General features: G+C 39.8%; 1 protein-coding gene across 7 annotated transcripts; it reads right to left on the reverse strand.

Annotated features, from left to right (window-relative positions):
* Positions 1–4,514: 4,514 nt before the first annotated feature.
* On the reverse strand, positions 4,515–65,245 carry JADE1 (jade family PHD finger 1). 7 transcript variants are annotated; one of them, XM_068404338.1, is made up of 12 exons: positions 45,702–46,174; positions 37,845–40,514; positions 36,795–36,872; positions 26,096–26,178; positions 22,424–22,581; positions 18,722–18,909; positions 15,585–15,796; positions 13,966–14,133; positions 13,242–13,358; positions 8,981–9,511; positions 6,514–6,631; positions 4,515–5,601 (listed from the first exon to the last, which is right to left on the reverse strand). In XM_068404338.1, the coding sequence occupies exons 3-12, from the start codon at positions 36,844–36,846 to the stop codon at positions 4,700–4,702; spliced, it is 2,529 nt and encodes an 842-aa protein (XP_068260439.1). In that variant the 5' UTR covers positions 36,847–36,872; positions 37,845–40,514; positions 45,702–46,174; the 3' UTR covers positions 4,515–4,699. The 7 variants fall into 7 exon arrangements, with proteins under 7 accessions (XP_068260439.1, XP_068260443.1, XP_068260441.1 ...); XM_068404342.1 differs by lacking the exons at positions 37,845–40,514; positions 45,702–46,174 and adding an exon at positions 65,227–65,245; XM_068404340.1 differs by lacking the exons at positions 37,845–40,514; positions 45,702–46,174 and adding an exon at positions 46,490–46,726.
* Positions 65,246–144,179: the final 78,934 nt, after the last annotated feature.

The following is a 144,179-nucleotide window of genomic DNA, read 5'->3' on the forward strand; positions in this document are numbered from 1 at the left end:
ACCGTCTGTGCTGTGAGATTTTCATCAATCAACCATGCATACGATACAAAGGGAGGTAAGTACCAAGCACCTTATTTTCATTTGCATAACGCACATCCGAGATGATGACAGAACACCTGGAAGATTTTGTGTGAGCTATTAGTCCCATTCACTCCTTCGAGAGAGGCTCTAGCTGTGAAGTGAAACCTGGCTGAAAATGGCAGATAATTGTAAGGTTTTGAGCAACAGTATTTGTTCCTTGAGGCACAGAAGGGCACCTGCTTGGTTCCCTTTTCATTATGGCTATATTAATGTCAACTTGTGGTGTAGCTCTTGTGTAATGGTTATGTGCCAGAATAGGAATTCCAATGATAACACAAGCACCTAATAGTAAAGTTAAGGGACAGCAAAGCAATTATGGCAGATGACACAAGAAAGATTCATTTCCCTCCTGTCTGCCTACTCCTCTGAGCAGCTAAAAATTGACCAAATACATCTGTCTGAACCACAAGAGAGAATGTGGTCAAGTTAAGCTCGTCATCCTACCACCACCTCCTTTCACCTCTGTTTGGCGTCTAGAGGAGGCTGCTGGCATGTTGCTCACAAGTTGGACTTTCAGAGGAAAGGCACTTGCTGAGGCAATTAACGTTTGAGGCTTACTGGTTAGGTAAGTTTTGCTCTTTCCCTCATGTACTAGATTGTTTCGTGGAACAGAACGGCAGGCTTTTCCATCATCTGTCTTGGTTGGTTTACATTTGTTTCTATCTCTGTATTTGTCATTCTTCCATTGAAAAGTTCTTGTTTCCCCTACCTTCCTTTCCCACCCCAACACCAGTTTTTGAGTGTGTTTTAAAGATGCCCTAGTGTGACATTAATGCTTCCCATTGAGTAAAACTTTGTTCTTGACTCTATTTTGGAGAAGTTTCTAGGTGAATAGTTACTTCCATTCAACAGGTGAGAGAAACTGACCGTGAGGGTAGTAGGAGTTTCATTTTGAGTCTTCCCAAGAGCCCTGTACCTTCTGGCATAGGGCCAGATCTTGAAAGATCTATCACTGCATACAAGAAACTTTTTCGTAGTCTAAGTGGTTAGCAAGCTGCCCTTAGCTCTGACCCAGTCTTACTCAGGTAACCCCAGCAGTGCAGTGCCTTTCAGAAAGGCTGCTGTCAGCAAGATCTGTAAAACAGCTGCAAGAACCTCTTCCAGACTTTTATTCACACCTTGCAGAGCTTGTACTAATAACTCTCAGGAGGGCCATCCTTTAATCTTCATTCTTTGAAATATGTTTTTGAGGAGTGCCACTCACAGTTGCCCACAATGTGAATGCATGTGATACAAGTACAGATCTGAGACAAATTATTTACCCAGAGCTGTTTTCCAAGATGTATTACTAGACATATGCCTTAACAACCTTGTCAACCTCTGCAGCAAGTCCATTCCATTTCCACATCTTGAGTTTAGAGAAAGCAGGAGGCAAGGACCCACTGTGCCCTTCACCCCTTGTCTCCTAGAGATCCTGCTATAGCAGCAGATGTTCTCTCTCAGCATTACTGGACTGTAGGCAGTTCATAATGTGAATGTACATTCAGCGTACTTACCTTGAAGATCTACAGGTAAGAAACATCATGTTCCTCTTCCAGTGGAACATGTATAAAGATTATGGACTTGGGGAGGACATCATCTATCAACAAATGTAAACTATTTGAGGTAAGCAACATCTCTCTGAGGAGCTCGAGGAAAAAAGCACACCATTTTCTGTTGGTGAGATAGGTACAGCTGTCAGAAACAAGACCTGATACTATTCCTAAGGAAAAAACTCTCTTGCAACTGTAGTGTGCATTTTAATACCTGTAACAACCAAATTAAATGCTTATTTTAACCATGAAAGTTGTTCAGACTATTGCAGTAAAGTGTTTATGTAAAAACCCAAACAGAATAACTACTGCAAATTCTAAAACACTGCCAGCAAGGATACTGCAAAAATGTACAGCATTTATTCACATACAGACAAAAAGGCACAATTCTACTGAATATTTTAACAAAAAATACAGCTGTCTTCAACTAGGTCTTTATAAATACTTCAAAAAAGGGAGAAAATAAATACAGGATTGGGCCATGTAATATAAAATAGTCATCTCTACATATACTTTTTATTTCTATCTGTTTCTCTTCATGCACCTTTTTTAATTAATTTCAGCTGAATGGACACCAAAGCTAGGCACATAGTGAAAAATCTGTACAAGGTTTTACAAATGTAATGACAATTTTCTCAAATTTCTGAAAGTAAAATTTATACACAACACGTATAACCCTTCATTGAGATTTGTGTGAGTTTATAACCTAACAAATGGCATTCCAGGCAACTTTACAGAAGTTCAACTAGCCTACGGTTTGACAGAATACACCAATCATTATCAAAGATCTCTTGGTCAGTCTGCACAAGGAAAGGTAACGCTTAAAAACAAATTGAGCAAATGGTTCTATCCCAGTAAACCTACAGGGGTGGGGTGGGTTTGTATTGTCACTGCTGTACTTACAACACCTCTTCTGCTGAGCGCTAAGCATGGGAGACAAAACTAACCTACAGAGCTGGTCATACTGCACTCTTCGTACGGCTTTTTTGGTTTTGGTTCAGCTTAACTTGAAACATTAGAAAGCTTATTAACCTAAACGGCAGGGAGCAAAACAGATAAGGCATTAATTCTGCACAACATTAGCATTCATAATAGTGCAAATTAACAAGGTACCTCTTTCAAACTGGTGTGAGGTTCAATGTTTACTTAGAATCAAAATTTAGATTATTCCATCTATGGCTTGACAAACAATTCCCTATATGGTCACAAGCTTCTTTCTTACAGAAGATAACAGTGCCTGTCTGGAAAACGTTGCTGTATGTTGAGTAGAACTTACCTGCATTTACTTTTTGTCTATTGTTTCATCAAATTAAGCACTTTTCTTTTAACATATCCCAAGAGTGACTACGTGACTTGAGACTCACCAGTGCCCTGTTTGACTTTCACCTCTGTAAGTCATGAAGTTAATCTAACTTCTTGGGACCAGCAATGGTCATTTAAAAGTACAGTATCTTACACAAAATTCCCCTTCCTCAACATCATTCCAAAAGCTATCAAAAGGTTAAGACTTCTGAGTTTTAAAAGAAATGATAGGGATGCATTCTGTTGAAATATTTAATTAAGTGATAACTTGCATAGCAAGACAGGGGGTGTTAATAAGCCTTTTTTTTTTTTTTTTTTTTGATTGAATCCTCTGGAAGACTCAGTTATGGCAGAGTTCTACTGTGTTTTAAATGTTCCCTGCTCAGGAGGCAAGGGTCTAACATTAAAAAGTGAGTGGATGTGATAACAGCAGGCTAGGAGGAGGGGGAGGGGGTTCTTTATGCCTGTCTTTCTGTAACACATCGCTGCTTAACCTTTTTCACCGGTACATACCTGACTTACATCTATGCAGAATTCCAAAACTAACAGGCTCCTACCAATCCACTGTTATCTGTGCCCTCTACTCGGTACAAAACGGTATCCCTAGTGATCTGTCTATGTTATTGCTCATCGCTTACTAGTTATTGCCGTTTGCAATTATTAAAAAAAAAAAGTACACAATTAGAATATGAGTTCCCTCTTCCATCAAATCTAGTCCAGAATAGAATGAAATATTTTTTCTTCATTTAACTGTAAAGAGCTAATCACAATTTATTGCCTTTCCATTTTATTCTATTTAAAAATATATATTCTTGTCCATCTTAAAGCAACCCTTTAGTGTCATAAGCCTGGCTTTCCCAATACATACCATTAGTGCATACGTGGTGGGCTTTGGGAAATCCTACTGACTAGTGCCTTGGAAATTTTTTTCTTGAATTGTCATAATACTCCTGGCGGCAGGTGACTGACTAAACAGTGACGGGTTATTCCACGGGGTGCCGTAACCCGCAGGCCTGCCCCCTTTCTGTCCCTCTCCCCAGAATGGAGCCATCTGGGAGTTTCCTCTGCTCAGTCTCAGTCTTTTCAAGCTGTTGTACTGTAAGGCAGCTGCAGCCCTGCCCTGTCCCTTCCTCCTTCTCCAGCATCACGTCATGGTTAAATCTGGTCATCGCGTAGGTGTATTTACATGTAAACTCTGGAGCTTACGGAGGGTTCTGAGCTGCCATGTATCCTCAAACAATGCAACAGAAAACATTCTACAAAGAGAGAGGAAAGACCTACCACCATCCAAGGAAAGTGACCATTTGTAATAGGGTTTAGCAGTGCAGTATGGTTAAACAACCATCTTTGATTTAATACACACTAGTTAAATTAAGAGCTTGTGCTTTTCCAGAAGGCAGGGGAAGGGAGTAAAATTTTATCAGTGCTTTTTAGCTGAAAGGGATGAATGCAGGCCTACTTCCTCCTACCCACCCTAGACCCTTCTGAAAGGTATTTGTGAGTTATTTTAGTGTTCATCACAAATCCTGTTTAGTAGTGATGTCATTTTCTCTGCTCGCTCAGGAAAGTTGCAAATAAAGGAGATTCAAACTTCTCACAGAATGGGAGGGCGCCCAAAAAAACAGCTTTAATGCATGTAAACATGTTTAGACAGCTCAGGAATAATGGGTTATCAATTTGTCAGTCTGTAGCCATGTCTAAGAACTCTCTTCTCTCGCACCAATAAATAATGTGGAGTTGGCTTGTAGGCAGTGACTCTACTGACACCATGTCCCTGGCTCCAGTCAGGACGCCAGAATGCTTCTCCTAATAATGTCCGTCCTTCTGCTGATGGTGCTGTTTGGCCTGAGCCTCTGCTGCCTGCACTTTTTTTCAGCCACTTCAGGCTCCGAGTCGCTCATTTCAGCATCAGGGCTGTACCCATCATTCTCGCTGTCAGGCTTTAGCTTGCGTTTTGCCCTGTCCTTCGGTGAAACTCTGCCCATGCCCAGGTAGGGGCAGCTGGAGTTCTGGCGGCAGGTCTCCTCCGGGCTCTCGCCCTGCTGTTGCCTCTCCCCCTTCTTTGGAATTCGGAATCCGCCCCAGTTTTTCACTGGGCTCGTGGGCGTCGTAGGCACTTTAACTACTGTCTGATTAGAGTTTACTTTGACAAGACCCCCGTTGCATTTAGGCACTATATCCCTCCGCGTGCCAGGTGCTGACCGACCGCTGGAGTGGTTCACAGCCCTTTTATTTTCCGATTGCCTCTGAGAGAGTTCTGTGGGCCTCAGTGGTTTGTGGTTGTGTTTAGAAGTCTTTTCCTTTAGTTCTGCCTTCATCACCTCACACTGTGGACGATTGTCTCTTCTTTTTCTGTGGTCTGGTATAACTATGCCATTATTCTGCTGTGCTGATACAATCCGTGTTTCTGCAAAGGTCTTGTCAAAATTTAAAAAGCTACCTGGAGCTGCACCGCCTTCCCGTTGGCTGGGCTGCCTCAGCGTGGATTTGCTGTCACTCCCAGAGCTGTTTCTTACCCTGTCTCTCTTGTGTGGTTTTTTCAAAGAGTCAGTGAGAGACGTGCCCATTTGTTTCCTGAAGAATGCTGAATGCCATTTCAAATCCTCTATCTTAGGGGCATTGGGGCCCAAAGATGGACTACTGAACAACACCGTGTTTTCCATTGAGGAGAATGAGGAAGGCACACCTAAATGTAAACAAATTAAGTTGAAGTCAAGCAATTCTGTGTCTGGGTAAATACCACTTTTGAATATACCTATTTTACCTCTGTTCCTCAAGGATGACATGTTCTTCAGCATAGATACGTATTTGGTTGCCTACCCAGGACCTTTATGTCACAGTTATGTAGCTATGTCGTGGTTTCACAACATACTGCTATGTGTACTTTACTTTCCTGTAGCCACACTGCACCTAATTACACCTGAAGCAAATACAAATCCTAGCACTGCTCTATCCACTAAGACAGAGAAACTCCTCAGAGAGGGATAAAAAGGAACCAGCAAGTGGATCTGATTGATTCTGTCTAAAATATGGTTTATTAGTTACTGAATACTTCAAGGATAATCTAGTTAATGCAGTAACTTTGAAGTTATTAATCCTTCTGAGAAAAAGACTACTGTCAATGAGATCAGGCAGAAAAAAACATGCTATTTGAAAACCAGAGTGCTACCTTTTCAAAATCCAGTTCTTTAAACTGCCATCTATGATGCAAAGAAGCACATACTAAACGCTACTGCAGCAGCACTAATAAACCACAGCCCTCCTTGGTACCATATGGCACTTGAATGTAAGTCATGGTCTCTCTATCATACGGAGTCATTAAAGAATCGCACCAGAAAGGATCTGAAGCAGCAAGCCACACAGTGCCCCACAGATAAGAACACAGACTTACCAGTTTCTATAGCAATGTGCCCACCATTAGAGCTATGCAGATTCTCATTTTTTCTTCCAATCTGCTGATGTATGGTGGACTACACAAGATTTTAATGAGAATAAATGAGGTCCTGTTTGTCCTTCAAAATTAGTCATTAGCCTGTAACCAAACCTTTCAATGCTTGTGCCTGCGGTTTTACCTGAAAAAGGTAACACTGAAGCATACCTGAAACTCTTTCTTGTTCCAACTGCTTTACGTAGACATTAAATATCTGTTCTTGAACTTTGCAGACAGATCTCTTGCTTTTTTCCCTTCGGGTCACCATGTAAGTGAGATTACGCACCTAGAAGACATCAAGTTGATGAGTTTTACAGGAACTGTGTTTCTAAAATGTTGTCAATCTGTGCTTTCAATTAAATGGTATATAGTACTTAAACTGAATTAAACAAGTTAGTAATGTATTAAGTTTAACCTTCTTCAATGCACTTCTTAGAAAAGAGTCTTAAATACCATTTAATTGACAAGATTATTCCACATGATTTGGGAGGGCCACAGCACAGAAGTAACTTCTCTGAACACCTGAATCGTATATATATATATATATATATATACACACACACACTTACATATACAGGAAAGCTAGAGAAATGCTGGAAATGCTTAAATATACTCAGTATTAAATAGCCTAGCACCATTTGCTTCTTCATTGTTTGAGACACAACAGAAAATTATACTTAATTAATAGCATGAAAATTTGGAAAGCTATTCAACAGTACCAGTCTTTCTGATGACCCTGCCATCACAGTATGGTTGATCTAAATGAAGGCAGGCCAGTCCATTCATGCCATAGCACAATGGAGGTAGCAGGGACTGGAAACAGTAACGAAATGATTGTTTATTTCGATTATCTCGGGTTTTTTTAGAAGAAAACTACATTTCTGCCATTAAAATGTGACTATCTAATCTAGACAGCTGTGTAAGTTTCACAACCACTGCTCTCATACAGCTTAGAAGTTATTTCTTTCCCAGATGAGGGAATTAAGTATACGTGGGTGTTACCAAGGCTACTTGCTCAGTTCCATGTAGCTGCATACAGCGTGGTGCCCTGTGGATTACAACCTTGTAGGCTGACCTCACAGCCTTGAGGAGGAGACATTTAACAAGTGTGACTGGTTTTGCTAAGGTCCTGCTCTATTTAAGGCTTTCGGTCCCGGGACAGCCCATACTTTAAGTCACTGTCATTACTCTGTGGATTTGAATTAGAAGGGATTGGCCTAGCCTGGTACCCTTGCTAAAACAGTCCATGGCCTTTTGTTCTTTGCCGTGTCTGATCCGAGCTGTACAACAGATGTGTCACGTCCACAGAAGTACCTGTCTCATTAGGTGAACTGGATGACACAATTTCAAAATCTGTTTCTAGGTGGATGACACTGTCACTAATGTCATTCATGATCAAGTCTACCCAACTTTATCTTGAAGAGCAGAAAAAAACATAGGCCCCATTTTTCTTGGGTTCTTTTCATCCAAGTTATCTTGGATGTACAATCAGAGGGAACAAGAGTAGTAAAATATTAAAAATATTACTAAAATACTGTCTTGCCATCGCACTTAAAAATGGGAAGGACACATACAGAATAATTTAAGATCCAGAGAACATAGTGACAAACTCAACTTATTTAGCTGATCAAAGAGAAGATTAAAAGACATCTTGAGCACACAGAGCAGAAACAAAAGATACTGGGTAACAGCTATCTCACCGAGCTAGAGAAGGGTCAAGGGCTGGAAGGTGAAACTAGAAAAAAACTGCAACGATTCATTAGAAGAGTAATTAGCCACCAGGATCCTTTACAAAGGAGGCAGTAGATGCACGAACCCCTGCTGTCCTGATTTAAAGACTAGCTACTGTTCTCGAAGAGAGGCTCTACTTCACCCACAGGTTATGGGTTCCGCACGTGGCCTACACGAGCCATATGCTGTATGGACATGAAAAACTTAAAATAATTTCAGTACTCGTGGCTCTAACACATCTTGAACTCTACTAGTTAACCCCCCCCCCCCCAAAAAAAAAAAAAAAGAAATACCAAAAAGGAAGGAACTCGGCTCGTTACAGGATCAGATGTACTTAAGATAAAACACCAAACTGATCCTACTGCCCTGTTCTTTTAAACATTCACACCCTGAGTGGAGTATCATGTGCCTCCCAAACCTACTACACAGATAGTCCAGTGAAATGTCATCCTACTATGCTGTGTCAATGAAAAACAGATGTGCTCCAAATCAAGGTAAGTTTTATAATCTTTTCCTTCTTGTGCACTAGATGAAAGGTGCAGAGAAAGCCCTTAAAGGCTAAAAAAGCTCCAGCTGGGGGTTGCAGTACAGTCCACAGCTATCAGCGTTAATCAGTAAAAAAGCATAAGCAGAAATCCGACAATCCAGTTATAAGGAGATTGCATACGACAAGCCAAGACCTGCTGGCCCTGTGAACTAACTCTCTATTTGACAAGGGTAATTGGTGTAACCACTGCGCTCTGCAGAAATTTAGCATCAATGGTCTTTACTGACAATACAACTTTGAGGGAAGATGCAGCATGGAGCGCCTGCATGCAAGGGCAATAACTGAGAGCGTCGTTCAGAAACCTGGCTAACGAAGGCCAGCACACCTCGCACACGCACAGGCAGTGCAGTGGCTTACCCGCTCTAGATCCTGCCGGAGGTGTGTGAAGAGCTGCAGTCTTCTGAACAGCACATCCTGTTCCCGTTTAGCCAGATTGTCCTCTTCATCCTTCTTTGGGGTAATCAAAGGCTTATTGAAGTTGGCTTTTCTCTTCAGCTTCCAGTACTGGTAAAGGAATTCCACCGTCTCCTCAGGCAGCCACAGCGCTTTAGCCACTTCCAAAGACTCAACAAACGTATAGAACTCATCCTCCAGCTGCTGGAGCTTTTGCTTGCGGAGGCTGACCCTGTGGGCCTCCTCCTGGTTTTGATCCATGCTGTGGAAAGGGTTGATGTGGACAGCAAGAGAGCTGTCCTGAACCCCGTTCCCGTTCTCCTGGCCTGGGCTTACACTGAAAGTCTCATCATCCGCTTTCTTGGTGGAGCTGTGCTTGGGACAGTACGACTTAAATTTCACCTCGTCGTTCTCCGTCAGTATGGTCTTCATCTCCAAGCCGCGGTCAAACGCACAGGTGACATGAAAGGCTGTTCTGCAGTTCTTCACTGAACACTACAGAAATTAAATTAAATTTAAATTAATCAAATATAAATTTAGGAAGCCATGCTGCCTAAAACTATTCAAGCAGCCAGGACTGCTTTGGAAGAACAACCCTGTTACCGCTCTCTGCTTCTAAGCTGCATGTACTTTCTTGCTCTCTTTTAATTAGGTTTACGATTTAGTGCTTTCAGGCCAGGCAACGATCAAGTGGCCCAGTGGGACAGGAGTGGTTAACCCCTCCCTAGCCCAATCACGCTATTCACTAACCAGCAAATCCACAAGAGGAGCATTCTTACTGTCACCGGAGCCACTCGTGTAAGGGAGTGTTACACAAAGGAAAACGTTCCCCCTTTGACTGTGCCAGCATGAGAGAGGAGGAAAAACATCTCAGTGGCTCCAGGCCAGCCTGAGACTTTTAATTAAAAGTCTTTCCCAGCACCTGGACCCATGCTAGCCAAAAGGCTTCAACCGAGGGGAATTTTTTTTTCCTGTTATCCCGATTTTATAATGTCAAATATTAAATCACTGTCAATCACTACTTCACGGACTACAGCCTTCACTTCACCTGGGACATGAGGAGAACAGGAAATTCAATTTTTTGTCATTTTTCTTCCCTCCCAGCGAACTCGGCCATCATGGAGTGACAGGCACTAGCTCAGCCAATTTAGTACTTCATTTCAATTATATGTAACTTCCTCTTGCAAAATGCTGTCATAGCGATCACCAGCCACAAACTGAAAGCCTGTATATACATACACGCATACATACGCATTCGTATCAACTCACACCTCTGCCTCCAGTGAAAAGAATTTGAAGTGGAAAGGAACACTAGTGCTATTAACTAGGAGGAAACAAAACTATGCTTAACCCAAGTCATCTAACCTTAAAGAGAAATGCATTGCACTAAGATGTTTATACAGTACTTTGTAAAGAAGCCAAATCTTTCTCCTTTGGGTTTTCCTGCTCAGGTTGACTCAGCGGCCAGATGGCATATAAAGGTACAACAGAGTTTAAACTGCAGAAGTTCCAAATGAACATTCTTTAATAAAATCAACATATAAAAGGAATTAAAAAATACCGAAGCATCTTTTGCCCTTTCCTCTCGTACTAACATACAGAGCAAAAGCAGCCCAACTGCAACACCGGACAGCACAGAAGAGTACTTCAGCCACGGCTTCCAAGCTGCTATCATTTAGAATAATCAGCTCTTAGTGTGGCTAATGTTTTATTGGGAGAAGAGGGGAAAGCCTGTCTCATCGGAAGGAAATCTGCTGAACCTGGGAGAATGCACAGTCTCTTTTTTCCCAGCTTATTGCAGCTGCTCTCTGCCCAGCCTGATACATACTTCCAGCTGCCGGCTTTTCTAATTGTTGTGCACATCTCATGACATCTCTGGAGGATCTCTCTCAGTTCATCCAGTTAATGCTACTTCCTTTCTATTGCAGTGGCTTTGTATAATGTTCTTCTCTGCTGTATAAAATTTCACAACACAAATCTCAACATTTCTCACTGCTAGCTTTAATGATACCAAGATTTACACAACTCCTTTAAAATGTCAGGCAAAACTGTATTTTTTTTTGTCTCTCCCCCATAATTTCAAAAGTAAACTGTCTGAAGTGGCAGCCATTGTGCCTGCATGTCATGCTGGGTCATCACTAGAAGGGGAGAGGTGGTATGAGAAGAAATATGGAAGGACACCCCACTCTCCCCTGCACACTAGCACACATCAACACTCAAGCATTCAACTTAAACTGGTGTAAGTTACCCCTCAGAACAAGTCTGGAGAATAGACAAAACAGTTTCAGCTACGTAACAGCAGCCAAGAGGAAGGGGACAGCTCTGCAAGGAGGTATTACGATTGCAAATTTATATGCTGTGGACAGATTTATTTTCTCTACTTAACATCTACTATTTTATACAGTCCTTAAATGGAAACGGACTCATAGGTTTCACTGGAACTACTGCTGCACTGCTGTTTTACAACTTTTTCTGGCAACCTCATCAAATGACTCAGAGCAGAGGAAAAAAAAGGAAATGGATAAAACCAAATTTTTAAAAAGTGTATGACTTCAGAAATTTCTGTGTCTTAATGCTGGCCTTAACCACCATGGATCCTGTAACATTAGGCTAGCCAAAAAACAGAGAGAGCTCTATTTCTTCAGACTTCTTATGAGACAGTAATATCTTCCTATCTGTCTCAGGGAGCTTTCTGCGGACCGTTTTGCTGAAGTATATGAAGCACTTTGAAGGTGAAGAACATTACAGCAATACTAAGCTACGCTTTATTGTCTTTTTCTACACAATCACAACGCTGCCCTGAGTGAGTCACCTGGCCTTACTCTCATCATTTGTTCTCGAGTAAGGTAGATCAAAGTTTTGTCTTATGTCTCAGGAAACCAAGCATCTCCTCCTTCAAAAATCTGGGCCTTGATAATGTGTTTTCTCAATCTCTTTATACTTTATAATGTTCTTAAAATTATTATTTAGCATTTCTGAGAGATTTTGCACTGTAAAGGATCTGCAAGTGCTTTACAGCTAACAACCCAATATAAATATGCATGTGAAACCACACTGCCCCGTCTGAAATGCTCTGGTGCAGATCAATTCAATTATTTAACAGCAACAACTCACAGGCTACGGTGAGAAAGGCTGAATCCAAATGCAATTGAAAGTGGAGAGAGAATTTCAGAAGTATGCAATGAGACAAATTGGCACTTGCCCAAGAATGTGAGTTGTTGGTATGAAACAAGTGGCTTTATAGTGCTGGCTTTATAGTTTAATTATTTATGGCATACGGAAATGATTATTTTTGGAACTATGAGGACTAGACATCTGTTTTGATTGCCCTGTCTTGCTGTTTCAGGCAGTCATCATCCCTGAGCTCAAGTGAGTTCCAGAAGTCAGAACGATAACATGGCACCACTTCTACAGCAATGTGAATGGGGAAACTCACACCCAGGAGGTTTTTTTCCCCTTAGAAACATGAAGAGCTCCAGAATCTACCCACAACCAATGGAAGAAACGGGGCTCATTTCTGCAGCTTGTGGCTTGCTTGAATCTCAGGGCAGACCAGTCAAACAGTCTGTTTCTTTCCTACTGCTCAAAAAGCCTAATATTAAATGATCAGATATTCTCCTCAGCAACTTAAAAGCTGGACCAACAATCAGTTACAGAAAAAATAGTTGTAGCCAAAATAGTCCAATGTTAAGTAGTACCTAAAATGAGAAATTCCAAGCTACAACTAGCTCTATCATAAAAGTGAAGGCGTTCAACTTCCACTACTTCAGTGAGAGCTGGGAATGCTCAGCACCTTAAAAATTCGGGTTGTTACAGGAAATAACTTCCACTGAGGTATCCAACTTGCCTTAGAAGTTGCTAAATAGGGATGAGCAGATAGGTTTCAGCACAGAAGCTTTCAACATTCAAACTTTGGTTTTGTATGTGGTACATCACTGAAATACGGGGTTTTTTCCTCTACTCAACAACATTTAAGGTTTTTTTCAGTGTACTAATAAACCTATCAGCATATCTACAAATTGGGAAGTCTTATGGAATGACCTGGCTATTATTAATAAAATTTTACTATAAAGTAAGAGAACACTAACATTCAAAAGCACTTTGTGTGCAATTAAGTCCATAGTAACAAACAGGAAATCAAAGAGAGTTTACTGCGGATGCCTATTTTGTGTATCTACTAAAGCTGACAGAACAAAACACACGGACATTTGTGTGATTAACTTACCTGTATAGAAGCTCCAACTTTTTCCTTACAAAGGCTGCACACCAGTGCCCATCTACTGCTGGGAATGTGAGAAACCTTTGTAATGGGCTCCATTTTTTCTGGGCTTCCAATGCTCACCTAAAAGAAAAAAGGTTAAAAATCACAGTGACTATTACAGTGTTAACTGAAAAGGGAAACAATTTTATCAAATTCCTTGTGTGCATATGCAAAATTAGCATGTTCCAAGTTCCTCGGTTTATAAGGAACTAAAAAAATTAAAAATCCTTTATTAAAAAATCAGTTCCTCACTGCATGAAGAAAACAGTTTCAATGTGAAGCCCTCCAATTAAATTATCATACAGGATGAATATTTTGATTATGAGAACCCACGGGAATTCTCACTGTCACATCCAAACCTTCCTGATTCACCTTTAATGTTCTGTTTACAAAATAAAATGCTACTGTGTGTCCTTGTTAAATGAGCTTTGCCAGCAGCAAAGGCCTCATTTTTTGGGGCCTAATTTTGGTTGACAAAGGTAATGTAATTATTTTCTTTACAAATGAGGCTACAGATCCTGCCAGACTTTACATCTAATTGACCATCTTTTATACTGTCTTCCTAAGAAGTACCATATATATGCTACACTCATCGTAGCAACACACACTAGGTTGAAAAATGTTTTTGACAGATTTCTTCTCTCCCAGAATCACTGCAGCCCTGAACCCCCAGAGGATCAGCACCTACCTCTGGAATCCACAGAGCACAGCTAACGTGGACCCACTTGGTGCCACTCCGGGTAGGCTTCATGGCACCACCCCTCTTGGGACACAGCAAACACTTGGGCTGAACACCAAGGGCACAGGTCCTGCACAGCCAGCTGCCTTCTGGCACCTTCAGGATCCCGTAACATGCCTGTATTCCCATTTACAGAAAAGGGAAAGAAAACAAAGGAAACAACATGCATTTCTGTTACTTTTTAGCTGTTTACACGTAGCCTCTCACAACTCTCAAAACATCCTTTCTGGAATTTCTAACACTATAGAAACATTAGCTTGTGGAGGATCTCAGGATGCTGTCATAAACTTAGCCAACCACATTACCCATTTATTCCCCAAAAAACTCTTCCAGTGAAAGAAGCAGAAGTCATGATCAGCTGTTAGGCAAAAAAAACCTGCCCACTTCAACTGGGAAAAGGAAGAATGTGTTTGCCAGCCCAAAGAGCAAGGGGACTGCCCTGCCAACAGTGAGCTAGGATGAATTTCAGTATCACAAAGACTACAAGTAACAGAAACTGGACTGTAATTCAAAAGGCAAGAACCACAAATTCAAGAGCTCTGCTGTGCAATACTCAATGTTATTCCAAAGCATTGGGTTTCACTTCTTATTCAGAGGGAAGAGCACAGAACAGCAACTAATTAAGATCACTTTTTTCAGAAGATTGCATGTTTATGGAGACCTCCATCCAAATTACTGTCAATTTTAACCCTCCTAAGTTTCAGATTTGATGTGATAGAGACTAAGGATCAGAGAACTGCTACAAATCTAAAAACATCCACTTTGAGTATCTTGCAAGATAGCCATTTGTACCTTACAGCTGTCATAGGTGTATTTCTTTATCATTAGTACAAATGCATTTAAGTAACACATGCAAGAAAATGCCATTCTTGCTCACCAGACAACACAGCTTTCCGAACAGTGAAAAACAAAGCAAACTTCTTAAAGCTGGGAAGGAAGGACAGGCTGATAGGAAGGCATCTGCCACAGGAAGAAGCATCCGCAGAAACAGACAAGCTGAAATTGTATCTCTTCTTCCATGCTAAGACAACTTCTTAATGGCCACAAAAAGGTGGCACGTAATAGTGCTCCATTAGCTCAGCTCAGGTCAGTAGGTTCTCCACTAAATTAAAATTACTATAATAAATCCTACCTGTGTCCCTACTGATTGCCTGAAGGTCTTTTTTCCCCCTCCCTGCTGAGCCTAAGTTGCCAATACTAAAGGTGTGTTAGCCCCAGGAGTGTGCAGAAAGAGAGGAAAAGAATATAGCAAAAGAAGTGACCAGGTGAGAATGTACAATACACACGTGTATGTTTTGGGGAGGCAATTCCTCACCTTCTAACTTCCTGCACAATGACACAATACTGCCTTTAACCCTCTTAGCATGAGATTTCTAGAATTATATGTAACAATTCTCTTTCTCAATTATATCATTTCTGACTTCATCCCACCGCTCAATGGTGAACTCTGCAACAACTTAACAGATCCATGTCTGTCACTGGAAAAAATTCGATCTGTTATCTTTAATAGTTTGGAAGAGTTTCTGTCACCACCCCTGCACCCCCTCAGTGTGCCCTGGCCACTGTACCTGGTGCACACAAATATTGCATTTGTCACAAAACACCATTTCATTGCCATCTTCTCCATCTGGAGACTGACAGACGTCACAGACAACATCTTCATCATATTCAATCCCAAGTCCTTCTTCCGTCTCGATCGCATGGTTCATGTTATCATAGCATCGTTGTTCGAACTCCTCTATGACGCTTTCCATCGTGTACTCGTCCAGCTCAGGCATCCCTGGGAAACAGGAGTTGTTACTTATTTAAAAGCAAGAGTAGTAACCACTGCCACACAAAACTCCAGCTTCTTTTTTAACAGCTGAGTAGATACGGCCAACCCCCACATGTACAACATTTCATTCCTAGACAGTCATGCCTATTCCAGCATAAACTAGGGAAACTGTAAAAAAAGTTCAAAGTCGTCTTACAACTGTATTAAACTAACAGCAGTGGAGTACCCAAACCAGTCTTTCAAAATCTTGAGAAAAACTCTCATAAACTGATTTTGGCTTCCTGGTCTTGTTTCATTTTTCCTTCTGGGACAGCACTGTCTATGCCTTTTGCTGCAATTTTGCAGCCCAGATGTTGACTCTTTGGTGAAAGATTTGAGAGTGTTTTGAACCAAAAGCGATGGGGGCAGAAGGGGGGAAATCAATGACAAAACCTGCTATGATACTTGTAGCAAACTTGCAGTTTCTAACAACAGTTGTTGGTGTTTTCCAAGTTCCAACCCAATAGGGTGCAACCCCAACGGAGGTCTCCATCAGACCCTGCTACACCAATAAATCAGTTTGTTTTAGAAAGTGAAAAACACAGTTGTAATAAATGCAACATCAAATCCGGGACAATAAATAAACATCTAATGCAACATTAATCTGACACTGAGTCTTTCCAAACAGCATCAATCAGAAAATTATTCATGACACCACAGCTACAGGCTGATTACATTATGGTATTCTATAATTCAGATTTGTTAATTAATATATTAAATTATTATTATAGACCTGAAAAAATATCTATCATAGAAGCAGCAAGAAAAATATCAAAGAGGAGCACAGTGCTTCCGCCTCTGGCTTCCATCTCTCACTCCCCGTGACGAGCTGGCTGTTAATACTTCCAAGTTGGTACTACACCAACCTTTACCATAAAATCATGCTGCACAAACACCTGTGAAACCAAGACAGCTACGCTACTGCAAACAATCATTTTCCTTTCGCAAAGTCCGTTTAGCACAAGAATTTCCATATATTTAAATCACTACACTGAAGCATAGGTTTAGGATATCCCGCTTCGGTCTCATTCCCAATACCTAACGTTTACTGTGACCTACAGAAGATGACAACCTCATGATGTGTGTTTTAACAAGAAAATCCTCCTTTTGGCTCTCCCTGTGAATAACTGAGCCACAATTCCACAAAATGAAGAAAAAAAACCTCTCTAGCTCCTCAAGATCCAAAGACAAACATTCTACAAAAGTACTTCCAGCTTCCCTTACTGACAGGTAAACCGTTGCAGCAGAGATCAATGCATCCCATACTACCCACACTGAGCAGCTGAAAGGCAGCAAGAGAGACCATCCAAAATCCTGCTGATGAAAGAGTGACTTGCCCTGCAGCTCAGAAATACTGCACCAGCAAAGCAGACGATGGCAGGTTTTAGACCAGTTTGCAACTAAGTTCTAACCTCACGATTGCCATCACTTTATAAAAAACACAACACCGAAGATCAGCTCTGTCAAATTCTAGCTGTTTTTCATGTGGAACATGTACTTTCGAAGGTTATGTTGGTGTAGCAGCATGGCTAGCACAGGGCTTTGCACACAGGTACAAACCTGCACGATGAAGAGCCCCGCTTCTGTGCTTTATCACTGATGCTCCTCACACCCCAGTGTAACACTGTGGTAGCCCTCCTCTGGTTTTAGCAAAAGACAGGCAGACAGAGGGGATTATCTACATTGCATAAATAGATACCAATTGCAAATGGTAAAAAGTATTTTTATTTTTTCTTTGAAGAAAGCTATGGGGACTTACTCCTGCTGTTTTCCTGAAGATAAGTGGAAAAGTAACCTAAACTCTTGAATCATGAACTGTTTTCAAATCGTCTAAGCCCAACACTAAACCTGAGCAGGTCTGACTTGAGATCTGGAAAAAAGGCTTGGGTCAAGGCCAGGTCATCTGTTTCTTCCATACGCAGGTTTAAAAAGGAGAAACTTTTAAGGAGTTATAAATGGTCAGTTTGTGACCATCTCAGGTCTTGAGCCATGCCACGTATGGGCTATAGCCACGTAAAACCCTTATGACTAAATCAGGAACTGCCACGATGCTGAAACAAAAATCAACACTGTTCACCAACACATCCAAACCTCCTCCATCTGGCATAGCACCTTTTCCCTTGTCTAAACAACGTGGTAAAGTTCTGTGCTGACTTACATCCTCTTCAGTTCCACTGAAATCCTCTCCTGAAGCACACACCTTACCAAAGAAATGTTCCTGTCCTTGCCCTGCTCCCTCCCCTGCCCTTTCCCACACACAAGCCAGCCTGTAGAAAAGGGAATGGCTGCTCCCCTTGTGACAGCTCCTCCTCCTGCTTCGGAACTGGAGCACACAGTCACAGTAAGGTTTGGGAGGTTCTTCCCAGGAAATCGCTGCGGGAATTCCTTACTGTCTCACTCCCTGGGCAATTCAGCTGGCATAGGTTCTCTAAACCTCCCAAGACTCCTTGTCTACCTTCTCAACACTGAACACCACTAGCTAAAAAGATGATAATACATATATGTGACGCAGAGAAAAATAAATAAATAAATAAAAGGACTAACTGGAAAAACCACCTGAATGGTCTGTCTGATGTTCTCTTCAAGGACCTTGATGGCAAAATGGGAACTTTGTGAGAATTCCCTTGTGAAATGGAAAGCAGCAGAGAAAAAAACCATGTGGCCAGATTCTGACCTGGTCTAAGCAGATACAGCTCAGCAGCTACGAAAGCATACATCTTAGGGCTTAATCACATCAGGTCTGGTTTCCCGTGGTGATCCCAACTCATATGATTACTATGTCTTCATACCTCTTATCATCTCTTCCCACTGCTGCCCTCCCTAAAATTATTCTTGATTGCCAGCTTTAAAAAAAGAAAAGCAACAAAAAAAACACAGGCGCTCATTGCTTACCCATTTCTTTGAATTCTTCATTGGCAAGGTGCAACCATGCTACGTCCACATCATCGAGATCGTAGCGACACATGCTGTCTGCTAAGGTTCGAATGTCAACATAGCCCAGCTCGGGAGGCTCCGAACCTGACGAAACAATGTACTTCCTGGGGCGCGTAAACGTGACAGCTGTCGTCTCAGACACAATCCTAAAACAAACAGACAAGCAGGTATCAGGTGTGCTGGGCTGCTGAGAGACTTGTTTCTAGAGAATTCAAAATGCCTCATTCTAAGTGACTAACAATCATCAGCAATCACCTAACCATCTAAGCAGTCATCTTGCACCACTGAGACAGGAAAACAGTAGAGTGCACTTTCATAACAGATTGGTGGTATTCTAGGAAATTAATTGGACTTGTCTAGAAACCAAATAACCCAATTCATTACCAGAATTCTAAATAAAATGGAAAGATTAGAGGATAGAGCTGTGCTTACTCTTACCTGAAACTGACACTTGTTTAAAGCTAAAGTAGGAAAAATGCATTTATGTAGGGACGGCTGCCATATACACTGATGTTAAACTCTGTTTTAAGACTTTTTTTTAAAAACAGTTTAACTACAATACCAAGATCAAGAAAATTCAAGGAAAAAGGTAGTATTTCCTTCTATATTTGAAGTTTTCTTTCTTACAGTATGTTTCTTCTGAATTTTTTTTATATGTGTGTGAGTAGTGCTAGGGAACTGCCATCTTTGTGAAATTCAGAAGACCTTTCCACAGAGAATCAGTAATTTGCACTAGCTTCACCTTCACTTACCCAAGCAGATCCAAGCTCTGGCATCCTGGGTCTGCATCTCCTCTTTCACAACCACTAATGTCATGCTGGGCCAAGCACAAATATTAATCAGCCGCTGCTGAAACTACCTTCCTCTCAGGTTTTGGAGGCTTCAGTTGGCCAACATCCAACCATGAAAGCATATTTTAGCTGCAAGCCAACTGAAATTTTGTTCACCCACAGGCACTGGCTCAGGAAACGGTAAAGGACCTTCAGCACACAACTTGTTCTAGGTCAGATTCCTCCAATGCCGCAACTTTGCAAAGCCAGGAGCTGGGGACAAAACCACCCAATTCACAAAGGACAGTAGTCATTCTACCAGCAAGCTGGTGACTTCCCTCCAAACACCAAGATAACTCTGTCAGTCCACCTGCAGCGCAGTTCTCTCAGTAGAGAAATTGCACCTTCTCTTAGTTAACTGCACACACTGAAATTCGGTTTGGATTAAACCCACTTCATGACGTAACGCTGGTACCTTCAGGAGCGACAGGCCATGCTGCCAAATGACTGCCTTCTGCAGCACCAGTGTTGATGGTTTTTTGGTGTTTTAGTACTACAAGGGAGGAGATAGCACCACTCCGTGCAGACACAACTTTCTGCTGGGAACAGCCTAAGCTCCCCAACAAGCAGGACATCCTCCACCCTATTTTGCCCTCATCTGAGGTCCAACATGTTAAGTCCTCCTCCCATCAGAAGACCCTGATCTGCCGCTACTGTATCTGCACACATAGATCTCAGTAAACCTTCTACCTATTTCAGTATTAAAATATCACAGACTACTACATCTCACAGAGAATTTACTTTAATCTGAGCACTGCTCTCTGAATCTTCTGTACCTTAAATCCCTTCCTGAGTACCTCTCCATGCAGAAATCATAACCTCTGGGCAGCCCCCTGCACATGCTGTCTAAATACCACTGTGGTGGCACAGAAGAAATAAGCACAGGTAGTTTGGCTTCAAAACAAACCACCTTCATCTCTTTCTTTCTGTGACAGAAAGAAGTAAAAAAAGCAACACTTGCTACACACCAAAAAACACATTCAACTGAATTATCCATCTGACCGCATGCTTACACTGAATCACCACACACACTCACTCCTTTCCCAACCCCTCTGAACCTACTCTTGCTGCCCTGAACAGCTGCTACAAGGCCAAAACCTTTTATTCTCTATTATGTACTTCATCGGCATCAGCTATCTGTACTGTATTTTCCTTCTGTTCTACACCAGCTACTATTTGACTATTGCTGATTCAATTTACAGAACATCTCCCTCCCCTCCCAAAGGTAGGCAGAGAACAGTTCCAGCACTCCAGCACCACCACAGTAGGGCTCTGCAAGTGTTTTGTGAGGGAGCAAACAGGATAATAATCAGGCATCAGAGGATCACTCAGACCAGCAAGTGCTCGCCAAGAGGACCATACAAGCTCAGCAACTAAGAGTGGTGCCTCCTGTGCTGATACCTACAACTGTGGGTGCCCTCCTCCCCTAGCTCCTTTAGTATCTTAAATTTGGAGCAACACCTCTGTTGGCCACTGGCAGAGAAAAGCTCTCTCCCAAGTGACTACTTGGAGCTGACAGAGCCACCAAACCACCTCCCAGAAAGAAACGGGGTGGGGATCCCCTGGAAGGTCTCCCTCTGCTAAAGTCCACAGGTCTCCTGGCCCTCCTACAGCCTTGGGAGATGCTTGAAAGAGAAAGCAGTAGGAAGACAATGTGAGCACACATGCACAATGTGTGCGCATTTACGCAGGGTCTGTGGGAGGTCAGTGTGGAGCTGGCTACGAGCAGGGGAAGAGTATGCTCCCATGTTCTAAACTGCACAGTGGAGGAAAATCCTGAGTTCTCCTTGGAGCTCCACATCCAGTCCTTCAGAAGGAGAAGGAAGGAAAGGATTTACCTGATGTGTGGCTAAGTTCCTCATTGTACAGACCTAGTGGGACTGAGCGGCTGCACAGAACACAAAAAGCACTAACAAACATTCCTGTAGTTCCCCTACTCCAAGGTTAAAGCTGGCAGATGCAAACGTAACAGGAGCAGTGTAGCGTCACCCAGAATGTTTTGCTGTATATCAGAGATTGGGCAGTTCAGAACCCACCAGCACTGGTGGGTCATTTGGTAATGCCTTATGGGCCAGCCTAGACTTACTCAAAGAGATCTAGTATGATTAAATGGCAATAATCCTGTTCTTCTCACTCTCTCCAATCCCAACTAAGCATAAAATAGACAGATGGGCTGCAGCATGCTCCTGCCCTTATAACTCCACTGTTTAATTTTAAACAGAAAACAATACCTAAGTGTAATAAACAAGGTAAGGAAAATACAGGTTTCTTGGATAAGAGACAGAAAATCTCACATTAATGTATTTAGTTACATGCACATCTGGATGGTCCTTAAAACAGTTGAAACGTACAACAAACAATTTCCTAAGTTAGTAAATGAAACAACCAAAAACGTAACGTGAAACCAAAACAAATGCTGTATTTTCTCTAGCCCTTAAATCTGGCTTGTCTTAACTGTTCCTTGAAAGGAATCTATGGCTTGGAACTAAGCACAAGAAGCATCAGACAAGGGCTCTCCCAGCAGTGCTGAGTGAGGTCAAGTCTGGGCTTAAAAATAGAAGCTATTTTTAGGGTTCTGTCATCACACTCCATCCTAATGTAATGCCAAAAATGATTCTCTGACATTCATATTTCAACGCACACGCAGAACAGGCCTGACCCTTGACCTCTCCAACCACTCAAAAAGCTGAGGCAGGTTGCTTTTTGTCTCTGAGAGCCAAGACCTTTCTAGCTAGACACTGTGGAATGAAGCTCAGGAAGCCAAGACAATGTAGACATAAGCTGCTAGCATAAATGTATGTGTATTTGTTTACATTCCTCCAAACTATACCTGGCTACTGGTTCTGGGATGGTCCCTGGGCTAACTGGCACCTGAACTCCCTTTTCCCACTCCTGCCTCCAGGGGTCTGCCAGCACATAGTATTCATCAGGGTTCAGCTGGAAGGAGTCATGTAACTTCATGGCAGTGATCAGGTCCGTTCTGAACACCTGCAAAGAGAGTGACCAAGAGAGAAAAATAGAGACACTGACATTTGATATTTACACTCTATGATTCACAGCTTCAGTGTAACCATGGAGCACAGTGTGTAACAAGGTCACCGTATCAACAGTGAACTAACCCAGCCCACTGCAGGACAGAAGTTTAGCTTCATCGCAGGAAAAGGGGTGGCTGAAGGTGCAAATACTGATAGAATGACTTCCAGCTAACTCCACTACGAATCCTGGTGCTCCCCCTGCACTGGAGACATGATGCTAAAAGGTGCTACTCACTTTTACTCTGTTTTGGCTGCAATAAAAGCTGCAGGAGCTTTGCATCTTAAAACAGCAACACAAGGAAGACTCATTTTTGCTCCAAGGTTTTTTTGGGGTTTTTTTGTTTGGTTTTTTTTTTAATTATTGGAGCTGTGACTAATCCAAAGACATTCTAGAAATTCCCTGTGGTAGAAATCAAGGCATGACTCTACCATGACCAGCCACAAGAGGAAATTCTAAGGAGATGACTCTTCGTGCAAGTATTTAAAATAATAACCCAAAAGATCAAATAAAATGAGACCCAAACTGGAATTCTAGTGGCAGCTCCATGCTCAGCACAGGTGCTTGTTATTCGATCAGCTACAGACTCCTCTGCATCGTAGCCATAATTTTACTTTGCCTTTGCAAAGGCATCCACCTCTAAAATAAGCAGGATGTCTGGCAACTTTGGGGTTAGCAGCAATAAAGCAGCAATGCTGCCTTCAACAAGCCATGGAACAAAATAAAAAGGGATTCACTCTCGTAGCGGGCATGCTGTGGTACTGTTGTGGCAGCTTCAGCCTGGTTTGCCAGCATGGCAGGAAGCAAAGGGTGCTATCACAGGCGTCAGAACTACAAGCCTGCACTTGTTTACACATCTTCCAGCTCTCTCCACCCTGCTCTCCCTGTAAGGCAACGCTGCTGGAGACTACAGCAACTGCACTCAGCACTCCTCACCTCCGCAACCACCAATTTTTAACTGCTCAATGCCACGTTCAAAGGAAAGGGTTAAAAAGCAACCAGATGACAGAAAATCAGCACCACCAGGACAAGAAAAGGGTAGGTAACATCTTAAGAAAAGTTCTCCTGCAGACTTCCCAGTTTGTAGTAGACAGAGTCAACATCCACCCAGCCCCATGCTGCAGTTACAAAGGAAAAGACAGATTATCAGGGCAGTGCTCCTAGATACTCTTATGGGGCTGCTCAGGGGGCAAAGCGACACAACCTCCCAGTCTCCTCCCCAGTCCCAATCAGTGGTGACACTGGCTGTTTTACGTTAGCTCCACCCAACTGTTGCATACGGCTGAGGAAGAACCAGATCTACACGGAGCACTAATTAGGCAGGCCGCTCCAGGACAGCAATTTCTGTTGTACGCTATTCACACACCTGAAATCTCAATACTTTCCCTATGATTTTGGGGAGGTATTTTAGGGAAACAGTGAACCTGATGGTTAACTATACTTCTGAGAATATTTCAAAGTGTGATTTTCCTTACCACACTGCACATCCTGAAACCTCTCCTCTCTCCCAACACACACATACTATCCCCCACTTCTGTCTGTTTCTGTTTCCACTCTGGTTTTGTCATAAAAATAGCATAAAATCATGACGTTTTTCTTAACGCTTGTCTTGACATGTTCAGAACGACTGCCAACATTAAAAAATAAATATTAATATTACCATATGAAGGAAAGGGTGAATGCAGGTAATGAAATATAATGAAATGTTTTAAACAATCAAATTACAAGTCCTGTGAGGCTCCAATCAAGAAATGAAAAATAAGCCACAAAGTAAACTGGCTCACAAAACCAACAAGCACAGCTGACCAGGGGATTCTGCACTTCGAAGTGATTTGAATTAAAGCAATCAATGTCAAATGAAAAGAAGACTAAAAATATAAAACAGGACACAAAACCTGCTCAATCTGAGAGCCAAAGTAACTCAGGCTCTCAGATACATTTGTTGCCAAACTCCCTCAAAAGCAAAGCTAATGCAGCACCTGACAGCCAAGAAACTCCTTCCCAGGCCAGCGGCCCTGTGACACCATTCTTTCTGCTCTAATTTCTGATGCAATCAGACTGCCTGGAGCAAAGCAAAGCTTACAGAAGTGCTGGCTCTCAGAAGCACTGAACACTTCAAAGCTGAAGGGTGAAACTCTGGCCACGCTGAAGTCAATGGGAATTCTGCCACCAACTTCAATGAGACCAGGATTTCACCGGGGGAGTTCAGCAAGTGTCACTTTTCTGCCAGCACACTTATCAGAATAGTGTGCTGTGGTGAGCAGAGACAACGCAAATGGAGGGAGGGAGGAAGGGAGATGGGGAAAAGACTGTGGAACAGAGCTAAAGGGACGTATATGAGAAGTCCATCCAGGCTGAGAAAACACAAAAAAAACAGCACAAAATTGCAAAGATTCTGACAACAAATGCAAGGAAAGGAGAAAACAGAAGCATAGAAAAAACCAGCAGCATGATTTGTAACTATCTCAGATTATTTTTTGATAGCCTTTCATCAGGTAGCTCTCAAAACTGGGCCTAAGGGGCTACTTCTAAGGGATGTACAAAAGACAACTAAGGCAAGCAAGCCTCTGACCAGCAAGAATAAATCACCAGGGGTCTCCACATCCACCAAAAAAAAAAAAAAAGTCTTCAACAGCCAACAAAAAAAAAGAAGACCGGAAAACACCAGAACTAGGTGTAGTTCACAGCGAACAATGAATGGGATTCTTCTTGTAAAAACTATTCTCTGGGACTCGGGTATACTGCCATTGGGGAGATTAATAAAGCGTGTTTTTTCCCAAAATCAATCACTCACTAATGCATCAGAAATATGTGTATTGGGCAAGTTAGTTAAATGAAGAAATTCCATCTCCCAAAGCTAATGCTTTCTTTGCAGCCTCTACAAAGTCCGCAGTGTAGCATTTGCCTGAAGACAGGGAGATTCAGCCAGAACATTTCCAAAGAACTGGATCGCATTTACGTGTTTACTAACAGATGATCAATCCTGGAAAGTTCAAAGATTATTATCTCCCTTGAGAGGATTCCCTCAAAGCGCTACACAAGACAGAACTGTCAGGAAGCAGATTTCTAGTTTGACAAGCACTTTGACAAAGATCACATATCAAGACCCAATACCAACTATGAAATAAATGCACCTAATGTAAATTTTCACTGTTCACAAATCAAGCTACAAATAAACCCTGAAGCCTAAAATACTAGAAAAAAGACTCCGCAGCTACGTTGAATGGGTGTCAGACTATAACAAAATTCACAGATAGGAACTGGTGCTGGCAGTGGCTGTGCCAACAGCTGAACTCCCCAGTCTCCTAGCAAATTGAAAAAAAAAAGACGGATGGGGGGCAGGTGCCAGCTAAAACGTAGCAAAAAGAAAAGTAAATGTAAATCAGAAGAAATTGATCCATTACCAGAACATGTACACAGCTTTGTATTTGACAGATATAACAAAATGCAAAGCAAATGCCAGAAGTACCTCAGAAGGTTTTCGATCTTCATGTCTGGAACACGAAGTCCTCCGATGTCGAGATCTGGAACGATGGGACCAGGTGAACACACCTAGGATACAGAAATGATCAATTGCAGACACTGCTGTCATCTATCAATAAAAGCCTTTGCTCTCTCCGCACACCCAAGAAGGCCAATTGACTTCACAGGGACTATATGAGTAAGGCAAGCCAGAGTCAGGCTTCTATGACAAACCTCCAAAAGACTCTTTCAAAATGAACCAGAAAATAAAAGTTACTCAGTCGTAAACTTCTGTGATCACTCTTCTGGTTCGGTTTTGTTTTGTTTATAATTTTCTACTGATACACGCATGTATTGGCTGCACTGCACTCATCGGCCTTCCACCCAGCATTTGAAGAAAGCTACCTCATAACATGCTTCCCCCTGAGCATCAATAAACCACTTTCTGCAGATTAACAGCTGACCAGGAGGACTGCTAATAGCCTGAGATGTACTCTTCGAAGCTAATATATTGATGTCCTAAATATCTATACCAGTTACCCAATTTTTACCAGAACAAGTCTTTTCGAAATGAAGCACACTGCCATGCACACACAGTAGAGCCCACAAAACAAGCTGCTGTCTCTTCTCCTGAGCAAATCTCGCAGTGTGGTTGCACAATTTTTGTCTGCATAATTATTCACTACGTTCCAAACAAATTATACCTTTTTGCCTTGAAACCTTTTGACAGAGTCTCTGTCAGCTTTCAGAAATATTGTAGCAGGAAAAAAGGAAAGAGAGAAAGAATCTACACTGCATTGACAATGTAGTGCTTTGACACCAGAGTGTATTATACCTGTGCAAATCAACTCATTTTAATTCAGTAAGACTTACAGGTACGGCAGGTTATTTTCCACCACAAACTACACAGCAGTAATGAAAAAAAAGCCAGTAAATCCTTATGGGCTGGAGAGATGAAGGACTTGTAGTGAGGTCTATATGATGGGGAAGCTAGCACCTACATGTTGAACTCTGAAAGATGAACACAGATTTTGCAACTCTGGGCATTAACTGTACACAAATAAAACAGAACCGACACAAAGGCCTTCCCACACTGCTCATTTCTTCACTGCCTGTGCACACAGACGCTAGGAGTAAAAAGTGTAAGGCTACAGCCTATAAGAGCCACACCACCTCACATCATCCAGCAGAAACCCCTTGGGGATCAGAAAGCACTGTTCAAAAACAGATTGCATAGGATGGGGAAAGTTCTCTGTTAAAAAACAAAAATCATTTTCAAAGTGAGGTGACTTTGAAAGTCCACGACTTTCACTGGGAAGATATGACTGAGTAACGAGTCATCAGAAGAATTCGTTATGTTGTAGTTATGCTTTTGTCTTCTCTTTTCAATTAGTAATACAGTAAGATTTCTGCCCCAATAAAAACCACTCTGAATAACAGATGTTACGCAGAACATGCATAACGGTCAAAATTGAAGGTGGTACACAGCAAACAGCTAAAAATCTTACGTTCTGAGGTAAGAATACAGAAAACATTATTTTAAGCAAATATTAGTGTTTTAATATAAAAGCTGGTGATTTGAAAAGTTTTTAAAAAGTCATGGGCACTGTCCTAAGCCCCTCTATTTTACAATTATAATTTTCTATTTCTATGAAGGGAAAAAAAGGGGAAGAAAAAAAAAAAAAGGAAAAAAGTGACCAACTGCCATTTACTAATCTGTGTGGAAAGGCAGACTCCCAAGATCATTTAACTACCGTTCCATTTAAATGTTCTCTTGAAAACTAAAGAAAAAACACAAGCAGCAGTATAAACTCCTTCTGAGGATCTTATCAACCTGCACCCAAAGCTCAACCTAAAAAGTCAGAGTGAAATAAGTGAAATCACTCAAAAAGTGGCAGATATGCAGCTAAAATTCATGACAGAAAACCAGATTTTTCCTGCAATGTAACAATATAAATATTAACATTCAGACAGATGTGATTTCTTCAATCAACGGCCTCAGCAGAAGACACAGACCACATGCATACCCACACAGATTAGTATTCAGTTCTCGTGGGTTCTGATATTTCCATCGCAAGACATTAATATCTGACCAACTATCTGCCACTGAGGTGTTCAGCTAGCCAGACCACTGCACCAGCCAGTCGGACACTTTAATATTTATATTGCTACACTGCAGGAAAAATCTGTTTTTCTGTTACTTCTTTAAAGCGCTATATGAAAGCACACTACGTAAAATCTCCATGTACAAGGGACAACTCAAACGCTGCCAGCCTTTCTCAGGATATGTTATAACAAGTATTTTTTCCATGCCAACTAACTTCCTACAATGAATAAGGGAATAAATTGTTTCTTACATAGAGCTATAATAGCTGTTTCCTTGCACATAACATTGGTGAATGCACAATGAAAACACACAATGTTTTTATAAGTTACTGAAGAGACTGGTGTATTTTTCTGAGCAGTGTAAACTGACTGTACATAATACTAGGAGAAAAAGGTGGAAGAATTTCTCATGGGACTGAGACTTTACTACCCGCTAAGATCTGTAACTGTAGCTAACAGATGACCTTTGGCAAGAGCTTCGCTTCAATAGGGAAAACATTTACTCACTGAATAAACAAAACCCAACTATAAAGCATGCATTCACAGATTCAAACCACCACCACCACCACTCAGACACAAAAGTGCAAGAAATTGAAGGAGTCAGCCAAATAATGGTAAAATATCCACCAGCCCGTAACGGTATTAAATTTAACTACTTTTGAAATCTCAAATACGAGTTTCAACTCTGCTTCCATTAAAGTTAATGGCAAAATATCACTGCATCGAACAGTGCCAAGACCCAAAGCTATACCAATAAAAGTGCAGGAGGAAAATGAAGGATGTTACTTGTCTTTTAAGCATCCTTTCCATATTTTCATACCTAATCCAGAAGAAAGAACTCACTGAAGAAAAAGTTCACAGGCAATTACAGTTGCTTCAGTGATTAATGATCTAATTTTTATGTCTAAATACATGAAGTAAGAACCATTCCTGGGTTATACAGAAGGAACAATCTACTGTGGTCAAAATAAACACAGGATTCAAAACAGCTCCTCTATATTATAAAAGCACATGAACGTAATTGAGTTATTTCAGAAAGACTCCAGATGCTTTTCACCAAAATTATCCTCCTGCATTAAGTATCCAAAATTACTATATTCATAAATAGTTTTCTGAATACTAGCCTCAGTCCCAAACTGGATTAGGATCACCAAGTCTAGAAAAACAACTAAAGATCAAGACAGAGTTAAACCTACTTTTGGTAAAATAACAAAAAAAAAACATAATGGAAGTCTGAATCACTGGGATTTGGAAAATGCAAAAGTTTTCTAAGGTAACATTATATACCTCATGGGAGAGACGAGTTCTACAGCAGATGGAAAATCAATGAGATGTTAAGAGAGCCCATACTACCAAAAGGCATGTGAATAACAGTAAATATGAAAAATACACAACTGCAGAGCACGAAACTAAACAAACACATCCAAAACGTGCATCACTATCATCATTAGACATCAGAGATAAGGGGTCTCTTACCAAGTGCCTATCCTGTTACATGACTGTGCAAGTTAAGGATGAACATAGTAGCCTAGCTAGCATCATCACTCCAGGAGACACACCGAGACCTTTCTGATTCTTTTACAGTTAGCATCCTTTCAGATGGCCTAGGTGTTCGTATGTTTTAAAAGGTTTTCATCACTGAGAACAACGGGAGGAGGATCATACTCTCACTGCGTGGCTCAGTTTTCCCTTTGCATTTATCCACTTATAGACAAAAAGCAAAAAGAAATCCCAAACCACTAATGAGGTGTAATTCACAGCAAGAGAGGCAAAGCTCTAACACACTAATGGTGCTGGAAAGGCAACTTCTAAGACTCGAGCAGGAAAACCTTCTGTTCCCCTACGCCATTATATACACCTTACAGTGTAAACACAGTGTTTTTATAATACTGCTACAGGGTCTATATAACACATACACCTCCTGATAATAAAAGAAAGCAATCAAGGAGTGTGAATTCTTTTTCAGTATTTGTGAAGAACACATACTTCCCAAAAGGAAAAACATAATCAATTTTAACTGTATCAATTTATTAAATGATCTGTCAATAATATGTTTTGATTCCAAAAACACCCATCAAAACAGAAGATTCCTCGGGACCAATAAAGCAATTCAAGCCCTCGGGGAATTCTACCCCACAACTAATACACTACTCAGCATGAGCAGAAAAGGCTCAGCTATTATGTATGATGCATAAGGCTGTTGTAAAGCCACCTGCAAGGCACCCAGCTGTGTCCCTGGAGAACTACCTGCTGCTACAGCCTCTCAACACTTCAAAGCCTCAGATCACTGGCCGTTCTCCCACCGTAAATACACTCCCGCTACACCATTACACCAGGCAGCACAACAGAGCAAAACATAGATGTACATCTGGCTGTCACTTCTGCTTAACACTGGCATTTCCAGATGCCTGTACTGTTCCTCAACTCACTCTGAGACCAAGTAGGTGCTGCTGCCAACACTCTGTCAGAAAGATTTGCAGCCTGAAGAGAAAACATAGATGCTCAGAGTCTCCCCATTTACTGCCTGGCCCACAACTCTCTACAGTAAGGCTTTATGTCACTTAGAAATAACTCCACCTGTCTAGACCCAAATTCCAGCACAAATAAAACAGAAGCACACTATTCTATGGGCAGTTTTCCATTATGTTAGGTATAGAAAGAGCCGTCTGTGCAGAAGTCTTCAGGCCTTATCAAACAGAAAGCAGCACGTATGTAATCACAACCCGTGGCATCGTTTCACATAACCAAATTCCCCTTCTCACGCTTCTGTTGCTGGAGGATTTGCCCATCTATCTTCCTTATCTTTATATAATAGCCTATTATTATACAATAATCTCACTCAAGATCAAAACAGAAAAAGCAACGGCCTTTTATCTCTTGTCAACACCAATGCTACTCAAAATTCAGTGTCATTTGACGACTACCCAATTCTAGCTGCTGAACAATGCACGGATCCATACGATCTCTGCAGTGCTTTACAACACCACTGTACAACTGCTCAGTATCTGACACACATAATGAACAGTCTTTGCAGCTCCCTGCCACAGCAGTTCAATACAAGTTCCCTCCTATGATCGCTTTTCTCAAACACACACAAAACCACACAGAGGCACATGTCACTCTTCCAACAGTGAGGAACTCCTAGACCCCATCTTATTTTTTATCACAAGAGCCAAGTGCCACTCTAGCTCCCTAGCCCAAGGCTTCCCACTGTAGCAATGTTTTACCGTAACAGTATACAATGTTTTAGCGCAAGTTTAATACAGGTTATCGAAGTCAATTTGAGCACCCCCCAAGTCAGCATTCACAGGTTGATAACGTGATGTTGTCAGGCCTTAAAACTCCAGTGGACTTAGGCATACTCAATATAGCAGTCTTCTAAAGAAAATGTGCCTCCCCAAGAACGACAGCGATGATTATGTGATGTCCCACCCTCAGATGCGATACCCTCTCAGCCCAGATAAGTCTTTCAAATCACTCTTCCAGAGTGCGCAGAAGCGTTAACAACTTCACCAGAAGTCACCCTAACCTTCAGGTAAGACGCTAGTTCTGACCATTTGTCATCACTCCAAATGCCACAACCCTTTTTCAAAAGCATAGTAGTGACCGCTAAACTTGCTGCTTTGCCCAAATTCTAGCACTGTAACTGCGTTACATCCTGTTGTTTAATCACCATCCCTCACCTACCAGCCAGTTAACTGAAAACCAAAAAATGTTCTTCACTTTTCATAAAATGCTGCACAGCATTCATTACACGCACTGCTAAGTAATTGCCACATTTCAGGCCAGCAGCGGCTGCAATTCTGTGGTAAATGATGTACACACCTAAGGTTGTGTACTCAGCAACCGTTGTGAAGGCACTCTGGGATCCATCTCAAACACAACAGGCACCCACTGGGATGAAAAGCCCTTTCTAAACCTAAGACCCCCATCATTCAGTCAGAGCAATGGATATTGGTAAAATACGTTTAACTTCAAAATAACGTTTTTTTGTCAATGATAGAATAAGGGTCCATCTAAATTACAGAACTATATTCCATAATCCATAAATATTAAATCTGTCCTTTCTCGGAACTGATGCGAATCCTTGTAAATCTTACAAGTATTTTTCATTTGCAAGTGTCTTCAGTTCTTCTCTCAGACACTCTGCATGCAGGAGTATGATGAATTGATAACCCCTCCAAGAATAAATGAAGAGGCACCGTGGGAGCGAGTAAAGTGTGAAGAAAATCACGCTCTGAATTCCTTGCTCATGGAAAATAGCAACCAAACTCTCTTTGACATCAAGGAGGACCTGGATTTCACCCAAGCTCCCTACAATACAACTGTCTGAGCTTCAGATCTTGTCTCAAACACAATCTGTCCACGCGTCCAAGCAATTTGTGCAAAAGGAATGCCCTGAAGCTATAAATGGCAACTACTTCCCTGCACAACTTTATCTCACCAGGAAACAAAGCACATGGAATATTCAGTACATACCACTTTTGCAGATTTACAGACCAATGAGGCTAAAAAGTCAGGTCAAACACTGAGCAGGAAAGATAAAACAGCTTCAGTATCTAACATTTAATTAGAGTAAGACCTGGAATCATGAAGAGAAACAGTTTTTGCAATGGAGGAGCAAGCTGAAATACAAAGGAACAAAAAATTGCTTAAAAACTATCAAAGCCGTACCCAGCCATGCAGATAACAAGGACGTAATTGAGTTTGAGGTGAACATTACCAGTTTACTTAATACAGGTATTTAAGAAGATGGCACATACATCACAAGGCTTTTATGATGGGCCTGGCTAATATTAACATCTATTATAGATGCTGTAATACATTATCTGGCAAGGGACAGAAACTAACAAGCTGCCAGATGACAAAAAAAGGATTACTTTGAGGTGCCAATAACCTTAAACCCTTCCCTAAGCCTCCCCCAATACCATTCCTCTGAATTTAGACAAAAGTTCAAAATCCAGAACTATGCCTACAGCCATTTTTCATTCAATTATATTTCATGGATAAAATGTTCAAAAGTGACCTATAACTTCAGAGAATGAAATCTCTGAGAACACATTCAGATATCCAGGGACTAACTGCAGAACTGCTGTGCACAACTTTCACTGACACCTCTTGCTCAGTGCTTCAAATATGATGCTATTTTGGCCTCATGCCTGAATGAGGATTTAGAACTCTGATTTTAAGGGGATACAGCTCAACAATTCTCAGTAGTTCGGTTGAAGGACATAAAATAAACACTTCTGGGGGCTTTAAGTCTGCACTTAGCTTTTGGGAAAGAATCAAGTCAGAGGGCAAAAAAGAAGTGATGAGAAAAGCAAAGGTTCTGTCTTTAAGCTGCAAGGCTTTAAAATACTGCAAATAATATACAACCACCCACACTAAAATATCTTACCTAAGTCAGTAAATACATGTATGTACTGTAGGACTGCAGCCATGCTGTGAAGCGTTCTTCTGTATTTCACCCCTAAATGAAAACAACTCTCCCTTCTTTCATCTCACAAAAGGAGAACACTTTTTCCTTCCTCTGAAGAACTACAGATACGCTTATATCTTCAGTGTAATACATTTTTAGTTCTTGGGGTATGAGATTTGCTTTTCTATCACCTTGTGAACACCAAGGAAACTGATTCAGTTCAGTGATGTAGTAGAAAACAAACTTTGTATGTTAATTTCTTTTAGATAAACTTCATTATTAATAGTATCATTGTTATTATTAACGTATAAATATTCAGGTTCCTGAGTTCAATAAAATAAAATGTGTATTTCTCCATGCCAAAATATTTTCCAGGTGGCACTAGTCTACACATTGGACCTTACCCCAGACAAGCATCATCATCCAGGTTACCCCAACAACATTTATCCAGTGACACTCATGATGAATCTGAGACGCTGGATCACACACTATGCAAACTCCACTTCAGGACTGCAGAAACCCAACGGCTGGAGGCCAGCCCTCACCTTAGGAGATGAGGGAGAGCAGTGCTGGGCTCTAAGCTGGAGGACTATCGAGTTCAGTATGATGGGAATGCAAGAAGCGCATGGGAGGGTCAAGAGGTGCCACTGACTGAAGGGAAGCAGATGTCTGGCAATAGGATTCCAGCTAAGTGTTGATTAAAATTTCAACTTTTCAATTAGAAGACGGCTGTTTGAAGTGCTCAGAATAGTCCATTTAATTGTTTTCTGCCTCTGGAAACTCTAAGAAGGAAAAATAGCTAGCGAAAAATTTAAAGCTTTCAACACGGAGCCCAGAAATTCATGGAAATTTTTACCTTTTATTTCTTTAGGCAACAAAATTTGCTTACCCTTCTAACCCTACTATCAGTACAGTGAATCAGAGATACTCCTGACAAAGTAGTAATACAGCAATTAACACAGTGAGAGTAATCAGCAATTCCACTAAAGACAAGAAAAGATTAGATGAAGGTGAAACCTGTAAGGAGACCCTTGACATTCAAACATAGTTGCAAGGAACTACCGGTATCTCCTGTAACAGGAAAAGTGAAGAGAAAGGGCCCGAGTGTCAGACACTGTTCTCAGGGAAGTGTGAATGACAAACAGCCTTGGAGACGCTGACCCTACGTTCAATGTTATCTCAGCTTCTGATTATTAACCCCTGATCTTTTTGAACACATGTATAGTAATAGAATGAATACGCAGGAACCTGTATCTGAATTTGCCCGCTAACTTCACAAGGGGGAAAAAACATAACTAAATCAAGGACAAAAAAAACCTATCGTGAAAGGGAAGTGGTATATATTTCAAACAATCCTTGAAAATACTTTTAAATTTTCACTGCCTTTTGCCATGTAATTTATTCAACAAACAGTTATTCATCTTAATTAGGCTTTAAAATAGAGAGATCATAAAAGGGCAAGGGTTTGTTTTTCTTTTCCTAACTCCTTTTCTTAGACCTTGATCTATGGAACAGATAAAAATACAGTTTTTTTGAAAATGTAATTCAGTAAGTCAACAGCTCTATGCCAGATAGTTATATATCAAATGACATTACACACAAGCTTTATAATCAGCAACAGATCAGTCAGCTGTATCTATTTCAGAACTTCAATTCCAAGATTATCTGCTTCATATTTTATTTGGTAAAGCTGGTAACACAAGTCACATGAAGAGATCAAAGAGAAAAAAAAAAAAAACAAAACAAAACAGGTAAGAGAATGAAAATAAACACTATTCTCAAAATGAAACACTATTATATAAAGCTGCTAGGGAATGAAAAAAGGGTAAAGCAAAATTCTAATGAAAGACATCACATTTGCTGCTACTTGTCTGTTTTACAAGTAAACACACATCTTTGTTTTGGGGAAGCACACATCACCTTTGAGGAAATACACCAAGTAACCCCAAGTAAACGTCTAATGAAGAAAAAACAGGTCTGATTCAGGATTTTTTCCTTCCAAAATCCCCCAACTGCAGGTAGTTCTCCAAAAACAAGCCAAATCCCACAACTCTCCAATAGACTTTTTCAATCCTTATTTGGACTAACTCCTAATCAGCTTCCTAGCTCTCACCTCCTCCCACCCTTTTACCACTCCTTCATTTCAGCAATAGTTTACCTAAGATTGTTTAAGGTGCAGATTTGGCCTTACCTGAGCAGACTCCCATACAGCACAGACACACATAAGAAATGCATGCAGATGAAGTGGTCACCTATGCAGGGCAACAGGGCAGCACAGGGCTATGTTCTCAGAGTAAAGCTTTCAAAACCACCTAGAAAACCTTCCTGATCATTTTCTATTACATTTCAGACTGAAGTCTCACAACAGACTTCAGATTTGAAGATGTGCACCCTCATAGATCAAATTAAAACCAGGAAAATCTCTCTAACAATTGGCTAAGCTGCACTATTGTCAAGTACAATCAACTTGCTTGTTTGGGCAAATAAAACACCTTGGCACATTTCCCAAACTGCTATTTTATCTCCCCCCCTCTTTTTTTTCTGCTTAAATGAAAGATTATCAATCCCTGGAATCCAAACATAAGAGATATATATACCATACAGAGCTCAGTGTTAGTTATGTCAGTACAGAAACAGTTAAAAAAAAAAAAACTACATCTGTATCCAAATTACTGATTTACTGAATTCAAATTCTTGAAAGTTATTCTTCAAATAAGATAATCTTCAAAATAGTAAGGAACAACTTTTATGTACCATCAATCTTTTCTACTTAAGTTTGAAGCGATACACTTTTCCACTGCGTAAGAGTATGAGAACACTGAAGCAAATTTAAAACCCTAATGCAAACTTCTATTAAATACTAAGCTGTGGACAATGTTAGCAGATATCTCTACGGAAGTTCTGTCCTTGTAATGATAAATAGTATTGCCTGCAAAGGTTTAGACGACTGACTTCTCTTGTTTTATCTGATTATTAACACAGTATAGTCAACACAGTGGGGGGGATCCTGAATCTACTGTCCACCTGTGCTCAGAACAACTGAGTTCAAAACTTGATCCTTATAATACACATTTCTACCAGTCCAACCAATATGCAAAATGCCTCTGTCACATAAAACACTGCATTACAATGTGTTTTCAAACTCATAACCTACTGCACTCTGCAACAAAGGAGCACTTACTGCCATTGTCGTCAGAATCCTCACTGCTGCTAGGAAGCCCACGTCGTTTCATGATCTCCACGGGAAACAGCAGGCAGCCTGCAAAGCAATGAGACAGCACTTAACCCAAGATAATAATACACAGTCATCAAGTTGTGTTTCTGATGGCATTCGAGGATTTACAGCACACAAAGGAAAACAAACAACTTTAAACAGCAGCTGAAATATGAACAGCGAATCTCTCAAGGATGCTCAATTAGGCAGTCATCATAGGAGCAGGTGAACAAAACTGGAGAGTATCAATGACAGTGCCACCGACACTTTCACCCCAAAGCAAAAGCATATTTTGTTCTGAGAGATCTTAAAATCACTAGATACCTGCAGTCAATGTGCTTAACTTCCCCTGCCCATTCTGACACTAGATTTGCAATACAATAACATTTTTACTGCTTGTGTAAATATTTACTTTGGCTAATACGTTTTTTGGAACCATTTTATTGCTGTTTAAAGTGCCAGATTTACGAAATCAAAGATTAAAGTCATCCACTTACATATAAAAAAAAAGAAACATCACGAGTAGCAAGCCAAGTTTTCCCAGATTAACCAAGCATGCATCATCTATGCCCTGTAAGGCACCACCTCTAAGGTAAGAGAGTTCCTTCCTCCCACAGGGACATTTCTAGCGCCATGCCTGAGACTATCTGGTTTTCAGGAATCAGACCCACTAATTGACTACACAGAAGCTCCTCCAAACTGCCAGACTTCTACCAATATTGAGTTCAACTGCACATGAACCAGTGATGTAAAGGCAACAAGTTCTGTATCTTTTTAACTGCTACTCACAGTGCATTGGTATTTTCTCCTGTATTCTCTGTGGAATTAAACTAAATTCAGAAAAATTAAGGAAGCTGTAAATAGCTAGTCAGCATTTACACGTAAAAAGCTATTAAAAAGGGTAAGTTGAAGAGCAGAAAAAACATGAAACAAGGCAAGCACAGAAAGGCACATCCACTGTAAGTTAAACTGACAAGGACTCTAGATGCACATCAAATCCCCCGAGTCTTTGCTTACCACATATCAATCGTGATATCAACAAGGTCTGGGTGTTCTGCTGGCAGCAAAGCCTCACACATACCTCCAGGGTGCAGATTTGGAAATCAGATGCCAAAACACTTTTTTGCTTCTAGGTAAGTGCATAAAATCTAACCTCATCTTCACGTAAGCTGGGATTTCCTAGAAACCTTTCTACAAAACTCTTCTCATTGCCCCTTCAGTATACAGTGACCTACTTGAACTTCATTCACTGCAAACACGTGTCATTGTAGCAAACTCAATGATGCTTTCAACCTCTATAAGACTAATTTCCCAAAATAAGGAAACCCAAAAAGCCTAACCAAAGCCTGACACTATTTCCAAAAAAAAAGCACAAAAATACCTTCTCTTCCAAAAGTGATTCATATAAAAAGAAATAACCATTTTTTGAGGGAATTCATTTTACCATCACTAGCAAATCACAACCAACTGAACCTGAAACTCTATTTTACACTTCCAATGAACTTAATATAGTTGCAGGAGCCTGAGCATTGCAAGATTGCCTCCTTTTTCATATTATACATGCAAACAGAACTGGAGGGAAGCCTCCCTCCCACAGAGGGACTTTCCAGAGTGGCATTTAATATGGCTATCTTTGAAACATGTAACAGTTTTGAGCTGCAACCTTTGCTCACTAAAGGTAAAGAGAAACTGAATGGTTCACCTCACCAAGACCTTTTGTGACCATTTCATAGAGTAGAAATTCACATATAATGTCTGATACCAGAGAATAAAGAATCGTAAGTGACAACCTCTTACGGTGCTGGAAGAATTCTCTCCAAAAGCATTGCTTTGAAGCAGACCAGAACTTTGTGTGTGTGGCAGATGGAAATGCTGCCAACACATAAATACACAGACCAGCCTGGACCATCAAAATAATCTGAATACAGATCTGGTATAAATGTAGTAGATCCAGAGCCAAGTTCTGATACGGTCATTTATAAAGACAGAAAGCCAACATTCAGATCCAAAACAGGCTAAGGCAGAACTGAAAAATCAATTAGCTGCTACAAGGCCAAAACCAGGGGGATAAATATCTATTCTGTAAAGTACTTTTTCTAGTAGTTCATATACTTTTCCTGTAATTGGAAGAAATACTAACAATAGCAATGTAAAAGAACATACTCACTTAGAATGGAAATATCTCCCATAAATAAAGAGGATACAGAAGGAAATAAAGAAAAAATAAGTTCTCTCAGAAATGTAACTTGTATATTCCTGGGCAAAATCCTCACTTCTTGGTTCATTCCCACATGGTCTGGAAAGCACTATGCACCGTAAAGCAAAATAAGATAGCGTATATACACTGAGACACACTCACGAGCTTGCAACGAACAAGAGAATTCCAAATTCTGCTCCTCCACACCTTCTCGGATAAGTGTATTTTGAGTTCATCTTCTCCTAGCCTTACTTTCTGTAATTCACAAAATAAGGAAAGACCTGGAAGCTTCTCCTTCCTACCATCTGTCTTCAAAATACAAACTAAACACCTTTGTTGTTGTTGTTGTTGTTGTTATTTAAAGGAGAGAGTGGTATTCACACCTCCCAATTCAAGCACTCTCCACAGTTCTTCAGGAAATAAGAGAAGCCAGAACAGAAGCCACTTCCCCGGAGTACAGAGTATTAGATAAGGCATCTAATTTTCTTGTCCACTCTAGTCAGGTTTCAGAAGTTGGCCACACTGAAAAGCCTGTGTTCTCAAAAGTAACATTAAAAGAAAAAAGGTAAAATCCAGAGATCTCATTTTCCCATCTTTAAACCTAACCTGAGTTTACAGGGAGCTAAATCACAGATTGAAAAGCAGCATTCGGCTTCTTAGAGCAAGTCTCAAACCTCCTAAGATTAACCCCCTAGAATTTTTGTCATTAGAAGTAATAAAACACCTTTTTTCTACTTCTAAAATAATTTTAAACTGTTCCCACCAGATGTTCATGAGAGACCACTAGAACAGCTAATAAGAATTACAACCACAGATTGAAATGCTGCTGCTCTTAAGGCTGTCACAGCACCTCTGCCTCAAAGACTATTGGTTTCCACCAGGTGACGGTGAGCTCAAAGTCACGCAAGAACTGCATTAAAAATAAACACAGATTACAGATAGCGACGGTTAGGTACAGACTGAAGGTGCAGCCTTTTCCCTGTTCAACCACAGACACACACGTTTTCCCAGCATGTTTAAAGAATACTGTGAATTCAAGTAACGCTTTTTTAATCTTCAAGGGGGGGGAAAAAAAATACCCAAATCATAGTAACTCATTCTTCACAGGACATCCTTAACTAAAAATAAGGAGATATTTTTATAATGAAAAAGGCAGAATGGAAAAACTATCAAGCCTTTCAGTAAAATTACGTATCTCTTTCTCTTTCCTCTCCTAATCTGAGATCTAAGTGCCGACAATACTACTTTTCTTTGAAATTCTCACTCTTCACCGTCATGAAAATGTTGGTATTATTCACTTGACTTTATTTTCACATACACTTACTATCCTCAGGTGCATACACAATGCACCTGATCCAACTCTGATCTCATTAAAACATATTCTGAAACTGAAGTAGGTCTGTCAATTCCAATGGGTCAGAAGGCAGGATCATCAAGACTGATTGTACCACAGCTAGTTTAATGGTACAAATTGGCTGTGATCACTGTGCCTGCAAGCAAAGAGAATTTATTCACGTGTAAGCATAGAAAGGGTGGAACACTTAAGCCAAGCTTTAAGATTCATACCAATAACAAAGTAAAAACTACACACTTAGCCTGCGACACTGGCAGGACAGGAAGAGACCACCCAGGTTTCCGAGCTCACTTCCCAACAACTGCATGCAACCACATAATTGCTGTTTAATCCAGAAGTTCCCACAAAACATTCACTGTACCCACACATGCCACAGGACAACTTCCCAACGCCCTTCGCAAAATGAATGCTTCTCTGAAGCAAGGAAGCAGCCAGCCAAGCAGTGCCCTTGAACCCTCTATCTTCTATCACAAACATTTCCACAGCTGTTGTTCCCAACTTCTTACACCAGCCCGAAAGGGCATTTGCCCATATACTGTTCACCTGCAGAGTAAGCCAAACACTTGAAAAGCTGCTATACAGAGCCCAGCAGCCCTAATGTAATAAAGGCTGCTGCATCACCAAGCCAAACATTCCCCGAGTTCTCAGTTACACGTGTAAATTCCGAATAACCCGGCAGCTTTTGTATGTCATTTCAGTTTCGTTTCCTTGAAAGATGATTGTTTCTTCATGTTTGAACCATCCTTTCAGAAATCAGACCAACCAACACACAGCATGCTGATAGTCATTTCTCCTGAGGACATTCTCATAACATTTACCCATTTAGTCCATAACACTGGACTCGGGCAAATGCCAGCCTTCAACCAAACACAGCTTTACAGAAACAGCCATGACTCTGCTGGCAATGTTACCCCATTTCCAAGGGTGGACAAAACATCCAAGATAGCAATCTTGGATGCTATTGTGTGATTCATGCAATCACACCACTGCAATAAATGGCATAGATGGGGCAGAGGCCATGACTTTTTGGCCACCAAGCGTCCTCAGATGAGCTAGCCATACCAGGGCAGCACCAGTAAGGCTGGCACAGCTTGCAGCGTGCTCTACTGCACTGCTCCAGCAGCTGAAGGCACTGTGCTTTACAGAGACACGTCACCAGTGGCTTTTGCGTCCTTTTTCATCATGCTAGCTCTGAAAGCTAAGGTCTGGGTTTTACTCATTGATTAGGTACAAACTTCAAACACACAAATGCAACTCTGCACTTACATGGTACAATTGCTCAGATCATTTTTAAAGGCAAGATTATAACGCCTGAAATGTTTCTTCTGGCTATTGTATTTTGGGGAGAGCACTAAGCCTTTTTCAAAACACTTGTAAAATACTGTGCAAATGAAATGGCTAGACAATAATCCAATACAATCAATGTCAGGCCACAAAATAACACATGGATTTACACATACTTGTGGAGGTGAGCAACAAACATCTAACTCTACACCAATAACTGGATACAATTAAAAATACGGAAAACTCCCAGGACTTGCATAGATAATGAGTGAAAAAAATCTGAATCCTTTTTCCTAGCTTTCTCAGAGCAGAAATCCAGACGTTACCCAATAAACTGGCATGGCAGTGTGCACACACGTACACCTGCGTGCAAGACACCACAGAACCTCCTATGCTACTACTGCACAGTTAAGAACACTGTATACTTTTTCATTGTTTGACCCCAAGCAGAGAGATGATCAAAGAGAAAGATGTAAAGTGTGTCAGTCTTTGTTATGCAAATAGCTAAACAGAACCAAATTTTTTAAAATAATTATATATGAAAAAATCTACATCCTCAGGTCAAAGGTTTTACACAGCACAATTCTTACTAAAGTATTTTTAAGGGCTGTATAAACCTCTGGGTAAAGAGTGTATAATTCAAACTCTGACAGACAATTAACTGTAACTGTGTTAACGGGTGTCACTATAATAAACTGCGCTGAACAGCTGCAGAGACAGAATGGGAAGAAAGCACAATTATGACAGATGCACACCCTGAAGACAAACTGAAAAACTGGCTTTTCCTGAAAGTAACCCACTAACTGCAATGAAACTAAGACCTAATTATCTCTAGTACAGGAGAAATCACTTCAAAACACTTATTGTACAAATGGAAGTAAAGCGTGACATAGTCTTAACAAAATGGATAGGAGATGAAGACATTTGGCTTCTACTACTGTAGTCTTTTGAAATAGCTTGTTTATGACACCAGCCCAGTCTTCACCAACCTACATCTGACATAACAAGAAAAAAAATGGTTTTTTTCTTGACATAACAAGAAAAAAAATGTCCAGGCAAAAAAAAAAATGGAACTACATCTGAAAAAAGTTATACTATTAAAATTCACCTAAAACTTTGTCATTTATCTATATCACCTACAAAAGCTTCAATAGCAACATTTTATAGTCACAAAGATACAAGAGGTCTTAAATGAAATACTACAATATTATGTAGCACAGTCCACAGTACGAAAAAGCCACAGACCTTAAATTGGGAGAAAAAAAGTCCTCCAAGTCTCATGAAACAAAAAAGTATGTTGCAAGGCCAAGAGTGTTCTCCACAAGGAATATTTCTACTGACTTCAGCACACCTCTTCCAAATTTCACAAGGAACAGCAGAAGCACAATTTGGACATATCAGCCCAACACTTCTCAGCAATCCACACGCTCATTTATGCACCTGTGCAAGTCAGCTCATAATGTTACCTCACAATCTGGGCAGTGGCAGCAAATCATTCCCAAACTGTGCTGGGGAAACTGACTGCTCAAAATCTTCAGCAATGATGAGTTGGGCCCCACGAATTAATTCAACCCGCCCTGCACCCATTGCAGTTCATCTCTTCCATCTAGAAAAAGCTGTCAGCTTGGTCAGCTCCAGCTGAGAACAGCAGCATGAAGCAGCAGTACTAACCACATGGAGAAAACATTTGAGGAAAGACTGGAAGTTTTTTTTACTATATTCTGTGAATTGGGAATGAAACCAGAGAAGCTGCAAGGGAAACGTGCAGCTGTGAGGGGAAAGGGGAGTTTATTATTATTATTTTATTTTAAACATATGTATTGAACATAGCTCAAAAGCAGGGAGCGAGTTGTATCCGAAGCCAGAGGGAAAATCCTGCCACTAAAACGTACAACCCTTGCTGTTTCAACAATATCCCACTGAGTGTGAGAAACCTCTAGAAATAGAAGCATAACAAGTGTATTTTGGCATAACTTTTATGAAGGTTTTAGGTTTGCGAGCGTGGGCAGGTTTTGACTTACTTAAAAGACAGCGCCTGCTTAAAAAGGAAATTATTCCAAATTACAGCTAAGTCCTTCTCTAAAAAGAAAAAACAGGGCTAGCATAAAAGCATCTTCACACTTTAACATTAAAATGTCAACTAAAATGTGTTGCTAAATGCTACCATAATTTCTACTACTACCTAACAACCGTCCAAGCAGAAGCAATCTATTTTTAACGCTTGTGTGCAGCCACACAAACCAGTCGTTTGCATGTCACACACGGCCAGCTCTTACTGCGTGACTGACAGGGCTCAAGATCCCACGGACTTCGCCGACGAGGTGAATCTAATAAACTTTCTTAGAACGAAGCTGTCAGCTGACGAAGAAAAGAGACCGGGGGAGAAGTTAGCCAGAGGCACGCCCTCCGCCCGGGCAGCGTGGCCTCTCCACACCGCCCCACAGGTGAGCCGTGCCTCCACCGACCCCCGCCGAGCCAACGGCTGCCACCTCGGGGCCGCCTTTCCCGAGGGCGGGCGCCGGGGCTTGAAGAGTACCCTGCGAACCGCCGCCTCACGGCCCCCGCTCGCCGGCTCTAGGCCGGCCGGGTGCCGCTCGGGGCGGCTCCCGCCCTCCTCCTCACGCAGCGACCGCACCTCTGCTCCCGGCCCGGGCGGGCAGGGGCTGCCCGCGCCGAGGGCTCCTGACGGCGGGGAGAGGAGACGGAGCCGCCTCCCTGCCCCGGTGCCGCCGGGCTACACCTCCCCCGCGGGGGTGGCACCTTCCTGGGTAGCGCCACGGCCGCCGGTTTCCATTTGAACCGGCCCGGCTCGCCCCCTCCTCCTCCCGGCTCCCTCTCCCGCTCCTCCCCGCCGCCGGCAGCACCAATCCGCTCGGCCCCGGCTGCAAATCAAACTTGGTGCCCCCGGCTCCGTTCCCTCTCTCCCAAACCCCTGTCACTGCCGAAAATGGCCAAAGCACCTTCCCCCCCCCCCCCCCCCCCCATCTCCACGCTGCAATGGAGCGGGGCGGGGAGGGGGGACGGGACGGGACGGCGGTTTGGCGGATTGAGCAGCAGCAGCACGGAGGCGACTTGAGCTCATTTTCTGTGTCTGTCTCTCCTCCCACTCCCAGACAGTTCTGGAAACTGTGTATCACCTCTTGTCACAGGAAACCAACCAGCAGGCGGTGCAAACAAACAAACACCCTTTGCCTCCGCCCTCCCCAAAATAACGGATACCCCACCGCCCTTCGGTAGCGAACGGGCGGGCGCGAATGGCAAGGGAAAAACAAAAGGAAAACCATCCTCGGAGCGGGCGGCCACCCGAGCCCAGGGACAGGCAGGGTGGCAGCGGCACCAGGGCGGCTTTGTCTAATTTCAGCAAGTGGAATAATTGCTAGAGCCACACTCGCCTCTTCCTCCCGGAGACCGAGGACGGACCGTTAGCCAGAAATAACGCGGTTCTCCGGCGCACCGCAGCCCAGACCCCCATCCTGCTTGCCAGGCCCCGGGCGAAGAGCGAAATCGCGAAGCTGCCCTGACCGGCGTCCGAGCAACTTCAGGCGTTTGCCACTGTTACCCCGCGCCCCTTCTGCCCCCACGTTAGGTTCGCGTTTCAACACCGCCTCTGACGTTCCGATCCCTCGACAACAAACTCCGGTACGGCCACGCCGACTCACCCCGCCGTCCCACAGCCGCCCCGGGAGGCCGGCAGAGCAACGTCCTGCCCCAAGGCACCTACCGAGCCCTCTCCCTCCCCCTCCGTGACCGCTCCTGCCAGCGCACTTCCAACTCCCCGACCCGGGGCAGGGCGCCGCGCGGCCGCCGTGCACCTGCCGGCCGCTGCCCCGGCGGCAGGGATGCCGGCCCGCTCCGCACGCCTCCCCCCGCGCACACGCTCTCCAACACGTGCACTGCAGAGGTGCTCTCGCAAGTTGCTCTCCAGCAGGAGACAGCGGGCGCTAGCCTCGGGGAGGGGGGGACCGGAGCACCCATGACAGCCCACCGCCCTCCACCTGCAGGAGAACACCCTCCTGTGCCCATCGAGCACACGACTAACCGGCTGCGGCTCTCGCGCTCCGAAAGGCAACTTCTGCTTAATTTCACCGATGAGCAGTTTTTATGCTTTCCAAGCATTTTTTTTTTCCTACAAGCGAAAGCCGAGTGCGACTGGGGGGCTCAGTGTACTAACTACAAAGCTGCTTCTGCACATAAACACCTCCTCCCCCACACACACGCTCCCCGCCCTCGGCGAGAGGCGACGGGTCTCGTGGACATGTGGGTGACACGGTGACAGACAGTGGCCATGGCTCCCCCCGCCCCCTTCCTACACATCAATATCCGAGCGGGACCTGCGCTCTGCCGTTGCCATCTGTCTACCAAGTTGCTCCAACGCTTCCTACTTTCCGCGGAGGGCGATGCCCGCCGATGCCCCGCGGCGCAGCCTGCAGCGACGCCCGAGGCGCGGGGCCGGCAGCTCACTTGGCCGCTGCCACCTTCAAAGCTGCTCGGTCCTGACTTGCCGCGCCGGAGCCCGCAGCGGAACAAAAAGCCGCCCGCCGCTGCCGGCACCGGCACAGCCTCCCCTCCCTCCTCCCACCGCCCGCCCCAGCTCGGCACAAGTTGCTTGTGGGATAGCGGAGCCGCAACTCGGCCGCCTCCCCTCGCCCCGTACCGAGCCGCACGGCTCTTGGCGCCATGTTAATGACGTACTATCTTATTTCCACTAGGCAGCGACCTTCGGCACGAAACTGCTCTCTCGCCGCCTCCGGAGCGACAAAAAAACCATCAAATATGGCTGTGCTGGCGGCTTCCCCCGGCTGGCGCTGCGGCGGCGGGCACGGTTACCTGCTGGCGGCGGCGGCGGGGCGGCAGCGAGGCGGCGGCGGTGGCGAGCGCGGGCGGCGCGGCCGGGCTCCCCCTGCGCGGAGGGCTCGGGGCCGCCTCATGAGTTCGGCGCGGCGCCGGGGAGCGGGCGCGGAGAGCGGCTCCGTGCGCCACACACACACGCCCGCCCGCGCTCCCTCTCTCTCACACACACACAGACTCCCTCTGACTGACGTTTGTACTTGTTATGGAGGAAGGACTCGGTGAATCAAACTCGTTTCTGGGTCACTGCTGCCACAGGGGGGAGCTACTTTAATCCCCTGCCAAAACTGGAAGGCGAGGGGAAGGGGGGGGGATCATCACAACGTAGCGCCGGGGTGGGGAGGCGGCGGCGGCGGCCCCGGGGGAGCCGCCGTTAACTCTTGGCGGGCCTGGCCGGAGCTGGGTCTCGCCGCCGTCTCCCCTTGTCCCCCGGCGGCGGGCGGCTTCCCGGGGAGCTCCTCGCTCCCCGTTGCGCCGTCTTGGCCGGAGCCCGGGGCTGCGCGGCCGCCCGGCTCCTGCCGCGTCCTCGCTTGTATTCGAGCGGGCTCCAAAATGAAGATGGGAGGCAACGCTGCGAGGCTGGCGGCTGGGAAATCATCCGTGTCTGCACCCAGATCCCGCCTGCGGCACTGCTGGCGTTACCCTGCAACAATTCACTCTCCAAAAAATTTCACCACCAGGCATTATAATGCTGCACCGGCTCCCTATGCATAATACATAAATCACTGTGCTTTAGGCAGAGAAACTGAGGCACGTAAGAGTTAAATGCTGTGGCCACATACATAGCCCGTAATTGCCAGGGCAAGAATAAAACCGCAGGCTCCCCATTCTCAGCGCCCAGCGTTATCCCTCCAGCTCCCTAACTTTGATAGTTCTCAAAGACTAGAAAGAGCTAACACCCACTGCAGTTCAGTTCACATCTTTCTAGCAGGAAACGCAATTATCTTAAATTGGCACCAAATTACACACTCAACTTCCCGTTATCAAAAAAGTACGCTTGAACGCCGTTTTCTTTGTTTTCCACGTAAAACGCTGTACCTCACACCATGCACCTGTGCTCCCCGAGTGAAGGAGAACTACCCCTTCGGAGCAGGATTCCTGAGCAAATAACAGTATGAGGTAATATACACTATGGAGAAGATTCAGCACAATCTCAGACACAGAATTAAGGCGATCTGTGGAAAGTAATCCCCACAGTATGCAAATACAAATGAATGCAGCCTCTACAGCAATATTAGTCTACCAAAGAATCACACCTTAATTCAACGGAGGAATTGGGTCGTTACTCATCCATGCAAACAGAGTCATTTATCCTGCCGTCTCACCCACCTATCCACCCAACAATGAAACAGTACTTATATTGCTACGTATCAAAAAAAAAATGCAGTTTACTACAAAAATATCCTTTTCCCCCCCAAAAGATTCTTTTTTTTTTGCTGTGAAAATAAGATAGTTGTGGGTTTATTCATAGAACAACCTGAAGCATCTTCAGATTTTAGAGCCTAAGACCGATTACCCTTGTTTTCATCTACATGAAAATAAGAAAACACACATTCTCTACATTTTCCCACACATACCTTGCCATCAGACCTGTAAAGATACCTGTAGCTTTGCACACATCAGCAGTTTAATTAGAAGTAGATCCACTGATGTCATTCATATTTGCAGGATCTAGGGCCTTAGCTTCTTGCCATTCATGGTACAGCCATCAGGCACCTGTGATCATCTATGCGACAGACCAGACCAAATTATCTGATAAATAGTCCATTTATGGCCAGAATTACATTCATACACCCATCACCTTACCCTGGAGCTTCCAGGAACCTACCCCAAGCACTCATTTTCAATACTGCCAAAGGAGTCAGTGACTGGAGACTTTGTTGATCTGTATTATCTAAACAGCCTGTGCCCACTGCTGTGCTCTGGTGTAAACCCCAGAACAGATTAAGTCTTGAGTTTTTTCACTCAGTGGTCTGCAGGCCGCTTAGGAGCTCATGGACTACTTCTCATAAGTCCATAAAAAGTAATTAAGATTAGCAAAGCTATTGTCAGTTGGCATTTACTCTACAGAGGTATGCATCTCTACTGGATGAATATGATTTTTGTTTTTAATATTGTCTATCATAAAAGACTGAAGACTCACTGGAAATGCCATTTGTCCCACTTCTCTGAATTCTTTCCAAGAAAGTTCAGAACTGGCTTCTGAGAAAACCTTAAATGTGAATGCACTCTAGTTTCTAAAGAGGAATGAAACTTTCCTGTCTCAAACTCCTTGGATTTGAGGCAATATTTTTGTTTTTCTTTAATTAGTTTTCCTTTGCATATACGGCCAAGTTTAAGTTACATCTTGTATTTTAGGAAACATTTCTCTTGGAAGGCATGCAAGGCCGTACATGCAGGAACAGAACATGAATGTTTGCAGAACAGTGGGCTGCGTTTTAGAAAGTAGCAACAAAAAATGCTCTCTCAGATACTGTAGAAAACTCAACAAACGTGAGCCCTCTGTGCTGTCAAAGCAGCTAGCCCGGTCTTTATGAGGACGGTAACACAACTGGAACAAGATGCTCTTTTGTCTCTGCATGCCGTGTATCACTGAGACCGTTCTGGAATAACGTACTCAAACGTTGTAAAAGGAAATATTGAAAATTGAAAGGTTAGTAGCTAGACGAATAACTTTGAAAATTCTTGGAAAACACTTTACAAAGCAAAGGTTACATCCCGTACTACTTCAACACTACAGGTGTAAAGTTGGATACTAATATAGCTATGGTCAAACAGGAAAGAATATAATAAGAGCATACCAAAGTAAGCCACTGGCATCATTAATATAAAACAGTGCTAAAAAAGAAGATCTACATAAGATCTAAATAAAGCGATGAGTTTTTCACTGCAGTATCAGCTTTAGCAGCTTAAGACACCGTTATGACTCCTGCCTGAGAATACCAGCGGCAGACATCGGAATGGACTGCATGAGTGATCCTCACTCACTTCTCTACAAACTCAGTGCCCAGCTCAACCTGCCAGAGCAGGCAGGCTGCCTGCAATGAAACAGAGGAGGAAGGTAAAAGCAAGCCACGTGGGGCAAAGAGAGAAGCCTTGATTCTGCATTAAACATCTGACCAGTCTGACTCTAAAGATTAGGAAACAAATCAGTGAGAGACAACCTCGCAGTACTCTGCTGCTACCTCCACTGGCTACATTTCAAGGTGATGGGTAAAATTCTGCTGGAGGTAGAGTCAGTAGAAGTTTTGCCCTGGACATCAGTGGGGCCAGAATTTTAGCCTTTGTCTCTAATAGATATTTACCCCCTCAGCAAAGCAGGTATTTTGTTATAATAAATAACATCATTAGACTCTGTGCCTCATTCAGTCATCTTTGTATCAGTATTAACACTCATTCCAGGAGCACTCAGAGAATATGTAGGAGGCTTGGAGTTAAGCTTCATACTAACACACAGAACTTCTGGTCCCTTCTCCAAGTTATTTCATCAGATATAGTCACTCCATATTAAATTCTATTTAATTTTTTTTATTGTTTACGTAGTTTCTTAATGTCTCCCTCTTGACTGTTTTTTTCTGAGCAGATGCACAAAGCCAAGGAAAGAATATGTGGCTTTTCAGCACTTTTTTCCCAGCCTTTAGTGGAAATCTGTTGCTGCAGATATTTTATCTGATAAAATATTTTCATCACTCACTTCTTCCTTTTCTTTTTTTTTTTTTTAATTTGATAATACTCCTTTTACACTTGGCATCTTTTCCGCTAATCCTTGCAGAGTCTCCGCACCTGAAGGCAGAGCTAACGAAGCCCAAGTTTCTCCCCACTGTTAAACTTAACCCAACTATCACTTAGAACTCAAAACTCTTCTTTTGCTCTTTTGGCTCCAATTTTTAAGAACTTCTACTTCCATTTTCTCTTTATTTATTTTGAAGATTTTAGATTTTACTTAATCTTTAAGAGTAAGAACTTCCAGAGAGCTTTCACATCTCCTTTGAGAGGTGTCTGTATTTCAGAGAGAGAAGACAGATGCACAGTTGGGCCAAATCCTGTTGAGGTCCGTTTTGTCTCTAGTTGGTCTATGCACATGAGTAAGGGGGAAAAAAAAAGATTTTGACTCATGCATATGTAAATCTATACCACTTACAAATTGCGTAAGCACAGTATTTTTAACTCCTGCAGAAATAAAACTTGCTCACACAGCTTCCGTATGGACCATAGAGGTACATAGTTGTCACAGTTTTGTCTAATCTGAATACATCTTTTATGGCAACATGGCACCTGACCACTTCACAAAATTACGCACAAAAAAATTATTTGGTGTTCTGGCTTTTTCTTCCTTATCTACAAGCACTGAATTTTGGTGTGTCTGGATTAGGGAGGTCAAAAAGACTAAACTCAGGTAGTGTGTTATTTCCTTTTACTCTGAAGCTGAGGTTTACAGGTACCAGGATTGCTCGTGGGAGTGATTTGCAGATTCACAGACCATACACCAAAGATGTGCTTTATCCTGTGCTCACAGCCTCATTCTACTGCTTTATAGTTCCTTTGTTTTACTGAAATGTAGCTGTTGTGAGAGGTCCCTAACTGGGTGTATGAACCAGTACGCCAGTAAGTAGAAGCTGTGCCATTAAGGGATGAGGATGGAGAGGGATGAAAATGAATCTTTAGAGCTGATCTTTACATGCTATCAAACAGGGTGCTTGCAACAGAGACACGAGTGTAGTCTTTTTAATGACAACACTTGAGAAGTAGAGATTATAATATTCATTTTATATGTGGGTAGGCAGGGTTATTCAAAGGTTAAATCACTTGCACAAGTCACATGTTAAGTCAGCATTAAAACCAAGAATAGAAACCTAAAGTCATGCCTCTCAGTCCAAGGTTTCTAATGATTAAACTGTATCCTCTCCTTTGGCCCTGTCTATAGCACATAACACAGTACAAAGTATACCTCCGTGACAGTTTGCACATAGGTATCTTAAAATATTTTTGCAAGTCAAACACAATCATTGCACAGAAATGCAAGCGCTGACATTGTCTATTCATCTGAAAGTGAAGTGGGAATAGGTATACCCAATAGGTAATATTTGCTAAATTCCAAAATCTAAAAGTACAGCTACTGAAATCAAGTGTTTCCAAATTATTCTAATTGAAAAGCAGAAGCTGACAGGAAACCAATAGAAGAACCTCAAGGGAACAACTGGAAGCAGGCAGTTAACTTGCAGGTCTGTGAGTTAAGCGGGATGAAGCTGATGCATCCCCTTTAAGGTAAACAACACAATTTGGTACATGATGAGAGAAGTAATTAGCAGCCAGGGTAATGCCCTAAGTACAGGAAGAATGGATTGTGAAAACCTCAGGCAAGTGAGAGTTTAGCAGCAACAGATCAAATCTCAGCTGAAGCATATACACATGCCTATCTGGCAGCTCATCAAGCAACATTACACTGGGTAATCTAAATGAACTTCAATATTAAATTGTGGTTTTGCAGACAGAAATCATCTAGTGAAAGGAAGGTGCTGTGACAAGACTCATAGAAGAATTCAAAAGAATCTGATTACAGATTTTCTGATTGCAGAGTGTGTCCTGATAACTGGTTGCTAAAAGTAGAGTAGTGGTACCGGTTTATTGGGGAAGTACAACAAAAATAAATTTATTTTTTCAGTAACAACACCTGGTGCCAAAATAACTTTAAAAAATAAAAAAAAAAAGCAACTTCAACTCTGGATCCTTAAGAGTTAGAAAGAGATTAAACAAAACAAAAAAAAAAAGAAGAGATCAGCTGTTGAAATTGCTCTGAGCAGCTTGTGGTAACATTTCTGGAAAGAGCAGAAACCTTGGAAGTAGCTTCCCATGTGGCTCTTCTGGATTCCCCTCGGTACTTTATGGAATTGCCCCAGAGCTGCTTCTATTTGTGGTCTCTCCTGGGACAGCCTCTTCCAAATGTGATGACTCACAGTTCATTGAATTTAAAGCTGTTTCCAGACCACGAAACTGAGGTCCGCCACAAGGGCCAAGAGATCATACACCCTCCATGGCAGAAAACAGACCTAGGACAATTAGGCACAAGTCACAATGCAGAGGAGATACCCTGTTTATCCTCAAAAGGTATAGCTCCCTCTCCACAGCTTACCAGCTTACCAGTTTCCATGCTTGAAATCCCCCTTAGGGGATGTGTCAATCATAATTTTGACAAAGGGCAAATTTTCTCCCTTAATAGTCAGAGCTCCACTGCTTTCAGATGCAGCTGTCCTGAAACCTTCTTCAAATATTAGTAACTTTAGCTCAATAGTACACAGGTATAAGGCAACAAGGGTGTAAAGAAGCCATCACTTCTAAATGAAGTGCTAGTCAAACAAATAGGCAACTGTTTACTTCAGCTATTTTACTTTACCAATTATATGCTTTAAAAATTAAGTTATTCAGTGTTTAACACAGGAAAAATGATTGAGAAAACTAAATTAAATGTCTTTTTCTTGTGCTAATATTGATTGCTGAGCTTTTCTACAAGTTTTACTGCCTAAGTAAGCACAAAAACCAGTTTAGAAAGTTTTAATCAGCCTAAGTGTAATAAAAGCTGCCTCATGTACTTCCATTTCACTATTATATATATATTCAGAGGTTCAACACTACCAAACAGGACTCGGAACAAGAGGCTCAGAATATCCAGGACAAAAGAACCTTTACACAATAGGGGAAGTTGAGCCCTTCTCCAACCTCCCTCCATCTCTCACCCCAAAAAAAGACAGTCAGCTGGGGCCAAAGTTTGCAGCAAATGGCCCCAGCTGACTGTGTATCTGGCTGGCATTAGTACATACCCAAAACAACACAGCCCACACTGTTATGCTTCCGCTTTGCTAAGAGCTTATCAGAAATATACACCCAGTACAAAATTCACAAACGTAAGAAAAGCCTCAGTACCCTTATCAGGTAGAGAATTATTATCTATTTTGCAAAATAAGACATTGAGACATAATGGGAAAGAGATACAAATAAAAACTGCCCCTGGCAAAGCGAAGAGACTCAGTCTCATGATTCAGCCCTAACATATTACAATAGCGTAATCCTTCAGTGCTGTTTGAAACATACACAATACAAAAGGTCAGCCATCCTTAACGCTGCATTTGCACACCGGATGTGTCTAACCCCAAATTTCTGCTTCACACTTCAGGAGAGCAATGAGACTTAGAGGAGGTGGCAGAGTCTTTGCACATGAAGATGTTCAGAGGCAGAACCTCAAACAGCTGCATGGTAAATTTTCAATGCACTTAATGCAAGCACTCGGGATGTGAACGGCCCTCGAGTCATTTCATACCATTTATAACAGTAATTCTGAAGTTCCTTTTTTTTTTTTTTTTTTACATGGACAAAGGAGTTTATTGCTTATTAAGAAGTTACAGCTTCTATGCTACTGCTCAAAACCAAGACTGCCACAGATATATTTAACTAAGCACACAGTAAAGAATGAAGAAAACTTGGAAATCAAATCATTACTCTGGCTCCTGTGAACTTTGCTTCACTAAGCAAAAAAAACCTGCAGCAAACAAAATAGTCTCTGACCTTCCAGAACAACATCTAAAAAAAAAAAAAAGGTCTGATCTGCTTATGTGGGCAGATTTTGACACAGGGTAAACATCTATGTTTGCTCCTCAAATTGCACAAGTCAGACAAGAACCTCTCTCTCTCTTTTCTCCAGGACATGCTTTTAAACAGTTGCGCATTTATGTTTCTTTGACAATCTGTGGCAGGTTACTTTCTTCACATGGAAGTGCAAGTACTAGAGCAAAGTAAATGTGCCAACTGCCCGTAATCTGGTATCTCTAAAGGAAGAACGGGCACATCCTGCAGTGAGCACACGTATCCTTATGTAACTGCCAAAACCGCAGCTCCAGCCTACTTGGCTTCTCAAATATTCAGCCAGCCATAGCAGCATCTTTGCCCTCGGCCAAAGCTAAAGGTGAGCCCACAGTGTTTCAGATCTCTTCTGGAAAAGGGCCCAACTGCTTAAGGGAGCCGAGCAGAATCTTCAGCCACAGCACACAAAGGGGCAAAAAAGTTTACAGAAGATAAGTTCAGGAAAGCCTGAAAGAGCGCCAGCCCCATAGCAGACAGTCTCATGCCAGTGTACAGCTTGTGCTGGCACTCTGGTGTAGTGCTTTGGATCAATAACATCTGTAATAAAGCACATATTGACTGATAGGCTGGACAGATGCACAGAGGCAGCAAAGGGATTTTTTTCTCTCCCAACACACTGGCGCTGGAGCCTAGAGCAATGGTTTGGCTCTACCTTTACATGTTTATCTTTATTTCATGCTTTTCAAAGAGCTGCTCCTGTGGGTTCCTTGGGGTCCCCCCCTTTTTAAGGAAATTAAGCATCTTTCATGACTACCTTAATAGAACGTTGCAAGTATTGTGCACTCAGTAGTGCCTGACACATGCCTGGGACATCCTAGTTAGCTTGCTTGCAGGAGTTCGATTTCAGTGAAGGAAATCTGTGACAGCAAAAAGGTCCCAAACCTCAGGCAACGTAATGAGAGACCAAGATCACCGACTGCATAAGCCCTGTCATTTCATGTGAACAGGATGAATAAGTATTGAAAATGTGTACACCTGTCACATACTGTACCCAGCGAGGGAGCCCCATTAACAGAGTAAGCTGGTTACCTTTCCAAATACAATTAACATCAGCTGGTTAAATGTTTTAAATTCTTTTAAAATTGCCAGAGGTACACTAATTCCCTGAATTCTGTGTTTTTCCATGAAAAAATAGCAGTCCAGAAAATCAAGCTACAACATACACGCAGAATCCTTTTCTGCTACGTACACACATGCATACTTTGTTTTCACGAGTATCTCAAAGTCAGGAGATCTCCAAGCCCAGCTAAGGGAAGAAGACACTGACACTTGTCTGTCTTTAAAAATTCCTTCCACATACCTACAGTTTGTAAGCAATCATTGCAACCAAAAGCATGAGTTGAAATTCTCTTTTCACTGGGAATGAGTGTTTATGCCACTAACTTCCATGGAGCAAGGATTTTTCCTGACCCTACGTTTTATAATTACAGAGAATTCTATATAGCCATTGCCATTCCAACTGTATGATATTTTTTAATAATGTACTCTGATTGAAGACCACCATCTCAACCTGAACATCAAACGAGGAATTAGCTGACAGAGGGTTTAAAAGCTGTATGTCATTTCCAGCATATGCACCAAATGAAATCATACTTAGCAAGGTGTTTGCTACGCTAACCCTGTTTACACTTCATAGCACAAAAATAGACACATTTAACCCTGTGAAAATTTAGGCCAGGTCTGAGAGCATTAAGCACAAGTAAAGCGAAAAATGTGCTAGGTTACTGAGACTAGGTTCAAAGGACTTTGATGTCCAAGGCTAAAAATGTAGTTCAGCAAATTCTTGCTCATTTGTCTGGCTCTGGAATAGTCTAAACTTACTTCGTACCTCCCTGCATGATTGCAACATTCCTTGAAGATCCGCAGCTCGTATTTTTTTTGCATGATCTGAACTGCTTCAGTTTGCATAACGAGGTCATGGCTTCAGTCTCAGCCCGATGAAGCCAGATGCGATGGTGGAGGGCTACCTATTGGTTAGATGCTTCCACTTACTCCAAGCTGAATTTCGCAACATCTGCTGGAGAGCCAAAGGGCCTGCTTGTTCTCATCCCACTTCATGACTTGTATGTGCTCTGTTGCACAATGCCTCAGCTTTAATAAAGGGGATGGAGAACACACACCTCAGGCCAAGTTTTGGGCTAAATCATTGTATCTCATATCTTTGTACTTACTCATTTTGTTCTGACTATACTAGTTTTTAAAAACTGCAGGAAAAAAAACTCTTAATGCTTGACTCATTTTTTAAAACAACACTAACATTTTAGGTCTGAGACTTGCATAAGACTTCTGCTAGATATGCTACAGACATAGGACACCAACTAAAATATCTTTTTTGTATTTTTAGCCTCTATTAATACCAGTACATTCAGCTTACACTTCCCTATCGAGAAATCATTTTGTTCCACATACGGGAAAATCTCCTGTAGATGTAGGCCACAGCTTGCAAAAATAAACAAATAATACATTTTCTAAGAGAAAATAGGTGTAAGTATATGGTACACTGCCTGACAGTGACAACAAACCACATTAGTTTCCTCAAGGAAAAAAAAAAAAACTTTTGCAAGAAACAAGTGAAGTTGCAATTTTTTTTTCTTTGCTCTAAAGTTACGTCACTTGTCTCTTGGGTGCAGATGACACTAATAACCATGTGCCTGGACTCCAGCTAAATTATCAGTTTCCTTTAAATATTTTAAGGGAAGAAAAACAGCAAGAATGCTGTATAGGAAAGTAGGAAGGCTTGGTCTTGAGCTTAATTTTGAAAATTCTTTCAGTTTCCTGAATTTTGTTCTACAGGTTTTCATACACAGATATTTATCATTTGTGCATGCAAACTCAGTAGCTGCATGTGTAGCTACCCAAACAGCACACAATGTGGGCACAGCACCTGCACACACCACAGCTGTCTCTGGACAAGTTCTAGCTATTCAGCCCAAACATTTTAAATGATCTCCACCCTTTAGGAGACCACTCTTTGCCTTTGTTGAAGGTACTTATTTTAACCCTGAAGTCACTGGTCCCCATGAGTAGCATTATGTTTTCCAGTGACATTACACAGAAGCGTGCATACCCAAATGTTTGTATGTCAAGTTCTGAAGAGGACACCTTAATCCCTTGACTCCCGTAAAATGCATCACACTTAAAAAATTGTCTCATATAGTTGCTGTGTAGAACACTTGAGAAAGATCATGTAGGTGAGGCTTCAAAAAAAAAAAAAAGGTAATTCTGTTAAATTTCAGGTTGCAGAATGCCACACTGAATTAACTGCTGATACCTCAGCTGAATCCTCCATGTCTCTACAAACACCCTCTAAAGCTAAAAGAGTATCTACCCATAACACAGGGTCCTGTCCATCAGGATTCAGCTAAACATTCAGGTCTTATTCATGATCAGAAATTCACAGCCAAATACAGGTAGTGCCAAGAGCATTCTAATATTTCTACAGCAAAATGTAATGACTTCATTTTCATAGGTAAACATGATGAGCTCCACGAACGACTGCTGAGGCATTAGAGATCATTAGTCCCAAGGAGAAAGCGCTAACATCCTGCAGTATCAAATTGTTTATCACTAATTTACAGAGACTGAATCCACAAATACATTTCTGTCACTTTGTAGTTGCTTAATTAGTTCCATATATTAAGCAAATTAAACTGAAGGATGCAGTGAGTACTCCCAGGGCAACCAATGGCTATGTCGCCAGCAATTTGCTTCTTTTCCATTCAGAGAAGTCCTCTGAATTTTCTTTTTCTTTTAGTGGCAAAGAGGGTCATAAAAGGATGAAAGCTGTGATCTCACTAGCAGAGCAGAAATCAAGAGAGACTTCTATTGCACTGAGATTAGTGAGAGAACTCCAAGAGAAGAACTTCATGAACACGTGCATGAGTGAACAAGCAGCCCAAACTTTGGGGAATCTTCAGATCACAGTCAGAACATCGCAGTGCAGCTTTTCATTACAGTAAGACCAGAAGAAGCCCACAGATAGCGATAAAGCACATAGGTATTTGCAAATTCGTTCTAAACTTCATATGTGGAGTCTTTTAGAAAAGTATGATTTGTAAAGACTAACATTTAAATAGTTTAATTGTTTTCATATATCAGATTAACACTAATGACTAGAATATTTACTGATTTGTTATTTTTATATAAAGTATTTTTAGAGACAGTTGTAAGCTCATAGTTAATAACTTTTTGGATAAAGCTGTTCTGCTAATTCATTTTCCTCTTTTCTTGCATAAAATAATGCAAAAGAAAAATCAACACTTCGATCTCAAGTGGTTAAAAAATAAACGTTATTTTGCTTGAAAACAAAGCAAAAACAACAACAAAAATACCTGTCCAATATTTTCGATACCATGCAGGCTGCTACGAAGAAAGTTAACTGCCTGCCAGGCAGACCCAGTACCTCCACAAGCACTGTTTTACACACGTTTAAGTCCAGAGGCATCAACTGGATTATTCTCATACCTAAAATTAGAGAACTTCATAAGTTTTTGTCAGACTGGGTGCTTATGTGCTCCAGGCAATTAAAAATTTACTTTTTTAAAAAAAGAAAGCAATATACTGATGATTTCAATTTAAACGTTTAGGAGGTAGTTCCCCTTTTGATATTATTCCTTAACACATGTTCAGTCCTTGTACTGTGTTATCCCTATTGTGTGTACATATATATTTTTGGTCACACAGACAACAGAACCTATACACGAAATATCACCACAGTTAGTTTACTTAAAATGTATACCCATTTTTGTTAATTTAAAGAAATACATATTTTTCCTGATAATCCAAAATCATCTTATAAAAATAATTTCTGATATTTGTGGAGCTCTATTTGGATTTTGAAAAAAAAATATTATTGGCATACATTTTTCCTGTACTGTAAGAGTACAGGACATTTCAGCAGCATATCTTCCTCTCTCGTACGAAAAAAAAAACCCACCACCCTGGAAAAAATGCTAAAAAAAAACCAACAAAAAAACCCCTCCACCCAAACCAGAAGGGAACATACATAAAGAGCAATTCCATGGCTATTTTGTGGTAAATGATAAACCACAAAGCGTCCCTTAGTGGATGTGCAGAATGTATGATCCAGAGTTTGGAATGTCCTCATTTCCTGACACTTTTCGCTTTTTTTCATCTCTGTAAGAACTGCTGACTGCTACATTTCCTAGGGAGAGGCAACCCAGTTCTTCACTGTTTTAGGTGCCAGACTTAGGAATGACTAATTCTTCCATTCTAGCATTACAGTAGCAGCTCTAAAAGGAAAAAAACATAAAATATAAAAGCTGAGGGTTAATGCCTCTCCCCATCTTTTTTACCCCAATTTTGGGACATAGTTTTTAGAATCTTCATGGAATACTCTGTGAAATGTTAAATATGCCCCATGATACAAGGTTAAAGCACTTCTTCCATACTCATTGATACCAGCCTTCATACTCTGAATTAAAGGTCAAATCAATCAAACAAATACTATGCAACTAAAAGGAAAACAGAAGTCAATGGCCAGAAGAGCAGAATATTTGAATTCTTTCACTCCAGGTCCTCCAGAGCTTTGTAGTGGTTTTACTTTAATGTCCAAATCTATGCTGTAATTACACTAAACCTTTCTCGAACAAACAAAAAGTCCTCTGATAAACAACAAAAACAGTAGATGAACTAAAGAATTTCATTGATCCAGACTACAGCAATAATATTTTCAGGAAAAAATTGCTCGTTAGATATACCAAGTTCCAGCTGTCTAAGAAAACAATCTGCAATTTGGCTTCTTACTTCAAAGCAGAAGCCAGCTACACAAGTTTTCTTGGAAAACACACCAGCTTGAACCCAAAATCTGATGAGCCATCCTCTCGTATGAATAGGTAACTAAAGCATAACGTCATTTTACTAATATATTTATTATCTACATGGTCAAAGTAAATAGCACTTTTCAAAGTATCTCTTCACCAGAAATCACAGGCTAGATCTGGCTGCTAACACACAAATTATATGTTCCCTCAAAGGTTACTCTGTTTCAGTCAATATAAAGTTTCCTCATCAAAATTCTTCCATTAATTGAAGAGAACCTGTCTTGTTTCTTTTCTTTCATTTTAATGCTGCTTATTTCCTCTTCTCCTTTTCCTCACGGATATTCTTCATGGAGCTTCCATTCCTGGCAGCTGTTCCTCCCAGCAGCTGCAACAGCAGCGAGAGACAGGAGTCACTTGGACTCTGTTGGCCACGCAAAAGCATCACACTGGTGGTCCCCTGGTTACTAAACGCAGCATGGTTAGTTGAGCAAGAGCACCCTCTTTCTGAAGCAATTTTTGTGCCAGGAGGCCTTGCTGGTTTTCACAGTGGGTGAGTATCCTGTGACTGAATGAGATCTGGACTTCTCCAGCCAGCTCGGTGTTATAATCACGTCACTGTCTGAAACAGCTGTCTAGACATTCATCAAGCTGTTGGGTTTCAGCCCTCCATATTTAGTCTTCGTGTGTCTAGGCTTGCTTGGACTGCACAGGCTTAAGTATTCTCTCTTTCTTTGGCATCTTTGGTACATTTCCAGAGCGCTCACTAGCTCTCTATCAGTCACTCTTTCATGAGACTTCCTAGTCCAGCTGCTGTTCTGAATCAACCAATACTAACCTTCCTCAAAATAGGCCCTTTTCTACATCTGTGCCTAAGGACACTCTGATTTTCAGCTCATTTCTTCAGGAGGCACATGGCCATTGAAGCAAACTGATACTTAAGTCTGTGTGCAACATCATACCTGCAAATCTCCATTTTAGGAAGCACAAGCAGTTTGTAGATTTAGCTTTTAAAAATGTCTTATGTACTAAATACACCCATGTACATACCTGCCTGATTCTCTAAATAGTCTACAAGGTGTCCAAGACTAATTAAAGTCCTCTAAGAAGTATACAGTTATCCCTATTCCACACAGAGCTGCTTCTCTCAAACAGAAGGCCCACCAAACATCAGCTTTTCCTCACTTCCCAGTTAGTGTACTTGTTTTCTCCATTCCAAATGTGACTATCAAAAGACCTATAAATCCAGATTTCTTTTCATGGTATTACATAGATAAGCTTTAAAGTTCCTTCTTCTGCCAGATGAGCCATTACTTGCTTACCTGGCAGAATGGATAGGGTTTTTTCCTGACCACTACTTCTAGCATGTTTGTTAAATTGTACTCCTAATTCAAATGTCATAGAGTTATAAATAGTCCAGGCAGCTAATACATAGCAGTCAATACAGAGACAGTTGCATCTTTTCTTCTTCCACTCCCAGGAATCATTTCTGTAAGGAAGGCCGTACACCTACCTCAATTAACAAAGCTACACAGAAAAAAAACGGTCACATAAGACTTGTGGAACAGTTCCTAGAAATAATGCAGCAGTGTCCTTATTCTTTGCATCATAAAGCTGATGTTTCTCTGAGTGCATTGTCTCAATTATTGTACACTTTGTAAGAATTAAAGAGAATTCAGAAAGCAAATGGAGTATACTAGTTTATCTGTAAATATTGAAGCTTATACTTTAGGACTTTACCTCCATAGTAAAGGCAATCTGCAGAATCAAAAAGCAGCAGGAATCATTTTTGTTTAGTTTGATTGGCTTTAGTAACAAACATTCAGAGAAAAATCATTATGGCCACATTTTTCAAAGCATCCACGACATGGTTTGAGCTGTGGCAGGAGTTATGCTATCTATATCCTTGCAGTTTAGAAGGAAAGCCACCATGTAAAAACAAACAGCCCAAGATTTTAAACAGGAAAGCTTTTCTCTGGAGTTCTGTGATGCCAAAAAGTGAAATTCAGGTCTGCAAATACTGTTCCATTAAAGTCACCATCATTAAGAAATAGCTCTCCTGCATTTCAGAAATGATCTCTCAATACAGATGAGGGTCCTTTGCATTTATTTTAGTGATGAAAAGAAAATCTACTACTCTTTCAACTCAGCAAAAAATATCTGTGAAAGAACTGAATTCTGTTTCACTCTGGTAACCATCAATAGAATTCCCTACTGAACTTCCATCACATACTTCTAATAACATCAGGATTAAACAGATGCTAAATATTAAGCATCTGCTTTAAAGACTAAGACAACAAACTACTGTGCTGGCAACCCGTATTCTTCACAAGGCTTTCTTAATGGTGGTAAGGTCTAAATGGAGCTTGTAGGCTATCATTTATTAAAATACCATTCTGTTGAGAACAGCACCAAAATGTTAATATTTAAGCCTATTTTTAGGACTCATACCTCTAAATGCTTTTTTTGGAGGTTGATTAGAATGCAGCACAATTGTGGCTATGCTTTTATTAGCAAGTTGTGCAGCACAATCAGACCTAGTCTGAAGAGCAAAATAGATGTTTTGGAAACCACAAACCCATGCTACAGATTATTCTGGAGGGAGAGGGAAATGCTTTATACTAGGTCTACCTGAGTCTCCTGCACTGAATGACTTAGCAGTTAAAGCACTTTAAATATGCTCCTGTAGCCTGCCTTTTGTTTTAGTTTGATCTAAAAGGAACTCAGTTTGCGTTCTCCAAGACAATTTGACAACACAAACCAACGCGAGGCAAGGAAGAAGGACGGAAAGATTCATGTCACCAGGACATCCCCTCTCTGAACTAACACGTTGACATATATGCACCCTGTGATGATCAGCAGAAGTACTAGAGGCAGAAACCATTTAATATGGAAGAAAAGGATAGAGAAACAGCATGTTTTCCATGAAGGTTCTATCCTTAAAAGCTTTCCCTGATTTAATAACCTAGTACATTTTCAGGAATGTTACAAAGCCTGCTAACTTTGAAGTAACCATTTAGAAAGGGCAAAAAGGTTACAGCCAAGATGTCTGTTTAGTATTAAAGTACCTTAAGGAAACTTTAATGGGACTGTGGTAGGAAAAGTGAAATTAGAAGAAAAAGTTGCACTGCTCAGACAATTTTTCTTTGAAAGAAAAGCAATTGTCTGTAGCAATACGGACACAGATGTTTTCAGATACAGAAATAAAATACAGATGCTGGAGACTAAGTGAACTTCATATCTGTATATGGGTCTAGATTGTCTCAAGAAGAATGAAAATTAGATTCCACTCTTCATTTCATGTATGCAACATCACTAAAGCACCAAGGGGTTCTCCAAGTTGTAAATTCATTCATCATTACATCTAAGAGTGGGACATCTCCTGGTAAGTCTGACCATTCAACATTCATCCTCACTGAACTTAAAGGATATAACAAGTCAGTGTAATTAAACAGGAATTCTGACATACTGAGCTACTGCCATCTCTCCTCTGTAAATTGAACCCAGACCCGTGGCCCAGGAGTTCAGATTTCTATGGTCTGAGGCAGAGTTCTGCGAAGCACAGAGGTATGACCTTGGATCAGCTTTATGAAAAAATTATTGTTGAGCTGTGAGAGAGTATACAAGCTAAAACAATGCAAGATGAGAAGAAGTAAAAGTAGTAAGAAGCAAAAGAAGTAAAAACAAAGACTAAAGTGAAAATTTTGAATTGGAAGTAGTAACTCAAGCACTCGAGAGACAAATACTGCCATGAAAAGGTATAAAACCCCAAAGAAGTAATAGTCAAAAGTCAGCAAGATCAAGGAACTAGTTTGTTCCAAAAAGCAGCAGAGGCCAATGCTTCTCCACCTGACTGACCAGCAGAGACTCATCAGATGTTCGCATTAGGAGTGGTGCACACATTTCAGGTTGGCCTAACAGAATGTTGTTCCTACCGATGTGCTAGCCAATAAATAATTACTGGGTACACATTGGTTGTATATACTCCCACTTGCATAGGAGTATATACAACTCTGTGCATAGTAAAGATATCAATACTATCAATTTTGATACCCATAGGTATTGCTACTTATTAATTTCCATATCCATTGGCATCGCTACCCATTGATGCCTGTTGATTTCAAAACATTGATTTGACAGGCATCGATACCTATACGCATCATTACCTTTTGATGGCAGTAGGCATCAACAGGCATCAACAGACATCAATACCTATCAATATCAACCCTTTCAATACTGATAAGCATCAATACCTATCATTTTTAATACTGATTTCAATATCTATCAAAAAGCATTCATACCTACTGATAAGTATAGTTGTCAGTACCTCTTGATTTTGAAACCCAATTTCAATATTGGTATGCATCAATATCTATTTCAATACCAATTTTGATAACAAAAGGCATTGAAAGAGTATGGTACCTATTGAAAGGAATCAATACCTATTAATATCAATGTCTGTCAACATCAATCAATAGGCATCGATAGCTTTCAGTATCAATAGGCATCTATACCTGTCAATTTCAATATTGATTTTTATATCATTAGGCATTGATATTTACTGATATCAATAGTTATCAAAAGGTAGGCATTGATACCTATCAATTTCTGTACTGATTTTGAAATCAATAGGCATCAATAGACATTGATAGGCATCAATATCTATCAGTTTCAATAGCTGCTGATTTCAATAGTCATCTATACCTATTGATTTTGATGATAATTTCGATATCAGTAGGCATCTATACTTATCAATATTGACACCTTTCAATAGCAATAGTCCTTAATACCTATCATTTTTAATACTGATTGATAGGTACGTATTGATTTAGATAAGCATTGATACCTATCAATATTGATACCTTTTGATAGACATAGATACTTATCATTATGGTAGTCATCAGCAGACATCAATACTAATTGATAGGCATCGATAACTATGAATTTTGATACCAATTTATTTTTATACCTATCAATACCAATCAATTTCAGTACCTGGGTACATTAAGAGGCATCAATTCATATGGATGTTTACATTCTGGACAAAGAGCCATATGAAGCTTTGGTATGTAGGTCATAGGTGGTATTTGGTATGAAGCTTGTTCACTTCTGCTACACCTCCCGAAGCAAAATATTGAAGACAAAGCATATTATTCTATAAGATATTTTGGGGTCAGCGAGCATGTGCAAAATCACAGGCACAGATGCAGGGGTCATTTGTTAATAACTGGTTCTTGATGTTTAGACAGAGGATAAAAATATAGTCTTGTTATTTCATTATTTCCAGGAATTCTGATTACTTACATATTGCTCAAATTCATATGATTTTCTTGAAAGTCAGTTCTCTTTAAAACAGATCAGTTTTCCTTAAGCATCTCTCCAGGTAGCTCAGTTTCAGCCTCCAGAGGTGTACTCCATTCTTTCAGGTTTTGCAGAGTTATTCGTTCTATTTAGATTTCTCTCTACAGTACTGGGTCCTCTGACATGCCCACAGTTTTATTTCTGAAGGCTGACAACACAGCCAGCCATATCAGCTTTTTTACTTTCAGCTGCAAACATCGTTTCTCAGTCCCACACACATACCTCCAAACCCAGCGGAGCGAGCCAGAGACACTCCCACAGAGCTGCCTAAGAGGCGACAGTGCCGCATGGAAAGGCAGTTGCATTTACTGGCATTATTTCTCATTTTCAGTATTTTGTCAACTCTGAATTTTGGGTTTAAATTTGCTTATGTGACTAAAGGAAAACTGATAGCTACAAAAGATATCGCGTGCTCACGTTATCGTACCACGAATCAGTGTTGCGACCAGAGTATCAGCGTGTGTGGTGTCTCTGGCACCTCCTGAAGAGGCAAGTTTTCAAAGTTCACCTCTTGCCTGCTGGAGAAGGCTAGGATCCCCAGACCAATGCTGCTTGCTGATGGTAAATGTCACTATGGTATCGCATTACCACAACTAGTTTAAAAAAGTCTGACATTTAAATACCAACTTAGAAATCGCCTCCCAGCTATACCACCGATGAAGTACTGAGTAGCAAGGAAAAACCACTGTCTAGCAATTCAGACAACCTTCCTTCAGCACTTTTGTTTTTTCCCAGGGCATTTCCCATGCAAATAGTGACTCTGCCCACATCCTGTTACCTTAAAAACATGAACAAGATCATAACCTTAAGGAGCACGGCTGATGGCCAATACTGAATCAGGTCAGTCAGGATGGATATAATACACTAGAGCAACACCTGCCACACCAAACCTGAGAACGAAAAATAAGACTGGTCTCCACCCTTAGGTAATGTATACCAATATAAATGGTATCCCAGCATCTGTGCAGTTGCTTCATTAAGAAAACAGTCATGAAGTGTGACGGGTTTTTAATAAAAACTGGCGTAGTTTTCCCAAGTCATAACAGATCCCTCTATGAGTATTTAGCTACAGAAACCGGGTGATGCACTTTGCAAACAAAATGAGTTAGAGTAAAAGATTAAATGGCTAAAAGGACTGCGGGCGAGCACCTTTGCTTTTAGGTTATTTCACACCTGGAAGTAACTTAGCCCAAAGCGAGCTGTTCTGCAGATCTGTGAGGTTGGTGCTGAAATGCCTCATTATCTCCATCATATTTGGTTTAGGAGGGTTACTTTGGATCAGAGCCTGGCCTAGGGCCAAAACACCTTCACAAAACTGTTCAAAACTTTCTGAAGGGAAGTTATACTCCAGGGCTTCACAACCTAAACTACAGGTCTCTCTAAGAAGCATGGCACTGTCTTCTCATTTGTTACAAACATTTCAGCACCGCGTTAACATCACTTATGAATGCAGTGAAACACAAGGAAGAGAGAGGATCATTTGCAGCATTTGGATGCCCATTTACACCATGAGACATGCTGCAGACCCACTGTGGCACAACAAATGAAAAAAAATGAAAACAGCAAGCTGCAATTCAACAGCTAATAAGACACAAAAATTCTTTCTCTGAATAGAGCTGAAAAGCTCACATAAATTTCAGTGTCCTTGAGAAACTATAACTGCACCCAAGGTCATTTCCAACTGATGTTTGTCCCAGAGGGAATTTCTTTTAACTACTATTCACTAGGCTGTAGTCATTCCTGCTTCTTATGTCAATAAATCATGGTATTCATGTGGTCAGCCAGAAGTAGCTGTGGCCTGACAGCCCAGTCTCATCATCACATTGGGATCTAATATAACTTAGATAACCAGCACAGAACCAAAACATGCTAAGTGAGTCTTGCCTAATTATTTTGTCCAGGATTTAGGCACACATTCACTTAAATCCGGTAAGTTCATTTTTGACAGAATCTACTCTAGCTACAATTACATCCAGACTGGTATTTCCAAAGTTTTGTTGAAATCCAAGGCGAGATTGACCATAGTTCTAATACTTTTTTCCCCAATAGCTCACTTTAAATAATACATCTTCTCCATTGATCTAAGCAAGTCTCAGGAATCTTGAAGGAAGATTAAAGAATCGATGAAGTTAACCTCTTGGCACTCCTGGACTCTCCACCTGCTTACCCACTCCTACTTCCAACTTTGGATCTATACATATCTTTGCAAATATATTGCTTCCAGCACTGCTTGGGACTTTACTATTACTATTGTACTTGCCCATTCATCTGCATCGTGTTCCTAATCTGTTTGTCTTTCTTGTTGAATAACTCCTTTAAAGGGAAAGTTTAGATTTCCAAATGATACTTACAGAGACTCTATCTGGCAGAATGCAGTTTATATCTTAAGGTACTGCACTTCTCTTAAGCTCCCTCTGTAAAAATGTTTAGGTCACCACATAGGAAAAGGTATGATACTGTAAGAGATCGTACCATTTACAAACATCAGAATTGTGGGTTTTCTTCCTGTGATGAGTCTAACACAAGAGCACTGCTTAAAGGTAAGGTTTGGCTTATTTTGCAGCCTCCCAAACTTTTGGTGTGAAGTGCCACATTTTTTGCAATTCTTTCTTTTTCTTCAACAGTAGGCTTTGTCAAATAATCTTGAAATTTTTTTAAAAAAAAAGAGAGAGCAGAAAAAACCCAACAAGGCACTTCTAGCTTTTGAAACGCACTATCTATTTAATATTAGAGTTACTTCAAATACTCTGAGCCATCTGGAACATTATGGCTCTGTCTTGACTGCCAGAAATGGGTTTCTTTTGTTTATTCACTAGTAGAGACAGTTTCTAGTCTACAGAGAGTCTTTAGTCTTATCACAAAACAAACCAGATAGTCAGCCATGAGCAAATGAGTACAGTGAACCCTGTCCTTAAATACCCCACAGAAACAGCCTGCCTCCCTCGGGATTTCACAGTAGGTAGTTCGTCTACCACAGGTAGGCAAAGCCTGAAATCACATTATTGCTGGTGTTAGAATTGGTTTTTCCTTTATTTTTTCTGCAAAGGCAAAGCCCAATACTTGAGAACTTGTCATTTCTAATGAATTTTCTGGAGAAAATATAGACCCTGTACAGAAGGAAAAGGATATCTTAATGCATATGTACTTCAGCACAGAAATGTGTGAGGCAACCAAGGCCAGTCGTCTTAGCTCTTAAGAAGGCATCTAAAACTATATGCTAATATAATACATGATGCAAATACATTTGTGTACGTGGTATGGGTGTAACATCTTTGTTACTCAAATTTGAAGCAAACGAAAGAGCCCCAAAACCCCACAGCCTGTAATCTTATCACTTGTTTCATTATTAGAAAGCAAGCATAGAAGAAAATTCTCTTTTAAAAGGGAAAAAAACGAACACACCACCTCAAAACTATTCACCAAAGAAACAAAAAACCACAATTGGGACAGAACCTTTTTTGGTACCCTTAGCCAGACCCAAAATGGAGCTGCCTTGTTTTACAAAGCGAGCTGACATCTGTTTGACTAAGACAAGCCTGTCAGGCCCCAACGCATTCTCATGCTCACAGTGTAACCTGCAGCTAGCAGCATCCTCAAGGCCAGATCTCATAACTACCAGAGCCCAGAGCAAATCTGTCTCAGTACTAGAAAAGAAATCATGCCATTTTAAAGCAGATGTATGTTCTTAGCATTGTTTGCTTGTAAAGCAATAAAGGAACTTACTCTTGCCTGATCAATCTCAACTGTGAAGAGTAAATATATTTGCTTTAGACATGGTCTTTATTGTTAAGCTACTTTAATGCCCCTCTCTCTCTCTCTTCCTCGTCCTCCTTTTTTGAGGATATAAGAACATTGCTTTATTTTCACACTGTGGGGAAGCTTCTGCTGGGAAAGGTGGGAGAAAAAGACTAAACAAAGCCAAAAATCAAAGCAACTTCTTTTTCCCTTTTCCTTCACTCCTGTCCAGTAACAGCCATACAGTAAATCTTTGTAAATTTGTTTCCTTTTCTCTTTCATCCTCACAACTTTGTACACAGAAATTTAATAAATCACTATATCCAAAAAACTGTGATGTTCTATTGAATGTTAAACTTGCATCTGCAGGATAGAAAAGCAGCCACCAATGGATAGCCAGAAAGTTAACAGCTACAACCTAATCAGCTTTTTTCTCTGCCATTAGGTTACCAGAGGTTACATCTTGCAGCTCTCAGCTACAGCTTCTCCATTCCAGATGAACTATGATGCACCCAATTCCAAAGCCACCTACAAAGCAGGATAGCATCAGCATCCCATTTCTTCTCAAATACATCTTTGATCCTTTCTTTGACCTCTTCTGGCCACGGCATTTAAGGAGCTTATTTTTGCCGATTAACTGTTTGGGAAATTTGCCTTAAAGTATTTGGGAAAAGCCTGCATTTGTAAAATCCAAACTAACAAACAACTTCTTTGTACCAGACTGCCAGCAGCTGAGCACTAGGGCAGGAATGCCACTAAAAGCAGGCAGATGTGCACGCTCTGCTGTGGCCCTCCAGTTTGGGAACTTGCACCCCCACCCCCTACAAACTAGTTCTAGTTTATTGACTTTCAGGGCACACTAAAAGGCCCATTTGTTTTCCCTAGCTGCGAGAAGACGGGGAGGACCCTGGTGAGAGATCATAAAATTGGCTCCGTTCTCATTTACAACAGTAGTGATTTGTATGTTAATATAGGAAAACTAAGGGAGAGGAGTCTCCAGAGAAGTCTGTGTGTAAAACTATTCCCAAAGGGTATCAGAAACAGCAGGAGACACTTAATTTCTAAACATTTAGTTAGAAATAAAGAAATCCACGTTGGTGCCTAAATAAAAAAGTTCTCTTATTTTCAGAGGTGCATAGCACATACAAATCACACTAGTCCAGCAGCCATTTGTACAGAACATAACATTTTGCTCAGCTTTTTAGATTTGACCAGGCAGGAAGATAAAAGGATACCAACCATTAAACTAATTTAGTCCTTGTGCTCAATTTAAGAGTACTGTAGGTCTGCATTTGCCTACACAAAGGTTTCCAGTGCTCCAGTCTCTGTCACAGCTGGTACACTCCTTCAGCCATATGAGGTTTTAAATGTGGCATCATGACTTATTTTCATTATTTCAGTCAAATTAGAGATCTTTTCTCCACGATGAATGGAACGTGGATGAAATTAACTGTAAGTGGGGGAGAGAGGAAGATGAAGCAAGACATTCTATTTAAAAGCATTTCTCTGTATATCTACCTGAACACGAGAAATTTTGAATGATGTATCCACTCAGTGAAAACTCATTCTATCTGTAAGTGGGCAGAACCCTAATAATTTTGGTGAAAAACAAAAGTGGAATGGAAAGAATTAGTAACCGTACCATTACTGAAGGAGTGCATAAAAACCTAGTAGTGACAAACAGAGGAAAGGGACTTCAGCAGTTACCACAGGAAGGGAGGAGCTACCAGAGGCATCAGGGCAGGCAATCTAACACACAACTTGGAATCACGGGCAAATTAACACACAAGATCATTACACCTTCGTGAATTAAAAAAAGAAACATAAAATAAGATTTTAAAAGCAACAGTGTTGAGGAAAGAACCTGCAGGAAGTGAAAGTGCAATGAAAGAGAAGAATATGATATGATTAACAATGAAATAAATTTTGGTTTTGAAAACAAAGATTTTCAGAAGCTAAATTGTACACGTTAATTTTTTTTTTTCCACAGTTCTCGGGACTCATTATTTTAAATACGCTTATTAGCTGGTATGTAGTTGAAAATATCATGCACATATTATGCTCTAGAGAAAGAGGAGAATGAGCGGTAATTGCTGCAGACTTTCATCACAGATGAAGGTACAATAAAGACCTTCCCTCAAGGAGGCACATCAATGAGAGCCTAGGATAAAAGGTGTGGTAGTAAGACAGCAAAGACGGACACTTGTTCTGCCTGAAAAAATGGCTAGAACAATTTGCAAAGCTAGTTGTACAGCCTTATTTTCCACATTTAAATTAAAAATTGCAGTAGAACGTCCTTTTTCAGTTAAATCAGAGTATAAAAGTACCTAATTTAACGATACAGTTCCTCTAGTGGTTTTCTGTTTAGATATGAATGCAGATTATCTCTCCTGGGTCTTTATCAAACAGAAAGCAACTATATCATTGGAGAGGAACATGATATACTGAATAATTGCAAATGCTCAGTTGACAGTGCTAAACTACAAGTATAGGAGTTTTTAATTATTAAAGTAGACCAGCAAAATATATTTCCATTATAAAGTAAACCTTTCCAAAGAGCCAAAACCATGACCGCATGACGATAAGAGGCCAATGTAGAATTAGTCAGAGCCAAAATGGCAATATCAAAATTTATCTTCAAGAGGTGATGGCTGAACTTATCAAGTAACAACCAGCAAAGAGTTCCTTACTGAGGGTAGATAAGTTCCACCTCTCCAAACTGCATATTTTATAATCTGCTTATACAGCAGCTCCTCCGTACAGCTGTCCCTTCGTTTTAAATCCACCTGCTGTTTTAGCTGCTTCTACTGTGATAGCCAATGTGCAATAAAGTGCTGAATTGAGTCTTCAGGATAAAGAAGGGTGAAAAATACACAAGCCCCCACTATTCCAAAATTAAAGATAAAGCAATCTGTTTGCTTTTCTTTTAACTAAATGCTCTTACTTCATACCCTACTTCAGAAACCTTGTGGCAGGAAAAGAGAAAGGCAAATTATTTGTAGTAGACACATGATGCAATGCACTGCATGATGTAACTTAAACTGTATTATATGTATGATGTTGCTACACTTGTCTCAATCTGGTAAACATCTCCATGTTAACAGGCCCCACCAGTATCCAACTGGGCACAAAGGTCAGGCTGAGAACAGCCCATTGAAGGATCCATTGTTTTCCCATGAACTGTGCCTTGTCTATCAAATTAGGCACTTAAAGAAAGGAAACAGTTACTTGGTTAAATGACTGTTTCCCCTGGCTATTAGACAAAATGTATTACATCTCCAGGCATGTGATCAAATGATTGAGAGTTTGACCTAAATTTACTTACTGTGCTAAACAACCAAAGGAACAAAAGGAATTACGCCTCACTGCCTACTGTCAGCTACAAAGAATATCTATCAGTCTGTAACTGCAGATGAAATGCAGTTTTGTAGTTTTCTGTGTCGGCTTCTTGAAGCAATTGCAGTTCAGGTGAAAAAAGACATTTCAGGGAGTTTAGGGCTTTTTTTTGTTGTATGGTCGTGGGGTTTTTTTTCCCTTGAAGCTTTATGCCAACTGCTTTTGCACTTTTGGGACCCTAAAATGATATGCTTTAGAGGTGCCTTGACATCAACATAGCTAAGCTTGTGTGGAATTTCCACTTAAGACAGATGCACTTTGAATCCTTACAAAAATACCAATCTCAAAACAGCAGAAGTACAAACAGATCATAGTCTCACACATTCAATAAACCAGACTAAAAACACATGCACTTTTTAGAAATAAGCTTTCTTTAGTGGGAGGGGGCATTCTGAAATTTCACAGACTCCCTTGATTTCTGCAGCACCTGCTAGAAGCTATTAACATGCAGTCATTTGAAAACAAGTTGAGTTCTTTTATCATGATGTCATTTAAAAGAAAGCTGGCAAAATAATGCATTCAGTTACCAGGGCTGGATATTTCCAATTGAAATTCAAATGTTTTGGGCACCCGACTCCCTTTAATTCTTTTATAAATAGATTTTCGTATTCTAGTAACAATAGTTTTTCAGTCCATAACACCCCTGAATGTGCAGCTCGTGGCCATTTTGAGAAGCAGCAGGGAATGAGAAATAGGGCCAAGGGAGTGATCTACACCAACAAAATAGTACTTACATGCAAAGCAGAAAATGTACGTGTGTGTCTATTCAGTCTCCTTCAACACAAAATAACTTGCAGTTTTACAAGCAAAAACCAAGAACTATGGAATAAACACCAGCGTGTAACAAACCTAGATGCCACAGTTCAGAGAAGCCCAAAGACTAATACAAGTAGGGACTGATGCCACCAAAAGCAGCAGGACCTGGTTCCAGTCTATGAGATCAAAGGGTCTGGCCCATTTTAATAGACGCATTGGTACCATGCTATGGGCAAAGCCTGTCAGGAGAAGAGACCACTGCAGGACTAGAGGCTTTATCAGGTGACACTACCAGCAGAACAGGTCAAAAAAGAGCATGAAAAGAGACTTACTGCTTGCTTATGAACACATACCCATACTAACACACTTGGATAACTGTGTATAGAAGTATAAAACTTGTAAGCTTAAGTGACTGTGCTTGCAAAGGTCATTTTGTATACTGTTTTTCCCAAGTGTAGGTTTGCTATTTGGTCTGTTACAACATTTAAATTTATGAGTTGCATTCAGTGTTGAAGGTGGTTTATTTTGTGTTGTATTTCTGTCAAGTTAAGTTTTATACACATTCTTCCCTTCACCTGCTCAACATTGAGTGACTCTCAGCTCCAGCTTCCTCTTGACACCTCTCACCATGCTCAACAAAAAGTTTATTCTTGGTTATTCCTTTAACCACTTTTCTTGCACGAAAACTGCTATTCAAAGCTTAGCATCAGCTCTTAAAGGTTTGTAGGATTTTTTTTCAGGTTTTCTTCTTTGTTTTTCTGTGAACATACCTTCTTACAAATATAAATGTCTCTTTCTTTTTTTCCCCAAGATAAAAGCAAAAGGATTGAGGAAGGACCAAGTTTATTCCCACTCCTAGGCACAGCCTGTCTTTATTTCACAAGATCAAGCAACAGGACATTCAAAAAAAGGCAGGGTGAGGGGAAGAGGCACACATCCTGACACACTGACAGTCTGTTGACAAACTTCTTTCAGCATCAAAAGGCTTCCTTCTTTCTGCAATTCAATTAAAGCTCTTGCTCAAGGTTTTTTGAACAAATGAGCCATTGGCAGTCCCTCAGGGATTAATTTTCAAAAATTATAGCTCCCAAAAAAAGCACTGCTTACAGATAAACATTTACTTCTGTGAGTCAAACCAGCGTCCCCTCCCTCCACACACCCAGCCACATTTCAGATTCTAGAGAAGATGAGCATTGGAGCCAATGTTTTAAAGGCACTTTGAATATATCTCTGGTGGCTCCAAAATGTCTCAATCAAATCTCTTTTCTTGCTAGAGAGCAACATGATGCAGTGAATATTTATCTGATGTTTCAGATTATTAAGCCTGGATAATAATTCCTTGCTGCTGGCACAGTGAAGTTCTCTCTACCTGCCCCAAGCCTCACATCCTCCTCCCCCCTCACTCCCTGTAATGCAAATCTATGCTCTTCATATACCAAATAAAGAACTGCAATCAGAGACAAGGGAGTTGCCTGCAGCTGAGCTGACAGTGACAAACTTCAGGTTATACAAAAGATCTCCTTACAAGCTATGCCAAGCAGTATTACAAGCAAAGCCAGCAATCTGAACCAGCAGCCCTCTAGTTCTCACTGCCTATGCTATATTCCTACCTTCAGCAAAAACATCCTTCAGGGCAGCAACAGCAGCAGTAAACCTGTCACTAACAGCCACAGTACTGTCACATCAGCGGCTCTCCCGTGTCAGCTACAATCTTTAGCTCAGCTGTTTGCCTCTTTGGGGAGAACTTTCCTTGGCTGCCAGGAAATAGAACATGTACGTTGGTCCTTCATAAGCACATAGAAGCACTCCAGGGCACTAATAAACAAACCAGTCCTATTGTTTGGGAAATCATGTAGATTTTTAAAAAGAAGCCAAATGACACCTCTGTGGATAGTCCTATATATGAACTAGCATGGTAAAACTTACACATGTAAATATGTCATGCAGAATAAGCCGCTGTCACTCATTACCTTTCCCTGCACCAGTGCTGGAAAACAGATTGTTTTTACCACATGCTTGCTACAGAACTGTGTCTCCAAAACACATAGCTGAAGTCCTTGAATCACAGCCAAACAATTGCCTAAAACCTTAGAAACCTACAGATTATCACCTTGGGCATTGGCATCCAGAAGCACAAAACAAGATCTCTTTCTTCATGTCTCATCAGCCTTTGTGTCCCTGTCAACATCAACTGAAAACAACTACCACAAATAGGGGAGCTTATCTGTTCAACAAACAATCCATGTGCTATATATTAGATAACAGCATCTGAAGAGAGAAATTTTATAAAAGTAACTTTTTGGTACAGCCAAAGCATTTATACCACAGCCAAGTTGTTGCAGTGGCAAACATGGCATTCTGATAAAGTAACTTAACCTTCAGAGAAACTTGGAGCATTACGACAACATTTTTGAGGCCAAAATTGCTGGAGCTTATTCATATCTCTGGCCACTTAAAATACAGCTGCTAAAACATATGACATGGGAGTGAGCAGAGAAGTAACAACAGTATCAGAATGTACTTGGTAGTGCGGTTAAGAGGCAGAAGAAACAAAAAGTATAAACGTCTTCGAGTTACAATCCTCCTCAGTACTGAAGTCTGTAGGAAATTATTTAAGAGCATATGTTGGAAGGCTTGATTACCTAAGTACACTCAGAAATCCAAATTAATCCAATGGAATACTTAAACCATTAAATCCTTGTGTGGGTGCTCTCATTCAGAATTATGGTGGATTTAATGTTGTTCATCTTGAATTCATTTTCAAGATTAACTACTTGGAAGAGCAGGCTTCTCATCAACTATAAGCCCCATTCTTACAATTATTTACATAATAAACCCAAGAGGAACCAAGGTGTGACTGAGTCTACAACAGCACTCTGTACCTGAATATAAAGCCCTTAAGAAACAACACACAAACAAATGCTGCTGTTCATCTCCCAAACAGCAGAGGCGTGTGTGTGTCCCCCACTATGCATGCTGGCTTTCCATAGCATTGCAAACCAAATGCAAAGCCTCGGTCCTCAAGAGCAATCAATGATCTAAGCCCAGCGCACACAAATAAGTGATGCACTGGAGACTATGAAGCAAAAGAACTTCCTTCCCAAAAGCAACTCATCTGTGCAGGAGACAAAGACACAAGAGCTAGCCAAGTCTGTGGAAAGAGCTTCTCATGGGTACTAAAGCCTATGACAAGTCCAGGGACCTAACAGCAACAAACTAAGGGTTTAAATGCAAGTATATGCCAAGCAAGGCACTCCACTCCTGCCTGTGGGAAAGACAATGAAAGAAGATGATAGCTGTAAATTAACACACTGTATTAAGATATTCAGGTGATTAACACAGACCCTGTAGTGAGCAGATTCACTTAAAAGGGCTTTGTCAGCCCAGTCACGGTAGCTGGCTGATTTCTTTTACATCTCTTAGCAGAATAGGCTTATATAGTAAAAGAGACCAGCAGTAAACCAGAAAAGGACAGAATTGTTCAGGGCCTTATAATACTAATTTCATACAACCAGGAGTCAGGAGATAAAGCTGAAGAAGATGCAATTCAGACAGAGATAAATTAAGCTATATAAAAGGTGAGTTTCCACAATAAAAAAAAAAAAAACAAAAAAACCCTTTACATATCCAGCGCTGACAAAACACAGATTTTGACTATGGAGTCAAAAGCATCATGACCTTTACAACAAAGCAGTGCTATCAGCCACACATTGGACCTATGTGTGCAACAATGTACATCTTCACTAGTGGGACAAATTCACAAAAAATCTGTATACTATATGCACAAAGAAATTACAAATGATGATCGACAAATAATGTACATACTCAATACGGTTTGTCAAGCACTAAATGTTTTTAAAAGGGTCTCAGCTCTGTCTGTTCCTTAAACTAGTACTACTTTTAATAATTTCTTTAGCAAAGCTTTAGTATTGATGAGTTGCACAGAAGACAGAAAATCACAGAAAGCTCTAGAACGACCTAAGATAGCTTTCCTGCTTAACAGCATTCTGAGAAATCCTACAAAAATTTAACAAGTCTTCTGAGAAGTTCTCTTCATTAGATTTGCTCAACTTTACTTCATTTTGGTTAAATGGCTGAAAAGAAACCTTCTCTCTTTACATCCCTCTTCTCCCCCTGACACTGGTTGCAGCAACCTTCTCCCTGGTGATAACACAAAACCAGAACTACAAGTCTATATATAAATATGCCATAAGATTCCCATGACTTTCAGCAAGTATGAGATTCAACTAAAACACATGTGAAAGAAAGTTTAAAAATCATGTATCATTTTTAAACAAGGATTTCAACTCTCATTTTCTTCCTATTTTGTATCGCAAACTCCTCCAAACACACTGCATAGTGCTTAGACATCTAACCACCTTATTTCTGAGCCATCTCACCTACAACTGGATTATTTTTTGCCAAGACAGCCTGAGCTTCTAGGATCCTCTAAAAACATGCTTGCTAAAGACTGCCTCTTCCACAACATAAACATTTTACTCGTGAATGAACTCAGTGGTGCTAGCAGCAGGTGTTGTGGGAGAAAATGAAAAGTCTAGGAGAAGATCCCCCGCTGTCCTTTGTATGCTTAAGGTCTCACTCAAGCATACATCTGTAACAGCTTCAAACTACACAAGCTGAACAATATATCATGTTATTTGTTTGCTTTACACATCTTTCAAGACTGAGGACAGTTGTCACAATGGGCAACTTCAGATGAGTGAGTTTGCCAAGTTTTCTTGCCTCCTCCTATGATTATACCTGAGACAATGAGTTTTGCTTAAATGACAATCTATTTTGAATCCCCTATGGAGAAATTCTCCACTTTTCCTCCCTCAAGAAACATTTCTGAGATCCTTCTATGAAGAAACAGGTGTGACATGATTACTGCAGGAATAATCAGATGCAAAAGTATGCAGAAATGAATAGGGAGGAGTGGAAGCAGGGCCACTCCTTTTTGGAGCAGCTCAATGTTGAAGATCTGCTGAGCTGCATCATAAGACAGAAACAGGCATCTCTACAGGACCCATCCAAGTCCACCTAGAGTCCTTAGAAAAGCTGTAAGAAAACTGACTTTTTTTCCTCCACTGGGTGACTAAAAAGAGAATCTTCTAGGTGAAACAGTCCTTTTCAGAATTTTTCAAGTTTCTCTCTGCACACTGGAACATCCCGATGTGCCAGACACAAGTTTATGAAATGGTTCTGTTGGCCCAAAATACAGCCTTTTGGTTAAAAGAAGAATTCACTCAGCTCTACTCAGTTGTAAGAAAGCAGTTGATGTATGTCACAAAAATAAAGATCTGCAAGAAAGCCTTGCCTGCTTTGTTAGATGAAAGTAAGAACGAAACTCTGAATTTACAGAAAATCTTTCTCTGCATATGCAGTTCCTCACAACTAAATGAAAATCAGCGTTTTAAATGCAAAGAGTCTAGTAAGGATACTATAAGTCAAATATTTGGCTACCTACTGCCAAAAACAGCCAGCTGCTTTTATACTATATTAAAAGGTTTTGAAAGTTGACAAAACTGAGAATTCTACCAAAGTACATTATAAACATGACTAGCATCCAAGACAAAATTACCTGAGGATGAAAGCAGATTATTTTCTTTTAATTGTGAGGCATGAGTCTGTAATCTTTTAGAGCAGGCCATTTCTTCGGTTGGAAAAAAATTCAGATGGTAGCTTGTATCTCATTGCATGCCAAGTTTTGGCCTCTTATGGTACAAACTGGATCATCTATAAATGCTTTCTTTTATTTGTCTGTCAACAGCTCCTCACTGCTTTTATTTTTAGTCTCCTGATTTTCATTTCACATGGATAGTTTGATTTGTACAAAAAATACAGTTTATATTAATCCAAGATGTTCACATCTGTAACATGATATTAATAGGATTACGCCAACATGGAGAATATGTAGAAAACACGGCAACCTAAAAAAATACTTTCTGATACCAAGTAAAAAATATGAAACCTGACACATTAGGGGTTTGTGATGTAAAAGTATTTTACAATATCATTTGTGGACCAATCATGATAAGAAGGCATGAAAGAGACATCAACTTTGTTTCAAAATGTAATTCTTAGATAAAAGGAAACCTAAACAGCTATCTGCACTCATCTGTAATGTATAATTCAACAGACATGTATTTGCTAATGCGCCTATCAAGGAATTCAGAGTCAATTTTATGAAAAGCAGCAAACTGATAGATCTGGGGGACAAGGTACAGACAGCATATAGACACAGAAAAGACGTACAGCAGAAACAAAATTAGTACAGGCTCTCACATACTTCACTGAGGCCTGAAGAAAGCCTATATATATATATATATATATATATATATAAAAATTATAGTTCTGATTCTCATACACCTTTATTGATTTTGTATCCTGTCAGGAAAGTGGGCAAGACTGCCCACTTATCTCTTTCTTATTACATCTTATATAATTATATCAATGTGCACCAAACAACATGTGGCTTAGGTCTACATAAAATACTGATCCAGTGCATGCCATCTTTAAAATTCCCTTGCTAAGATTTGAAATAGTGAAGAAAACCGTAAGATCAGTCTTTCTCTCAACTCCTTCCAATCAAGACAAGTCACTACAAATTATCACTAGAATCCTCACCTAAAGAAACTGTCTCTTGAAGGCACTCATCACTTAAGAGAAGCTGGAAAATTTTGGTTTTAGACACGAAAGGAATGAAGAGCTGACAGCCAGGAAGTGGGACTGGCTGGAAAAAGCAGCTCCTGCTACTCTCCAGCAATTTTAAGGGGTATTTCACAGGAATATGTGTGAAACTCTATATGTCACATGCTATCAAGAAGTCAGAATGGATATAATGCTATGAATCATGTATGGATGAAAATACTGGAGTTATAGAGAAAAGTACCAGAGCCTGTTACCTATTAATCTGTTCATTTGTAGCTCCACATCACTGAGAGACATGCTTGGGAAAGGTGAAGACTGAAGCCTATGATAATATCTAATCCTGATAACGTTAGCTTTTGAAGAAAAACTTACCATACCCTTAGGGAAGTATTCATTCTTTCGCTACAGCAGAGCAACGTCAAGATACTGACTATCACAGTTGTTACCCACGAGAGACAGAGTCTGAAGGCTCAGAAAAAGGCCAGTCTCTCTTGGATTGTCCGCCACAGGGAGGAAGAAAAAGAGCACAGCTTGTGAATCAAGTGCTCTCAAAGCCAGCACTGGAAGAGTGAACCCATCCCTACCTGTAGGTGTTCTTCTGGTCATTTGCAGTTGACATTCAAGTTGTCAGAGTGGTGGTTTGTACTACAATGAAAAGTCCTCAACAAATATGCTGAAGTATGCTGGCTTTACCTGAATCCTGATCAGATAACTTCAAAAAGTGAGTAGGATTCTTGACTCGATACATAACCCATGTTTAATATATATATGTATGACACGTGTGTGCATGTGTGTAAGGGTATTTTAAGCAGAGAAAGAATCTCTGCATCTGGGTTCATCCTTTGGATAGTCTGTTCTTTTTTCCCCACAGATCACGTCAGTGAGCACCATATATATATATATATATATATATATATATATATATATATATATGAATCCCACACAGCATAATCTGCAGGAAACTTAACTCATCCAGAGTCTTGATGAGAATTCTATGTTTGCTCTGTCTCTGAAGGGGGAAAAACATACATATGGGAATAGGTCAGAAGGTTTGAAAAAGGGTTGCTGAAAGTGTTATGCAGCTTCATAATCTCATGGGATCAAAACTGATTTTTCTCCAAGTCCAAGGAGTTTCTGTTCACTGTAGTGGAGATTATGGGCCAAGTTATGCTGACCACTCAAGGCTTACAAACCTTCCTAGTGTTAATCAGCCAAGAAACCAAGAAGAGAGCTGTTCTGTTGCTTTGTTATTTAAATAAGCAAACCCTTCCTGTTCAGAAACACTTTTATACCTGAAGAGTTATATACATTCCTTATCTTCATGGAAATAAAATACAAAAGTAACTTCACCACTCTTTCTCTTCCCTAAGCAAAATTTCAAAAGCTGAAGAATTTTCTTAACAAAAAAAACCCAACCTAAGTAAATCCTGAGTTCCAGTTCCCAGCTCTAGTACTGCAAGAGAAAGGCAGTTGAGACTTTGACCCAAAAAGCCAGATTCTTAATTAGTACAAACCTCAAAGTTCCAAATTCATCTAACATGAATCATTGCTTCCAACTGTTGAAGTAAATTTAGTATACGTCATCAGCACAGCATCCCTTCCTACAAATCAAGGGAGAACAAAGGGAAACTGGATTTTGAATAAGGTTCTGCACTATCATTTTTTGCTCACAGTTAGTCTTCAGAAGTAAAAACATTAGCACTGACTGACATAATCAACATCTAGTCAGGTTTTTCTACTGCAAGATAAATCAGGCTGTTTTGATATACTCTTCCCACACAAAGCTCCATGTTTCCTTTTTGCTTGATGGAGAAACTGGAACTGGCTAACTTTAGGCTCTTAAATGACAATTAACTTTAGCAATGTTAAGAATGCCTTCAATTCAGTTGTTCATATTATTGAGATTGAAGGGGTTTTTGTGGCATAATTGTTGCTGTTCCAGATACATTATAACTAAAAAAAACGAAATGTTTCTATTCTCTTTCTTCTTCAAGGACTCACTGAAGCAAAATTTCAGTGAAAGATTAATGCAGCTCTGGAGGAGATAAGTTTCTAACAAACAGGAACATTTGAGTGTTAATTATCAGCATGAAATGAAGTTCCTCCTTAGAAGGTTTCTATTCTGAATTTCCAGTTTAAAAGAGAAGACCTTGCCTTTTCTTCTTATATATTATGCTAACTAATTTACTTTAAACAAAGCAGGAGATAGTATTTCCCCAGCCTTTCCTCTCCTTGTTGTATGTTTCCTTGCACGGATTTTTATTCAGAGCTACATGCTTTTGGAAACATTTGGAAGGAAGGTGTGATTTGTCTGAGAGGCAGAGAGTTAGTTTGTTTTGTTGTGATTTGAGACTGATTCAGTAGTACACTTGAATTATGATTCTTTGAGTATTTACTAAAAAATTGGAAAATTCACCTGTAGAGCTGAACCTTATGAAAGTAATGTAAGCACACGATTTTTACACTATAACCACATCCTGATGTATGTTACTGCTTCCAGTGTATGCAAACCAACGTATCTTAAAGGCGATTTACAAAGAAAAAGACCAGAACAGAAACCTAGTACAAAAAAAAACAAGCCCAAAACAGCCTTAATCTTTTTGGACTTCCTTACATTGTAACAGAACGAAGAAAAGCAGAGTTCTTACATAAGACCGCACCAGAAAAATGCATGCCTAGCAGAGGTATTGAAATTGTCCTATCTGCAAAAAAGCTTCAGCTGAATCTCACATCTTCCTAGACACCAAAAACTCCAGCTACTCAGGCAAATCTGTAAGAAACCAGGGTTTGTTCTGCTGCTGGAGGAGTGACTTGGTTGAGAACTGCTTTCACAGTTTTTATAAAGGCAGTTCAATTAACTTACATACCTGGTTAGCTGGTCTAATCACCTGATTTAGTGAATCCAAATTCCTTTTATTCCTCATCTTTCCCTACTGCAGCATTTATCTGTGCTTTGAAGACACAGGCAGCATTCACCACATCTGCAAGACAACTGGGATAGGAACAATTCCGCCTGTGGAAAACTTATGAAACATTCCTCAAAACCATCCACATATCACAACATAAAAGTTTATGGAAAAAAATTGCCATGTAATTTAAGCACACGACAATTATAATAGAGTGCATAAGGTGACACAGATGTCTCCCTTCAGGTTATCTTCTGCCAGATGTCTCAGCTAGCAGATTTGAGTGGTAAAATGTATGCAAAACTCTTATAAGTACCTTCAGTAGTCACAGCATTTTTCCTTGGTCTGTTGTTACGAATGTTGGTAGAACTAAACAATCATGAAACATTTATAGAATGGAAAGAAAAATTTACAATAGCCAAAGTATCTGTTTGACAACCACACTGTTCTAGTTTTGGCAACCAGAGAATAAGTTGTCTAAGAAATTATTTATTGTCTTGTTTAAGAACTAAGTTCAACAGTAGAGCTGGACAAAAAAAAACCCACAAGTTGCTGCATGAAAGACAGTGTGATTCCATATGCCTTACTCAGCACTAAGAATTTTGTCAGCATGCGGAGCATAGAACCAGAGTTATTCTTTGGGTAAACAATTCATACTATGTACTGCTTTAAGGGAATTGCATGCAGCCCATTTTCCCCCATAACTGAGAGTATCGTTTAGCAAATGAATTAAAGCTTTTTCAATCCTGATGTGCAGTTATGCAAGAGAACAACAATGAATTCATAATTAGGTGATTAGGTTTTTTCTCACCTCTCCCCACCCCCATAGGAGCAAGAGTAAGCCATTTGTTGAGCTTGGTTTGCTTTTAGAACAGCTTTGATGATTCAAGTAATATTCAGCTCAAATTAGCATCACGGAGTCTCTTATCCAGCTTTGTTGAACTAAAAACTGAACACAGTATTAGCAAACAGCAATACGCTAAAATAGTCTCCTAAGTGTCACCTCTTGTATCAAAAAAAGGTCTTCCTGTGATTTACTACTTAACTACAGCTACAGTCATGCTGCAGAAGCAGCCCACTCTTGGTGGGTTTTCCTTAGATTTATGTGTATTTTTGAGAAAGTTTATCTTAAAATTATGGTATGAATTAAAGCTGCCCTACCAGATTTGACAAGGAGGAAGCATTAGCCTATTGTATACCGGAAGCATACAACACCTGCAGGCAAAGTTCAGAAGTACAATTTATCAAAATTTGTGAAAAGAACACAAACACTGATTACGTTTTAAGGTCAGCTGGTCACTTTTTAACTTTCAAGCACTTAATTTTGCAACCCTGTCTGTGCTAGCAGGCACACTAAACAATATGAAAGTTTTTGTGGAGACTTTGGGAAACTCAATAAGCAACCTGAACACCATGTCTTATGGATTTCTCATGTCTTACTTTTTTCAGAATAACATTCTTAAAAGTGTTTGTCCTCCAATCATGGATGTGCACCTGCAACTTCAGGTTCGCTTTGGGAGGTCATTTGGGGCAGGAGAATTAACAATGTATAGCTATGAGACAATCTCTCTTGAAATAACGATTCTAATTGTCATGCTCACTAGAAAGATATTAATTGACAAATTCCAGTATGAAATTTGATATTTCCAAAGGGAAAAACTGAAAAGACAGACAAGACTCTACACTTGCTAAGGACATGCGGGCATTGAGTGGCTCTCATAGTTTCAACTAATGGAAGACTGCGTTTACCTTTGTAAATTGATTAATTTTTTTCTTCTCTTTTTCTGCTTACTACTATTGCATTTCCATTGCGCCAGGCTAAGCAATTGCAGGTAGCAATCACCTCAGAATTAACCTGACTGTATGTAATGAGGAGGAAAATGCAATAAACATTAATTGAATTGCAGGAAACACCTAGTATCTAGAAGTGACTCTGAAGTGCTTGGAAAACATATAGAAGGAAGAGGTATAAGTGCACTTGCCACAAGCCCCGATTCCATTCTTGCCTCAAATCCTGTTAAAATGAAGACGAGCCCACAGCAGGTTACACCTTACTCCCGTGGTGTGTGTATATAACGACACACATTTCACAGAGGATCTCTCTCATTGCTCCTTCACTGTTGTCCCACCCCCTGCCGCCCCCCCGCCTCCCTCCCCCCCAAAAAAAAAAAAACCGAACCTTCACACATGTACTGGGGTTTATACTCCATTCCTCAGATCTAGCAGTGGTCACCCTCAGAACAGGCATGGATCTGACCCACAACTTGTCCTATATAACAGATCTACGTGCTCTTGTTTCTTGGAATCCTTCATGTTCTTCCTCTTTAATTTTGACATTTAAAGGCAGACAAACAAATAAACAACATATGTTCCTCTTCAGTATCTACCTGAAATTCCCATGGCTGCCAATGGCATGGGCATTAAGATAATAGATTTGAATATTTAACACTGCAGACATTTCATGAATCCTGGGTTTCCAAGGATTCATTCTATGTCTTTTTCCTTACTTCACAGCAACCAATCACAATGCAGGTGTTGCTTGTTTTGTTTAAACACGCACACAAAAAATTATAGGAGTTACTTGTTTTGAATTCTTCAGCTATCTCGCATAGAGAGGAGACTGCACCAGAATGGAGCCAAAACACCAGCCTGGATTATCACAATACCGTGATCTCACAGTGCACAGAACTGCACTCTATCTCAGAACAGAATGTCGTATTCCAAAATACAATTGAAGTATCTGTTTTTCTCTACTGATACAAAGTTTCCCCATGGTTGCTGGTGAACTACATGCCTTCTGAAGCCACATTTATCCTTATCGTTGCCTTCAGTCAAGGTGTTCTCTGAAGTTCCAGAAGTGGAAACAAATCTGCAAACATTTGTACACCATGGACACATCCAAGTGCCACCATTCTAACTGCCCAGTGCTTCAAATTTTGTTCTGTGCCTTTCATATTCTTTCTCCCCTCCTTCTGGCTTGTAGGGTTTTAATTTTAGATTCAGATGATTTAAGATTACTGCACCTAATAAGAAATGGTTTAGGATCTTCTCCTTCTCTCCTCCCATTAAGAAAAACAAGAAACATATTACATACATTTCCAATTCTGTGCACTATATGCAAATATTAGCTGAACTATGGTGCAGAATTGCAATCTACTACTATGGTGTATTTTTTAATTATACAGTACTAAGATTTTAATTTAAAATGTCCAATTACCATATAGTTTCCTACTAGTTGGGATTTTAACTTTAATTTTTAAGGAAAGAAGAATTCTGTGATATTCCTGCAGAAGTGCACACAGACATATAGTAGGAGTCCAAATAACCTCTGTAGCAAATTTTCTTTTCTCCTGGTTATATTGACTCCCAGCTAGCTGCTGAGGGCAAGGGAAGGGAAGAGCAAGTGGAAGCAGGGAAGGGAGGCTATTAAAATCAAATGCTGAAAGTTACAGTAGGTGAGACACTTCTTCGAGTACAGTCCTACTCCAGAGAATCTCCTCTGAAAGATGGTTCACAGCACAAATTTCTGCAGAAGTCTCTCTCTCCACCAGTTTAAAGAGAAAGGTAACCCCTGAAATTAAGTGGCTGAAGTTACATGGTGTGACCATCATGATTTACATTTGCAGAAATAACTTTTATCTGAGTCCAATCTCAGAATATAAACATGGGCACAGTCAAGTACTTCAGTGGACAGTAAACTGTCTATGTCAACAAAAAATCAGGTCCAGAGGTGAAAATATACTCAGTGGCCCTATTTTATGCTCAAAACTTACAGACATAAAGCCAAAGAACAAGATTTTAAAAAGAAAAAGTTGAACTTTCTAAGGAGCCCAGAACCCTCACAGTAACTATGTCTGCCGTTTTCTTGAACAACACGTCAGCTGTAAGGGAGACTCCAGAACAAAAAGACTACAGCTTTTCCTGCAACTACTCTACACTTAGACTTCAGGGCAACACAGCTTACTGCTGTTAGAACTAAACATAAATTAGGCAAAATACACATCCAGTGTGTTGAAGCAACAGCTGAAGTTTGATATTAGCTTGTTTGAATCTCTTCCAGCATCTTAACATTTGGATACATATTTGAAACTTACTTAGACATCAAATCAAACATGTGTACCATGCAGATTGTCACGCATAACCTTCTTTTCAGCAATGATATGTTGTCTGAATAGCCTTGGATTTTAGTGATTACTCTCTTACAGCTTAAAAACAGGAAAGCTATGAGAAAAAGAGGCAAAACTACTTTGCTATTCAACTGAATTCAAATAGCATCCAAAGTATTTACACACCTTAAGAGATTCCAAATGTAAATCTATACTGTCCCAAAGTGATTATTTCATATTATATTTACTGCATATGACCTGCTGTTCCACATGAATGGCCACGCTGAGCCAGACTTTCTGTGACAACAGCCAGTGGCAGATGTGTGGAGAAAGAGCACAAGAGCAGGGCAAGCATGAAGTGATACTACACCAGCATACTCCTCTGTTTTTCAGGAACTTTCTGAGCCACGGAGGACATCTTTGCATTCAGAAGGCCCTCAGGGACTTTCATTTGCCTCATCATTTCTGAACCCAAGCATACTTTAGGCATCCGTATTACCGTATGGCAATGAGTTCCCCAGAACTATCTTTCTTTTATGTTTCCAGCCTGCCACCTGATCATTTGAGGCCTCCCCAACCCTCGCATTATGAGAAAGTGTGGTTACTTGTTTCTTAGTCACCTTTTCCAAGCGGCACAGGATTTTACAGTCTTCTCTCACGTCCTCTTCACAATCAGGTTTCTCCCAGCATTAATCAGCTGGGTTTTGTGCAGAAGTCATTCCACATCTCTGAGTATCCTTGCCACGTTCCACTGCACCTGTTGTAATGTGAAATGAGGAAGTTAGAAGTGCACTGAGTTTGGGATGGGGGCCACAGAGGTCTTTTAAATGGGTACAAGCCTGCTAACTCAGTTTCTTGGTGAAGGCTAGAAACTTGGCAATCTCAGCCTGGAACTGGCTAATTCTAAATGAACTAGCCCAAAGACAGGAAGCAATTCAGCATATTAGAGCAGCATTTTGCAAGTGCTAATTAACCTAGTTTAAAATTTTTAAGAAGCAGTCTGAGCTAAGTAAAACAAACACGTTTCATGCACATTCTTCTGGCCATCTTTTCTCCTAGTTTCCACTCTCCCAGAAAGCTGTCATAAAAAGCTCCCTCCCTGGAGTCGTGCCCTGTTTTAGCTCCACTCTTCTTTCCTCCCCCAGACTGCAACACACAGAGAAACAGCTTCTGCAATTCCTCTTCTCTAGCTCTCATGCGCCTGGCTTCCACCCAATAATTTTACAGCAAGGAAAACCCCCACTTAACTCTTTTCTGAGCCTCCAACCTCCAAATTTCTTCCTCTTGGAATGCCTTTCCCTCTGTCCTAAAGCCGTTTTCAAATCTCAAAAATGAGGAATAATGTGGGAGAAGGAAAATAGAATTGAAGGCGGGGGAGGAGATATTTATATAGTCAAAGATATCAGACACAGATTTTTATGACCCCACAAATTAAAAATAACTGAAAAAAATTCAGGGTCTGTATCATATGGAGACATTTTGAAGAACGTAAATCACTCCTAAGGAGTGTGAAAAAATGGGAATTGTGCTTGAAGTAAGATAACAAGGTCAATACTATCACTTCCTAGGTTCAGAATTCAGGACTAGAAAAATTATCGTTATCTGTTGGGAGTCAAGAACTTCTTAACCAAGTATTAGAGGGCCAGAAAATCGCTTCTCAGATTGCACTCCTAACATACAACTTGCTTTATATTAAAGGAAGAATAAATTTCAGAGTCAAATTTTCCAGTCAACATTTAATGGCACAAAGTGGGAAGACTACAATGCAAAGTTGACTAATTTTCATCAGACGTATTCTGAAGGTAAGGATTCTACCAGAACAGTAGCTGTAAAATGCTAGCAAAAATATGTCATTGGTTTATAACTTTGAGACCTTAAATGAAAAGGTTTCTGAAATGGTCATCTTGTTTCATTAGTAAGGAAATTATTTAATTGTCTCTCTTCTCCTCCACAGTTTTTAAATTCACCCTGCACTGCTCAACATGAAGACACGTGCATACACAGTTGAAACAGAAAAGCTAAGCATGTTTCTGAGCTCTGCTACAGCAACTAACTTCACAAAACCAAAACCCAACTCTGTTCATATATTAGAAGTCTCTGAAAAAATTCTCTAAATTCAATCTGTAAGTCTGTAAAAACATGCAATAAGTGATGCGTGCTTGGGTCACACACAGAAAGAAAAGAACGCGTGATCGATTTACAAAGCTAAAGAGGATCTTGCTAAGTCAGAAACACACAAGTGCTTTCAGACATGGAGGAATTTGACCTGTACAATGTCATACTGATTTTGGACTTCTATGAAGACATTATCCATATAACTTTGAGCTAAACGACTCAGCTTAAAAACTCCTTAATTATTTTTAAATATTGATGTTTTGGCTGTAGCAAAAACACATCCAACTCTTCTCAGTGCCTGTTACCTAGATCCATGTTCCCCTAGACCGACCAAGATTATATGGAATGATTTCTTGTGTAGCTGACTGAAATAAGCAGAGACTGCTGCCTTCAGACCACTCTGCAGCACACGGTTTCCTAACACAGTCACACAGGTATCCTCTCTTCGCTGGGGACTATGCATGCTTGGGACCTCTGAAAGTCCTCTTGTTTAACAAAATATGGTTCAGGCTTAAATAAGACCACTGGTCTTGCTGACTTAAGGTAGGTTTAAATCAATGTTAAAGGCTCTGAAGATCCATTACCAGTTCTCTCACTCACTATTGACTGCACATCACTCAAACATGTTTCTCCCCCTTACATATCCAGCTAGCAAGAAGCGGGTATATTCCGTGTTGCACTTGCTGTAAGCTATACACACTGGGCACTGAATAGTATGACCAGAAATCTTGCAGGATTTAATTTAAGTCTTGCATGTTGTAAGCCCCTTGGGACAGGAAACTCTCATGTTTTATATATCTATAAAACAACATGCATACCTATGACACTGTATAAACAACAGAGGATCAGATTAAAAACATCTGTAGACACTCTGGCTGATCTATTGTCTTGCTGCCTGCTGTCTCTCCATAATTTTTGATGGCAGACAAGCCATTTCACACGACAGGATTGCTAGGAGTGCTGATGCAGCTACATATAAACCTGTAGCAACATGTTAACAAGAGACCTGATGAATAGAGAAATTAAAAAATAATAATAATCTGTCCTTCAGGCATGACCTCCTGACAGGTTTCTGTTTGATTTTTGTTTACTTTTTGCCAAGAAAAGATAGGAAACGTGGATGACTCAAACAAAACAGTGTTGGAAATGTGGCAGGAGGCAGTAAGGACAACATTTCTTTGATTCAGAACTAAGTCTGTTGTGATACAACTTTTCTCTGGCTGCCCAGAACCGTCAACATCTATTCATCTATTGTAAATTGCTTCTGTGAAAGCAAAAATAATGTATGTCCGCAACATGGTGATAGTCACAGAAGATATAAAGAGATTCACACGCTGTGCAAGTATTGAGTACAGAAATAATGCTAAAAGGGAGGCAGACTGTTATTGATACCAAGCAGGGAAGGGAACAACTACATTTCCAAGAGAGAGGCAAAGAGGAATCCTAAATTTAGAACAAAATTCAGAACTGAAGCCAAGATACTGTCACCACCAGAGCTGCATGAACATCTCACAGAAAATCCTTCAACAGTGTTAAACTCAGCTCCTTTAGGTTTAGAAGAGGGAAACAAAATCAATTCCCTTCATGTGAATCTTCTCTGTGTCCTTCAAATCACTACCTAAAAATTAAAATTGAAACACTTTTCTCTCTGCCCAGCTATATACTTTTCTAAATTGATTATAAGCCTTTCACTTTGACTCTACAGTCTAACTTTTGGCAGCTGGTCACACTGTAGGTCTGCTGAATCGAGCCTGGTATGTGCTTGCAGTACATCTCAGGCTGCTTTCACAAAAGACAAGCATTAATTAAAAGTCATTACATCTAATAAGAAACTTCACTTTTGCAGTGAGGAATTAAGAACAGTTTGAAAGACAGAGGAAAATGCCAGAAGCATGAAACTGTATGAAAAATGTTTTCTTCAAAATGAGATGACCCAAAGATACCCAGTCAGATCATTTCACACACAAGTGCTGCCCTCCACCTTTCCACGTTATTCTCTCAGACCTATCCATACTTAATCTTGCCCATTTTCCTCTCTCTTTCCAGCAAGTAAAGGAGGCAGTGATGATACCTTCTACAGATGTATTTAAAAGCATGGCGTTTTCTATTCAACTTTTAACACTCCTTTTCAAATAAGCATTTTGAACCTAACAAGAAAAAAAAAGTTACGAAGCAGAACACTTCTCCCTTTACTCTTCTGGGAAGAGAGAGGTGGGCACATACGTACATATGTACGAAGATGTACATAGAGAATCCACACGACTTCCAAATGTAGAGTATGTGAAGCGTTTACATTGATATGATTTTTGTCTTCCATGTCACAAATCTGGATACCAGAGACTTTTGTTCTGCAAAGACGACAAGACGCTCAGTTTGATCAGGACATTAACTTACTAAACATCTCCCAAAAAAACTGAGATCGTCTAAAAATGAAATTAGAATGTGATTAAACTGTACTCCTGCCTGCTTTACAACCAGAGGGTGCCAGGCCAGCGTGCTAGCAAGGACTTAGCAGGTGTACAACACATCTGTTGCAGCTGGCAGCATTTTATATGCTGCTGCATGACTGCAGGTATACTTAAACCCATCTTCCTCAACCTCTTCCCTGTGCCCAGGAAGGGACTGACAAGAAAAGTAAGTCAGAATCTTAGATAGTATATTGCTTACTGTAAGAGATTTTTATTAAAACACATGAACTGCAACAATAAAGCATCTTAATGATTAAGGACAGAATCAGGTTACTACTTGCACCAGCAAAAAGGAAAGAGTCTCCGTCACATTGTTCCTGCTGCTGCAGAAGCAATCAGTAACTGATGAAGGAAAAAGCTAATGAAGGCAATTGAGTAGCTTTGAAAACATCAAAATCCTAAATTCTAATCCCACAGCACAACACAACCTTTCCAGCTACATACAGTGCTACAGCATTTACTAAAATCAGATTGTGCTTTTAAAACGTAGTTCATATTGGGAGTATTATATATTTGGAAGAACTGCAGACCATTAACTCTAGGCCTAGTAGTCTCTGTGGATTCATCCTAGATGTGCTGCTGGTTTGCTCATATACCATTTTGTTTCTTTTTCAAACCCTAGAGAAAAGAAAGCTCACAATTTAGAATAAAATTCCCAAGAATGACAGAAAGAGTTCACCAGGACAGTTCAGCTATTCTGTAACAAAGCCTTATTTATAAAACACATAAATTTCTCTTTGGAAGTCAGGAATTTAAACAGATAGGTTTTGAATTGTCCCTTTTTTAGGGCTTTGAGATTTATTTCAATGAGAAGCACAAGCATGTGTTCATTCATTCATTCAGACTGACAGTATCAGAACCTTCTCTTTTATCTTTCTCTAGAGTTTAGAGGCTGTTCCTTCATTGCATGAGGTTAAAACCCTTCACAAATTTTTTTGAACACACTAGGAATAAGAGCAGCAGCTATGAAGTTCTTGGCCAAAATCACAAACAGTTCCTACTAGACTTGGATGGCGATTTGGGGAAACAAAATGGAACACCACCATCCCACATACACATGCATCCGCCACATACACATGCCCCAAGAAAGCCATTTTCTGTCAGAAGATAAAGAAAAATAAAACCATTATAAAAAAAATCGAGTCAGTTTTGCCAGAAGACTACTTAGGAGAGAAGAGTGAAAGCATATTGGGGGTAGGGGGCACTTACAGAAGTGATGAGTATTCGTTTCAACCATCTGTTACACTGAAGAAGAGTGATTTTTGTTTTGAGTAATATAGTAAAATGTAAGTGAAGGCTGAAGAAAAGCATTAAATTGTCCACCAGTCTTTCCACCTCCTTTAAAAGCAGTTAGAAGTTTTCTGGTTTGCTTCCTATTCTGAAGGGAATCAACTCTAAAAATCCTCTCTTAAAACAAGCTTTTCAGCTAGGGTTTCTTCTTACCAGTTGCCTACAGTTCTTTCCCAAATAAGTGGAGAAGAAAGGAAAATCAGAATTTTGTATACTCTTTCAAAACTATCTTCCCCATTCTTCCCCTATTACTCATTTAGGAAGAGCTTCTCAACCAGATCTTCGAGTAACTCAGGCCTGTTAACCACATTCATTCATTCATCCATTCATCCAGTCACTAATGGAGCTACACTCACTTAAAACAGCTGAAAAATCTAACTCCTCATACCTTTACCTTTGAAGTTCTTGATAACGGCATCCTTTTAATACACAGAGGACTTGAGGTATGGAATTATTGCTAAATCACTTCCCTTTTGTCTTGGTGCTTCAGCAAACCAGCTCTACCCTGCACTGTATCAGTATTTTCTGTCATCTTGTCATCCTTCATGTGACTTGACATGTATCATCTGCTTGCATTATTAATCCAGGAATGCAAGACAAAAAGTTTAGCTGGTGAAAGGTTTCTGCCTTTTCCTAGAACAGCAAAAGGCTGCTGTATAAGCACAGAAAACAAACCAAAAAGTATCCCAAGGATGAGTTTCATTTCACTCAGACAAAAAACATAATCATTCCCATTCTACATTTGTAGGGTTTAAACATACAAAATGCCACAAAAATGCATAGAAAAACTTTAACACACACTCAACTATTAGCAATAAATGATGAAAAACATCTGCATATGAGGATACATGACATGAACCACAAGGAGTCATGTAAACAATGCTCTATGATTGATGCTAATACTGGGAATTGCAGGATGAAGGCCTTTAATCAGATGGCCTCTAGCAGCAGCCCTGTTGCCTGAGAAGTAAACACACATGTAAATGTTTTTGATAAAGGCATGGTACAGCCTATATCATAAAACAAGCCTTCTTTTTGCATGTCTTTATGTCGCAAAATGCATTTACATTCATCACAGCTATATGCATGTAAAGTTGCAAAGGCTTCGATAGTTTCAGTCCTGCTTGTACTGGTAACTTACTTGGCCCATTTGTGTGTCTAAATTTACCTCCCAACTTCCAGAACACAGAGAATGGTAGGCACCAAAACCTTAGTGAGAATATAAGGATTTCCCTATTAATCATTTCTACAAAAGGAGCATAATAAGCTCTTTGAGATACAAAACTGTCTTTATTCTCATGTGATATGTAGCACAAAGCTATCAACAATAAATCTTAAGAGGGAAAAACAAGTAAACACAGAAGTTGATTCAATTTCAGTTTTACTCTCTACCCTTTTAGCAAAGGAAGAGGGAATCCTTGGAAACAGAGTGACAACATTTGAGGGAGACATAACAGGACTACAAAATAATGATAGAACAAATAAGAGCAAAAGCTTGATGCCACCCAGTTCCTTCACGCTTCACAGTTAAGGAGACTGTAACCGCTCAGCTGCAATTTGGCCATAGAGCAGAGACTGGTAGACTTGTGCAGAGTGATAATTGCTGGGATCTTTAATGACAAGCTGCCACCATAAAACATAGGACAACACAAACTAAAGTGTCGCATAAAGTAACAAGGAAGTAGTGAAGATGAGCAGCCAACCCACTAGTGTGAAAAGTAATTGGTAAGATGAAAAAGCGGATGGGAAGGAAAGGTGAGTACAACTGTCTGGGTTTATGGCTTCCTATTGGAAATACCACATCCTGATAAGCAGTATTGTATCATTGTATACGATGTGTCACGTGGTGTTTAATGCTAAGTCTAGTCCAAATTTTGCACCTTCTAGATCCCACAACAGTTTTAAGCCATCACCTTTAAAGATAAGGAAGATGCCCCAACTTCTGCAAATTCTTTTCCACTGACATTTAGATCACAGATTCTCAGGATTTCTAAAAGCATACTTGTTTTTCTTGAATATAGTGCCACAAAAATCCAGAGGCATTTTGAAGAATTTTCTTCTGTAAATTTTCACACAACTATAACCTCTAACAAGCCCTATTCAGCAGTTTAGGCACCCTAAAAGTGTTCTGCACATTATCAAACAAGATACACATAGTCAGTGATTCTACTAGATGAGCCCAGGGCAAGTCTTTCACTGCCAACCTATTTTTTCATTTAAAAAAAAAAAAAATATGTAAAAATTGTTATGTTTAATAGTGTCCCAAAACCCTCTGTGACAAACTACTATCCCCCAATGTCAATCACAGTTTTATAAGGACAACAAGAAACTGCAAAACTTGCAATGGCAAAAGCTTTTTCCATTGTATTTAAGAATATTATGTTCCTGGGGATAATTTTGGAAATTATGCATAATAAAATAGCAAAACACAAATTTGGACATACTTGTATGAATAAAGGATGTACATATAAAAATAACTTCTATACAATAGAAAGGATGGGAAGTAGAAAATTAAATTTCATTAGGAAGTGACCAAGCACACAGCAACTGGGACAGTCTGGTAACCATGCTTTGCTTTAGTACTCAACATAGGGTCAAGAGAAACATGACCCAGAGAGGAGGCACTTGTCATGATAGCTGAAAGCGAACGCCAGTCAATTAGGCCCACAGATTTAGAGCCACTCCAGGGTGAGAGTGCAGAAACACAAGGACAAAGGAGCAGACCACCTTCTGATATTTGAACAATACAGGAAGCCAAATTACACCTCAGAACCACCATACCTTCAGCTGTAGTAATGGAGGTTACTCATACCACGTGCTCCGCACAGTGACAAATTATGAAGAAAACACCATGCGGTCTCTTCTACTAAAGAAAGTGCCTGTACCTTATGTGACAAACCAGCATTACATGCTGCACCATCACTCGATTTCTTTGCATAAACACTTAGGAATCTCAGCTAGATTCACTGACATACACAAATTAATTTGTACAACAATAAAGCTGTCTTTTTAACAATAGGGTGCAGATTCAAGAATAAACTCAATATAATATTTAAAACAACAGAAAAATGATTTATCAGCCACTGCCAAAGCTACTCAAAACAAAATATTCACGTAGGTCAAGATCTGCTATTTCTTCCTTATTTTTTGATGTAAAAGAGCAAAGAATGGTAATTTTGCATGGTTCCTTTACCGGACAGCTAGTGGATGCCTGGAAGAACTGTAACATCCTCAGTTCTTTTTGTCAGAAAACATCACTTCTGGATGCTGATCTTTCTGCATATAGTCATTGGAAAGGGTGACAACGAGTAGTTTGAGAGATCTAAAAATGTCATGTTTCTTTCACACTCTATCAAGAGCTGAAATGGTGGACTTAAGAACCACTCTTCACTAGGTCAGGAAGATCATCAAATTCCCACTACAGCAGCACTTCTTCCTAAAACAAAGGCAGATGAGCTACGCTATTGAGTTTTGGTGTGGATAGGAGTCTCTACCCAAAGAGTTTCACCTGGAAGGAAACAGCTCAGAAGCCACATTAAGAAGAAAACCATGCCTGAATTACTGATCCATTCTGGTCAAAACCAAGAGGATTCTTAAAATGGGTTATTTATTGAAAGCGTTTTAAAGCTCCAAATTGTGGAACTGTCTCTGTTTACGTGCTGTGTTGAGGAAAGTCAGGCTTGGCACATGTTTCTCATTAACTGTACTAAAGCAGCTCAGTTTCCCTAGAAATCCCCAGTTTCTCCTCTGCAGTAGGGTAGTCTAGAAGGCCCCTAATTTTAGCTCTTCAGACTGAAAGGGTAGTGCTGAGTGAATGCTACTGAAATGTCTATGATTATGTGGAACACAAAAGCAAATTGGCTTTCTTGGCATATACAACATCATTAAAATCTTCAGAAGAATGTCTAAAAGCAAGTAAGTTTCACAGATATTTGTATAACGCATTTCACACACGAAGCATTTATATAGCCATCTTAAACATCTGTCAGTGCAGTCAAGTGACACTGCGTGTTCTAAGATCCCAGTCACATAACTTGTTTCAAACGGGTCATAGCAAAAAGCTCCCCCTCCTCAACCCAATATGTTGTCCATGCGCAAAGTATAGGCCAACGTTTGCACATTTGCAGAATAACCCTAGAACCTGGACGCAAACAATTTTTTAAATTTGTTATTACTTCTGAAGAGGAAGAAGTGGAATGGGCCAAATACATGACATAGTTTATCTAGCATTCATTATAACAAAAGTCATATTTAGAAAAGTAGTGCGGTATGCTTTCCTCTGATTTTCTCATTTTCAGGCAGATTAAATAACTTTTGAACTGTTTGCTTGTTTGTTGAGAACAGCTTTCAAGATGAGGTAATTAAAGGAAAGCTATCAATTTAGTATATATTTTCAAGTTAATAATGTTGACATACTGTTCAAATAAAGCTCCAATTTAGTACAATCTGTTTTTAGACAAGCCCTCCATTTTAACCTCCAAATGGAAGGAAAACTAAGTGACTTTCCTCATCTCACTTAATAGAGAACATATGTTCAAAGATAATACTGTAGGCTTGTTCTGAGAAGCTGTTCTTCCTCTGACAGAGATGCAGCGAGCTTGCATAGTAACACTGATACATAATGAAAGTACACGCTGCCATAAATCTCGTGCGCTGTAGAGGTCAATTCAGAAATAAAAAGGCTGCTGATGGGAGAAGCACATACGCACGCACAAACACAAGCACCCTGGCCACAGGTGAAAAAAGAACCTGGTGTACCTCCTGTCAGCTGGAAGGGTCAGAACTGAGAGCCACCTCAATCCTAATTTTTGGGGGAGAGGCAGGGGTGGGGAGTGGTAGTGAAGGGACAGAGAGAGAATGGAAAGAAGGAAGGAGTCTCTACCATTACCAAGCACAAGAAGCATCTCTGAAATAGAACTGTTTTAAATCTTTGCATTACAAACTCTCTGGAATAATTTCAGATGGAAATGCTCCAGTAATATCAACAGTAACTTTCCTTTATTGTATAAATATTTGTGTAGACCATAGTTGTTTTTATAACTTGCACAAAGGATGTCATTGTCACTTGCTTCTCCAGGTCTCAAGTTTTTAATCTACAAAAGAAGGTTAATTCACCTGCAAAGGCCACTGTACTTGATGCTGGAAAAACCAGTAATAAAACTCACATTCCTTGAACCCCAGTCAATTTGTTGATTCATTAGACCATGCCTATAAACAAGCCAACATTTTAAATTGTGTCTAGAAACATATCAAAGCCACTTCACTCTACTGTGCTCAATGCCATGCCATCACATCACGAAGATGGGGACCAAGTACGATCGCTTACATCCAGTAATACAAGAAAAACAAAGATCCATCACCAGACATTATTAACATTTTGTTGCAGATTTTTCTGATCCTACAAAGCCATGCCACATCAAACCTTTCAAGTTCATACCCACCAAATCAAACGATGAAAAGAATCACTGAACAGTTCTTCAGTATGCTTTGGCACACTCCATGTTATAGCCACTCGCCTAAAAACCAGAAAGTATGAGTTGTCTTAGCAGCAAGAAGTGACAAAACTGCATGGGTTAGAAACTGGCTATGTGAGAAACCCAAACACTACGTCCTCTGTTCGTTCTGTGCCAATCAATCATTCAGCTCACAAGAACGCATTCAGAAGTTATGTTTAAGAGCAGAGGAATCCTACCCTGAAGGACACAGCTAACACATCCTAGACCTTCCCCTCAAAGTCACCGCTTAGAGCCAAACCCTCATCAGTTCAGACTCAGTCCTTGCATCTTCAGCTGACAGCCAGCACCAACTGCACAGACAACCCAAATCCTGAACACCTGGAACAAGTAAAGGTAAACTGATCATGAAAGAGTCACAGGCTGAACAATGTAGCATTCACCTAGCTCTTCAGAGGGTCAAAAACCAACCAAAAACCCAAGAAAACCCATAAACACAAACCACAAACAAAAGTCTGCACACAAAGAGTTTGCAAATAAGCTTTTAATTGTGAATGGTGAAGCTATCCTTAAATCTTCGGATTCTTGGGCATAAATCTACATTGACATATAGCTGGGGGCTTGCTTGTACCTCAAGAACAAAATAAACCACTAGCAGAAGTAGTAAGAAGCCATTCTTTGGTAAGCCCTTGATACTGTTCAACTGAGGGGATGAGGCAATAGTACTGTAGTGGGCACTGTAGGTCTTTCTCTGCTCAAGGCATTGTTCAGTCTGTGACAGATCTGTGGTAGAGAAGCACTTACTTTTTAATTTTTTTTTTTTTTGTATTTTTTTTTTAAAAAAAATTGTATATTTTTAAAAGAGTATCATCCATTTCATTACTTATACACATGAACAATCCTGAATTTGGGTGGGGATTTCTTTGCTGGGTTTTTGTTTTGTTTGGTGGTTTTTTTGTTGTTGTTGTTGTTGTTTGTTTGTTTTTTTAATGCAGAGAGTATCCCAGGCAGTGTTGCATATGTTGTTGACAGAAGCCCCACCTTAAAATGCTGGCAGCACTGCAGCTAGCTTTAGGAGTGACCGTGGTTCAGATTTCAAAAGTAAAGGTGGCAATGCAACCTGTGGTGCCTAAGCCTACACCTTAGATGCCAAAATACAGACATAAATGTCTAAATAAATGGTTTGGTTTCAAAGAGACATGAAGTATTCACTGGCCAAGGAACTTCCTACCACGGGCACCCCCAGTTTGATACTTTAAATGGTTTAGTTATCAGAAGTGCTTATGCAAACCACTTCCATTTAATGCAGTGGTAGCTGTTGTAGGTCACCACCAATAAGCCTAAATAGTTACCAGGGATCTGTCTTTAAATCACGGGGCATTCACTGGAAGAAGTTATTTTCTGCACAGCCTACCAGCCTCTCAAAACAACAGAAAAAGAGTGGATTTTCAGTCAACCGTGAGAAGTGCTTTTGTTTTTTCTTAAGTTTAGGATGAAAAATAAATAGTACTATAGACCAAAGCACAGCACGGTGAGCTTTCCTTTCAAGAAAGAATTAAGTTTACAAAACCATATCAGGAGAAATATCTTCTTACTCATTCAGTAATTTAGACATTCACACAGGCTCAAAACCTTTCTCTGCCCAAGATCTGAGTGTCAAGCCCTTGGTCTTCTGTTGCAATGAGTGTCCTAAATATTTAGCAAGACACAAACAACAACAGGTTCACCACTAGGGAACCCTCAGCATGGGCGCCACGAGAAAGGGAACACTTTTGACGCATTTAAGGTGTGTTTTAAACACAGGCCTGAGCCAGAGCCTGAAATTGCTACAGGTCTTACACACAATCTTTTGCTCCAGCTCCAGTACAGACTTGGTGTTCATTGCAGATCATGTCAAAGGAGAAAGCTTAACCTCATGCCAACCCCTTGTGCAGGGATAACCAAAGCTGCGGTCTATATGGATTGTGCCTACCCAGACCAGTTCCTCAGCCACATAAATTTTGACACTTGAAGTGACGCATATGACAGACAAGCAATCCTGAGCTCCCTCAGAGTATAACAGAAGTTCAGAAATGAAGCAGGCGAAATGCTTCATCCCACACTCCTAGGTAAACATTTTAAACAGCTTCCTGAAAGGTTACAACCTAAAATGTAGAAATTGGACCACAAAAATGAAAGCTTGACGAATAGCAGTTCACAAAAAAAGCTCAGCTGCATATTCCGAAATGCACTTGGAGTTTTTAAGAAGTCTTGCAATGCTTCTATGCCATGTTATATTTTTTTCACGTGCAGGTATATTACAAAATAATTTGAAATGTAAGGTGTTTTAGTCTGCCTTATTGCTTGGAAATCCTCACAGATCAGGGTACGAGTCACCTGAACTCAAAAACAAAGCTTGGAATATCAGGGTGTGGAAGAAATTAACTGTAGCATCAGAACATAGGCAGAAGTTTCTCCAATCAGGATGACTTATTAAAGAAGGAATCTGTAAGCCCCAGCTAGTTTGTCAGAGACATTTCTTCAAAAATACAAAATTATGTACCATTAAGCCACAGCCCAAAGAGTTCAACAAACATGAAACCTTGATAAAGTGGAAGTTAGAATGAATTTTAAATTTTGCATAAATGCCACCAAAAAAAATCACAGGTCAGTTTGAAATAAAATTGCCATAAAGCACCTTAGGTTTTTATAGCTCAAAAGACATTTTAAAAGTTTCTCTCTCATCCATTTGGGAGAGATTTTTTGCTTTAGCAGAACTATTTGCCGCCTGTCCCTATAAAATTGACAGGTCTGGCATCAGTAGATTTTACACAGCTCAAGGTAAACAAGGTTGGGAGCAAGAGAGACACAGCCAGCTTTGGCTGCCACTGTATGCAAGTTGAAAATCTATTTATTCTATTGTTCTAGTTCTGAAGTAATATTTTAAGGTTTGGAGAGAATAAAATCCTGGGCAGTCAGCAATTTAGCTGCAGATGTTTTATGTATGAGTCCTTTTCTGCATTCTACCCGTGACAAAGTGACCAACAGAAAACGTGAAGCGAGCTATAAGTGGCAGTAATCTGGCTGCAGAAGTCAAGCAGACGTCAAGCAGACAAGCACCATGTCCATCATCAGGAGGACTTAACAGGTATTTTTGAGTCCATTGTATTCACAGAGAGGTCCCAGGTCACTCTAACTGACAGAGTCCCACAATCCAGGAGCTTCCCATTGTAGAGCCTACTCTCCTTAGAAGCTGATCATATACTAAGTCCAGTAAGTTTCAGACCATTGTTCAAGATTTTTTTACACTGTTTTTACAAAGTGGTACGATGTAACTTCAGGACTGGAAGAGTACTTTAGCGAGAACCAAGAGTGCCAATGTTTCACAAAGCATTATTTCCAGTGTTTTCTGGATACCTGAATATATCGTGATTCCTATCTGAAGTTTAAATAAGTTAATAAAATGAGACGTTAAGGATGTTTATTACCATTTATAATAGTAAAAATTATGAAATTAAAAAAAAGAAAACAATCACAGCCAGTCTTTGAAGATCTGGGGCCCAATGCTTACAGATATGTATTCAAGCTTACCATATTTTATATCTGGTAGTTAAAATGGAAATTAAGACACTCCAGAAGAGAAACTGAGTAAACATACAGCTGATATTCAGATCGAATTTTTTCAAAAGTGCCAGTATAACGTGAAGCAGCACATTTTCCAAATGCTGTTTACATCCTAATATCATCATCTTTTAGGTGACCGTTACAAAATACTCGAACACATTAAAGTTTGCAAAACACTCCTGAAAGTTGATTAATGGTCATTATTAGGAATTATCCATATAGTTCATTCCAACATTTGTCAAAAAAACTTTATAACATTTTCATTTGAAAACCTAACAACATCAGGAATAAATTATAAGCTTTAGCTCAAGTGACCTTATCTTTCATTGTTGCACGAGTCTAAAATGGACCTGATTCTCCCCATCCCTTCTGCACTGTCCATTAAAGCAAAGCTGCCAGATCAGCCAGCTGCAGGCTCCGACTTAGAAACCTAGCAAAAACTCGCTTGCTTTTGGAATGAGTCCCTCTTGGCTTTCTCATTTTAACAGTCCCAATGTAACCACAAGGTTATTCTCCACTCTCAAATCAAGATTTGGCCCTTTGACATTTCGAGTCATGCTAAGTAGTCCATTTGTCTTTAATAAGATTACCCCTTGATTATCTCTTTGGCAGACAATTGATCAATCAATACTAATGAATTCATTTAGACAAAGGATCTAGTATCCAAATGTATGTATTCAAAATTGAATTTCACATTTACCTTTAAGTTCTTAAATATTTTTAGTAAGGAGTCTATAGAAGTGAATAGCTTATTAGGTGCCAATAGCTTCATTACAAAATATTAATCACCTTTATGGTTTCTTCATACCAGTGCCTCAAGTAGAGCTGATTTGAAATATGGACAGCAGAATTAGAAAAGACTGATTTCCTATAGCTTTAGCACTCACAACTGGATTCTCCCATGTCTACAGAAGCGCTAATCTGACAGAAGGAATCAGGGCATTCATACCACTGCTGCCACCTACAGATTAGTTGATAACTAACGAGGGTTGAACTGACACTACCACATTTTCCTGATGTGAGTACTGATAGATAGGCGGGTAGGAGAGATGGATTGTGTTTTCATGCAGTTCATAGAAATAAAGTATCTTAAAAATTGATCTCCATTGTCAGCTTTGGCTGAAATTAATCACTGGCTTCAAAAGTTGTTAGGGGAGGCACAAACACCAAGAGATTACACTCTTAGTCTCATTTCCTAAAGAAACAAGGCTTGCAATGTGTAGTTTATTATCACATACACACCTTTCAAATAGGTTTCATCTGTTAGATTATCATAATGTCATACTTCAACATTTTTCAAATTGTACTTACTGTAGGAGAAACTCAGAACCTTGTCAAACAAATCTGACCTAGTAACTCAAGAAATCTTACCTGTCCCTATTCAGCAAAACCAGCCAGCTGTTGAATTCCTGAATGTAAGGGATTTAATTCCCCTTAGTAAGATTACTCAAGACACCGCAGACTGACTGTCATGCAAATACTTGCAGTTTCCCCCTCAGATGACAAACATCTCATAGATTACCACTTGGTTGTTATCCTAGAGCAAATCTTATTCCAGGCAGGCAAACTGGTTTTTCAAATGCCCCAACTTCAAATACCATTAAAAAAAAAAAACAAAAAACAAAAAAACCCCGAACCAATAAATAATAAAGAAAACCACAAGTTGCATGAAAGTGTTACTAGTATGAAAGCAGCGTACACCTAATTAACTGAAGTAAAATGAATCAGATTCTTGCTATAGATGGGTGCTGCTGCAGAAAGAATGGTAGAAGGTAGACAGTGGTGACACATGACTTAACAGATCTGTCTCAGGTGTTGGATGTAGTTCTTCTTAAAGAGAGTAAAATATCTGTTTCTGAAGTTTCTGGTCTCAGTCTCCTCTCTTCAGAATTTGGACACATCAGTAAGCATTTCTTTCTGTCCTAAACCCCGATTCCTCTGGCATGTTGTACTTGGAACCATTACAGTCCTGTATCAGTAGTATTATCCCATTTCTGAAGAGTATCCACATCCATTCAGTGCAGTTTCAAATTAATAAACACAAGAATCAAGTATTGAGTCTGAAAAACATCCTTTTTCATTTCATTTAGGACTCTTAGTTGTACTAGTCCCTTACACCTTTCTTCTTGTTTTCCTCCTTTTAAACACATTCGTGGTATTTCCCCGAGCCACAGAAGGCTGCCTTCTCCGCAAGCTGCAAGGTGGCTTTCAGTTCTGTGGAAAGCTGTCAAGCTTGCTGACAGCAGTGTCCAATGTCCCCAGTCACTACCTGAAGGCAGACTGTCCTGTACCCTGAAGCACAAGGCAGATGAGTCTCAGAGAGCCTTTTCACTGAGTTTCCCCTCCACTATTTTGAAGTGTGTGACCAGACCCCTTTTAGCTCATTTCTGAGGGATGCTTGGGAAGTCTGACATTTACTAAGCTCCTGGCGCACTGAGATTTCAATTAGTTTATTTTCCTTTCTTCAATTGACAGCAGCTAATCTTCTGGCTAACCACCTTCAGAATCTCAGGTAAACTTCACCCAGCCCTGTCCTGAAGAAGCTACTTGTCTTTGCCATGAAAGGAAGCTTCAGCAGACTAGGATTCAAATTTTGTCCTGCTACTGATTGTACTGTAGCCATTTGTTAGTGATATATTTAATGAGGTCAGCATAACTCAACATAATGTACTCCTAAATATATTTAATATTGATTTCCTCCACTTCCCCAGCAAAGTAAGGCTGGACAGACTGCCAAAATATTAATTCATTTTCCAGGCGTTTTTCTCTTCCTAACGTTGATTCCAACAGAAAGATTAAGAAAATTCAATCTATCATCTCTAAAAATGTGCTCTACATTCAGGTGTTCTACTGATTCTGCCTCCTGGTATCCTCTATCACTTTCCTCACACTACAAAACCTGGCTCTGAGCTCCCTACAGCTATTTGCTTCAGCATTAAATTCTCTGTTCAGCATTTGCCTTTCCTTTCAGGTGTTGCCAGTGAAGAATCTACTTCTCCTCGGTGGCAGGCGAAATCAGTCCTCATCCAATGGACTGTGAGGACATTTTAAGCTCAGAACTGCTTTCCTCAAAATACTTACAGAACTGTTTTTCCCAGGAAACCTTATCATTAATTTCATAGTTTCTGGCTAAAACCTGGCAGCTAGCATCTGTTCACAAGCCTGCACAAAACACACTCCCTGTTTTATACAGATGGTATTATATTCTTTTTATCAGCCTTTGTGTAAGATTACACATTTTCATCAAGTTTCAACAAAATGTTGAAGTAGGTAAACTGCCCAGTGTATTTCACCATCTCCCAGACACAACAGCAGTGTAACGGGGAAGAATCTTCCCTACAAACATTCTGATCCACATGTCCCTTACAAGCCAGCTTAAGATTTGCCAAGTTTTTAATAAAGCTACATTAAACAGAATCAAAAAAAAACCACCAAACCCCAACAAACCAACCCACAAGGCACATCTTATTTCTTTCATCTCACATGGGAACTCCAAAATGGAAAGGGATCATTTGGAAACAGTAATAGTAGCATGCAAAGTTTTCTTTAAATATAATCACAAACACTACTTATTTGTGACTGCTGAAGATAACATTCTAAGAATTCAGGAAACCCAGATGATACCAAACCAACAGTAATTTCAGTTTTGATGCTCTTCATACATGTAATGTTTTCTGTACCATTAGATGTGTTAACATAAAACATAAATTAGAAATACACAGTCAGTGCAACCAAATCAGCTTTCTGAAACATTCTCTTTTATTTTCTGAAGTATACATCACTAATTACAGGTTAAATTATGTATTTTTAATATAAACTAGGAGTTTTCTCTCCTTGTTTACTAATTCCAATGCATTTAATTAGTTGCATTGATAGAGGTTTGCCAGCATTGGATCTGTTCTTAATGAGAACGGAATAAGCTTCCGCAGCTCCGTAATAAATTGTTCTGAAAGCACACTCTGCTTTTGCCCAAATGTTTATCCTTTACCTCTTCCCAGCCTCTTTTAACTGCCTTCTCCTTCCATCTCCTAGCTTACTTTTAAATATTTCTAAAACAATCTCCTAGTAAAAAAGCACAGTCTAATATTTCACAGGTGCACTGGTGCTCTCTAGGGTAAATGTATCACCCTGTCATCACCATGGTCAACACATTCCTCACAATCACATTATCAGCTGCTTGTGTTGTTTCTGTCCTTATGGGGTGGTTGGGAATGCACCAAACTGCCGTGTGAAAGATTTCCAGGTGCAAGGTTATAGCTTTGCATCTGTTTTTCTTCTCATGAGAGTTTTTTTTCTCCAGTCTTTATAGGATTTCCATGTGCTCTTATTATGTTATCACTAACATATGAAATACACACAGCCTTTTAAAAGCGGACTAAATACTATACAGAGTGAAAGCAACACTGGATTACAAGATTAAGGTGATTTTACCAAGGTTTCATTAATATAATCACTTCAAAGAAATTAGTCCAGTCCTATACTTCACCATGATTATGCTCTCCAGCATTCTCAGCTATCCTTCACTGTCTTTTATCTTTCAATTACTTATCTCCAAACCTCTTTTGGCTAAAACCCAAGAGCTATCTTTCTTACAGAACATCAGTGTAAAAAACAATCATCACTTAGACAATTCTATATGTGAATTGCAAAATAGTTTCTAACAACACTGCCAATTCTTAAGTTTAATTATTAAAAAAAAAAATAATAAAAAAATCATCCCTCCAGAACTTTAGTGGCAGTTGGGCCCACATCTGGACTTCACACCTTCATACAAGATGGGAAACAAAAGATCTATTCATTACTGAACTTTAAGGAAGGCTCATCTGCATTCAAATGTGCGTTGCCTCACAAATGTCAGATTGAAAAGAAAGTCTGGAAAACTGGAAACACACTGGAAACACTGTAATGCTCTCATGGAAGACATGCCCTTGCGAGCAGTGATTCTTATTTTCCACACCTGGAAAACACATACCTGGGTACATTAGGGTTTTTGCTTTGGCTACCAAATTGGTAAAGATTTTCAAATTCATTTTTCTGACAATATATAAACTTTATCATCTCAGGAGACACCATGCCTGAAAGACATTCTTTGTTCCACTCTGTCTATGCAGATGCACAGCTCTTCTACATCTGACTCCAAGACTGCACGTTCTCTGGAAGTTGAGGAGAGTTTGAACCATCCCAAAGCACACTGCCAGCAGTAGATTAATAATATTCTAGATTGCAACTGAATAAGGGAGAATGACACTGCAAGTACACATGCAATCCTAGGTTAAATCTGTTTATACAGTAGGGGCAGTTGTCACAGAAGGCTAAGACTGAAATCTTGAAGTTTTCAGAAGAGGAAAAACTGATTCTAAATTAACAGCAATATATATATCTACCTCTTTTCAAGCCCCATACATTTCATTTGTCACAAATGAAAGAGATTTTTGTTTCATCGGAACCTACTTTTAAAGGGTTCCTTCCCATCAATTTCACCAGCATCTCAACAGCACTACCTGCAGGTTTCCATGGCTAAATCGGTAAATGGCAATTTCATGACAAATCATTAGGCTTTGTCACTGAGCTTTTATAGAACATCCCAGTCTGTCCCTTCACTTGTCCCACCTATGACATAGTTCATTTAATGCAATTTTCTTCATTCATCACCATGTGAGGTAGGTGAGTATAGCGTATTGGCCTTCTTTGACATCTCCAAGTACTTTCATTTTCCAGAATTCATTCACATACTGAAGTTGAAAGGTGAAGATGTGAAGATTCTGAAATTATCTCATAAGCAGACCAGAATTTCTACCACATATCAGAAAAAATTATCAAATTCTTTTTAAAAGTCACTGTATACTTTAAACTCTCTCTAGTGAATACAGTAGACATGCATAAGATTTATTTGTAGGTAGCAATCTTTGCATCTCTTATCACTCAACTAAACAGCAAATGCATTTTTAGTAGCTGTTATGTTACAAAACAAGACTCAGTTAGAATTAGTTTATGCCAAATTTGGTATCCAGAAGATTTACACCCTTCCAGATTGCATACAATACTCTTGTTACAGCTAACATACAAGCCAAGTTCCAAAGAATAAATTCGTATAAAATGTTTTGAAACTCTATAATATTAACCCTGCTTTGGATTTCAGACTCTGCTAGTGCTCCCTAACAAATAGCTTGCTGTTACAATATCAGCTGTGCTGCTTTTAGAGTAGACTATACGGTCACATATTCACTACAGTTTAGAGGAAAACTTCTAGGAAGCCACAGTCACAAGAGGAACAGAAAAGATATGCCCAGAGAAGCTTATTTGCTCCCAGGGCTGATACAGCTTGATCAATACTCAGTGTCACCAAAGAAGATAGTTTTACTTATGAAAAATAGTAGGATAAAATAGCCAGCAAATCTCAAAAATTACTTAAATGCAACTATTAAAGTTTTATACTTTGAATTTTAACTACAAGGAATTTTGAAGAGTACTCAATATTAGAATCATTTGAAACAAAAAAGTAAAAGGGACTACATTCTTAAAGGAAATATTTTAGTAATAAAACTAATTTAATTGCAAATTAAGAAAAACGTAAAATAAAAGCACTGTAAACTTAGGAAAAATATGTTCTATGTATAAGAAGAATATTACAATAAAGTAGTTGAACATTTACATGCAAAATTGAAAATAACTTCAGCAAGGGAGTTTTGAATAGTTTTCAAGGCATGGGTAAGTAATATTAAAATCCACTTTCTATCTAATGTGGATAAAAGCCATTAGAGAACAACTCCTTGTAATATACTTACAAACTAAATCTCTTGGAGAATAATTTTGTTCATTTTGCCTACATTTTACCAGCAGAATAAGGATGCTGAGATCTAACAACAAGCAGCACAATAACAGCTATGCAATACTAATTTAGTTCTTCTCCTTTTTAAAGAGATCAATCATGTAACACATTGCTTTCTTACCAAGAACAATTTTACTTTCATACACAAAATATTTTACCACCTTCTGAAGAAAAAAATTAGACCTCACATTGCACTGTTTTGTATCAAACTAACCTACATTGATTTTTAAGTCGTTCGGGGGAGACTCTTGTTTCTGTAATCCATCCTTTGGACATCCCATTGAATAGATCAGGGATTCTGAAAAAGCAACCAAAAGACCAAGCCTATCTTCTAGAAAACTTAAAAACAAAGCTAGGCAATACACTAATCAGGCAGAGAGAAAGGGAAGGAGAGCTAGCTAAGTGGCCTCTGAAGCCAGCCAGTAACACAAGGACACAACAGCAGCTGGGCCATTTAGTGTTTAGATCTTTCTCACCTGCATTGAGCTAGCAGTAATCTCTGAGAAAGGCTGTAGGTTTAGGGAAATGTCTAGGAAAGGTTAGAGGTAGCTTCTAGATATGATATCATAAAATAAGGTGGTTCTGTTTGGATGAGAGCAGGTTGTGGTTTAGTAAACAGGCTCCTTGGATTGATTAGATTGGAAGGGGACACATTCTCTGAAGTATGGGATAGGGCCTCAGCAGGCAGATATGCCTCCTGACAGAAGGTTTGAGCTGGGTTAGGAGCTTGCTCTAGGAATATAAGCTTTTGGGACCCTGCTCTCTGAGGGCCTAAAGCTTAGTGGGAGTTTTGCTGGGTTACAGAAAAGGACATGGTAAGGGGTGTTTCAAAGTGGGATATACCATCACTTCACAGGATCTGAAGGTTCATGTGCTAGATTTAGAAGTGGTGACTTGAAAGATGTTTCTGCTAGGGAGCAGCACATGCCTATGGTAGGTTGGAGAGACTATTTTGGAGGTAAAGGACTAAGTGACAGCGGAGATACTTCATAAGGCAAAACAAAACATCCATTGTAACCTTTACTCCACTCCTCATGGGGAGCATGGTCTGGAGGTACTCAGGCTCTTTCTGAGTTGAAATAAGGGGTTTGGGGGGAAAATCTGATGCTGTTCTTCTGTACCTGTACTTGCACTATTACCTTTTTATGGAAGCCCTTCTGTTACCAGGGTCTCCTATTCCATTACCTGTTGCCCCAGATAATGGAAAACTGGTAATATTCTTGACAATTAGTAACCATGTACAAAAAAATACAACCCTGAGTCACCGTGAAGTTGACTACTTTCTACTATATGGGGAAGCACGTTCCTGAATTAGGGACATGAAGTTAGATGCTGAAAACACCCTGTTCTTTACCCCTCCCTTTCCCCTTCTTTCCCTGCTCCAGCTCCTGTTTCCAGTATGGCACCATAAAACTGCCCATCATCAAATAAGGAGCTTTCAACCATTCCAGGGTACTTGAATGCCTGTTTCTGTCAAAATCCATTTAAAAAATGTATAGCTGTAATATTGTCATTGGCAGCATATCAGCAGATGTTTGTAGTTTAATTTATGAAAAAATGTTTGTTTCATAAATCACTGGTACAAAATCATCAAGGTAGCACTGCTATTGCTTTCAGTTTGGAGAAGTATTTTGCAGTGCAGATGAACCAGCAATACAAACCAAAGCTAGTAAGTTCAACATGAAGTTGAAAGAGGAAAAGATGAGTTTACTAGTATGCCTAGTTAATTCTGTGAGGGCTTGCAGCTCATTTCTCATCCCAGTGAGCTTAAAACTCGTTGAATAAACTATATACAAAATAGTTGAGAAAAAGAAATATTGAGATTTATTTCAAGCCAGTTTGACCATAACTTTTTAAGGTTAATTGCTATAAAGTTTACCTGCTATGGATGAAGTTAACTATGTGCTCAGTTATACACTTTAAAATTTATTTGCAACAGATAACTATATCTATTTGCTAGCACGAATCATATACATCATATACACCAGGGATAGGAGTGGGTTAGAGACTGGAATATTCTCAAATAACTAAGAATGGTCATTCTAGTTGCCTAGTGAGGTGCTTCAGTAGACAATGGGAAAGCTCTTGTTGCTGCTGATAACGAGGTAACTACACTGTGACTAACAAAAATAAATTATCTTCAGCAATGTCAATGTCATCTGTAAGCATTTTTTTTCATGGAAGTTCTTATAATCTTGGAAGAAATAAAAACAAGATGTCATTTCATCTTGTCCAGTAAGGCAGTTTTATGAACTAGCATAACCCCAACTAATACTTCAACATTTTGATTAATTTTGGAAGAGAAAAAAAATGGTTTCTTCATCATCTTTTCACTACTAAGCAAGCAAACACCCACTTATTGCAAAACAATTTTATAGTGAATCGCTTTCACAAAACAAAATAATATTGTATGCTACCTGTAAATCTAAGTTATAAATCTAAGGCTATCCTGTGCTTAAGCACTTTGGCCAAAAGAAAATATGGCCTTTGGCATATTTGTGTATTTCAGAATCTGTCTGTGTTTTATAACTGCAGATGCTTGACTATCTCCCAAGTTCCATATGCTTAGTTGTACTATTCTGGGCTAATGCAAGAAAATAGGTTACTCACCAAGAAAAGAATCCCAATGTAGAACATCCAATTCTGAAAGTTATGATTGGTACAAAAAGATGCTCACAATCAAAAGGAACGGAAAATTAGCTGCTACACCTTTTAAGAAAATCTATTTCTACTAGAATTTTATGTATTACTGAATAGATTGCTGGGAAGGATTCATTGTTGTTCTTTTGGAAGCAGAGAAATTTTTTTTCTCGTGAGCTCAGTATATTTATCTTAGGTTGTGGGTAACTTAATTATAACCTTAGGTAGCTACCTGAGAGGCAAAGCTCTCACAGAAGTTAGAAAGAGTCTTGTCCTAATGAATGGGAAGGGACTATGGCTTCACCACTTGCAGAAGTGCCCAGTGCTCCAGCCAGTGCTGGTATGAATTAGAAATTAGTTTTGGACATTGCAATAGATAGCCCTTTCAGCATAAATTCCCCTTTCACCTTAGCCATTCAGAAATCTCCTTCATATACCAAAGTGCTTCCTACAACCTTTGTTGTCACAGCTTAGTTTCCGTTCCTCTCCAGCTGAAGTAACAGTTAACGTCTGGATTGTACTGTGGCTGCATTTTCCTCACAAGATACAAATTCTTGGATAAAGTAGGAAAAGCTCAAAACTATTCTCAATAGTGAGGGAGGAACTAATAACTCAAGGAAGATGACATTTTTATTAAACACCATGGTCTAAGTTTCTTCAGGAACTCGCTTCAATAATTTGGTTGTACATTGCTCTGAAGGGATTAATATTATTTACTTATAAGCATGGCTTGGAGCAGGACTGCTAACACATCCTGTAGTCTTTCATCAGCTCTGCATCTGATTTTAGCTACACATAATTCAGAAGAATCATCACAGAATGATTTCCCAACTATCTATGTGCCTCCAAGCACACACAAGGGAAAACTCTACCAAGCATAAAAAATGGCCCTTAATATCACAGCACTCCTTTTGAGATGCTTCCCTAAACTAATTCAGAAAAGCAGATGAGCATTTCTGTCTGTTTGTTCAGAAAATTATAGCAAATTCTATGCTGTCATATATAAGATGATCAAACTGGGACCATCTTTAGTATGAATCACTGCTGTCCATATAGATTTTACTTTTTATTCTCCATGTTTTGTTAAATATTTGATAATATTCCTGACTGCTGTTGACAGAGAATGGCAGACTCTCAAGAAAATGGCATAGTTGTAACACTTCTAAATAGTGCATTAAAACAGAAAGGATATATTCAAATATAAGTGTTCTTAATGTGTCACTGATAAAACTAATCCTATTTAAGTTATAATAATTTCAAAATGCCTTATAGAAATAACTAATTTTAAAGGTACATCAGCTTAAAACTCTTACAGAATCCTTTAACATACCGCCATTGAAGTAACATCCACAGTTATGACGACTGAGTAGATGCAATATTTCTCCCTATTTTTAATTTGTTTACTTTTTTGATTATCAGAAGGATTCACGCCTACTGGAGTCCAACAACAGGTTTAAGAATACACACTTTTAGCCTCTTTAGGACTCTTTAGTGACTGATCTCCCATTGTCAGTGGGAATTCAAGAAGGAACTTTATGTTTAGATGACGTAATAAAGACTAAAAATATTTCTCATCCAGTTGAGTGTGTTTGGCACTTTGTGTAACTTCACAAGCACAAAACCTGAATGTGCATATGCTGTAACAGCACAAAAAAAAAAACCAACTAAACCCTTTGTACCAGTGCAGGACTTCAGTATCCCCTTTTACAGTAAAACAACAAATCTTCCTTCAAGATTTTCACTTGAACAACAAGGTAACTACATGAAAGAAAGGGAGTGTAGACAGGACTAAAGCTTGCAGTAAGGGTAAGTAAAAGAGTACATGCAGAAAACAACAGGGAGATATCAAAATGTTCCCTCATATAAAAGGAAGGAGGAGAAAGTTCTTTTCAAGTGAAAAAACTATCTCAAGCATTAGGAGAAGGAAGTAGCTGGTCTCAGCCAATAATAAGGAAATCAGCTGTGGTTGATTAGCAAACAATTGCCTCATTTACATGAACTCAGTGTGCTTCAGAGAGTCACTCTGGTGATTCACTAGTTTGGGTCTGCTGCTGATCATAAAATGGTTTTCCTTGACACCTGATAAGCTAGATAAAATATGGTTTAGATATTATAATTTTATGGAACTTTCCATATTAGATAGCCAGAAATGAAAGAGATATTGTCAGGTTAAAAATAATGGCTGGTGACAACTGCTGCATCGCTGTATTTACACTGCAGACACACCCAGAGCAGCCTCCCCCAGAGCTGCAGCCTGACACTGTAGTATGTATTTCACTAATACAGGACATGGCTACTACCTGAGCAAATCAGTAACAGAGTTCAGAATACTTCATGATATTACAAATAAATAAATTAATATACAGGTATCATAACACCAAAACACTGTGTTAATGCACATGTGGAAAACAGGAAAAATATAGAAAAATAGCATGATAGGCCTCCAGATTTAGTACAGCCGTTAACGTAGCTAGTTCTGTTTCATCAATGAAATATTTTGAGATGGACATGAAGGTAAAAATACTTGGTTTGGCTTGAGCCAGTATGAGAGCTTAATACCACCAAAAGGGTAAGATTCTGCTTTTCTTCCCTCCCTTTTATTCCCAGCCACGGGTTCTTCACTACTAACACTCTGCACTGAGGTCCACTTCAGATCCCCACGTGTGTGCATACACACACACACACAGAGCTGATTCAACTCACAATCTGACAGAAGACTGTTTGCATATTTTTTTCTGGGTCAGCAGGGAGAAATTTCTGTCTTTCAGTAATGATGTCCTGCTAGATTACTAATTTGTATTGAGCCATATAATTTAATTTCATCCCAAAGGTGTAATTTCATGCAATACTGACTTTACTGAAATGATCTGGGCTAAAAAAACAAACCTCTAAAACATAGATTTTTAAGCCAGATCATTTCAGTCATCCAGTATACAATGCTTCCTAAAAAATATTATATTGGCAGAAGTGAGGAGGCAAACAATTTGAACATGACTGAAAACAAGCCATCAAAGGAAGGAGACAGTTTCTTAAATTGGCTTTCTTGGGAAAACCAAAGTCTGGCAAGCCTGCACCTTTAGCATCCATGTATTTTCAGAGAGTAGAGATCAGTTATGTCACTGGTGGCATACCTCAGTGCCCATTAATTATCTATTTCTGCAAAGTAAACTTTATTAGTGACTCTTCTTTTTCCAGCATTGCTTACACTCAGAGATTTCACAGAATGGCTGAGACAATGTAACATCATTTTTCTACTTGAAGGGGCTGCCTTGCCTCCTTCATTCACCTCCTCCTCCCTTGTACCAGTCACAGCACTCGTGGGAGCCCTGTGAGAGGTCCTTTAGCTCCCACCAAATCACAGGGAACTATTCACTTTTTTGATGGATTAGTTATCTCTGGTTTAGTGAGTGGAACTGGCTTATGGTAGGATCAGACAAACACAATAGCCAGCATCAGGGAAGCAACAGGAATGTGTGGCCAGGAGAAGGGGGAAATTGAATTGACCCTTTCAATAGTGGCAAGCCACTAAACCAGTTCAGCCTCAGAACAAGAAAAACAAAGCCTCACCCTGACTGAAGACAATAACCAATGGCTCAGTTACCGTTGGCTGTAATATTTGACCCAACAGCTGAATTTAGCAGTTTTTCCAAGAAAGTCTTGTCACCTTCCATATTTTCTGGGTATAAAGGGTATAACCAAAGAAGAATTGCAGTTCTCAGTAAGAGAAGCCCACCTTCTTGGCAATGAAAGCAATGCTCCTGCACCATGACAGGCAGTAGGAGTGGGGAATATAATTTGTGTTTTGCATAACACTGTTAGTAATAAGTGTGGTGATACAGCTAAGAATATGCTTTTTGGACTAAGATCAATACAGAGGACTTCATCAGATGGAGGAGATTTCTCTCCCTGCCCTTCTGCCCCCTCACTGAACTGCTTATCATCCCTAACTGCCTTCTAGGACACACAAACCTCCACTCACACCAAACATGTGGTGGCTCAGTTCTCTTTGACTCCTTTCCTAGGAAAAGGCAGCATCACTCCTGGCCGTAGGGAAGGGAGGCTGAACATTTCCATTAAAGCAAGAAAACCACAGAGATGATACAGACCCAACCCTCTGAGGAGGCCAAAGGAAAAGGGAACAGAGAAAAGGCAACAGAGTAGGGGCAGAGGCACAGTTATGCTCAGAGCCAGACTGCGCAGCCTGTGATAGAGCAAAGCAAAATCTAGTGCCACAGCAGGAATTAATAATTGTATTATATACATTTAGAATGCAGTATTACCATATATCACCATATGCCATAACCACCCACTGCTAATAGCATGGATCTTTCAGTTGTTTTTTTTCAAGCATGAAAAAGGGATCCATTATTAGCTGGATTCTGTCTGAAGGCTGTGGGAGGATAACAGCCACAGGAAATAAAACACAGCTATTGCCATCTTAACACCTGCAGTTGTACTTCCATTACAGTGTGACTCCTTCAAGGCATAAAGCATCAACCTGTTTGAATTGTACCCTGCAGATATTTCTCTAAACACAAGGTGATTTTACATGAGCTGTATCCTGTATTGTTCTTAAGTAGAAGGATCAAGCAAATCTTAGTCTTGTTAAATTTTGCTGTGGATCCAGACTGATGCCAATTAAGCCACAAGCATAACTGTCTGACTCTTGTAATACAGCAACATGCCATGTGAGACTACAGCAAGAGATACAGCCAGCAGCCCAGAATGCAGGAGTGTCTGTGAGTAGAAAGGAATTGGTCAAACAAGTATTTTTCAGACCTATTAAAATGATTTATTTCATGTAGTCTTGTGTACTTCTAGAAAAGCCAAATGTAGCCACAAAGGGATTTATTTTCTTTTAAGGACATCGTTTCCTTCGGTGTATTTGAAGAAAAGTGGATGTTAAGCACTCCGGAATGAGTACTGGATAGCTCCGAGGGCTCCAGGCACCCATCAGTGCATGGAGTACTGCCACCTTTCGGTCATTTTTTGAAAAAAAAACACCTTTTCTTATATTTTAAAACCTCACTAGTGTGTTAACACTTTTTCTTTTTCCATAAAGTCCTTCTGTCTCGGACATTTTCTCTCCTTTCTTTTAACTGAGAGGTATGGAGAGATATTTGGAAGGATATTTAATATCCTTTGATGCACTTGATTATTAGGTCATTTTCTTGGTTTGAAAGCAGTTTTTTTTTTACAATGCTGAGAAGGCTTTGTGTTTGATTACTGTGAAATAAAAACATATTGTTACAGTTTTATTCAGAACCATGCTGCTATACGTGGCTGCAATCTTTAGATACTGCTATCCTGGACAGAGGATGTCCTTCCTTAAATATGTCCTTCTTTAAAATAGGTGTCTCAAATAATAATAACCAAGAACTCTGCTCTAAACCACAAGACTGAAAACCAGTATCCTAAGAAATTGACAACTTTCAGTATGATATAAAAAGCTACTGACACCCATCAGATATTTAATGGAGGGGATTGTTTTTCTGTTGTGAAAGAGAGACACATCTTGCATTCCCCTAAAGTCAACAGGAATTCTGAATAAAAAGACCCAGGTTGAAACTTTTCAGATTGTACTTGCTACTTCCCTGCATGAATTACTGAATTTCACTTAACTTCCCATCCACATGCAAGATTACACACAATTCTTTTTCTAGGGAGAAGAGAAAAACGCCAATTCTGAAAATTTCCAGAGGTCCTACTCCTCGGACCTTGCAAATAAGAACTAAAGGAGAACAGACAACACCTTGCACTATCAGGCAACAGAAGAGTAAACTAGCATATTAACTTTCATCAGTTTAAATCATAAAGTACTCAAAAGTGACCGCTCACTTCATCTCAGGGGTTGTAACGTTTTTAGCAGGGTCTGTAGCAATAGTACAAGGGGTAACAGTTTTAAACTAGAAGAGGGTAGATTCAGCCTACATATAAGAAGAAATTTTTTACAATGTGGGTGGTGAAACACTGGCACAAGTTGTCCAGAGAGGTGGCAGATGCACCATTCCTGGAAACATTCAAGGTCAGGCTGGACGGGGCTCCAAGAAACCTGGTCTGGTTGAAGATGTCCCTGCTCACTGCAGCAGGGTTGGACTAGATGAGCTTTAAAGGCCCCTTCCAACCCAAACCATTCTATGATAACTCTTTGGGGTAGGTGGGGAAACCAGAGATTTTAACACAGGTAAGCAGCAGATTTGGGTTCTTTCAATATCTGCTCTTTCTCCTCTGTTTAGTTATGATCTTACATCCCTGCGACCAGAAAAAGACTGTTCATGTGAGGATTCCCCAGTTTTAGTTTAATGACAAACACTTTTGCAAAATCGTTCTCTTTTCTCAGAGGGTAAAAGGTCAGAGACTACTTTGACTGCTGTATTAGACCCTTATGGTTACATTTTCAAAGCTATGCTTGCATTGGAAACAACAAATCCTGTTATTGTTATAGGATTAGTGAACCTAACTTTCCAAATGCTGCTTTGAAAACAGAGCCAAGAAATATTATTTGTGTGTACTTTCTGGAATTAATGTAGGCTGTGATTATTGGCCAGTCTTACAACAGCACTGTTACATACACATCTTTTGATGTACTACCTATAGGCACTCATTCAGACCTGTCCGGATTTCTTTAGTAGTTGGACATTTATTAAAAAAAAAAAAAAAAAAAGGAATGACTAGACATCACTTTCAACCTACCTCTTCCTTTGCCACAGATCAATACCATTTGTCTTGACTCTGCTAACACTTTTTCTTGCTTTTTTTCAATTGCCTCTTAGGAATAAATAAAAAAAACCCTTAAAATTAACAACATAATCTTTGGTTTGCTTAGTTCCACTAGAAACTTCAAAACTGCTCTTGGTTTGAAGAGATGCTAGATGGAATCAGCCTGGTGCTGGCATTACCAATTCCCCAGTTCCTTGAGCCTGATTAAACTTTTTCTCCTGTTCTGAATTAAAACAGGTTTAGAATCTTATTAGCTTGTACAATTGCCTCAGGTGAGAACTAGCTTTCTCCTGCTGTTACTGTACAGCATCTATTGCAATCAGAGTGCTAATTTCTAGCTGTAAACGCTTAAAATTGCCCTCTGCTTGTATATCAACTTTTAAACAAGAATAGGCCTTCTAACCATTGTTTTAACCACTAAAATCATTAATAACCGTCTTGACAAGGTAATAGAGGAAAAGAAAAGAATGTGTCTTGTAATGGAAAGAACACCTACTTTCTGTGCCTTGATTACACTGAGGGATGACATACATTGCTTATCCAGCACTACCAAATCTAAAGCTGTTCCAGACATGCCCAGTGCCATATCAGGCACCTGGCACAGTTTGAGAAAGCTAGAAAGCCTAGAATGTGGGTACCACATAAAGTAGGCGTTTTCAGGACAATAATTTTGGCCCTAAGTGCCTAATTTTGCCTGTGGCGTATTACAGGTTTATATACTTCTCCTGATTTGACTTTTATTCCTGACATTGTCATTATATTTTTTTCTGTTTATACAATGAAGTAGGAAGCTAGCTGCTGTTGGCTTCCTGTGTATCAGCAGGGCAAGAGGGCCTCCTCAGGAGAGTAATTCAGTTACCTGTGATGAATTCTGCTGAATTGCTCTCTGGGTTGTAGAAATCTTTTTCTCCCAACAATTATGGAGGATGCCAGGAAGGCTGATGACCTCACACAGGCACTTGCCTTGGAGTGCCTTGAATTAGGCTGTGTGAAGAGCACCCAAAGTTACCAATTAATGCCTCCCTTGTGCAGGTAACCCAGCAACATCCCGTTTTTATAAAAGCAAGTAAATTATAGTAGTCATCTCCTCTGATATTGTCATGCTCACATCTTTTACAGAGCTGACATGCAGTTGATATAAAACACCGTTTATCCCACAAGCCGCATTTCAACTATTTCAAGACTAAATCTATCACTGGCCTTAGCTTTCATCATCCTCTTTTGTCAACATTTTCTAGGATTTAAATATAATCCAACTAGAAAGAACAGAGATTATTTCTTCAGTAAGTAATGATAATTTCTCTTGTGTTTGTGTGGTATGAATACAGACAGCATCCAAAAGTCTTACAGCCACTGGTGTAATAAAGTTCTTTTTTAGTGTGATTAAACATCAAATAGTTTTAAAGAACTCATTTATAAAATTTGAATTTCAAATGCTTATTTCACTGCTGAAAATCTTGTATTATGTTCAGACAGATGATCTATAAATCCTCCCAATCCTTAAACTGCACTGGCCAAAGTACTATCATTCATTAGATAAGGATAGCGACTACTTCATTTAAAATGAATCCTAGTAGATGACAGGCAGTGGAGGGAATATTTTCTAGTGTGACATGAGCCAGAAATAGTTACCTAAAGGAAATAGCATTGAGGAGTAGTAGATATTAGACACGGAAAATGCCTGCATGATTATGACTGTGAAGGAGGCCATTCAGAGCTTCTACACAAGCAGTATTTCTTACATAGCCTTGGCTACAATTCAAGAATATACACTCAGACACACATATATGTATGTATAAAAAATATACAGTCCATCCTCGTGTGTAATTTAAAAAATAAATTACAATTCCTTACATATATTAATCCAACAGTTGTGGGCTACTTACTATGAAAGTCCAGTGTTATATGTTACTGCACTGTTTAAATACATTTGGCCTTGTGATGTATAGAAAACTGATGGTGTAAATCTGGATCTTATGCCTTTATTTGGCAAGAAGTAGTCATTTCTGAGGATTTTAATCCTCTATGGACAAAGTAATAATTCAGTTCCAATTCTTGCAAGTTATATACATGCCTCAGTTCTTGCACACAATATGAAAAAATAAAGGGAGTGTTCACATGACTGGATTTTAGGCATATCCATAAAGTTGGAAGAACTATGGCCTTATCCATACATGGATAGAAGTAGCTTTATGATAAAGCAGAGAAGAAGTGTCTGTAACAGCTAGACATGTTCTCTGTAGAACCTGGAATAAAATCAAGGACCTTAAATTGAACAGATGCTTCAAAGTGATACTGAAGTATAAATACTAATAGCCTTCAGGATTGCTTCAGTCTGGTATTTAATTGTTTATGGTTTCACTTTCTCTATGTTTGCAGTTGATTTTCACCTAAAAAAAAGGGGTGAACTAAAAGAGCAAACTCACTATATATCTCCTACTTTTGGAGATTAAGTAGGTGTTTTGAAATTAATGTTTTTCTTTTAGCTCTAGTGCATAACAGAACAAGTTTGCAACAACTTATGGATATACATAAACACATTATTGCTGCCTACCTGTATAAATGCCATGATCAACACATGTTGATGTCTTGGGATGGAATGCCAGTGTGTTGGACAGCCAAGCCTGCATCTGTACAGCCTGGCCTCACAAAGGGCTCTTTCAAGAGTGCGACAGCAATCACAGATAAGGTTTCTAGAAGGGAACGGGCTCAGATATATTAGAACAGTTTTGCTCTCAGCAAGGTGGAACCACCCTCTCTAGGCAGTTACTATGGAGTATACCAGTGCTACACAAAGCAGAGCCTGTGCAGGGTACGCAAAGGCCTACCTGCACGTTATCAATCACACTTTTGAGAGCAACTTGTTTTACAACAGCAAGTTGTAGGGAGTGGAGAAGGGCAAAGGACAATATATTTCTGTAGAGCAAAAAGTGAAGTCTTCAGACTTTCTTAAGTAAAAGCTTGAACATTTTTTTTTTCATTTAAAGAAAAAAAAAAAGTTAAACTAGACTTAAATAATACAAAGCAAAAAAGCAAAACCGCTAACCTAAAGCGACCTGAGTAGTGTGACATGTTCTTCCAGTGCATGGCTAAGACAGGAATAAAAAGCTTAGTTCAAATTCAGACTGGAAACGAGAGGAAAATGCTTTCAGTTACATTTTGGTCTTGTCCAGAACAGTTGTGTTGGCATTCAGGATGCATCCACAATTTTTAAGATATGGGGTACCTCCCATCAATTGTTCAGATGCATTTCACCCCAGAGTGCAGCAACACGGTCAAGAGAAGTTTAGAATTTATTACAGAAAAAAGACTGCTGCTGTGGGACCTCTCTGGCATCGAGCCCCGGAGAACAGAAAGCAGCCCCCCATAACTGCTGGTCTACACAGTCTCCATTGTTCTCTCAGGTTTCACAGCTGCAAAGGTTGCTTCCTCTTCCAGAAAGCAAGAGCTCTCCTTCCTGCAAAGCTGCACAGCAGCTCCCTGACAGGAAGGATTTTTTCTGTTGCTGTCTCATTTGGCTGGAGGGGGCCAGTGCTGACCTTGTACGCTCTTCACTGCTTATACCGCCCTGCCCAGAACCAGTTAACTTGGCCTGAACAGCCCAGCGGGTCTCAGGTGACTAGGGCTTGATAAGGCATTTCCTCTCTGTGTGCTAGTCTTGATAAAAATTACTTGCAGGATACACCTCCTAAATATTTTTTTTTTTTTTTTTATTTAATCAAAACAACTTTTGCCTTATATATAAGAGTTTGAAGATAGGCCAAGAACATATGAATTAAATATTCTAAAGTCCTGTGTAATTGATTAGCTGTGGTCCTCGGAGACAGTCTTCCTAGTTCCTATCTAAGAGGATCCTTCACCTAACAGTTTCCTTTAATGAAGGGAGTTTAGGCTAAAAGTTTCCCAAACTTTTTAGTAACTTGATCCCTTTCTACACTGGAATTCCCCCAAGGCCTCCTAGCAGGAATCACCCGCAATTCCCAGCTGAAGACAGTCTGAAAGGCAGGATATTTGTGGCATAAGAAAACTACAGTTTGAAGAAATCTATGGAATTTAGACAGGGATCTATCCATGCTATAAAACGGGAGCTGTAGACCTGGTATCCCAACCCCCTGCTATGGCGTGGTGCCATCTCGTGGACACCAGCGGTTTCTAGCAGAAAGCATAGGAGGCGAGGAAGGTGGGAAGGAAGACGGAGAGAGAATACGTTGTTTCAGAAAAGAAACTAAACCCTGCTTCATCTCCCACGTTCCTGATGTAATAGAGCATTCAGAGCAACTTATAGGCATCTGATTACTTCATTACCATTGCATATGTTTATCCTTGAGTGCCTTCACGGTCTTTTCAGGCAACATACATGTGAAATCTGGGTGTGACCACTTCAGAAAGCTCAGACATAAAACATGTGAAGATTTGGCCAAAAATCTGAAGTTTAATCATTAGTAACTCTAAGTAACAAAGGCAGTAAAACAAAAATTACTAAAATAAAATAGATCTAAGGGGTTAATATAGTCCTTCCATATAATTACTATTATGTATCAATATTTGTGCATCATTTTTCATATTTAATGCTGTCAAAAATAATTAATTTACCCACAAAACATCTCTGTGATCTAGATACCAGAAAAACCTAGAAAAAAAAGATCTGGTTTGCTTCACAGATTTGGTGGTCTGAGAAAGACAATGTCATTGGGTTTTTTTCTGATGAAGTGATTTCATATTATTTCCAAATGATCCTATTCCACTCCAAAGGGAAGTGAAACAATTCTGTTTTATAATGACTTAACATCACTGACTGTCATTGGAAAGCTAATCTATCATGTTTCTGAATTCCCACTGTGGCTGTGCATAGGCATTATTTTGTCAGTCCAGTAAGCTTTTAGTTACTATAGTTCCCCAAATAAATGCATCACTATTCAGCAACTACTAAATCAACATCCAGTCTGACTCTCACCTTTTGCAATAAAGTAATAAAAAAAAATATTATGCGGATTAATAACTACTTTGTTCTCGTAAGTAGATCACAATCTCCTTCACTGCTTTGGTTAAATTTTTTTCTGACATAACTGGAAAATCTTTTGCTAAAGGAAATGTATCTGCCTTTATTAGATTAGGATTTGGCAGCAAACTCTGAAATATTATAGTCTGTCATATCAGATGACACCAGGACTTAAAACTTTTCACATTCCTTTAGTTACACACTCTAGTAGAGCTCTGCACAAATTCTCACATCTGAATTCTAAAAAAGGCTCATTTTTGCTTTCTGCCTGATGCTGAATGAGCACAAAGAACTCTGGCATTCTCTTTTTTTGGAAAAACTCAGTTGTTTTTAGAGTAGAAAAAAAATAACTTGGCTTACTTCCATCATGGATGTATGTGCTGCAATAAAATTCACTTTCTTAAGAGAAGGTGCCCACACTCCCCATAAAATGCAGGAAATCAAGCATTCAAACGAGCAAATTTAATGGACTGACACCTAGGCTACCAGTAAAAGATGCCAAAAAAAAAGGAGAGGATCTAATATTTGCCACCCAAAAGCAGTTAGGGGCCTATCCTTATTCAGGATTCTCAGCTACTGGCTCTCTTCTACAGCTGGTGTCTATGTCCCATCAGCTCCTTCTCACAAAAAATAAGACAGGATTCACAGCGTTTCCTAATTTGCAATACTTAGTAACTTAATGGTTAAAGCATTTGCTTTTGGAGGGGAAGGTTCATGTTTGAATTCCTCCTCTGGATAAACTGAAGCCTTGATTTTTGTTCTTCCATGACTGATGTGAGTTACCTGCTTTTCAGGATACAAAATCAATACTGTTTTCTCCTCTCCCTCTGGCTCCAAACTAGAGAACAAGAAATTCAAATCCTTTGCTCTAGGAAAGAGTTCTGACTACTGTCTTTTGGGGGGTGCACATACAAAAACTACATGTCTTATTCCTACCTGTCTTTTGCATAGATGGACCCAGTTGCCATTAAAAAAACGAAACAAAAACCACAAACCCACAGCCCTTCACATAACATTTCCAAGATTCCTTAATCTACCAATACAGTTTAATTTGAAGCTGGTTTTGTGGACATTCCTTATAAATAAACTAAGTTCTTTAATTTCTGACAAAAAAAAAACCAACACAGATTTGAGAAATATTTTTTATCTTTTTTAAAAAGGAAAGACTTGCTTGTCAGACACAGTAAGATTTTAAAATGCTGCTCCAATCTTAGAATATATAGCTGACATTGACAGAATGTTTTATGATGTGATCTCTGTCTCCTACTTCCAGCTAAGATTAATAAAGTCCTCACCTCCCCTTTGGCCTCCAGATCTTATTCCAGTAGGAAATCACACCTTAAAGTAAGTGATCCTGCCAGATACTTCATAGATTCTCATTAACAGTGAAAGTGGCAGGCATGTTCCATCACTGATCTTCCAAATGTGTTGAAGTAAAACAGGAAAAAAAAAAGTGCGTTCATCTACACATGTAAGCATCATCTGTTGTTATAATTAGTATCCTGTATTTCTACACAATACACATGTAAGAATTTGGTTTACCCTGAAGTTTTTAGGAGTTTCTTTTTGTATGCTTATTCCTGTATTACTGCAGCCAAATACCTTAAATTATTTCATCAAGATCCACATTTTGAAATATTAGCCTAATATATATGAAGAAATACTTCACACAGATAAATTTCTGCGCATTATTACACTGGACAGTACAATGTACAGTGCATTTTTCTGAGATGCACCTAATTCCAGAAATATTAACATAATTAACAATGTTTTTAAAAAGCAACCTAATGGGGGAAAGAAAAACTGAGTGGAGTAAACTAGAAAAATTTTACCAGAGATGAGTCAAAGTGCTTGAGGGACTCCGTTAACCAGTTTGCTTCTGTTCAGGCTGGGCCCAGTGATGGGACTGTATTCAATGCCATGTGTGTCTGCCAGTTTTAAGCACTGTATGACAATGCAGCAACATGTTCAATCAACTTTTTGCATTACTCTGGAAAGTGGTATCAAATCTCTATTTTGTAGGCTTTTTTTCCTTTTTTAAAGAGTAACATTTCCAGGACATAACTGATTTATTGTTCTATACTGTGAGTTATTATTCTAGATTTCCAAGGGGAAAGGACTGCTATTTTTGCCTTTGAGATTACTCTAAGAAAACACCTGCATTTAGAATAAGAAATTTTATAGAGCTATGAGATATTATCCAGGGTACAAGTGGAAATACTAAGAGTTATATCCCATCTGAGGCTGAAATTAATATTTTAAATTTCTTTTTCGCTCTTGCACACATGGAATATGTTTAATATAGTTCTCAATGCCTGCAGACATCTTTAAAGCATAACTGAGATAAATTTACTGTCAGAAGAAGGAACTGTGTATTCACATAGGAGTAATTACTTTTAGTCTTATTCCACATTTTCGCCTGAAACCTAGTGAGCATTTTCGTTACCACCACAGAGAATCCGACATGAAGAAAACGCCTCTAATTATAATCCCATAACCTCTAACTTACTTTTAACTTAACTCTAGCTGTTATTACAATTACACTATAAAAAGAGCTCCTGGAAGATCAATTGTGAATGGCACCAGAAAAATAAACTTGTTTTACTTCATTTCACACACTATGGCAACATAGATGAGATTTGATCAACTAGCCGAGTTCAGCAAAAGATGGGGATATCTGATACACTATCAACCAAAACTGTCTCACACGTTTTCTTGAGCCAAATTTAGTACTCAGTAGCAGTGTCCAACACAATGGCTCAGTCCTGCTCCCACGACAGGACTTCTGTCAGGCAAATGCACCTGAGGTCCGAGAGCCTGGCTAAAGTCATTTGGGTTCCAACACAACAGAGCCCCATAGCCAGTCCTACACTTCCATGCACCCCTAGAAATCACAGCTGAGCCATAGTGCACCTTATTTTTGCCAGGGCAACCTATTTTAGTAACAGTATTACAAAATATTCTGTAATTTTAGAGCGCTTTACAAAGGCTAGGGAAGGATGGTGGTGCAGAATAATCACATCCTCCTAATGGTAGTTGTCCTTATCTAATTTTTCAGATTTGATATAAGAACACATTATAGGATTTTTGATAGATTTGGGGGTTATTTACAATAAATATTCGCAGATAAGACACACCTTGCATTTTAGCAATGTTACAATGGTAATTCTGCTTAGAGGTCTTTATTGGTTTATAGATTCCACCCACACTTATACATCAGATGTTCTCCTGACTAGCTTTTGATCCAGGCAGATACTGCCTTTTTGGTCTAGACCTTTAACCTCTGAAACAAATTATGCTGTTTACATGCTTAAAGCTCCTTCAGACTAACTATAGTAAATATGCAACATCCTTCAACATGATCACAAATTATTTCCTGTGATTACTATGCTGCACACCATGAAAAATAGATATTTCTATAGAAACAACGTTATTATTTGCTGTGACTGAGTTTAAGCCTGATAGCTTTCGCTAATACGTGCTGTTATTTTGTCTTTTTCATTCAGACCAGAACTCTTCCTCCTCTGGGTCAGAAGCAAATACAGTTGGGCACTGTCACTCCGATTCTGCCTACAGGTTTCGGAGTAATGTGCAGTGTAATTTGCAAAATATACCATTTTTTATTACTGAAGCCTATGGATTATTTTTCAGCAACAATTTAGTTCAGTTTCTTTTTTTCTGAATGTCATCGACTGAGGTTATTCCTCCTTTGTTACTACTGATTATCATTGTATGGAAATCTTAGATTCTTAGTCTTAAAAATTTTCTTTTTCATTGCTGTGAAAATAGATCATCCTATTAATTCTTCAGTGCATAACTTATATTCATTATCTTGCCTACTTAAATCTGTACTGTACTAACATGTTTTCTGGTTTTATACGATGATTTATGCACCAACAACATTTGAAAGCCCAAGATTGTTCTATGTAATATCCAATTACAACAGCATTACAGCAAGGAAATTAAGTAAATTATATTGAATAAGCTCAGAATTCCTGTTTGAGCTATATCCATGAAACACAACTGCATGCGTCTGTCTGTGGCAATGAATCAGACGTCTTGTAAATGTTTAGTTATAGTTTTAGTGTCTAAGTCCGATTTCTCTATTAAATACCATTGGCTTGCTTTTGCTGTTTATAAACGAGCCCTTCTTCACAGAGAATAGAAAAACAGCAAAAACAAGCAGGACACTAAATTCATCTCAGGGTTCTGCTGACATCAGAAACCACTCAAGCTTTGCTGGAGAGACTCTTCATGTATTTATAACCCTGTAGTTTACAGTTTCCTTCCATTTACTCTACACATGGGTGACCTACCGAACGTAGGCATGACGGCCAATATGGATGCCTTATATACTGACAGTGAGCTGTCTGATGTTAGGACCCACACTCCAATCAGGTTTGAAAGTGTCCTGGACAAAAACATTTATCATGTTGGAAAAACTATAGGAGCTGCCTGCTAAATACTATCCATAAAAACAAAACTATTGGAAAGTCAGGCTGGCAAGATAAAAGTAACTTAAGAGTCACTTCAGAGATGAGAAGAACATTTGGTTTTTGCACAAACAGTGCTGGGTTTTTTTTATTAATATATTTCTTTGTTAATAGATTCCAGCTGAGCCCCAAGGCAGAACTTTTCGGGCCATGTACTCAGCCTTTCCTCAAAGCCAGGTGAAGGCATCATTTAATGAGAGATGCTGCACAGCTGCTACCTGCTCAGGTGATCTTAAGTAATGTTTTTTTCATCATTCTGAGAAGGTCCTGCCTTTTTTGAAAGCCATTACCAGCAAGCACAAGTTTAAGTAGACTATTAAAGGTCAATGCATTGGTCCTAACAGCTTTTTGGTAGGGTAGCACACAGAACATGAAGCAAGACTCAGCACTCTGTGACTACAGTAAAACCTATATATTGGGTTCTTTGGCTAAGAGGAGTTATCTGATTAGCCAGGGATGTTTCTGGCATGCATGTTTGTTATGAGCATGCTCCATCAGCATTACATCTCAACTGTAAAAATCTCACCTCACTTACATGAAAGCAGAATAATTTTCTAATCTTATCCATAAAATAGTACAATATTATTCATATCGAATAAAAGTTTGTTCTTAAATGGGCTTGACAGAGCAGTTTCTGTTAACACCTCTTCAAAGGTAAGCTAGGGCTCATGGCAGGAATAAATCAAATGCCACTGGACCATTTTATATTTTGTTAGGAATAAGATTTTTCTAGTTTTTCAATATATTAAAAGACCACTTAGTTTAAATAATCCCATTCCCTTTTAATTGCCATCAGCCCTCCTGCTTCAAAGCTAGCTTAGTTGCTTTGGATCTTCTAGTTGTATCTAGGTGTCTCTTTGAAAGGCACAAAGTTATCTACAAAAAAAGAAGACTAAAGCATTACAGTAAGATGTAGATGGCATCTGGATGCCAAAATTACAAAATATGGGTTCTGAAAATCCTCTCCCAACAAAGGAGCTACTGGGGCTAATTTTTTTTCTTTTTTTTGTAAGTTGTGTGTTTTGTGCTGTAAAAAATGAAGCAGCATTCCCTGTAAGTGGGAGCTGTAATGACTGAGACTACATCACTCTTGATGTGTGCCCTGAAGCAAGTCATTGCTCTCTCTGCCACACTTCCTTCAACTGTAAAATGAACATATTGTGGTATCTCCCTCAGAGCAGAGGTGGAAAAATAACCAGTAATGTAAACTTATAAAAAATTTTGTGATGCTTAACCATACACTTCTGAAAGGAGAAGGGTGACAGGACTGGCTGCCTTTGGGATGCTGTTTTTTTTTACTACAGTAAAATTAAGAAACTGTCAGGGAAATTACCAGAACATGAAGGTCAGTTCTTGTTTAATCTTTCACTAAACATTTGTCAGTTACCGGTTTCTGGGAGACTAAACAGCTCTTAGGATTGGGTACCCAAAAGTCCTCCAGCTTTGTCACAAAATTAATTCAAGGGGAGAGTAAGGGCCTACATCACCAGCTGCAGGACTGTATGCAGGCCAGCAGGAGCAAGCACACCACTCAGCAATGTCTCCAAGCTGATATAATTAAGAACCAGTTTATGACTCATCTACGATATGCTGTTTCTTCAGCCTGTGCTTCGTTCATAAACAGATGGACTGTAAATATTCATGCAACAAATTTTTCAAAACCAACTTGTAACCTCATAACCAAACACTAACTGGATAAACCTCTGAAAATATAATTGAAACAGATCTCTGGATGTAAGTGTAAGAAATATAGAACATAACATCATAAAACCTGACTAGACATTTTAAGAATTATTTTAGAATTTGAAAGACTATTAAATGACATAATGGCACTAAATTAACCCGGTTTTGCAATGACATTTGACAATCCTTACTAAATTGTGCTCTATTGTGCACAGGGGAAGATTTAAAAGATTAGGAGTGCTTGGTTTAGAAAAAGATGAAAGAAAATCTGGCCTAAGAAATATAGATGGCAAATTTTTACACTTACTTTTATTCATAAGGCAAGAACAAATGGACATTCATAATTATGACAGAATAACATATGCCTGTAATGTTTGTGTTGACCTGTAAATTCAATTCTGTGACCATTATTTTGTCTGAAAAGCTTCTAATTTTGTTTTTTATTTCCTTCTGTATTTGTCCACTTTGAAGTAAATACACATTGAATGGTAAAGTCTTTCCATTCAGCAAGAACACTATTAATGAGAAATATGCCAAAAAATGAATGGCAATGCCAATCATTCAGTTGGATTCACTCTAGAAAAATAAGCTGCCTGCAACACCAGAAAACTGTTTCTCCTTTTTTGCATTCGTTGTGAAAGGGCAGAGTTGAGGCAGGCAACGGATCTCATGACTTCTGGAACTGCTAGAGACCTTTTGACAGAGGAACTAGAACATGACAGATTTTTCCATACTGAGGTCTCTGTAACAACCCATCAGCTGAGTACAGGATTAAGGGTGTACTGCAAAACCTGTTAAGCTCTAAGCAGAATCCATGGGCTTTGTAAATATTGAGAACACTCGTGGGAAGCATTTGGTATGCAGGTGTTTATTAATCTTGCTTTGTCTAGCTAAAAAACTATGGCTGATTTGAAAATAATTCTCTAAATGTGTAAACTCTGATTTTATTGTTCCTTTGCAGCCACCTTATTTTAATTTAAAGTCCCATGAAGCCCAAATTTAGGACTATGTTTTCAGGTCTGGAGAGTACTTCGGTTACCAAATAAGGTGCTGCAACAGGAAGTAGGTATAAATTTATTGTGTCCCTAGTTAAAAACAAACAAACGACAAAAAAAAACCAAACCTGAAAGCAGAGTCTATATATCAGAACAGGATATTTGAGTTGCATTATATCCACAAAACGCTGACATTCTCACTTGTATACTAATCATTGCAGCAAGAAAGAAATGTAATATTCTAACTTTAGATGTTCTTACTAAAACCAGATATCTTATTGGAGAGAAATTGCAAGAGTTTACAACCACAGCAACCTTAGTAGTAGCAATTCTAAACTGAAAATAAACAAAGATCTGAAATGTATAAAAACCTCAAAAGGAATATAAAGGCAACTGTTGTACCACAGCATGCAATAGCTACTGGTTATTTCGACATGTACAAAGTACCTACCGTGACAGTATCTTAGACACGCTTCTGAAACTTTCTAGGGTTAAATTTATTTATGTAGATTGAAAAACAAAGCACTTAAAATTTAAGAAAAGCTAGATTTAGGCTGGTGTTATAAATGTCACTCTCTCTTTATGCCTTTCCATCGTATGCACTAAGTGAAGCAGGGCACCTCTAGGCAAATAATAGGCTATCACGTAATTGTACACTGTATCATAATGTATTCACTCCAGAAGGCAAAATTAAAGATACTTTTACTTTCATGGGAAGAAAAAAGCAAGTAATGATGGTGAAGATTTTAGAAGCCTGTATTTGTCAAGAACAGAAAATTAAAAGGCTTTTAGCAAATGGGCTTTTTCTAACTGGTAAAAGTAGCACTTTGATATTCTCCACAGTTACAACTCCAGCACTCATAGTAATAATGGAAGCGAGGTTAGAAGTAGGGCTCAAGGCACTGAGGCTCAAATTGCTGTCATCACCAAGGGGAAATGCTACATCTAATTGTAGATTCTTAAACAATCAGCTAGCCTGTGATAGGCTGATGACCCATCAAGATCCAATACTGAACTGAAGTAGGATTTTCTGGAAATAGTCGTATATAAATTCTTAATGTGACTTGTGGAACACACTGTTCATATCTCGTCCTCTTTACATTCAGATTTTGAATCACTTTTTGTAGTATCTTATGGCATTTAACAAAGAACACATTTAATGATCAGAAGATGTAATTTCGTACAGGTTAGCTTTAGTAGAAACACAAGCCCGCTGAGATCTAAGAGGACAACCCTCACAAGAGCTCGTATTCAAAATTACCTTAGTTGTCTCAGCTTCAGAATGAAAATAAGCTAAAGCTTTTCACTCGGCAGGTTTCTGTTCCTCATTCTAGTATGTAATTAATTTAAATACTAATAAATAATAATCAACTTTTATCTTGTTCCTGTTGCTGCAATAACAAACCAATTCTCAGTATTATTCAAAGGGTACTTTGCAGATACAGACGAAGACTTACTTATCAGCAAAGGTTGGGAGTATTCCAATTGTACATTTTGGTTCATGTTTCTTGCCAGTAATATTAACTACACTACTCAATAAACTAAATTGCACAAAATTGGACTTTACCTTCTGAAATATGCAATTCCCTTATGCAGCCACTGGATGGACTTAAGGAGCCAGTGAATATTTTTTGATTGTAGACATGATGCACAATTAGGTGAGCAACTGGAAAGAACTTTCCCTTCTCGGCAGTAGCAGAAGTTTTCTGTAGGAAAGGCTTGAGCCTAAAAAGCAAGGTACAAGAAGTGATTTTAGCCTCTCCTCTTCAATTGATCTTTATTTTTCAACACAATTAGTTGAAGAAAAACTAGGCTGTGGAAATGAAATGGAGTGATAAGAAAATTAGTTTGTAGGAGAACATAGAGGTCAATTCCAAATATGATTTTTTGGCATTCAAGTTTTAGAGTAAAAGCACTAAAAATTGTACTGAAAAGAAGCTAGGGGTTTTTTTTGGTAGCTCAGTTTGCAAACAGAAACAGATCACAGTTATTTAAAGTTCTGCTTAATTTTTAAAATGTATACTACTTTAAAATGCTCATATTCTTTAAGAATAAATTAGGAATTATTTGCTTAAGCTATTTTGCCTTTTTCTGGAATAGGAACCATATGAAAGTTTGAATCATTCTGTACAACAAGCCCTGCATTAAGAGTATGATCATCCATGAAAATAAAAATTTTATTTCTTTTCATTACAGCTGGCTGTTGTAATTACTTCTGAGTATTTTAAGTGTATTATATTTAACTATAGTACTATCTATTTAATGTACTTTTTTAGACTAGTTATCACCGCTGTATACACCGAAATAGTAAAATATATATGGGATTCCATGTGTGTTCTGCTGTTGTGTAGCTAAGAGAAGTAGTAGGCATCAGTTGTAGCAGGAAAACTCAGTAAATTCACCTCAAAGAAAAACCAAGTAAATAGGTTTGCTGTGGGGAGAACTAAGTGAGTGGGGGAATGAAAGTATACATGTATGAGCCTAGGAGAAAGAAGAGCTGTTGCATAAATCTCCCCATACCTGCTGTTCTAAATCTGCAGGCAGTGAGAGCAATTAACACGGCCCCTTCACTCCCTCTCTGTAGATGACACCCAGTCTACAGGATCTAAATGCAGATTGCATAGTTTTATCATTTTATCTGACTGCCATCACCCTATTCTGTCCCAAACAATTTAGAATGGCACCAAACCTAACTATAGTTGAGGTTACTCTGCATGCCTGAATTTCTTTTGTCTTTGTACTGTGAAGGTCATATGCAGACTCTGTGTAGTGAGTGACTGTCCTCTGACTCTTTATTTAATTGCACGGGATAGTCTTACTGGGTACCTATTATAGCAAGGATGAACAAGATACAGTTAAAAAAAGCATATGCGCAGGGAAGGAAGGCTGGGTCAGGTTCAGTGCTACTGTCTTATTGCTTTCAGTTCTCTTCTGGAACAAAACATGAAATGAGACTATAGACATGTCTCAGCTAACAACCTCTTCCCCATTCTAATTCACTACATAACCACGTATAACAGCAATTCTGTGGATAAAATGACAGCTGCAGAAAAATCACTGGAGCTCATCAATATTTTGCTGCTTTCTACCATAATCTGTAAATTCCTGTTATTTTTTAGAAAAGCAAACAAAGCCTGAGGCAGAGCCCAAAACAAACTAACTTAGCAGCCACATTTAAAGTTATGCACACACTTTAACACCATTCTAAGTCAGGAGATGATATCCATGAATTAATTGCCTGTGATGATCACACAGGCCATGGAATAGGATGGAATGACACCTCTAACAATTACAATAATCATGGTGCCCATCACTGGATGCTGGCTGGAAACGTGTACAACATGTCTCTGGCATGCCAGGACTCCTGAATGCCATATGCTGTCCTGACCTCAGATGGGGGAATACCATCTGGCATAGGAGCCCTGCAGCTGGCACTGCAGACTGCAGGCTCCTCTCCCTCCCTCCCCCCTTCCCACCCTACCTCTCTGACAATTAGAAAGACAGTGATCTTGCAGGAATGAAGTCAGGCTACAAGAATATTGAATGACTGAGTCAGACACTAGGAATGGGGCTGGCAACTCTATAGAGACTGCCTGATATATATCATTGCCTAAAAGCAAAATTGTGAAAAATCAGGTTCTCCTGAACCTCTCACTAGGCAATGAGATCCCCTCCCCGTTCTCCCCGCTACATACAGTGTCATGTCGTTTCACACGCGTGCGCCTCCCTGCTAAAATCCTCCCAGAAAACGTCATACCTCAGCCAAGAATGCTTCCCCCTGCAAAGCCCCTGAGCATGACTTGCTATTCTTGGCTTGTTCTGACCTCCTTTAATTTCCTGACCTTATTCTGGAACTAGGTGTTGGTCCGCTTTTAATCACGCCAGACCAACCAAACAGCAATCTTCTCATACCAGTGCTGATTTAGGAAGCTTTTGCTAAGCTGCTGCACTGGGCATCTTTGCCCATAGAGAGATTAGGTCACAGACTTCCTTCCAGGGTAGGTGGCACCATGAGCTGCCAGCTCCAAGCTGGGACAGTAAATTAGGTGGGGCAGCATCCTAATTACAGAGGGCAATGTAGACAGAGCCTATGGAATTACTAGTACCACTAATCTAACCACCTACATAAGCAAATCAAGTGAATCATCTGCCTTACTGGTCTATCAAGCCACATATGATACTGGACATATAATGGAGGACTGGCTCACACGAATTAGATTTTTAAAGTGCTTCTAAATTACATGTTACAATTCAAGCTACTCAAAGACACATGCTCAGTTAGGGAGTGCTCCTCCTTCAGACAGAAAATCTAAGTAATTTATTATTCTAGATAAACCACTGAATACAAAACTGTTTATTCCTACAAATAGCATATTCGTCTAAAGTTCTAAAACCAAAGAACTGCAGGATAATCTCATTATTCTATCACTACACCAAACTTCTCAATCTACTCTAGTTAGGAAATACGAAGTAAATACCTATAATGTTGTTTTTAATTAAAGCTCTGACAGGCAATTAGTTGCTAGATCCACAAATGACAAAGCTGATGCAAAGCTCTAAATCTTTTCACTCACAGATTGTTTGGTAAATTGCTTTATTTGCATTGGATGCACTACTAAAATCATTCAAATTAGTAACCAATCTGTTCCTGTTACTGTACACCTGAAAGTGTAATAGCAAATCTGTCCTGTTACAGCCAAATGACAAATATCAGAAAAAAATGTTGCCAAGACTGCCTGGTTTGTCTGTGGTGAGGCCTGTGGATTCCCACCTGTTCTGTGCAATGCCACTGCGTATAGTATGTCGCAGTACAGGCTAAGCACAGCTTGGAACGCTGCAAGTGTGGGTGACATATGACATTCAATATGAATTCCCCTCAATTAACATCGTGTACTTTCTTTGACACACAAAAATTTTAGTAGCATGTTCTTAAAATTTAGAAAATTGGCTTTAATTTCTTTTTGGGCATTCGTGTGTGCCAGTCTGAAGAAGATCACAGTACTCACATTGCTCAGCCCCGACATTTGAAATGTCTAAACCTCGTGCCAAATTATTTTCTGCATATCCAAAGTGCTTGCATATACTCATGCTGATAGGTATTTCTTATCTCCTGACATTTCAGTGTTGATTTCAGATTAGCTTTTTAAAGGCATAAAGATTACCTGTACATGTTTCCATGTGTTCTGTAACCTATTTCTACTCATTTCAGGATTTAATTTCTGACACCACACACACACACAGCCTTTTCTTGTTGAAAGCAAATATCCATGCAAATATGAAGACAGAAGGAATTTGAAAGGAAAAATAATAATCTGCGATTCCTGAACAACAGATGAAAAAATTGATAAACCTTCTATCCTGGAGAACACCTGCTTTTATTTATGTATAATCCAATCCCAAAGCCAGAAGCTGGTAACAACAGACTTCTCTCCCCACTAGCAAATGTGTATCCAGAGCTGACCAATTAAGTTCACAGGCACGCTCAGCAAAGCACATCCTGATCAAGAGGTAACCCTACCCCGATTTTGCTAGTCTTCAGTGCTTTAAGACTCCTTGTACTATGTCCCAGCTATCTGTGCCCGACTTTGATCCTCACTGCTTTATAATGAGGTATGTCTTTTTATGAATTGGTTCTTTATTTAAACTTACAAAAATGAGATGTGAGATGTGAAAGCGTGTTACACAGTGTACTTTTCACTCAGAAATGACTCTCGCTCTGCTTGCTAATGTGCAGATTGCATGCCACAAATCCACCCTCATTAGACATCCAGTCCAATCCTAACGAGGGAATGGATTCCTTCAAAAGGAGTGGGTAGAACAATGCAGGGTATTAATTCCATGGACCAATATGCATTGGTAGGTACCAATATGCATACTAATTTCATGTACCAGTATGCATTTTCCTTATTCATGATTCAGAGCCTCTGGATGAGCTCAGAGCTAATGGTGACTCTGCAAATCCAGGGAATAGTCTTTATATGTACACTTGAGACCAAGATTGATGGAAACGGATGCCACAATTACATATGGAAGATGCACATTCATGTGTGTGGTAATTAAAAAGGAATATAGTGGTCTAGCATAAATTATAAAACTCATAGTACTAACAGAATGGAGAAGCGTGTTGTCATCTTTTTCATAAAATGTTGTTCTTGCATTAAGGAGTTCAGTGATTTCTAAATATAGCAGTATTGTGTAGCAGCACTACTTAGATAAACTGGACTGGCAATATCATTTAAGCAAAAAATAGAAAAACGCTTCTCTCTAGAAATACCTAAAGACTGTAACTGTGGTTTCACAAGCAGCTTAAGGCAACCTAAGTTTGCACAGTCATGGAAGGTACCTGTCCTGTCCTCCCCTCCATCTCTGGCTGTAAGTTTCTGCTCTTCCCTTGCCAGGGCACTATGCCGTAAAAAACCACCATGCCACCCCATAGCCATTCTTCCCTAGACAAAGTTACCTTGCATCCAGCCAGCTCAGAGAACACAGAAGCCAACTCAGTGACAATTTGTACAGAGGTCTTAGGTAGCATTTAGGTTGGATATTAATGAGATGTGAGTAAGTCTGGAACTCAGAGATCTGTTTTCATGCTTAAGCTCCTGACAGAGTAGATGCCTGCATGCCTCAAAAGGAAATACAAAGCAACTAGTGAGCTGATCAGGAAGCTGCTTGAAGCCATTGTCTTAGGAAGTACTTGTCTACAGTGGGTCAAGAGGGAAATCTCAGTGCAGGGCTCCAGGTGCTCTGTTCCATCTACTTGCGTGTCACCATGCAGAACTTCCAGAAGGAAGTCAGGACAGATCATTGTCCTCTGCTAATGTGATCTAGCAGGGGAGAACACCATGGTGGTAACACCCCGATTTACAAAATGGTATTAGTCCTTGGTCAGAGGTGGGAAATCCGGCCTAATTCCTTCTTTGGCCAAATGCTGTTAAACACAGATCTCTGATGTGTGCTCTGGCCATCAGGCTAGCATTTTGCTCTTGGATGAGGGCCAGAGTAAAGTAAACGGTCAGGCACTCGTGGTACTTGAAGTTGTGCCACTTGAAGAGAAAAGGGAATGTCAGGTGCATTGGGCAAGATAGGAAACATGACACTAATCCTTTCATGTAAAAAGAAACAAAGAAAGAACACATCTTAATGACATGATGACCAATTGTAGGTATGGGAAACACAGCTCTGCATCTGAATGGGGGTGGGGGGAAGATTTAGCTTTCTTACACATGAGCAGCTAATTACTGACAAAAACAAAACAAAAACCCCAACTCAAACCACAGATTTGTCTTATAAAACTTTAAGAGTCTGGATTTTTTTCATGCATCCAGATGGAAGCTGCATGTGTCACACATTAACTTACTTTATCAAGCCTGCAGTTTCTACTGCAAGGTAGTACTCACACTGAAGCCCTCACTTCCATCTATGCAAAGTGATGTAAATAACAATGACAGGTATTTCTAAGATGTAGCTTATACAGTTGTATTTTCACTGTCTCAGGCAGCACACCTCCAGGTGAAGTAGCAAAGATGCATGTCAGCACCATCTGTCAGACTTTTTGGAAAGGTACAGACATTTCACCATTCCTATTTTGGGGTTCTTCTTTCCCGAGTTGTACAAAAGAGTGTGAGGCTACAGAGCAATTTCTACTACTTTCCCTTCTTTTGGGCTGCAATGATAGCCTTTCAATTTTAAGATGCTTCCAACTGGTAATACCAAGAAGCACAAAATATGTATTGCTGTTATAAAGACTGTAAACAAGGCGACTTCTTAAAATCCTATATCATGGGCCTTCTGACATCTTTCCACATACATCATGCACAGAACTTTCATCCGCAGCCTTAAAACCAGTTAAAGCAACCTGAAGACTATTTCAGATTGGACTGTCCTGCTAAACCAGTATCACTGCTGCTCTTTACCTAAGAGTCTTTTTATGAGTTGCCAGTCAGGTCACCCAAATTCTCAGTTCAAAGAGCAGGAGAATTAGCTACCATGTCCTTACATTTCCACAGCAGCTCTCACATCAATGCAGAACATCTCACTTACATGAACTCCCAAGTGCAAATCAATAGAGAGGATACAGAAGAGCGAGTATTAGCCCCAAACTCTGCTGATCACCAGATTTGTATTGAAAAGACAATCATAAACTGCCTGTTCTAGTTAAAGACTGCACTCAATAACAGAGCTTTATTACCTTTTGTCTTGGAGAACGAAGATCAGTTGCAACATGTTCTTTCTAATCCACTTTCACAACATAGAGTAAGAAGATATTTAAACAGGGAGACTAGGCTGTATCAGCTGCTCTTTGAAGCAGTCTATAAACAAGGAATTGCAGCTGCCATAATGAGGTAACACCTGTATTCCTGGCTGTAAAATGTCTGTAATTCAAGCGGATTTGAACCTTGCAGAGCGTTTTATATGTGGGTCAGTTCACAGTTCTCTGCTCTCTGGACAGACCAAGACAGCAGGACTTGTTCCGCTTTGCAGTTAGAAGAGGAACTGGTTTTCTTTCTAAATAAGCACAGCTTTTCTAACCATCTTCTTAGCCAAATTAGCATTAACGGACAGCTTGGGACTCTACATTTGGTCACTGATTACAGCCATAAACAGCTACCAAGCCTAATGCAGTTCTGCTGTATTTAATGAGATAACTTGTGCATTTCAGAGTACTACATCTTAAATTTAGGCTTACAGCCAATCCATGAGGATAGGCAGAGAAAGACAGACAGAGAACACCCCAAATTTAGCAGCTATGGCTAATGCACAAGGCAGGACACTACAAGTTGTTTGCTCTATATGAGAGATGTTTTACAGGTCTACATTTGAGAAAGAAACTGAGACAGCTGAGGGTGGCCAGGTGGCTGGGAAGCACTATGGCAGCCTAAGAACAGCTGAGAGGGTAATAGCGATAATGTAGCATCTTAGAACACAAGGAAGTGTTTTCTAAAATAATCTGTTTTAGCTGGAAAAAGTACAGGGAGCTATTTTCTTCTAAATCTGCTGCTTTTGTGAGGGCCTCATTCTGGTTGTTCTCTTCTAACTGTGATCTATTTTAGACTAGAGAAAGAAGTAGATATAATCAGCTATATATGGGACTCCTACAGTTACGAAATCTGCTATTTCCTGCAGCACAGCTAGAGGCATAGAAAATTTAGCTGAGATGTGAGACTTTATGATCGTATTAGCAAATATCTAAGTATCACTGAAGACACACATTACATAAATGGGATGGAACTACTCACAACTGATTGTAGGAGCAGCAGAAGGGAGGAACACAGGTACAAATTACAACAAACACAGCTATACTGATGCACGGAGGGCTGTACTCTTGTCAGACCAGCAGAAGATTATTTCCCCTCCCCATCTCATTTTGTACAGAGGGAGAAACAGAACTTATGTACCCTTGATGATATACCTCCAACTGGTCTTCTTTAAATTAGAATTGTCTCTGATAGCAGAAATAGAGCTCCTGAGTTTTCATGGGCAAGAATAATTTTTAAATGCTCTTGCACTGAACAACCTTTTTGTAAAAAATATAAAATGGTTTTTATGAAATCAAAAGCAGAGTACAAAAGGTCCCACAGTGAAATTATTTAAATTATAAACTCTAGTTGTGCTTCGTTTTCCAAGTTTAATTATTAAAAATTGCTAGGATCCTACTAGAAGGAACATAACTTTTTTTTAATACTAGATCAAATTTTCTCTTTTAATAATTCTTTTCCTTAAAAGAGGAGGCTTTTTTCTCCTCGTGTGTGCAGCCTTTAATTAGTCTGTTCAGACACAAGCAGTATTAGCTAGACTCTGTCACAATTACCCACATTTGGTACCTAATTAATCCTTGAATAGTCTTAAGGCTACCAGCAATTTTAGTACAATTGGCAGCCTGGGGCCCCTAGGAGCTGTTCCAGCAACCAAGAATAGCTGGAACAGAGAGGCAGGCCAGTCATGACCCTTTCTCCTCAGCCACAGCCTAACATACCTGCTATGCCAAAGGCAAGAGCAACACAGAAATGAAAATATTCCCAAGTGGCTAAACGTGCTCTCTTTATGGCCTTTTTAAACTAATGGAGTAGCATAAAGGGACTATGGGGAAATGGAAAATAGGACCTTTTAAACGCTAAAGCATTGTCAGGACTACTAATGATTTTTCAATTTTGCAACGTTCCATTAAAACGACAGTACAAAACACTTATATGGGATCAGATTTGACACAATACTTTTATTCTACTGTAATTTTATTCACTGTTGCCTCACTGCAGCAATTTACATCACTACAATATGAGTATCAAGTGGGTATAAAATGCTGACTTGATTTAGCAACATTTCATATGTATTTTACACAGGTAGAAATTACTTCACAAGGGACACAGTAGTGTCTGTGATTTCAGTAAAATGATTCCTGCTATACACTTGTGTGACATCGGTGGCAGACTAAAATTAACATAAAAATTTAAATGAGAACTTCAGTTTTAAATACACTGTTAATTCAGATTCTATTCCACAAGTCCAAAGAGTGTTGGCTTTGTAAATTCAGCAGTACTGGGTTTGCAAAGAGCGAGGAATTCCTCTTAAAAAACTTCACAAGGTTACAAGGGATCCCTTTCTAAGTGTTTCTGTAGCTACATCTTCACTGAAGAATTAGCTCATTACCTCTGCTTTTCCTAATCCCTTCAATTCAAGCCAGTGTTCCCACCAAAAAAATTATTAGTTATCCATCAGATTCTCAAAGGGAACTGACTCTTCTTGCATTGCATGACCATTCGATTTGAGAGGTGCCAGCACTCAATATACACGAGTCTGGGGGAAGAGTAGAATAGGCTCTTTCCGCTGGCTGCCCATTGTTGCTCTGCATTAACTGTATGGTAAAACTGCACCTCATTCAGTGTCACTCTGGAAACTACTTTCCACTGAACTGTGAAGACCATGAGAACTGACAGAAGATGTTGCAAGATTATTAGCCTCAAGTTAGTAGGTATCCGTAGTGCAGAGCTGGCAACTATGTTATTTCAATTTAACCTTTAGCTTATCACTGCTGATGAGCAAACTGGTATGAGTATACCTATGGTTGTGTCAGCATTGCTGAGGCTGACTATAAGACGGACACCGGACTCTAAGCACCAGCAATAGCTTAGCTCAGCTGTCAGCAGCAACACCACAAAGCTCTAAGTTCGCAGATACATTGCCTTTGGCAGTAATATTGACTTAAGGTTACTTCCAACAACTTTTCCTTCCTTCCTGCCTGTCCCGTTCTCTTGACAGCCATATGACTTTTATCAACACAACTGACTGTAAGTCAGCACTGTGAATCAGGCCCAGGGAATTAAACAGGTATTAAAGGAAAATTCTGCAAAAAAAGCATTGTTAGGCAGTTTAACCTGAATTAGCCTCACAATTCGGTTCCCAAATATACACACAGAAAGCTGTGTTGGCACAGCTGAAAGGGTGTCAGGAAGAAGCAGCTGGGAGTTGAGGCGAGTCCCGGGAATGCCTTAAAACAGGCTGCTGCTGGGAAAAGCGTGCATGGAACAATACCTTTACTATGCCTGTCTTGGCACTGCATACCTGCACGTGCATTGGCCAGTTCCAGGGCTACGGTCCATGACTTTATGTACTGCAGTAAGTTGAGGCACCAGTAATCCTTTCCCAGCATTTCTGAGGGAATTTGCCTGCCCTTCTGGGACCAGAGTGGGGATTAGAGAAACAGCAGTGTTCATAGCACCTGGTTGCAAATCACCAGCCTAAGGGAAAACAAAAGTAAAATATATCAAATTTGGGTTCCACTGAAGTACACATGCAAACTTTGACCCTCCTAACTATAGCAAAAGATAGATACTCCTCAGCTCAGTTCCTCAGTGGGAGTTACGCTAAGATCATGTCCAAAGCACTGCACAAAATCCTCTCTGGCTGTAAGAACCAGAAGGCTTCCCAAACTGATTCTGTCAGGTGTCCTGACTCTTGATGTCCTGCCCTTTGTGCTCCCCTAACATCAGGGTCCAACACTGGAAGAAAAGACAAGAGCATCAGATTCCAAAGAAACAAAATTACTTCCTAAAATGGTCCTCATCATGGATCAGATAGTAGGATGGAGAGATTGTAGGACAGACAGAACAGATATTGTGAAAAAAAAATCATAACAAGGATAGTCAAACACTGGGGCAGGTTGTCCAAGGGGGTCTATTGACTCTCCATCCCTGGAGATATTTAGAACTCAGCAGAACAAGGCCTTGATCAACCTGATCTCAAATGGCCCTGCTCTGAACCAACGTTGGACCAAGTGACCTCCAGGATCCCTTCAAACTGAATTATTCTGTGACCAGGGAGCCCCATGTGCATGACTGATAAGGCTCTAAGCACAAAAGGCAACATGGTTTAAACTGGGTGATGCTCAGTATTAATCCCAAACAGCAGACAAAGGAAACCCTCAGCCTATCCTTTTATCACTTATCCATTTCCCTAAGCTCTTCGTTTCTCTCTCTACCTTCTCCTTTCTTAAAGTATTTTACAAGGTCACAAAAATAATTATTTTTTTAAAAAAAATTTTCATTCCTCACTTAAGTTTGCCATGTAAGCACTAGATAATACAGGTGGTTTTGAAAAGCTCAGAGCCTAGAAGCAAAACCTGAAAGATGAAGAGTTACTGTTAATTTTTCATTTTTTTTAGTAGCAAAGAAGGTGGTGATTTTGGTTTTTTGAGTCTCTTTCCAGATTGTGGAGATTGTACATCTTTTCCCATCTCTTATTTCATATGCTTTGGAAATTAAGGAAATGTCCATGCTCTGATACTGTTAGTAGTTGCATCAGAGCAGTGAGGGAAATGAGGGCTTGTTTGTGGCACAGGGCATGTTCTCACTCTTTCTTAATATTGCTTATAACAGTACAGAGCCCATGTGAAGCCTTGACATAGCGAAAACAAGGCCATAAGTGCGATTCAGGAATCATTCAGAGGGTTAAAGCCTTGGGACAGGTATAAGGCCTTGATTTATGTTGTCAAAAAGAAAGAAAAAAAAATTATTTACAAAAACGTTATTATACTCATTTTCTATAGGGCTGGAAGGCCTTAGAGATCTACTCAGGAAATCAGAAAGTGGGTTTGCCTTGCATTACAGCCTTTCCAAGCATTTTTTGTTTGGGGGAATTTCTTTTTCTGTTATCTGTGGGCAAATCCTAAGTTAGGTGTGCCATTATCATTGCCGTGCACTGAGAATTAAGCACACCGGGAGTTAACAGCATAACAATTATAATAATTCAATATAATTACAAATTGTGTTGTATAAAACATTTCTGTGCATTTTGCCTTACTAGTGTAATATAAGGGTTTTTTTAAAAAATATTTATATCTAAAAAAGGTTAATTAGGTTTTTACTGACTAAAAAATGCATTGGTAAGGTTTTACGGACATTACTGTTGTCTCCATTTAGCCCACACCCAAGACTAAACAATAACCAGTTGTTCTATCACCCAATCTCCCCTCCCCAACCAAGAAAGGGAACTGAAAAAAGGAGAGAGACTCATGGATTGAAATTTAAACAGATTCAATAAAGCAAGAAAACCAATATCAATACTAACACAAAAGATACAAAATTATACTTAGCTTATAGAGCGGTGGCAAGTCCCTGCAGGGCTCACAACCATTGAGAAGAGAGCAGAACAAAGAGCCCCCCCCCCAGCAGCTTCCCCATTTATAGTGAACCTGACGTTAATGATACAGAACACACCTGTGGGCCAGCCTGGGGCAGCTGCCCTGGCTTTCACTGCTAATGGCCTTGATCACCATCCCACAGCTGGCCACAAACTGAAACAAAATGTAACAGAAAAGTGATTCTATAGATTTTATCCCCACAAAAACAGGACAACGGTATAATGATGAACTCTTTCTTGTGTGATCAAAATGTTCTTACTCATACACGTTTTGATGATACGGCATGTTCTCTGGAGGCTGATATGGTTGGCACGGGAGCATAAAGAACGATGGCTGGTTCACTGCAGAAACTACCAGCAGATGAGCTGGCTCTTACAGGTCACTATTTGAAGCCACCGTCATTTTAAGCATGTGTTCAGAACAGG

Source organism: Nyctibius grandis, chromosome 6 (assembly GCF_013368605.1).
Source record: "Nyctibius grandis isolate bNycGra1 chromosome 6, bNycGra1.pri, whole genome shotgun sequence".
NCBI lineage: Eukaryota > Metazoa > Chordata > Aves > Nyctibiiformes > Nyctibiidae > Nyctibius > Nyctibius grandis.

Bases quoted from the DNA above. Each gene is read 5' to 3' on its own strand.
- JADE1 (XM_068404342.1), bottom strand. From the start codon at position 36,846: ATGAAACGACGTGGGCTTCCTAGCAGCAGTGAGGATTCTGACGACAAT. The intron at 15,797-18,721 runs GTAAGCAATGAG...CCTGTTTCCCAG, and splicing joins TGAAGAATTCAAAGAAATGG to GGATGCCTGAGCTGGACGAG. The intron at 6,632-8,980 runs GTAAGCCACTGC...GATGTCTTCTAG, and splicing joins TCCGGCAGGATCTAGAGCGG to GTGCGTAATCTCACTTACAT.